The following is a 121,365-nucleotide window of genomic DNA, read 5'->3' on the forward strand; positions in this document are numbered from 1 at the left end:
GGTGGCGAATCGCATCTCTGCATGTCTGGCAGACATATCAGTGTGGATGACGGATCACCACCTCAAGCTGAACCTCGGCAAGACAGAGCTGCTCTTCCTCCCGGGGAAGGACTGCCCATTCCATGATCTCGCCATCACGGTTGACAACTCCATTGTGTCCTCCTCCCAGAGTGCTAAGAGCCTTGGCGTGACCCTGGACAACACCCTGTCGTTCTCAGCTAACATCAAGGCGGTGACCCGATCCTGTAGGTTCATGCTCTACAACATTCGCAGAGTACGACCCTGCCTTACACAGGAAGCGGCGCAGGTCCTAATCCAGGCACTTGTCATATCCCGTCTGGATTACTGTAACTCACTGCTGGCGGGGCTCCCTGCCTGTGCCATTAAACCCTTACAACTCATCCAGAACGCCGCAGCCTGTCTGGTGTTCAACCTTCCCAAGTTCTCGCACGTCACCCCGCTCCTCCGCACACTCCACTGGCTTCCAGTTGAAGCTCGCATCTGCTACAAGACCATGGTGCTTGCCTACGGGGCTGTGAGGGGAACGGCAACTCCGTACCTTCAGGCTCTGATCAGGCCCTACACCCAAAGAAGGGCACTGCGTTCATCCACCTCTGGCCTGCTCGCCCCCCTACCTCTGCGGAAGCACAGTTCCCGCTCAGCCAGAGTCAAAACTGTTCGCTGCTCTGGCACCCCAATGGTGGAACAAGCTCCCTCACGACGCCAGGTCAGCGGAGTCAATCACCACCTTCCGGAGACACCTGAAACCCCACCTCTTTAAGGAATACCTGGGATAGGATAAAGTAATCCTTCTACCCCCCCCCCAAAAAAAAGATACAGATGTACTTTTGTAAAGTGGTTGTTCCACTGGATATCATAAGGTGAATGCACCAATTTGTAAGTCGCTCTGGAGAAGAGCGTCTGCTAAATGACGTAAATGTAAATGGAGGTAGGGGTGAAGTGACTATGCATAGATAATAAACAGTGAGTAGCAGCAGTGTACAAAACAAATGGGGGGGAGGGGTCAATGTAATAGTCTGGTGGCCATTTGATTCATTGTTCAGCAGTCTTACGGCTTGGGGGTAGAAGCTGTTAAGGAGCCTTTTGGTCCTAGATTTGGCGCTCTGATACTGCTTGCCGTGCGGTAGCAGAGAAAACAGTCTATGACTTGGGTGGCTGGAGTCTCTGACAATTTTATGGGCTTTCCTCTGACACCACCTATTATATAGGTCCTGGATGGCAGGAAGCTTGGCCCCAGTGATGTACTGGGCCGTACGCACTACCCTCTGTAGCGCCTTATGGTCAGATGCCGAGCAGTTGCCATACCAGGTGGTGATGCAATCGTTCAGGATGCTCTCGATTGTGCAACTGTATAACTTTTTGAGGATCTGGGGACCCATGCCAAATCTTTTCAGTACGTCACTGGGGCCAAGCTTCCTGCCATCCATGACCTGTATAATAGGCGATGTCAGAGGAAAGCCTATAAAATTGTCAGACTCCAGTCCTCCAAGTCATAGACTGTTCTCTCTGCTACCACACGGCAAGCAGTACCGGAGCGCCAAGTCTAGGTCCAAAAGGCTCCTTAACAGCTTCTACCCCCTCTCCCCTCCATTTGCTTTGTACACTGCTGCTACTCGCTGTTTATTATCTATGCATAGTGATTTCACCCCTACCTACAGTACATGTACAAATTAGATGGGGAATTTCCTGTACTCAGTAGTAACCACAGCGATGTCTGTTGATCTCATGTTTCCTTTCCATTTTTCCAAAGAATCTCTTGTTGTTCTGGAAGCTTCTTTTCCTTCCTCTTCTCTCTCTGTAACCCACCTCACTTCAAAGCCCTAGTGCTAAATTGAGGCAGAATTAGTGCTAGATTTTCTCAGTGCTCTGGTGAAGGTAACTCCATAAAGGCAGAAGAGTAGCCGATGTTGTGCGGCCTGACATTTGGGCCTCGTGATCATGTCAGCCTAGTCTTGTTGGGTAACACAACTTGAGTTACGTAAAACTATCATGATAATGACATGGCAGATGTCATAAATGGCCATGGCTGTTTTATGTAGCCCTAGTGACAGAGGGGTCAAGTAGACTAAAGTTGAACCCTATGTACAAGGCATAGTTACTGTTGATAAGGAGTCACTTGCTGTACAACATGATGTGTCTGGAAGTTACCAAGGTTATTGGTAATTATGATGTTTTTTCTGCGATGGAAAATCAAAATGGTGATTTTTGAGATGGGTTTGATATTTATGGCATAGTTTGGTTGGGTATTTAATAGGGTGAGGCTATGGGAGTGGAGGTTGATGACATAAATCCTCACTTTTTCATTAAGGTAAAATGAAAAGTAATTAATCCATTGGCATATCCATTCTGATCTATGGATTAGCAGTGCTATTTTCAAAGGACTTTCACTCAATATTTTCAGACATTAAAATTTAACGAGGTTGGAAAAATCTATGGGATTTCTGGAGTGATAAAGTCAAGCCCGTCAGAGCCTGAGCTGTGTGGAGGCAAGGTCATATGCCTTGATATCCTACTCACACAGCCTTATGAGTGCCTAGTTAAATAAATACATCAAAATTAGTGATCACATCATTATTCCTAGGTCACCCCATCTCTCAACCATAACAACCATGTTTACTCTAGCTTAGTTAAAGTGTGAAAATAGCACATAGAGGATTTAAGAAAATTGAGAAAGTGGTTAGATTATACACAATACATGGATTTTATATATAGAGCTTTTCATTGACCCAAAGACTGTTAAAACATACATCTCTCTTTTAGATGATTTCAGTAGATGGAGGAGGTTTGTTGAAGAGAGGATTGTGAATGTGTTATAGACCCTGCCACCCAGTCTTAAAGCAAAGCTACCAATGACTGACTGCAGGAGTCCTGTGAGCCATATGGACGATCAAATACAGTAAGAGTCCACCACTGGTTGGTTGGTCCTCAATACAAAATACAGCACGTACAGAAAGATGGGATTACTGGACAGGTTAGAGGGAAATCAATTAACAGTAGCTTCTACCCTTTAGCCAGAGGCACCCAATACAGTATATCACAACAAAACATTTAGGTCTGACTTCCAGACCTGGAACCCTGGTCTAAATTCAATATATAGAACAACAACTCCTCTCTATCCACAGTATATTGGCCAGACCCATAGACAGCCTTAGCTTGTTGTATGGTTTGGTGTATCTCAGATTGCTTTTCTGTAATATCCAAGTGTTTGTTTTTGTTTTCTCATTTGCTCAAAATGACAAATTATTGCAACGAGTAGTGTTCATAAGTAGGCTACATACAAACTGGTGTACTGAAAAACAATGGCTTGATGAATTTTTTTTAAAGGTCAACCCAGATACGGTAAAATGACAAAGCATCTAAAATGCCTACTTGTCTGAATGTAAAAGGATCCGCTGATCTCATTGTAACCGTTCTGTATGTATTTATTATTTAACATGGCAGGAGCCGGACAAGGAGGTAGGTCTCCATCTCTCAGAGATCAAATCCCAGCGCAGATGTTTACTTGAAGGTCGCATTTGTTCAGCCTCCCTTTTAAGGAGACCTGTATGTGTGCATGCGTGCAGTCCTTAACTACGGCAAATAAGCTCTTGTATGCATCAGAGCAGACCAGAAGGCATAATTGCCCTCTTTATTCATCTGCGGAAGAAATGAACGACCTCCTTAAAATTATAAGAGAGGAAGGAGAAAATAGAACAGCGTTCTAGTCTCTGGTACCTGTGCTTTTGTAATGCCGTAAACTCATTTAAATAATGTAAAAAACTACAAAGCTGCAATGCAGTAATCTGTCAGTAATGACATTGTAAACTGACATTTCTCCATGCCTCACTAGAACGTTACACCTACAAGAGGAGGCTAATCTTCACACAGCCATTGAAGAGGAGTGGGACAACACTCCACAGGCCACAATCAACAGCCTGATCATCTCTGTGCGAAGGAGATGTGTCGCGCTGCCTGAGGCAAATGGTGGTCACAACAGATACTGACTGGTTTTCTGATCCATGCCCCTACCTATTTTTGTTCAGGTATCTGTGACCAACAGATGGATATCTGTATTCCCAGTCATGTGAAATTCATAGATTAGGGCCTAATTCATTTATTACAATTTATATGACCTGTAACTCAGTAAAATCTGAAATTGTTCCATGTTGCGTTTATATTTTTGTTCAGAGGAGACTAATCTTTGGTTCCCTCAAACCTTTAATCTGTTCTGCTAGAGAAACGAAGAAGTCATGATTTGGAGTTTTGAAGTGGCTAATGATGGGATATGTTTTGGCTTGAAGACATAGGTGGCACGACTTCTTCCGAAGTCAATGCTCCTCCTTGTTCGAGTGGTGCCTGGCGATCGACGTCACCGGTCTTCTAGCCATCACTGATCCATTTTTCATTTTCCATTGGTTTTGTCTTGTTTTCACACACGCCTGGTTCCAATCCCATTCATTACCTGTTGTGTATTTAACCCTGTTTCCCCTCATGTCCTTGTCTGAGATTGTTTGTATGTTATTTTGTGTCGTGTATTTTGTAGTAGTGAGCTACGGGTATTGTTGCCCACGTTATTTTATGTACATTTTGATTTTGGAGTTTGTTGTTTGTTTATTATTTTATTAAAACAACTCCAGTAATACCAAGTTGGTTTCTCCTGCGCCTGACTTCCCTGCCACCTACACACACGACGATGACAGTAGGCCAACTGCACAGTAGAGTCTGGTTCATCCATGTCTGTAGTGATTGCTGTCACTGCCTGTCTCACTGGTGTAACTTGGCAAAGGCACTGGGGTCTGTAATGGAACTTGTTAATGTGTAATATTCACCTGTTTGAGAGAGGAGAGGTGTTGTGAAATGTCACAAAGATTTAGATTTCAGAGAATGGAATGAAAGATGCAAGAACAAATGTTGACATCAGCAGATACGTTTTTCTTACATATCACACTGTACTTCACTCCTGTATTATGATATTCAACCAGCTGTGGGCATGAACACAAAAAACAGCAAATTATGCAAAAGAAAGGTAAGAATAGAGATATGCAATTTCATGCCAGGTTTGATTAATTCTATCAGTGGCGTAGAAAGCAAATCCCTGGTATTACAATGTAATCCATGTGGGAGAAGGGAAGGTGGTAAGTATGAATATATTCCATATTCTGGCTGTTCTGGTATTGTAACTGTATGTTGTATAGCAGTATGTCAAGATAATCACTATATGCATGCTGATGTTCCTCTAACAGCAGGTGGATTACAACTGGATTTTCACAAGGCAACAATTACCCCCATGTTTTCCTAGGTCTTCCCTACACTTTCTTCACACGTGGAACTCACCACCATCTCATCATTGCTCAACAAAGTTGCACCAACTGAGAATAGTAATGTTGTTGTTCATATCTGGATAGTCAGGTATGGAGGGTCACAGGGTTTTGTAGTGGTCATCATGGAGGAATGAGTCGAGACAGAAAACTCTCAGGTGAATATATCTGATGGCAGCCATTTTAATTTATTTTCGTAGACATGAAATAAGCTCAGAAAGGAAGCTTTTGGCAGGATGCCACCTTTCCAACAAGTCGGTTGGTCAAATTTCTGCCCTGCTAGAGCTGCCCCGGTCAACTGTAAGTGCTGTTATTGTGAAGTGGAAACTTCTAGGAGCAACAACGGCTCAGCCGCGAAGTGGTAGGCCACACTAGCTCACAGATCGGGACAGCCGAGTGCTGAAGCTTGTAGCGTAAAAATGATCTGTCCTCGGTTGCAACACTCACTACTGAGTTCCAAACTGCCTCTGGAAGCAACGTCAGCACAAGAACTGTTTGCCGAGAGCTTCATGAAATGGGTTTCATGGCCGAGCAGCCACACACAAGTCTAAGATCACCATGCCCGATGCCAAGCGTCGGCTGGAGTGATGTAAATTTCGCCGCCATTGGACTCTGGAGCAGTCTGATGTGATGATTTACACTTCACCATCTGGCAGTCCGATGGACGAATCTGGGTTTGGCAGATGCCAGGAGTGCCAACTGTAAAGTTTGGTAGAGGAGGAATAATGGTCTGGGGCTGTTTTTCATGGTTCGGGCTACAGCAAACAATGACATTCTAGACGATTCTGTGCTTGCATGTTTGGGGAAAACTCTTTACAGTTTCAGTATAACAATTCCACTTTTGCACAAAGCGAGGTCCATACAGCAATGGTTTGTTGAGGTCTGTGTGGAAGAACTTGACTGGCCTGCACAGAGCCCTGACGTCAACCCCACTGAACACCTTTGGGATGAATTGGAACGCCGACTGTGAGCCAGGCCTAATCGCCCAACATCAGTGCCCGACCTCACTAATGCTCTTTTGACAGAATGGTCCCCGCAGCAATGTTCCAACATCGAGTGGAAAGGCTTCCCAGAAAAGTGGAGGTTGTTACAGCAGCAAAGGGGGACCAACTCCATATTAATGCCCATGATTTTAGAATGAGATGTTCGAAGAGCAGGTGTCCACATACTTTTGGTCATGTAGTGTAATTTGAAAATGAGCCATGAATACATTATGAGAAACTCAAATATAAGACAATGCGAGAGCACAGATATTAAATTACATTCTGAAATAGCAGGTTTAGTAGGCTACGACAAGTAGTCACACTATTATTCAGAATGATGAGACACTTAAAATTCTGCTACATAATTATAGAGAATGTAACATTGTATTTCAGCTACTACTATAATAATATCATCTCATGCGTAATGATTCCAGGTAATATTAAACATCAACATCACCCGTTTTCCCTGCTTTACAAACAATTATATTAACATTCTCATTTCCTATCAGTGAATCACATGGACGATCTACTCAGACCTGCTCAGCTGCTGTGAGGTCCTGGTATGTACCCGGAGAATTTAGTCTCCACCTCACACAGTGGTAATGTCAGCTTTGTCTCCACCCAACACAGTGGTAATGTCAGCTTTGTCTCCACCCAACACAGCGGTAATGTCAGCTTTGTCTCCACCCAACACAGTGGTAATGTCAGCTTTGTCTCCACCCAACACAGCGGTAATGTCAGCTTTGTCTCCACCCAACACAGTGGTAATGTCAGCTTTGTCTCCACCTCACACAGCAGTAATGTCAGCTTTGTCTCCACCCCACACAGCGGTAATGTCAGCTATGTCTCCACCCAACACAGCAGTAATGTCAGCTTCGTCTCCACCCAACACAGCGGTAATGTCAGCTTTGTCTCCACCCAACACAGCGGTAACGTCAGCTTTGTCTCCACCCAACACAGTGGTAATGTCAGCTTTGTCTCCACCCCACACAGCCGGTAATGTCAGAGCTCATTGAGTCAGAGAGATGCATTGTCTGGGATAAGGCCTCACATTTGCTCTTCTGTTCTCCAAGCTAGAGTTGGGGCATTTGCCTAGCGTTATGTTTACTTTTATAGAGCAAGAAGGGACAAATGGACAGGATCCACGCAAGGATTTAACCTGTCTCAACAGATTTTGCTGGAAGCAAGTGAGTTTGTGTAGCAGGGCTTTGTGTGGTGGTGAAATAATGAGAATATAGGATTATCTTAAAATGGGTGACAGAACAGAGGATAAATATACACTGCTCAAAAAAATAAAGGGAACACTTAAACAACACATCCTAGATCTGAATGAAAGAAATAATCTTATTAAATACTTTTTTCTTTACATAGTTGAATGTGCTGACAACAAAATCACACAAAAATAATCAATGGAAATCCAATTTATCAACCCATGGAGGTCTGGATTTGGAGTCACACTCAAAATTAAAGTGGAAAACCACACTACAGGCTGATCCAACTTTGATGTAATGTCCTTAAAACAAGTCAAAATGAGGCTCAGTAGTGTGTGTGGCCTCCACATGCCTGTATGACCTCCCTACAATGCCTGGGCATGTTCCTGATGAGGTGGCGGATGGTCTCCTGAGGGATCTCCTCCCAGACCTGGACTAAAGCATCTGCCAACTCCTGGACAGTCTGTGGTGCAATGTGGCGTTGGTGGATGGAGCGAGACATGATGTCCCAGATGTGCTCAATTGGATTCAGGTCTGGGGAATGGGCGGGCCAGTCCATAGCATCAATGCCTTCCTCTTGCAGGAACTGCTGACACACTCCAGCCACATGAGGTCTAGCATTGTCTTGCATTAGGAGGAACCCAGGGCCAATCGCACCAGCATATGGTCTCACAAGGGGTCTGAGGATCTCATCTCGGTACCTAATGGCTGTCAGGCTACCTCTGGCGAGCACATGGAGGGCTGTGCGGCCCCCCAAAGAAATGCCACCCCACACCATGACTGACCCACCGCCAAACCGGTCATGCTGGAGGATGTTGCAGGCAGCAGAACGTTCTCCACGGCGTCTCTAGACTCTGTCACGTCTGTCACATGTGCTCAGTGTGAACCTGCTTTCATCTGTGAAGAGCACAGCGCGCCAGTGGCGAATTTGCCAATCTTGGTGTTCTCTGGCAAATGCCAAACGTCCTGCACGGTGTTGGGCTGTAAGCACAACCCCCACCTGTGGACGTCGGGCCCTCATACCACCCTCATGGAGTCTGTTTCTGACCGTTTGAGCAGACACATGCACATTTGTGGCCTGCTGGAGGTCATTTTTCAGGGCTCTGGCAGTGCTCCTCCTGTTCCTCCTTGCACAAAGGCGGAGGTAGCGGTCCTGCTGCTGGGTTGTTGCCCTCCTACGACCTCCTCCACGTCTCCTGATGTACTGGCCTGTCTCCTGGCAGCGCCTCCATGCTCTGGACACTACGCTGACAGACACAGCAAACCTTCTTGCCGCAGCTCGCATTGATGTGCCATCCTGGATGAGCTGCACTACCTGAGCCACTTGTGTGGGTTGTAGACTCCGTCTCATGCTACCACTAGAGTGAAAGCACCGCCAGCATTCAAAAGTGACCAAAACATCAGCCAGGAAGCATAGGAACTGAGAAGTGGTCTGTGGTCTCCACCTGCAGAACCACTCCTTTATTGGGGGTGTCTTGCTTATTGCCTATAATTTCCACCTGTTGTCTATTCCATTTGCACAACAGCATGTGCAATTTATTGTCAATCAGTGTTGCTTCCTAAGTGGACAGTTTGATTTCACAGAAGTGTGATTGACTTGGAGTTACATTGTGTTGTTTAAGTGTTCCCTTTATTTTTTTGAGCAGTATATGTTTTTTCCCTTAACCCCATGCCCCTACCTCACCTAACTGGTTCTCTGTTACAGACCTCACTAATCCTTAGATTTGGAGACTGGCCGTGGCAGGACCTTCAGGTTACAGGGCTTCATCTTGCAAAGTTACCTGATCCATACAGAAGTAAACACTACCAGCCACACAATTATGTAACCTACAGCGTTCGTAGGGTACACATACAGTGCATTCGGAAAGTATTCAGACCCCTTGACTTTTTCCACATTTTGTTAAGTTAAAGCCTTATTATAAAATGGATAAAACAAAATGTTCCTCATCAATCTACACACAATACCCCATAATGACATCACAATACTCCATAAATGACAAAGTGAAAACAGGTTTTTAGAAAAACAGATATACCTTATTTACATAAGTATTCAGACCCTTTGCTATGAGACTCGAAATTGAGCTCAGGTGCATCCTGTTTCCATTGATCATCCTTGATGTTTCTACAACTTGATTGGAGTCCACCTGTGGTAAATTCAATTGATTGGACATGATTTGGAAAGGCACACACCTGTCTATATAAGGTCCCACAGTTGACAGTGCATGTCTGAGAAAAAACCAAGCCATGACGTCGAAGGAATTGGCCATAGAGCTCCGAGATAGGATTGTGTTGAGGCACAGATCTGGGGAAGGGTACCAAAAAATGTCTGGAGTATTGAAGGTCTGCAAGAACACAGTGGCCTCCATCATTCTTAAATGGAAAAAGTTTGGAATCACCCAGATTCTTAGAGCTGGCCACCCGGACAAACTGTGCAATCAGGGGAGAAGGCCCTTGATCAGAGAGGTGACCAAGAACCCGATGGTCACTCTGAATGAGCTCCAGAGTTCCTCTGTGGAGATAGTTGTCCTTCTGGAAGGTTCTCACATCTCTGCAGCACTCCACCAATCAGGCCTTTATGGTAGAGTGGCCAGACGGAAGCCACTCCTCAGTTAAAGGCACGACAGCCCGCTTGGAGTTTGCCAAAAGGCACCTAAAAACTCTGACCATGAGAAACAAGATTCTCTGGTCTGGTGTAACCAAGTTTAAACTCTTTGGCCTGAATGCCAGGCGTCACGTCTGGAGGAAACCTGGCACCATCCCTACGGTGAAGCATGGTGGTGGCAGCATCATGCTGTGGGGGTGTTTTTCAGCTGCAGGGACTGGGAGACTAGTCAGGATCGAGGCAAAGATGAACGGAGCAAAGTACAGAGAGATCCTTGATGAAAACCTGCTCCGGAGCACTCAGGACCTCAGACTGGGGCAAAGGTTCACCTTCCAACAAGACAATGACCCTAAGCACACAGCCAAGACAACGCAGGAGTGGCTTTGGGACAAATCTCTGAATGTCCTAGAGTGGCCCAGCCAGAGCCCGGACTTGAACCCGATCGAACATCTCTGAAGAGACCTGAAAATAGTTGTGCAGCAACGCTCCCCATCCAACCTGACAGAGCTTGAGAGAAGAATGGGAGAAACTCCCCAAATACAGGTGTGCCAAGCTTGTAGCGTCATACCCAAGAAGACTCGATGCTGGAATTGCTGCCAAATGTGCTTCAACAAAGTACTGAGTAAAGAGTCTGAATACTTATGTGAATTTGATATCCGTTTTTTTTATTATAAATTAGCAAAAACCTGTTTTTGCTTTGTAATTATGGGGTATTGTGTGTAGATTGATAAGGGGGGAAAAAACAATTTAATCAGTTTTAGAATAAAGCTGTAACGTAACAAAATGTTAAAGTAAACGGGTCTGAATACTTTCCGACGGCACTTTACAATTTCTTTGATAAGTCATTTGGCTTAACCTCTTTTAACAATAAAGACTCTAGGAAGTGAGTCTGTTGGCTTTTGTAATAGAGCAAATGAGTCGAGCTACGTTTGATAAACCACCTTCTTTAGCTGGAAAGTTTCAGGCGAAGTCATATTAGAAATAGTTTCTTCCACAGATGGAACTTTCCTTTAAGACAGTGAAAAGTATGTTTAAAAGCCATATTCCCACTGGTCAAAAACTGGTTCAATCAACATTGTTTCCAAGTAATTGCAACCTCAAGAAATCTATGTGATGACGTTGAAACAATGTGGAAAACTGATTGGATTTGCAAAAAGTCATCAGCATAAGGGCGTTTCATCTTTTTTTCAGAACTTTTGATCTAAATCCAACGTCATGGTGACACTTTTTGTTGATTTCAAATTTAAATCAAAACTAGACATTGAACTGAAGTCTGTGCCCAGTGGGTTATGTCTGCTAGCCCCACAATTACCATCTTCTCCCCACTTTACATAACACTGTAAAAAAATACAATCTCTCTCTCCATCTGTTCATGCTTTTAGTGAGAGTATAGCGTCGTGTAGTGCCATCTACCATGTTAAAGGGATACAGTGAATAGGATTGGTTTGCTAATGACTTCCCTCATGATGAGGGGCCAGGTGCGTCGGGCTCAATCCTAATTGGATCTCTGCTACAGGGAGGATTGCCCAGTCTGTCATGAGACAACATTTCCCAGAGAGACCCAGGCCCATAGCCATCCCATTACCCACTGAGCCTTCTTTGATTGCAGCTGCTCTTTTCAGAGTTGTAATGGACTGGAGGACCATCTTCCTTTGTCGAGACTCAGGTCTAGCTGAAGAGCCACTCCTCTCCCTTTTGTATGAAAGGGAGAGATTGTATGAGGAGCACTAAAATCATTGGGAAGAACATCATGAGCTTTACATTTCAGTTGGCGTTCATTTGTTTGAATACGATTGACAATTGAATACGATTTTATATGATATTTATATAAAAATCACAAGATTGTACATTAAGTTCAAAGTCCCCATCGTCTAGCCCAGAGAAACTCATCTCCTGCGGCATCCTGACATTTGACTTCTGAACCCCCGCATTGAGCCCTCTGCTGACTGCCCAACGACACCAGTCTACCACAAACAGAGCAGAACAGAGCACACAAACCCATGGCGCTGCGGATCAATATAAACTGTGTGCTTCATGAGCATACCACTCTAATCACTTTAAACAGATGCCTAGAATTCAATATTTACACGACCAGATGTCATCATTTAAAGATCTAGTTCGCCATCAGAATCGTTCAAACAAACATGTTATGAGTCTCTACTGTAGGTATAATGCAGTATATGTCCATTGTTATGTATATACAGTATAACACAGCATGTTATATTTCTTTTCAACCATCAGATCAGGGAAAATGCTAACTGACCAGTGGTTATTACAGTTCATATGGCTGCCTCAGCCTCCTGCACAACAGGGTAGTTATCTCCTCTGTCAGCTACTGCAAAAGAAACTAGGTAATGACAAGTGTTTTGTGTCTTTCGCTTTCTCTCCCCGCTAGCTAAGAGTATCATTAACGGTAATTATCTGTTGTGTTCCCATGGTAATTAGGAACTATGAACCATCCATAAGTGTCAACATGGTTGACCACGATCGGTATTCAACTTCATTATCTGTTGGGTTTCCAGTAGGTTGGCATGGGCTTACTGGTATTGACAAAGAGGCGGAGTCTGTAGTACAGTAGCTACAGTAGGAAAATTAGAGGTTGATATGAGTCAGTTCTTGTCAAACTAGCGAGTTTTAGTTACAATGTTTTGATTTCTTGCTCATGGATAATCATAAGACTTTATAGCATTTAAGTAACTGGTGGAATTTCACATTCAGTTCAGAACTATGTCTTGGAGACATTGAATTGATATTCATTATCTAGGTATCAACCAGCCTTAGATTAGCATCAAACTTCAGCAAGAGCAATGGGTTCAGCGTGCCACATTAACATGTCCCATGGAACGTTCGTGATCACCCCTGGCAACAGGAAGTGAGGCATAAATCAAGCTGTCATGTCATTATTGAAACATGAGCCCTCCAATGGGACGGGACCACCTCACACACATGAAATAACACATGACCTCAGCTCTGCCAGCCTGGACTCTCGCTATGGCGCTACGACAGGCCCTGTGTATTTCAGTGATTGATATGCCCCCTCAATGTATCCATAATGCTCACGTTTAGCTTTTGACCCCTCGTCTCTGTATCATAGTATATGCATCGCCATCGAGACCTTGTCTATATCATAGTAGGCACTGTGATGAAGAGGAGGTTAAGACAGATCTTGCTCCTTTTGTAAGAGTTCCGTTTGACTTAGTTTCAATAGTTTCTCCATTTTAATATAATATTTTAAAAACGTTATCTTTCCATTTACCTAACACTAGCCCACATTTATTCAAATGGTGGTTAATGCAGGTCCTGAGAGAGTAATATGAATAGGTTGAAATCATCGCTGGGATGAGAGAAGAATCTCCAAGTGAGTCCTGAATTTCCCAGGCACTCAGACAGCTTGGAAAGCCACTGCCTGTGTCCCTCTAGGGAGAGAGAGGGCCTTCAATACCCATTAGCCCACAACATGATTATCATGGGAGGGGCATTACAGAATCATTGTGGAATCATGGCATTCCAACACCAGCCTGTTTGATCTGTTTGTGTCATCTTGCTAACTCCTTGGTCATTGTGACATAGCTTGACAAGGGCTATAGGAGTTGACAAGACAGCACAAACATATCTGGGACCAGGGTGTTCCAACATGCAGCAGGTATGTTATGTAATGTGTCTTGGGGATGGAAGGAAAAGGCATTAGTGACATTCTGCTCTTAATTCACTGTTAAGGGACTGGATCATCAAACAAGTCCCACCATAGCATAGAATAGGGCCTTGAGCGCCATAGAGGGATCTAGTAACCTCTGCAAATCTATTTTTAACACATTACTTAATGTAAATGACTCATCAGGACCGAGGCAACAGCATTTACTGGAAAATGCCCTCAGGTGAAGAGTCTCGTGTCCATGTAGAGAAATCTCTTACATACGTTGATATGGTGATGTGAACCTTAAATATCCAGCAAACTAAACATCAACTGGCTAACGTTAATGACTGATGGAGGCGATGTCATATAAAAGTGTCATACAGACATGTCGACAGGACTGTACAGTAGATTGGAAGTTGAGTAAATGAGTGTAACGTTATGTGTATAGTACCAGCCTCTGACATAAATCATCAGACCAAAGGTAAACATTTAAAATGTCTGCACTGTATCTGCAGAACATTATAGAGTATTAAACAACTTATTGTGTTGTTCTGTAAAGATGACTGTTATGTGTACATGATCCTTCACACACCAGAATCCATTCATGTTTTTAATAATAACAGTATTTCATTAAACCTGTGACCGCACACTGTATGTCTCAGGACAAATCTACCTCAATACACAGAAGAAAAACAAATAATTCCCCCTTGATACTTGGTTAAATTCTACAAGAGTGGACTGTTTTCCTACGTAGAGCTATATTTCAGTGTGTTGACCTGAGGTTATGAAATCAAGCCATCACCCAGAAAACAGGATATTGCTCCATCGCTTCAAACTCTTTACCAGAAAACCTTGGCAAGAGTCCCTCAATTAAACTTGAATAAACTCTACAACTCTGGCAGTAACTCACAGGCCAACGCGTCACTAGTGTGTTTTTCAGACTTCTGGCAAAGAGAAAGTTCCCTACTACAAGAGTGTGGGGAAAGGTGCATTTTTAGTCCCGGACTTTCCAACAATCACTCACTGGGTTTTATCTTTACTTTAAGTTTTGGTCAGGTTGCTTACCTACAACCTTGAGTCAGGTTGCTCACACATAGTATGGGCAAATCGGTGATTACAAAATATTAGAAAATCCCTTGTGACTGATTAGGCTGCCATATGTTACTGTAGCAACTCATTGTAGATTTATGAATTGGGAAGAAAATGATCAAAACATGTTATCCCCAACAAAGCAGCATATGTTCTTCTCTTCAGTAAATATACTGGTAGAACGTGAGTGTGGAAGATAAGTATTTGTGGGGATTAGGATATTCCCTATGCTGCCAGTCTGGACCTCTTCCAGGTACAGTAACTAACATGGTCCAGATGAGTTGTTCTTCCAGGGATGTAAGCATTTTCTGATTCTGGAGACGGCTGGCGTGTGGGTGAATCTGACACTGGGTGGGTCCTTGTGTGTATTGTGGGCTTGTCATAGGAGTCATCGCTGGTTTTCAACCAGCCAGCTCTCCCCTGATAAAGAGACCGCCTTCTCAGCCTTAAAATCCTACGCAGAACATGTTTTCCAGACTCACAGGGAGTTACGGATTGCGTTGCCTGGCTCACATCAGTAGACCTGTATAGGGTTTGCTGTATGGTTGTCAAGGAATAACTCAGTTTTGTGTGTTGGGATCCCACTATCGTCACTACCCTAACCATTGGAACAGATGATCAGTGTGTCTGAACAGTGAGGGTGTAGACTGGTGCTAACTGCCATTGGAAGGGAGCGGAGCAAAATGGATCTGGGGGAATTCGTGCAGGGCACAGAGCATGCCACAGCACTCATGTCACAGCTCTAACACAGAAATAGGGCCTGGTTTTGTTTTCATTTCGGGTACAGTTAAAACCAGAAAACACACACACAGTATACATACACACATACTATATATATATAAAATATATACACAGTATATATATATATATATATATATATATATATATATATATATATATAAAACAAAAGCCATTTTACCAAAACTTGTTGCTATTAACCCTATCCTTTGAAATGCCCCACCATGTTAGCCAAGGCTTGTGGCAGCTGTACAGCACTGGGACAGCTATTCTACAGGGCTACATTGGTTTTGGGGGCTCAGTTGACAGTAAGGAATGCAGTATTGCACCCATCCTCTCTCCAGCCCACTGCACGGCTTCCATAAAAAGCAAGCTGCAGTGCAGATGCCAACACTTACGCCGTTGGGCCAGGTTTATAATAACTCTGGGAATGTCTTTGATCCAGGACTTGTTAGAAGGGGCACTAAAGTGATGGTTTCTGGGAATGTCTTTGATCCAGGACTTGTTAGGAGGGGCACAAAAGTGACGGTTTCTTTCTGCTGACATTTAGTGAACCAAATACACACAAACATGAACAGCACTAGGTCTAGGTGCTGGTGTATGCGTCATCGAAACCTTTAATGCCTTCAAAATAAATAATGAATAAATAAATAGGATAGGCTTCTCACTTTTTATGGAAGTGTGACGACATCTCTTGTGAGTATTTTGTTGGGTAGTGTGAAATACGTCTAACTAGCCTTGTGAACTCTAAGCTCTATATACTATGCTAGAATTCTTGCATCACAGCACTGAAGTGTAAGGGGCCTCAAACAAATTTCATGGACTGGATCTTTATATTTACTACTTGGGTCCTGTTTCAGTAATAATGAAATCAGACCTTCTTGTTGAGTATCTGATAATCTAGCATTTAATATGAATGGTTAAAGCATGCTAATAACAGTCCTCTGAGTGGAAATTCTGTAAGAGTAATGTACACTACCGTTAAAAAGTTTGGGGTCACTTAGAAATGTCCTTGTTTTTGAAAGAAAAGCACTTTTTTTTTGTCCATTAAAATAACATCAAATTGATCAGAAATACAGTGTAGACATTGTTAATGTTGTAAATTACTAATGTAGCTGGAAACGGCAGATTTTTTATGGAATATCTACATAGGCGTACAGACGCCCATTGTCAGCAACCATCACTCCTGTGTTCCAATGGCACGTTGTGTAAGCTAATCCAAGTTTATCATTTTAAAAGGCTAATTGATCATTAGAAAACCCTTTTGCAATTATGTTAGCACAGCTGAAAACTGTTGTGCAGATTTAAAGAAGCAATTAAACTGGCCTTCTTTAGACTAGCTGAGTATCTGGAGCATCAGCATTTGTGGGTTCGACTACAGGCTCAAAATGGCCAGAAACAAAGACTTTCTTCTGAAACTTGTCAGTCTATTCTTGTTCTGAAAAATGAAGGCCATGCGAGAAATTGCCAAGAAACTGAAGATCTCGTACAACGCTGTGTACTACTCCCTTCACAGAAGAGGGCAAACTGGCTCTAACCAGAATAGAAAGAGGAGTGGGAGGCCCCGGTGCACAACTGAGCAAGAGGACAAGTACATTAGTCTCTAGTTTGAGAAACAGATGCCTCACAAGTCCTCAACTGGCAGCTTCATTAAATAGTAACCGCAAAACACCAGTCTCAACGTCAACAGTGACGAGGCGACTCTGGGATACTTTTCTGTGCTTTTCTTTCAAAAACAAGGACATTTGTAAGTGGCCCCAAACTTTTGAATGGTAGTGTACGTCTAACTAGCCTTGTGAACTACGTTAAAACACCTAATAGGTTTCTATAGGCTTATGCCTATATTAAAAACACAGAAGGCTGGACACCAGTAAAAACACAGCGGAGGCTGGTCACCTGTAAAAACACAGCGGAGGCTGGTCACCTGTAAAAACACAGCGGAGGCTGGTCACCTGTAAAAACACAGCGGAGGCTGGTCATCAGTAAAAACACAGCGGAGGCTGGTCACCAGTAAAAACACAGCGGAGGCTGGTCATCAGTAAAAACACAGCGGAGGCTGGTCACCAGTAAAAACACAGCGGAGGCTGGTCATCAGTAAAAACACAGAAGACTGGTCACCAGTAAAAACCCAGCGGAGGCTGGTCACCAGTAAAAACACAGCGGAGGCTGGTCACCAGTAAAAACACAGAAGGCTGGTCACCAGTAAAAACACAGCGGAGGCTGGTCATCAGTAAAAACACAGCGGAGGCTGGTCACCAGTAAAACACAGCGGAGGCTGGTCACCAGTAAAAACCCAGCGAATGCTGGTCACCAGTAAAAACACAGCGGATGCTGGTCACCAGTAAAAACACAGAAGGCTGGTCATCAGTAAAAACACAGCGGAGGCTGGTCATCAGTAAAAACACAGCGGAGGCTGGTCACCAGTAAAACACAGCGGAGGCTGGTCACCAGTAAAAACCCAGCGAATGCTGGTCACCAGTAAAAACACAGCGGATGCTGGTCACCAGTAAAAACACAGAAGGCTGGTCATCAGTAAAAACACAGCGGAGGCTGGTCATCACTAAAAACACAGCGGAGGCTGGTCACCAGTAAAAACACATCGGAGGCTATTCACCTGTAAAAACACAGCGGAGGCTGGTCACCAGTAAAAACACAGCGGAGGCTGGTCACCAGTAAAAACACAGCGGAGGCTGGTCACCAGTAAAAACACAGCGGAGGCTGGTGTCCGTAAAAACACAGCAGAGGCTGGTCACCTGTAAAAACACAGCGGAGGCTGGTGTCCGTAAAAACACAGCAGAGGCTGGTCACCAGTAAAAACACAGCGGAGGCTGGTCACCAGTAAAAACACAGCGGAGGCTGGTCACCAGTAAAAACACAGCGGAGGCTGGTCACCAGTAAAAACACAGCGGAGGCTGGTCACCAGTAAAAACACAGCAGAGGCTGGTCACCTGTAAAAACACAGCGGAGGCTGGTGTCCGTAAAAACACAGCAGAGGCTGGTCACCTGTAAAAACACAGCAGAGGCTGGTCACCAGTAAAAACACAGCAGAGGCTGGTCACCTGTAAAAACACAGCGGAGGCTGGTGTCCGTAAAAACACAGCAGAGGCTGGTCATCAGTGTCCAAAACACAGTGAAGGTAGCAACTAAGGGGGATACTTGTTCAGTTGTCCAGCCGAATGTATTCAACTAATATGTGTCTTCCACATTCAACCCAACCCCTCTGAATCAGAGAGGTGCAGGGCGCTGCCTTAATCGACATCCACAGCACCCAAGGAACAGTGGGTTAACTGCCTTGCTCAGGGGCAGAACAACAGACTTTTACCTTGTCAGCTTGGGGATTCAATCCAGCAACCTTCAGGTTACTGGCCAAATGCTCGAACCACTAGGCTACCTGTCGCCCCAACTAACTAAGGTGTCTCGGGGGAGTTGGGATATGCAACAACAACAAATAATTCCAATTGTGAAATAGAACAAATATAAGCACCAACCAAATTATATATTATTATTTTTATAACTGAAAGCCAAGGTAATGAACTGTCACTCCAGCCCAAAGCCTGCTGATCCTCATCCTACCAATCAATCAATCAAATGTTATTTGTCACAGGTTTCGTATACAATGTGTACACTAATAGTGAAATGCTTAACTTAAGGGCCTTTCCCAACAATGCAGAGAGAAAAATAGAAAATAATAACACAAGGAATAAATACACAATGAGTAACGACAACTTGGCTATATACACGGGGTACCAGTACCAAGTTGATGTGCAGGGTTATAAACATAACATTGGAATGTAGACCATACGGTTAAGGACATATACGGCATCCAGCACTGACACTTACCAACCAGTACAGCTCAGAGTAGAGGAATCTGAAGGCCACAGCTGGGATACAGTACACACTTCACTTCCAACGCAGCACAGATGACTCAAGTCAGACATTCCTTCCACTCACAGTCAGCGCTCAGATCCTTGAGGACTCATGCTCCAAGACATGCGCATGCCCAAACAACAGACAACTTTACTTTTAATATACAGTGTGTGTGTGTATATATATATATATATATATATATATATATATATATATATGAGTTGAAATCGGAAGTTTACATACACCTTAGCCAAATACAAGGACAACAACATCAAGGTATTGGAGTGGCCATCACAAAGCCCTGACCTCAAGCCTACAGAATGTTTGTGGGCAGAACTGAAAAAGCGTCTGCGAGCAAGGAGGCCTACAAACCTGACTCAGTTACCAGTTCTGTCAGGAAGAATGGGCCAAAATTCACACAACTTATTGTGGGAAGCTTGTGGAAGGCTACCCAAAACGTTTGACCCAAGTTAAATAATTTCAAGGCAATGCTACCAAATACTAATTCAGTGTATGTAAACTTCTGACCCACTGGGAATGTGATGAAAGAAATAAAAGCTGAAATAAATCATTATTCTTATTCTGACTTTTCACATTTTTACAATAATGTGGAGATCCTAACTGACCTAAGAAAGGGAATTTTTACTAGGATTAAATTTCAGGAATTGTGATAAACTGAGTTTAAATGTATTTGGCTAAGGTGTATGTAAACTTCCGACTTCAACTGTATATATGACTGGTAACTACTAACCGAAAGCCAAGGTAATGAACTGTCACTCCAGTCCAAAGCCTGCTGATCCTCATCCTACCGCATACTCTACCTTCCAGGTTTTTTAAAAATGTATTTATTTATTTCACCTTTATTTAGCCAGGTAGGCAAGTTGAGAACAAGTTCTCATTTACAACTGCGACCTGGCCACGAATAAAGCAAAGCAGTTCGACACACACAACAACACAGAGTTACACATGGAATAAACAAAATGTACAGTCAATAATACAGTTGAAGAAAATCTATATACAGTGTTTGCAAATGAGGTAAGAAAAGGGAGGTAAGGCAATAAATAGGCCATGGTGGTGAAGTAATTACAATATTCCAATTAGACACTAGAGTGATTGATGTGCAGAAGATGAATGTGCAAGTAGAGATACAGGAGTGCAAAGGAGCAAGATAAATAAATACAGTATGGGGATGAGATAGTTGGATGGGCTATTTACAGATGGGCTATGTACAGGTGCAGTGATCTGTGAGCTGCTCAGACAGCTGGTGCTTAAAGCTAGTGAGGGAGGTAAGAGTCTCCAGCTTCAGTGATTTTTGCAATTCATTCCAGTCATTGCCAGTAGAGAACTGGAAGGAAACGTGGCCAAAGGAGGAATTGGCTTTGGGGGTGACTAGAGAGATATACCTGCTGCAGCGCGTGCTACGGGTGGGTGCTGCTGTGGTGACCAGTGAGTTGAGATAAGGCCAGGCCTTACCTATCAGAGACTTGTAGATGACCTGGAGCCAGTGGGTTTGGCGACGAGTATGAAGCGAGGACCAGCCAACGAGAGCATGCAGGTCGCAGTGGTGGGTAGTATATGGGGCTTTGGTGACAAAACGGATGGCACTGTGATAGACTGAATCCAATTTGTTGAGTAGAGTGTTGGGGGCTATTTTGTAAATGACATCGCCGATGTCGAGGATCGGTAGGATGGTCAGTTTTACGAGGGTATGTTTGGCAGCATGAGTGAAGGATGCTTTGTTGCGAAATAGGAAGCCGATTCTAGATTTAATTATGGATTGGAGATGCTTAATGTGAGTCTGGAAGGAGAGTTTACAGTCTATCCAGACACCTAGGTATTTGTAGTTGTCCACATATTCTAAGTCAGAATCGTCCAGAGTAGTGATGCTGGACGGGCGGGGAGGTGCGGGCAGCGATCGGTTGAAGAGCATGCATTTAGTTTTACTTGCATATAAGAGCAGTTGGAGGCCACGGAAGGAGAGTTGTATAGCATTGAAGCTCGTCTGGAGGTTAGTTAAAACAGTGTCCATAGAAGGGCCAGAAGTATACAGAATGGTGTCATCTGCGTAGAGGTGGATCAGAGAATCACCAGCAGCAAGAGCGACATCATTGATGTATACAGAGAAGAGAGTCGGCCCGAGAATTGAACCCTGTGGCACCCCCATAGAGACTGCCAGAGGTCCGGACAACAGGCCCTCCGATTTGACACACTAAACTCTGTCAGAGAAGTAGTTGATGAACCAGGCGAGGCAGTCATTTGAGAAACCAAGGCTGTGCAGTCTGCCGATAAGAATATGGTGATTGACAGAGTCAAAAGCCTTGGCCAGGTCGATGAATATGGCTGCACAGTAATGTCTCTTATCGATGGCAGTTATGACATCGTTTAGGACCTTGAGCGTGGCTGAGGTGCACCCATGACCAGCTCTGAAAACAGATTGCATATCGGAGAAGGTACGGTGGGATTCAAAAGGGTCGATAATCTGTTTGTTAACTTGGCTTTCAAAGACCTTAGAAAGGCAGGGTAGGATAGATATAGGTCTGTAGCAGTTTGGGTCTAGAGTGTCTCCCCCTTTGAAGAGGGGGATGACCGCAGCTGCTTTCCAATCTTTGGGAATCTCAGACGATACGAAAGACAGGTTGAACAGGCTAGTAATAGGGGTTGCAACAATTTCGGCAGATAATTTTAGAAAGAGAGGGTCCAGATTGTCTAGCCCGGCTGATTTGTAGGGTTCCAGATTTTGCAGCTCTTTCAGAACACCAACTATCTGGATTTGGGTGAAGGAGAAATGGTGGGGGCTTGGGCGGGTTGCTGTGGAGGGTGCCGGGCAGTTGACCGCGGTAGGGGTAGCCAGGTGGAAAGCATGGCCAGCCGTAGAGATGCTTATTGAAATTCTCAATTATAGTGGATTTATCGGTAGTGACAGTGTTTCCTAGCCTCATTGCAATGGGCAGCTGGGAGGAGGTGCTCTTATTCTCCATGGACTTTACAGTGTCCCAGGACTTTTTTGAGTTAGTACTACAGCATGCAAATTTCTGTTTGAAAAAGCTAGCCTTAGCTTTCCTAACTGCCTGTGTATATTGGTTCCTAACTTCCCTGAAAAGTTGCATATCACGGGGGCTATTCGATGCTAATACAGAACGCCACAGGATGTTTTTGTGTTGGTCAAGGGCAGACAGGTCTGGAGTGAACCAAAGGCTATAACTATTCGTGGTTCTACATTTTTTGAATGGAGCATGCTTATTTAAGATGGTGAGGAAGGCACTTTTAAAGAATAGCCAGGCATCCTCTACTGACGGGATGAGGTCAATGTCATTCCAGGATACCCCGGCCAGGTCGATTAGAAAGGCCTGTTCGCTGAAGTGTTTTAGGGAGCGTTTGACAGTGATGAGAGGTGGTCATTTGACCGCAGATCCATAACGGATGCAGGCAATGAGGCAGTGATCGCTGAGATCTTGGTTGAAAACAGCAGAGGTGTATTTGGAGGGCAAGTTAGTTAGGATGATATCTATGAGGGTGCCCGTGTTTACGGATTTGGGGTTGTACCTGGTAGGTTCATTGATAATTTGTGTGAGATTGAGGGCATCAAGCATAGATTGTAGAATGGCCGGGGTGTTAAGGATGTCCCAGTTTAAGTACATATAGGGGAGAGTGGGGTAAGTTGAGCCAACCTTGTTTCTAGGAAACCATACACAAAATTAATAATTTTACCAAATATTTAAGAGGAGGTCATCATTTCATGGAGTCTGAAAGAAGAAATGACATGGAAAAGGGGTAAGCAAGTTAAGTCAAAAAACGGATTCTCACCAAGTGAAATTCATTTCTTGTGTTAGACATTTCATGATGCTTGTATCTAAACCAAAGTAGATAATTGTAAGATTGTTCTATATAAGAGAGTTGGGGGTCTCTATACGCTTTGATATGAGGTTTCGAAACCTAGCATACAAGTGCATCCTTGTAGTTGTGTGGGCTAATATAGTCAAAATGTTTGCATTGGGATAAGTTGAACCAAGTAAGTTTAGCTGATTGGTTGAGCCAATGGCAAATTGAACCAATTTGTGTTTTCTACTCAGACGTAATGCAAGGCATTATTGCTGGGATATGAGCTAACAAAAGGGCCTGGGCATATGTAAAAAGTGTTTAAAAAGTACTAAGTGTTTGTTAGGTGTTAAGCCTGTATTAAAATACGCTTAAAAGACAAAAACATTTATTGTAATTGTGCTGAATTGTGTTTGGGAAATAAAAGATAGATATTGTTTTATAAAAGGTAGTCATAATATTTAATTCAGGAAAGAAATTTGTAGGAGCTGAACTTACCCCGTCCCTCGGCTAACCTCAACCCATACCAGGGATTTTATTTATTTACTTTTCTTTTTATTTAACCTTTATTTAACTAGGCAAGTCACTTAAGAAATAAATCGGCCTACCCCAGCAACACTTGACCAATTGTGCGACGCCCTATGGGACTCCCGATCACAGCCAGATGTGAGTCAGCCTGGATTTGAACCAGGGACCGTAGTGATAGCTCTTGCACTGAAATGCAGTGCCTTAGACCACTGTGCCACTCAGGTAGGTTGTGACTCAGGTAGGTTGTGACAAGAGACCACTTTATTTGGACAAGCTATGTTTTCAAAAATGTAATGTTAACATGATTCTGATCATTTCCAGGGACACACAGCATCCTGAAATATACACTACTGTTCAAAATTTTGGGATCACTTAGAAATGTCTTTGTTTTTGAAAGAAAAGCACATTTTTGGTCCATTAAAATAATATCAAATTGATCAGAAATACAGTGTATTTAAAGAAAAGGATAGGCTACAATGACCAAGTGCCAACAGGTAGGCCACTACTTAATATTCTGAATGGAGTTGTTATTTGTAACTAACGTTAGCTAGCTTCTCCAAGTTTGATGCAGTGAAGACAGGTACTGCATAATCATATTATATGATGAATAACCTAGCTATGGCAGCTATTATTCTACAATAGCGCGAGTCGGCTTGGTCGGTAGTTGTCTCTTGTCTCTCGCTCCCTCCTCGCTGCTCTAGAGGTCTTCACAGGTCCTAAAAGTTGGACCAGTTATGAAATGGACCTGGAGCTTTCCCACCTGGACCGATATGTATAAAATAATTTTTTAAATATAGAGACCGGTTCTGAACGGACCTGAAGACAACTAGACCCATTCAGTATAGACCAGTTTGGATCCAGACCCGGTCTGTTCCCGAGTGAGGGAAGCAGCTGAAAAGTAATTTTTTAAGCAACTTTATTATCCGGAGCTGGTAAAGCGTGAGAGGAGGAAGAGAGGTGCTGCAGGTGGGGGATGGGCCGTACTGTGAGCTAGTCCAGGCTGAGTTTATCCACCTTTAGAGATGCAATATGTAGCTTTTTGGGTGACCTGACCAAATGTATATAGAAATGTAATGCCTTTTTATTGTCCCATACCGTAAGCCTGGCCTCAAGCGAAGCTCAGTAACCTCAGAGGCCCATGGGGCTTGAGAGAGAGCCCAGAGCTAGGTTGTGTTAGTGGTTATTAAGGCACATAGCTAGCACACCGCGTCGCTATCGGCCTGATGTGGTGGGGAGAGACCCAGAGACTTTCCACAAACTGCTGTGAGTGAAATAGTATGGTCTGTTCGTGGCCAGCGTGCTCAGACAGACACTCCACAGGCCAGCCTCCCATCCCAGAGTAAACTAACAGGAATGTGTTGTCTAAAGACAGGGCTGCTGTGCTGTGAGGAAACCTCTGGTCTCTCACTAGGGTTGGTTTCTATGGAGGAACTCAGGTGAAGTAGCCTACAAAGTTGCATCAGAAGACATTTAAAGTACGCCCAACTGAAAAAACCTTGTGCTCCACCAATTCTATATTTTTTTCTCCATCCTATTCAAATCAAATGTTATTTGTCTCATGCGCCGAATACAAGTGTAGACTTTACCATGGAACGCTTTCTTACAAGCCCTTTCCAAACAATGAAATTAAAAAGTAAGAAAAATGTACAAATAGAAAAAAATGAAATAGTTGCACAATAAAATGACAATAACGAGGCTATATACAAGGAGTACCGGTACCGAGTCAGTGTAATATGGTACAAGGTAGTTGGGGTGATTGATTGAGGTAATATGTACAATTTGGTTTGGTGATTGATTGAAGTACTATGTACATGTAGGTAGGGGTTGAGTATTGTCCCATCCTTGCCTCACACAAGCAAGATGAAAATAACCATGCAGGCTCCTTGTGCATGTCCACAGAGTGACAGTTGAAGAATGCCTGTTCACGCCACATGGCCCCTCACTGCCGAGACAGGTCATTTTTCCTCACCCCGGCTGTTTACAGCTCAGAAGCAACTATTTTAACACCCTGCCATTCATCAACGAGAAATTCATCTCCAAAGACTGTCACAAGCAACTATTTATAGGAATAATGCCATTCCACAGATTTTTTACTCTTACGATGATAGGATACTCTTCAGATGAATAACCGTTGGTGTTATGTTACATCAGTCACTCCATATATTCATCGATGCCGTTTCCATTTGAAAATATCTGTCATAGGTAACTGGTCCTGTGTTACACTATAGACTGTTGCAGGGCCCTAGCTTTGCTCCTGATGAAGGAACATAGATATGGAGGACACTGATGAGGCTAAACATACACCTAAAGTTTCCACGGCAACAGAGTTGATCAGGTCGACAGAACCCATCTGGTGTCGTCAGACAGCAGCGAACCCAGACACCTTTGCCATTTGATAAAGGTCACTCTCCTCTCCTCTGCTGCATCAGTTTGGCTGTCAAAGCATTTTTGCAGATGCCTTCTTAGATACCGGTTATTGGAAATTCTGAGGCTGTCTAATGAGTTTCCTGGCCCTGCAGGTTGGAGATCAATGTTTTGACCGCCAACATCCCCAAGTTCTGTGTCCTCCTGTCTCTACGGCATGTGTTTTGATAAACATACAGTACAGAGGACTAGGCAATGGGTCCTGAGATACCAACTCCTGCACTTACACAGTCTGTAGGAAAATCCACACGTAGGTACCCATGCTGCACACATGTAGACTGTTATTATGTTAGATGTGTTTCTAACATGATTGACAGCTCAGATAAATCTAATCTTTACTGTGACAGAGTCTCATGTCAGATATGAGAGTAGTGAACACTGACTAGCCACTGCTACTGCCCCACTAACCAAGTCCACACGCTTCTGCACGCATGTACACACACACCATCCCGTTGCCGGGGAACGCAGCCACCCCATGAGAACCGTTGAAGTCCGACTCAGCATGCAGATTTACAGTGCAGAGGTTCTGTTTAAAATGTACGACATACATGACTTACTGTCCTCTCGCTCTCCTGCCCGACGACAGAAACTCTAAACAGATGCTCTCGATCTCTCTCGCTCTCTCCGTCTCTCATAAACCCTTTGGCCGAATGTTTGAAAATGGGCAAGTGAAAAAGTTAGGTCTGTCAAAAGCACCAGATGACAGTTACTGAGGTAACAGTATAGTGTTGTATGACTTAAGCCCTGCACCCTGAGGAAATATCCATTTCATTGTTAGAACTATTCACTAGATGGCAAACATACAAGATAGCAGGCGAGTGGAAGACTGCTCTTGTTATGTATATTCCATAATGGAAATAATCATTTGAAGTTTTGAAGTCTTCTTGGCTTTATGATATGTAGTAATTGGAAACATGTGGACCTTTATTGCACATAGAGCTCTGATTTAAAAGCTGAATGTAAACGTTTGTTAGATTAATTGTTATTTTCTTAGTGCCTATCTCAGCTTTTATAACAACAATCATCATCAGACAAGAATGTTGTGACATTCTTTGGCTTTTCCTAATGCTAGAAAGAAAATAGGAGTTTCCTTTCCCATCCAGGCTCAATGTTCCTCCCAGGTAGTCCCAAAGCTTCTCTCACTTGTCTTGTCTTACAGAACTCTGCACTGTGAGAGTTCTGTAAGGCCCAGGTCCAACCAGCCTACCCTTTCATCCCAACCACTGTCCCTGGCCCAACCAGCCTACCCTATCGTCCCAAGCCCTGGCCCAACCAGCCTAACCTCTCTCCCCAACCCCTGGCCCAACCAGCCTACCCTCTCTCCCCCACCCCTGGCCCAGGCCCAACCAGCCTACCCTTTCTCCCCACCCCTTGCCCAACCAGCCTACCCTATCCCCCCAACCCATGGCCCAACCAGCCTACCCTTTCTCCCCACCCCTTGCCCAACCAGCCTACCCTATCCCCCCCAACCCATGGCCCAACCAGCCTACCCTTTCTCCCCACCCCTTGCCCAACCAGCCTACCCTATCCCCCCCAACCCATGGCCCAACCAGCCTACCCTTTCTCCCCAACCCCTGGCCCAACCAGCCTAGCCTCTCTCCCCAAACCTTGGCCCGGGTCTATGATGTCAGCCACCCAAGAGATTGTTTACACTCAGTGGATGCCCAGACAGTTCAGGATTCTGGGACGGGGGCCACTGGCCACAGAGGAGCTCAGTGAGTGATTTCACAGAGAGACAGACACAGACAGAGACCCAGGCCAAGACCTCAGCCAACAAACCACCAGACCAGACCTTCTCTAGGAGAGGACTTCTCCTTACTCTGGCTCCTCCTTCCTCTCTGTGTCTGACCAACCAAGCAAGTCCAACAGCACTTTGTTGTTTACAAGTGTGGTGTTTCACTACATTCCACTGGAAAAGATCAGAGTTTTACCCTTCAATTAGATGCCAATTACCCATTGGTTACAGAGTAATTTGTCTTCTTATGCTGACAAAAAACAAGTTGTGTTGAATTACTGTGTTTATGCTTTCTGAATAAAGGTAATTTAAAGTGGTAATCAGCAGTAGAAACAATAACAAAGTGGCCTCCCTGCCCCTGGTTCGGTAAAAAGATGAGGGATGGGGCTGGAGAAATGGAAAATCACTCAAATTCAAAGACAGAGCTATGGATGAAAGGATTGACCATCCATGATATCTAAATGATAGTTTTAACCATGTTTTGAGGCTATATAGTGTTTGTTTACATTTTCTTTGTTTACAAACATTGGAGTCAAAACAAGCTTATATTTTATGTTGTGATGGGGTACGACAGTAGAACTAAAGCTCATGAGGCATTTATAAGTTATATTCTTCAAGAATCAATGGGTGCATATAATTAACTTATAAGCCCAGAAATGGATGTAGCAACTGCTGATTGCCCGTTTAAGCAGAGACTTTTCACTGTGCAGGCCACTAACGGACAATAACACAGAATGCGTAAGTGAGTAAGGACTCACCGAAGAGTATTGTGCCAAACTCTGAAACATTCCTCAGTCAAACATCAGCTGTGTGTCTTAGGGACAGCCTTGGCATTATGACATCAGCTGTGTGTCTTAGGGACAGCCTTGGCATTATGACAGCAGCTGTGTGTCTTAGGGACAGCCTTGGCATTATGACATCAGCTGTGTGTCTTAGGGACAGCCTTGGCATTATGACATCAGCTGTGTGTCTTAGGGACAGCCTTGGCATTATCACATCAGCTGTGTGTCTTAGGGACAGCCTTGGCATTATGACATCAGCTGTGTGTCTTAGGGACAGCCTTGGCATTATGACATCAGCTGTGTGTCTTAGGGACAGCCTTGGCATTATGACATCAGCTGTGTGTCTTAGGGACAGCCTTGGCATTATGACAGCAGCTGTGTGTCTTAGGGACAGCCTTGGCATTATGACATCAGCTGTTTGTCTTAGGGACAGCCTTGGCATTATGACATCAGCTGTTTGTCTTAGGGACAGCCTTGGCATTATCACATCAGCTGTGTGTCTTAGGGACAGCCTTGGCATTATGACATCAGCTGTGTGTCTTAGGGACAGCCTTGGCATTATGACATCAGCTGTGTGTCTTAGGGACAGCCTTGGCATTATGACATCAGCTGTGTGTCTTAGGGACAGCCTTGGCATTATGACATCAGCTGCAGATGTGCAACATTGACTCTTTATTGTCGCGTCCTACGAGGTAAATTGATACCTCTAGCAAAGACGTCACTATCTAGCCACTTCTCAATCGGCAGAGACGCCGCTGACAAACTTTAACCAATCTAATTTCGGTGTCTCCTTCAGAAGGGAGTGGCTGGCAAAAACACTGTTTTCTAACTGTGCTGTGTTGCGGCAATGGGGTGCAAGGAGGCAGCTTCAGGGTGGAAAAAGAAAATAAAGTTTCCAGGTAATGCATTGCACCTCATTTGCATCTAAATCACTGTTTTAAATATTCATGCTGAGAACAGTGATACAGCATTGGCCAGATGAAAGGAGAAACTCTCTGTCTATGTCCCTAAAATGACACCCTATTCCCTACTTAGTGCACTACTTTTGACCAGAGCCCTATGGGTGTCTGGTCAAAACTAGTGCACTATATAGGGAATAGGGTGCCATTTGGGAGACACTCTGCAGCAGCAAGCCAGTCAGATGAATGAATACCGCCCCGAATGCCCTTAACCTCCTTTACCTCCACACAGCACATTGATGCAATATTCAGCAGATGCATCTTCATTAGACTGGCTTGCGTCCCAAAATGGCACCCCATACACTAAATAGTGCACTAGTTTTGACCAAAGCCCTGGTCAAATGTAGTGCACTATATAGGGAATAGGGTGCCATTTGGGATATTGTACAACCACAAATTGTACAACCACAAACTTCATCAGAGCCTTTTCAGAATATATTAAGGGAATTTATTGTATATTTCCTCGGGGTCATGTTTAGGGTAGTATTTTTGCATTGTATTTTGTTTTTACTGGCCACAGTTGTAGACTACGACTAATGGAATTTAAAGCATACACTATTTATCCTTAAAGAAAAAGGTTTTCCATTGTTTTTGTTTGGCGTGTAGAAATTATCGGGAGTGCAAACAAAATGACAGCATTTCAAAAGATTGTTTGGTCTGCTCAGACCAAGGAGGTTAGTCATCTCTCCAGAGTAGTCCTGTGGTTGAAAACACTGGTTGAGTCCCGCTGCTATATCCTTATTTTGTTAGACTTCCTGGAAGATGTGGGGAACAGTGAGCATCCAAATGGTACAGAGAACATTGACATTAGAGTTGGTTTTGTCCAAATGTTCCACTCTCATCCTTTTCTATAATGACATTTCTATTATAGCCTTGTTGGCCAGCCCCTCATTTCTGCCCAGGTAAGCTACTCATTTAAATGTAATTGAGCTATTAGCCACCATGGAGCTGCTTGGAGCGCTTTGCTCCTTTTATGCTCCTGATGGTAATGGAAACCCTGTCTAGATCCTCCTGACTCTCAGCAGGCAGAGTAATACGAAGGACAGAGCCTTTCAGCGTTAGCTACCAATTACACAATAACCTTTAGCAACTGTTGTACATACCGGAGATAGCTTTCGCTGGCTGGCTGGCTGGCTGGCTGGCTGCCTGGCTGGCTGGCTGGCTGCCTGGCTGGCTGCCTGGCTGGGTGGCTGGCTTATGGAATTGTCTGCTGACCATGGTGGAGGTTATAGGCTAGGCTACGTTCCTCCCCCAGCCACTCAGTGCCAGAGGCTCAAAACAAAAAGGGGAAAGCATATGTTAGTCTTGTGCTACACGTCCATGAATTGGCTTTGGGGTAAACAGACCAAGAAGTCAACATGGTTTATTCACGAGCACATGTCAAGCTGATCCTCAGCCTCCCGTGCCTCTGGTCATACAGACAGATCATATCGATCTACCAATGACACCAGCGATATTTAGCTTCAGCTAACCGGGGCTGTGACCTGTGCTGCGTGTTGAGAGTAGAAACCAGCCACTTATGATGGACTGTGTTTTTTCTCTCTCCTGACAGACTATTTCATCTGGACCTTGTTGTTTTTCCTGAGTGTCCAATGATTGGCTTAACTTGAACTGACAGGAAAATGGTTAAAGACCAATCAGGAAGCCTTCTCCCCTCCCGCGGCCAATCCAAACAGAGTGTCAGCCGTGTGAGGGACTGCATGACAGGCAGGTAGCCTAGTGGTTAGAGCGTTGGGCCAGTAACGGAAAGGTTGCTAGATCGAATCCCCGAGCTGACAAGGTAAAAATCTGTTGTTCTGCACCTGAACAAGGCAGTTAACCCACTGTTCCTAGGCTGTCATTGTAAATAAGAGTTTGTTCTTAACTGACTTGCCTAGTTAAATAAAAAATGACCTGCCTTCAAATGTGAATGGAATGTAGAAATTAATCTGCCCCCTTTAACCCTCAATTAGAACAGAGGGCCTTACCCTGATGCAGAGTCTGTAACACTGAGGAGTGTGGGACATACCAGTCTGGTCTGTGTACTTTCCTTATGCACAATCATAGGCTTCATGTGAAGAATGTGGAGCTATGAGTAACAATGAAGATAATGTGACACTGAGGTGTGATAGACTAACATCAGTCTGTCTGCACCACTTCCACTGAGCTTTAAGCCCACCCACACAGCCCAGAATGCCCTTGCTCACACCGTTAAACGTCATGCCCTGCCCTTCATCCTTACAAGGAGCAGTGGAAATGTAGTCCCGACCTTCCTGGACTCCTCAACCCCTATGGTAGTTATAACATCTCAGGGAGCAGGTCCATGGGGTCCATGCCTGTGATAAAGTGCCTTGTCAGTAGTCGACACGCTCACTCATACTGGTTGGACGACCAGGGGTCATCCATCAAGCGCAGCCCGGATCTGTGCCGTGGGCCATTGAACCCCCAGCTCCCCCCCATGGACTCCCCCCCCCCAATCTCGTCCTGTTTGGCTGGACCATATATGCATTCCAGGGGCCCAAATCAGTACAGACCCAGGGACGGACTAGCACCATCTGTCATCCAGGTTAACATAGCCAAAGGTCTGGCCCACCTCCGTGTCTGGGGGCTCCGATCATAAGTTGTTCACTACGTAGGGAATAGGGTGCCATGTGGGACACAGCATGGAGCCTCCATAGCCAGGCCCCCAGGTCTGGTCTGCCAAGGTCACAGAGCCCTGATGGCTGTTGCTATTCTTTACGACTGACCTGCAATTTCCTAATGACAAATTAAAAAGGTACTGATCACAGCTTTTGAACGTTTTATTCATTTCCGTTCAGCCAAGAACGACAACACACGTGAAAAAAAAAAACATTCGAAAATGTTGTGTGTGTTAAAGAAAGTGTGCCATAATCGTTCAAATCATTCCATTGGTTAGGCACAAAGTTCTGATTTTAAATGGGAATCCATCCGTGAACTCACAATGCTGTCAGCCATTCTTGGATTCCAGACAAGGTGTGCTTATAGCCTCATATAGAGTAATCTAATGTTTAAAGTGCATGCATCATTTACTCGGCTCATTTCCAAACCCTAGGCATGAAATTCACTTTCCTTAGGCTGATTTTCAGGAAGCCAACATAAATGACAGACTGGCTAGCCCTGAAGGTCAAAGCCAAACATACACACCGCTTTCTTTCCAGCTGCAACAGCAGACCAGAAAACCCACTCCCACAACACTTTCTCCCTACATGACTATATATTTAGTACAAGGGGGTGTCAGGGGTGCCATTTGGTAGCCATTATGGTAGATGGAGGAAATCAGGGAAGTGGTGTGGTGGAGGATAACACAGGAAGCAATGCTGGAGACTACCTCCATATGCAAACCATTACCCTGCCTGTTATCAGACAGCCCCACCATCATGACCCTGGCAAGAAATCCAGGAGAGATTTAAAAGATGCATTATGCAGAAATCGCTCTACCATTTCCTGGTTGCTAAAATGTTAATAGTTTGCTTAATTTCAGTTCATGTGACAAAACAAGCAAGTATAGTGTAGAAAATCATTGTACCATCTAAACCGCTGTGAAATATATTTTCCATAACCAAAAATATTGTATTTTCAGCTGTTTGAAGCTGGTGTACAAAACCGAAAGTAAAAGACGCAAAAACTAAACATAATATATATATATATATATATATATATATATATATTTTTTTTAAGTAAGTAGTAGGGAAGCCAAATTTCAGACACGGCCATAGTTTTTTCAGATGTATGTATTAAATCTCTCTTGTACTTCTTGCCAGGGTTACGATGGTGGGACTGTCTGATAAAAGGCAGGCAGGGTAATGGTTTTCATATGGAGGTAGTTTACTGGACTGCTTCCTGTGTTCTCGCCCGCCACACCCCCTCCCCTACTATTTAGGACATAAGTATGGGTATTTGGACACGGCCACTGTGGATCTTTGAAACCTGTTGCTTTTTAACGAGTCAAACGTTGTGCTCAAAAGAATGAGTTATACCCCTCCTGCATGTGTGTTTCATTTCTCTCCATCCACCATTGCTGTACGCAGTCTAGGATTCAGCAAGACACACTGACAGTGTTCGATGTCGTGTGAGAGCAATTTCTGCAGCAGTTCTGTCTGTGCTGTTACACCCTGGTCACATGCTTCAGGTGTTGCTGTAAACACTACTCCGACCCCTCTCTAAGTGTTCAGAATACCCCAGCACATTAATACAGCCCCTGCGCTCTTCTCCACTGTCCAGATGTGTATATCTGTGTAGATGTGAGAATGTATTTATTAATACAAAAGACACTGAATGTATGAAATATGAATGAGCTTGTATGTGATGTGTAATTGATATGTGAATAATGCATGTCCTGCCTGTATTTCAAATGTTGTGAGGTGTGGGCATGGGTAAATAACTAGTAGTCTTGGAGAGAAATACAGTGAGCACAGATAAGCATTGTGCTTCAATGACTCATACCTCATTCACTATAGTTGATGCCCAATTTCCAAGGCAGCAGAAGAGCTTTTGTACAACAGAGGAAGGGACGCTCTGGAAACAGTGGTTGAGGTCTCCACGACGAGGTGTCACTTCCCGCTACGGACATTTAAACGACGTTCCAGAGCAGATGAATCCCCTATCTCCGGGGCAGCAGCAACTGAAATGCCTCATTAGAACACGGTGCAGCCAGGGAAGCCATATAAATTAGGCATAGAATGGAAAGAGGACAGAAATGGAAAGTTGAGAAAAAAAAGAAAACATATAGTCCACTGTTTTCCTTAGCTTCATCTGTACATCATACATCCACCATTTCTCATAAATCAGCATTCAGGACCACATCATGGCACCAAGCTTAAGGTTCTATCGATGATCTGCATAATAATGATTACTTGGCATTCGATTCAGCATTTAGCATCAAGCATCCCCACCCTAAAAAATGTGGGTCGTTCATTTTTAAACCTTGATTACGTTTGAAAAGTATCCTTAACTAACAAGGCCCTCCTCGGTCTCCCGCCTGGCTGGCGGCAGCCCACTCAGTGAAGTCACCGTTATTCCATAATCACCTCTGGAGCCTCCAGGCCTGAACTAATGAGATGGAGCAGTCCCATACAATGTGTCTGATATGCCGACACATAACTCTCCCAAAAGGCACCCTATTCCCAATCAATAGCTGGCTCTGGTCAAAAGTAGTGCACTTTATCGGGAATAGGGTGCCATTTGGGATGCAACCAATGAAGCAGTGACGCCACTCTCTCCCTGGGCCTGTATACATGTTGGACAGGGTGGAGGCAGGATGGAGCGTCACAGTGCTGGAAGTTGAAAACAAGGAGTCAGATTTCATATTAAACTTGAAGGAATGGAGTAAATGTCTTTCTTTTGGAACAGCTTTAAGAGGGGTTATGAAGCTGCAACTACTCATATAACACTAATGAGGCAATGTTTTTTAGGATCAGATTTGAGGAATTATCACCACATTAAAACCTACTCATTTTACCATGGCCTGTTTTTTTTACCCAGGATCAAATTTTGTAAATGTCACAAAGCTCTAATCTCCCTCCAACAAAATATTATATTCATGGGGAAAACTATAGTATTCAACTGAATTTTTTTAATGAAAATATACATCTTTATCAGTGTATGTGGCTCTGAGGTTTATCATCGGAGACACTCATTAGTTGATGAAGTGTTTGATGTTTCAAAGAAATGCTGAAGGAAATAATGAGTCCAATCTCATTCATTTCAGTGAAAGTCTACTTGCTATTTTCTTTCTACATCTAATCAACACACACTACATAAATAGGGCAACATTTGAACTGCAGAGTTGGTGTTCAACATGAACAGAATGAGTGTCTGGTCACTCAAGATAATCTTCCATTTGGTAATGCTGTTTTATAATGCAGCAATTTTCACATCATTCCTGTCCATCATCAACTTGAGAATAATTCAAGCCTGTCCATCATAGCCAGTCTCTTCTGCTAGGACCTTATAACGGGTATGTAAGGAATGAGGATATTAGGCTTGACTCTGGCTATTCCCCCAGACACTGACATTATGGCCTCCACAATCTACAAAAACAAAGAATCACCTCTGAGATCACAGCAACCTCTAACACTATCAGAAAAATCCTGGCACAAGACCCCATAGCATATCTGGACAGAATGGATTCCTAGAAGCTAGGTATTACATACGGCAATGTTGTTTCTAACTGCAATATGCTGTATGTCTGAGCACCAAAGAAGACTCGAAGAGGGATAGATATGTAATATGTCTCCTCTCTCAAGTCCTCTTTAAAGATATCATTTCTTTCTGTTTGTTTTCCTGGATCACAGTGGTTCCTAAGAGGATCCAACCAGAACAGCAGTATGAGAGCCTCCCAGATTTGTAACAGCCCTGACAGTGAAGTGCCGAGAGAAGATGTGAGAGAATAGAGAGAAGCGAAAGTGATTGAAAGAGTAGAAAGATGAAAAGAGAGAGGAATAGATAGAGGGACAGAGAAAAAAGAGAAAGATGAAGCGAAAGATGGAGATACAGGGCGATTCCACGCCAGCATAGAAAGAAAATATTTTTTGTATCTCCGATTGTTCTGGACATTCTCACATAGAAATAGTATTTTGGAATCTAGACATACTCCATATTTGAGAGCACACTATAAGGAATATAAGGACTCCAAGATGTCTGTATCATGTATATTTCACAGATCATATAGGGTCTTACAGGAGGCATGTATAGGTCTAAAAAGGGCCTAAAATAGCCAGTTTCATCACGCCTTTCTCAAAAATGGTATGTGATGCAAATGTAAAAAGCATGTCAAACATCCTTCCTCTCAATGAAGTTTACGTGAGAATTGCCAGAACAATCTCAGACAGCAAAAATATTTTCCACCTACACTGGTGTGGAATCGATCTATACAGAAAGAGAGAGGAAGAGAGAGAACGAGAGAGAGAGAGCGAGAGAGAGAGAGAGACTGCTATCTAAACTGGGCTCTTCCTTTTAGTCTGACCGTAGCCTTGGTCCTGCGATATGGACATAAAACAGATGGACAGATGTGTATTAAAAAGGCCTTATGATTAATGAACAGAACCCAGAGAGCAATAATAGAGAGAGAGGGAAGGAAGAAGAGACCTGGTTAGAGCACTTGTATGCATAAATTGTCATCTTTGTTGTTGCGCTCCTTAAAAGGTATTGAAGTGTAAAGTATTCCACCCCCAACCCTCTCCCCCACGTTCTGTATAGCTTGTTTCTATGGCAACCTTGTCTCTCAACATTTTCAAAGGGGAAAAGTTTTACCAGATAGGATTAATAGATTCACGGTACATTTATCAGATGACACTTCAGTCTTTAGTGTGTCGCAGATACACACTGCTTATGTTTGCCGCGTGTTAGTTGGAGCTTTCTCTCCTCTGTTTGTTCACCTACCAGTAGGTATGTCACTGCAATGAATAGTCTGCACACAATGTGACACAGAGCCAGACAAACGAGACAGAGAAGATGGATATGGAATGGATGAATGTGAGTGTTGTCACAGAGGGATGGATGTCACCTACAGCTCTGTGAAGGTCGGGGTTGTTAGTCCTCTGTCACCATCTGTCTTCAAGAGGAGTCCTACTCCTGTGTCCAGCGTGTTGACTGACTTGCAAAGGATCATAAATCCATGATCTGATGTTCAGTTAAACCAGTGTCTGTGACCTAAGAGGAGTTAGTAGCTGACCCCAGCACGTTGGGGTTCTCTAGTCATTCAATCACACCCGTCTGCCATACTCCCAGAGTGCACTGCTCCGACATCTCCCCCCTCAGTCACTCGCCCATTCTCCCTGCATCCGTCAGCTCATTTGGAAGGTAAAGAACAAGACAGTCTGAGCCGAGGGAGCTAGATCAGTTCCCTATCTTAGGGCGGCCAATATGTTGCCATGACGCTGGTGGAGCAGTAGATCTGGTTTAATCCTGTTTTCTGATCCTCATCAGTCCCCGGACCCCAAAGCAATATGCATCAAATTGGCCAGTTACTGGTTTTGTATCAGCGGGCCGGGCCAGCTGAAATGGCCCAGCAGACCACTCAGTCATGCATTATTCACTATGGGGAGGCATTCATCCCTTTTGAGTGAAGGTTAAATAATTAACGGCAGGAAATTTGTTTGGCTTATTTTTGTTCCATTCAGGGTGCCAGCGGCTTGTGTCTTGGCAAAATGAATGAAGTGGGAACAGCGACGGGCGCAAACAAACATTTTAATGAGGAATATCCCTTACAACTCAAACACAGGGAATCGAATCAGGGGTGATGATGGGTTGTTTGGAAGCACTTCAATTATGTCACCATCTTTCTACCCCTCTCTCGCTCTCTCTCCATTTCTCTTCTTGTTTTACACTCGTTTCAGCCTCTCTCTTACCCTGTCACAGTGCAAATCTCTCTTAAATTCAACTGAAGAGCATCAAACACACCACCACCTAATATGTTTGTTAAGAGGTCAAATGGGAAAAACGTGGGAAACGAGAATAATAAAAATGTCACTCTGGGGAATAAGAGTCAGGCTACACTCATCCTGTCTTCCAAGATATCACCTGGAGAGATTATATCCTTCCTGTCTTCCAAGATATCACCTGGAGAGATTACATCCTTCCTGTCCTCCAAGATATCACCTGGAGAGATTACATCCTTCCTGTCCTCCAAGATATCACCTGGAGAGATTACATCCTTCCTGTCCTCCAAGATATCACCTGGAGAGATTACATCCTTCCTGTCCTCCAAGATATCACCTGGAGAGATTACATCCTTCCTGTCCTCCAAGATATCACCTGGAGAGATTACATCCTTCCTGTCCTCCAAGATATCACCTGGAGAGATTACATCCTTCCTGTCCTCCAAGATATCACCTGGAGAGATTACATCCTTCCTATCCTCCAAGATATCACCTAGGGGGATTTGGAAAAATGTGTCTACTGTGACATTAACTCGCTAACACTGGCATGCAACATGAACCATACTGTATAGGACACAGGGCTCTAGCAACAAGCAGACACATTTCAACCAATTAGGAGCTGTAGGAGAGAAGAGGCAGGAGGGTTAGGGCAGGCAGGCGGAGGGGAGGCAGAGGGAGGCAGAGGGAGGCATAGCTACAGACTGTAACACCCGATAGTGTGATTTAACCCCACAAATATTGACCATTATACTGGTAGTCACAGGTGTGACTATACAAAACACTTGGCTGAGATTTTTCAACTAACCTGGTATTTGTGATACCATCTTCATCTTCAATTCGTGGAAACAGGAGTCTCAAAATGTCTGTGCAGTTGCAGGGGCTCCATTTTGAATTTAGAAAATGCTTCATTAAAATATATACACTACCGTTCAAAAGTTTGGGATCAGTTAGAAATATCCTTGTTTTTGAAGGAAAAGCAAATTTTTTGTCCATTAAAATGACATCAAATTGATCAAAAATACAGTGTAGACATTGTTAATGTTGTAAATGACTATTGTAGCTGGAAACGGCTGATTTTTAATGGAATATCTACATAGGCGTACAAATCAAGTCAAATCTAATTTTATTTGTCACATACACATGGTTAGCAGATGTTAATGCAAGTGTAGGGAAATGCTTGTGCTTCTAGTTCCGGCCGTGCAGTAATATCTAACAAGTAATCTAACAATTCCCCAACAACTACCTAATACACACACATCTAAAGGGGTGAATGAGAATATGTACATGTAAGTATATGGATGAGCGATGGCCGAGCAGTATAGGCAAGGTGCAATAGATGGTATAAAATACAGTATATACATGTGATATTAGTAATGTAAGATATGTAAACATTATAAAAGTGGCATTATTTAGAGTGGCATTGTATAAAGTGACTAGTGATCCATTTCTTAAAGTGGCCAGTGATTGGGTCTCAATGTAGGCAGCAGCCTTTCTGAGTTAATGATTGAAATAGAAGCTGTTTTTCAGTCTCTCCGTCCCAGCTTTGATGCACCTGTACTGACCTCGCCTTCTGGATGATAACGGTGTGAACAGGCAGTGGCTCGGGTGGTTGATGTCCTTGATGATCTTTTTGGCCTTCCTGTGACATCAGGTGCTATAGGTGTCATGGATGGCGTTGTGCAGACCTCACCACCCTCTTTGCCCGCTGTTGCGCCTTCTTCACCACGCTGTCTGTGTGGGTGAACCATTTCAGATTGTCCGTGATGTGTACGCCGAGGAACTTAAAACTTTCCACCTTCTCCACTACTGTCCAGTCGATGTGGATGGGGGCTGCTCCCTCTGCTGTTTCCTGAAGTCCACGATCATCTCCTTTGTTTTGTTGACATTAAGTGTGAGGTTATTTTCCTGACACCACACACCGAGAGCCCTCACCTCCTCCCTGTAGGCCATCTCGTCGTTGTTGGTAATCAAGTCTACCACTGTAGAGTCGTCTGCAAACTTGATGGTTGAGTTGGAGGCGTGCATGGCCACACAGTCATGGGTGAACAGGGAGTACAGGAGAGGGCTGAGAACGCACCCTTGTGTGGCCCCAGTGTTGATGGTCAGCGAAGTGGAGATGTTGTTTCCTTCCTTCACCACCTGGGGGCGGCCCTTCAGAAAGTCCAGGACCCAGTTGCATCGGCCGGGGTCGAGACCCAGGGTTTCGAGCTTAATGACGAGTTTGGAGGGTACTATGGTGTTAAATGCTGAGCTGTAATCGGTGAACAGCATTCTTACATAGGTATAGGTATCTCCAATCCATAGGTATTCCTAAGACTGTTTTGAACACGCGGACTGGAATATATTCCGGTCAGCCTCAGAGAACAACATCGACCTATACATTGACTCTGTGAGTGTGTTGATAAAGAAATGCATTGGCGATGTTGTACCCACTGTGACTATTAAAACCTACCCTAACCAGAAACCGTGGATGGATGGCGGCATTCGTGCAAAACTGAAAGCGTGATCCATTGCATTTAACCATGGAAAGAGATCTGGGAATATGACTGGTATATAAACATTGTAGTTATTCCCTCCGCAAGGCAATCAAACAAGCAAAATGCCAGTACCGGGACAAAGTGGAGTCGCAATTCAACGGCTCAGACACGAGACATATGTGGCAGGGTCTACAGGAAATCACGTACTACAAAAAGAAAACCAGCCACAATGTCACGGACACCGATGTCACACTTCCAGACAAACTAAACACGTTCTTTGCCCGCTTTGAGGATAATACAGTGCCACCGTCGCGGCCCGCTAACAACGACTGTGCCCCCCCCCTTCTTCTCCGTGGCTGACGTGAGTAAAACATTTAAACGTGTTAACCCTCGCAAGGCTGCTGGCCCAGACGGCATCCCTAGCCTCGTCCTCAGGGCATGTGCAGACCAGCTTGCTGGTGTGTTTACGGACATATTCAATCACTCTCTATCCCAGTATGATGTCCCCACATGCTTCAAGATGGCTACCATTGTTCCTGTACCCAAGAAGGCAAAGATACCTGAACTAAATGACTTCCGCCCCGTAGCACTCACTTCTGTCATCATGAAGTGGTTTGAGAGACTAGTCAAGGATCATATCTCCTCACCTTACCGGCCACCCTAGACCCACTTCAATTTGCCCCAACAGGTCCACAGACTATGCAATTGCCATCACACTGCACACTGTCCTATCCCATCTGGACAAAAGGAATACCTATGTAAGAATGCTGTTCATTGACTACAGCTCAGCATTCAACACCATAGTACCCTCCAAGCTCATCATCAAGCTGGAGGCCCTGCCTCAACTCCACCCTGTGCAATTGGGTCCTGGACTTCCTGAAGGGCCGCCCCCAGGTGGTGAAGGTAGGAAACAACATCTCCTCTTTGCTGATCCTGACCCTCAACACTGGGGCCCCACAAGGGTACGTGCTCAGCCCTCTCCTGTACTCCCTGTTCACCAACAACTGTGTGGCCATGCACACCTCCAACTCAATCATCAAGTTTGCAGATGACACAACAGTCATTGATTACCAACAACAATGAGACGGCCTACAGGGAGGAGGTGAGGGCATCCGGTGTGTGGTGTCAGGAAAACAACCTCTCACTCAACGTCAACAAAACAAAGGAGATGATCGTGGACTTCAGGAAACAGCAGAGGGAGCACCCCCCTAACCACATCAAAGAGACAGCAGTGGAGAAGATAGAACATTTTAAGTTCTTCGGTGTACACGTCACGGACAAACTGAAATGGTCCACCCACACAGACAGTGTGGTGAAGAAGGCACAACAGCGCCTCTTCAACCTCAGGAGGCTGAAGAAATTTAGCCAGTGGAATCGCGTGGCGCGAAATACAAATACTTCAAAAATGCTATAACTTCAATTTCTCAAACATATGACTATTTTACACCATTTAAAGACAAGACTCTCGTTAATCTAACCACATTGTCCGATTTCAAAAAGGCTTTACAGCGAAAGCAGAACATTAGATTATGTCAGGAGAGTACCCTGCCAAAAATAATCACACAGCCATTTTCAAAGCAAGCATATATGTCACAAAAACCAAAACCACAGCTAAATGCAGCACTAACCTTTGATGATCTTCATCAGATGACACTCCTAGGACATTATATTATACAATACATGCATGTTTTGTTCCATCAAGTTCATATTTATATAAAAAACAGCTTTTTACATTAGCATGTGATGTTCAGAACTAGCATACCCACCGCAAACTTCAGGTGAATTTACTAAATTACTCACAATTAACGTTCACAAAATACATAACAATTATTTTAAGAGTTATAGATACAGAACTCCTTTATGCAATCGCGGTGTCAGATTTTAAAATAGCTTTTCGGCGAAAGCACATTTTGCAATATTCTGAGTACATAGCCCGGCCATCAAGGCTAGCTGATTTGACACCCACCAAGTTTGGCCCTCACCAAACTCAGATTTACTATAAGAAAAATTGGATTACCTTTGCTGTTCTTCGTCAGAATGCACTCCCAGGACTTCAACTTCAACAACAAATGTTCTTTTGGTTCCAAATAATCCATAGTTATATTCAAATACCTCCGTTTTGTTCGTGCGTTCAGGTCAGTATCCGAAGGGTTACGCATGAGCGCATTTCGTGACAAAAAAATATTCCATTACTGTACTTCGAAGCATGTCAAACGCTGTTTAAAATCAATTTTTATGCTATTTTTCTCGTATAATAGAGATAATATTCCAACCGGGCGACGTTGTATTCATTCAAAGGCTGAAAGAAAAAAATTGAGAATTCTCATGAACGCACATCTCCAGTGTCACTGTTCCCAGCCTGACCACTCACAAACAGAGCTGCTGTACTTAGCCCAGAAACTGCAGACACCCCATTACACTTTTTGGCGCCTTCTGGGAGCCAATGGAAGCCTTAGAAAATGCAGAGATGCTGTATTTTCGATAAAGATGCCACAGAAGGAGAACTAATTGTCAGACAGGGCACTTCCTGTATGGAATCTTCTCAGGTTTTGGCCTGCCATATGAGTTCTGTTATACTCACAGACACCATTCAAACAGTTTTAGAAACTTTAGAGTGTTTTCTATCCAAATCTACTAATTATATGCATATTCTCATTTCTGGGCAAGAGTAGTAACCAGTTTAAATCGGGTACGTTTTTTATCCGGCCGTGCAAATACTGCCCCCTAGCCCCAACAGGTTATTAACTGTATAGGTCCTAAGAGGCTCCCTTTGAGTAGGCTGACACCAAAAGAGAGCAAAAGGAATAAAGTGCTTCAGTAAGGTTTGTTTCTTAGTGTTCATAACCATGGTTATCAACTGTACCACAGAAATGGAAAGTAAATCACAGAAATGAGATGTTGTGGTGGCAGCTGCAGAGAAGTACTTGGGTGTACGATATTTTACTGCAGAAGAGTTACAAGGTGTGTTGAGCGATAGTGTCCCATCCCCGGGCTGCTGGCCTGGCGTAGGATCAGATAAGTAGTGGAACAATGGTTAGGTTTTAATGGGTTTAGGGTTAGTTGGTAGGGTCATTTTTGTTCCCTTCCCTTTTTGTGTCACAAAGTGTAATGAATTCACACTCCAGAACAGTGAACGGAAACACAGGGCTAGATGAAAGAAATAGATCAATAGGGAGGACGTAACCGGCCTCACACTCCACTACAGTAGGTGGCGTTGTAACCACCTTTCAGTGTGTTGCGATCAGCCAATATACATTTAAAGAAGAAGAAGCTGCAGTTGGGTCCACTCCAAAGTGCCGCATGTCATGAGGACAGACACCTGTCTCGATGAGAGAAGACTTGAACTGCAACTGGACACATGTTTTTGAGACTCCTGTTTCCACGAATCAAGGACAAAGATAGTATCGCCAGTACCAGGTTAGTTGATAAATCTCTGCTGACCTGGTGTATAGCCATACCTGTAACTACCAGTATGATTGTACATTTTTGGGGGGTTAAATCACATTATCTGGTGTTACAGTCTGTAGCTAGGGGAGGCAGGGAGTCCCTCTACCCTCTCTCTGAGGAACCTGCCTGTGGTGACCTACTGGGCTAAATCATCGAAAGATCTTTCCTCCCCATATCACTTTCCAATTTAAGTAGAAGACAGTTTGCCAAGCGTAATCTTACGGTGACTCAATGTCTCATACTGTAGATTGTCATTACCTCACTCAAAGGAGTTAGCCAGGGCTGGTAGATATATGGAGACTATAGTGACAAAAGATCTTGCAAGTCTGAGGTTCTACTGGGTTCTACTGGGCATTGCTTTGGGTCCTTATTGGTGTTGAACTCAATGTAGCAGCACACACGAAAGCTTGGACTACCATAGACTAAAATGACATTTAGCTAAACCATCCAAACTTGGATAAGGAAGTCAATCTAATAGTGACTTTACCAAAAAGGCATCTCTGTAGCTACTTAGCAACTGTAGCTTGTGATATGTTTTGCATGGATGCATACCTTTCTTAGGTTTGAAGAGAGTTTCACCTTAAATCGGGGCTCCCGAGTGGCGCAGTGGTCGAAGGCACTGCATCTCAGTGCTAGAAGCATTATTACAGACCCTGGTTCGATTCCAAGCTGTGTCACAACCGGACGTGATTCGGAGTCCCATAAGGCGGCGCACAATTGGCGCAGCGTCGTTAGGGTTTGGCTCGGGTAGGCCGTCATTGTAAATAAGAATTTGTTCTTAACTGACTTGCCTAGTTAAATAAAGTTCAAATTAAAAAATACAAAAATTGTTTGGTGTGCTCACCTGTCAAGGTTTGTGAGAACCCAGGTAGGAAACAGGCACCCTTAAACCTGTTTTCTAGTGGATCATAGAGCTCAATAGAGGGTGCGTCTACCACAAAGCACAGCATCCTCCTTCCATCTCCATGTCATAGTCTTGGAGAATTCAGAACATATCTATACCATGAACCATGGAGCGCTAAACAACTTCTGTACTGCAGTATTCAAAAGGCCCATGTAACATGCAGTCAGTTTGTGGCTAGAGATTGTACTGTACAAACTTTGTCTGTCTGCTTTAATACCCATGTCTGGTATTGATTTATAGTAAGGGTTAAGTCAGGGCGAATCAATAAATATTACAGCTTACTTCGGACTTATGACATGGCATGCTGTGATTGGAGGCAATCACTGCAGTTTTAGGGTTTTCAATTATGAAACGACCCTTTAAAGGCCCCCGTGTGATTTATGAGTCCATAACAGCGACTTTGTGTGTCCAAAATGGCACTATATAGGGCTCTGGTCAACATTTTTCCACTATATAGGGAAAAGTGTGCCACACAATGTATTTTATCGAATTATAGCTAGGGAACTGTGCTTTGCATTGCATTTCCTATCAATTGATCAGCATTATGAGGTGTTTGTAGCCCCTCTACACTGACGTAACAAATAGCTTAATTACCTGATTACCATTCAAGTAAAGTTTATGATGCGTAACCAAATTGCTGTGTGTTGGAGTACTTGATGAAGTTGGGAATAATGATAAAGCACTGCCATCTAGTGGCCTTTAGCAGTCTTTATTTACAGTTGAGTTTAACACTGAACAAAAATATCAACACAACATGGAAAGTGCTCATCTCTTGTTTCATGAGCTGAAATAAAAGATCCCAGAAATTGTCCATAAGCACAAAAATACTATTTTGCACAAATTTGTTTACATCCCTGTTAGTGAGCATTTCTCATTTGCCAAGATAATCCATCCACCTGACAGCAGTGGCATATCAAGAAGCTGATTTAGCAGCATGATCATTACACGTGCAATAAAAGGCAACTCTAAAATGTGCAGTTTTGTCACACAACATAATGTCACAGATGTCTCAAGTTTTGAGGGAGCGTGCAATTGGCATGCTGATGTAACAGTGTAGGTTCCGTCCCTCTCTTCGCCCCAACACGGGCTCGAACCAGTGACTCTTGCACACATCAACAACTGACACCCACCGAAGCATCGTTACCCATAGCGCCACAAAAGCCGCGGCCCTTGCAACGCAAGGGGAAACCCTACTTCAAGTCTCAGAGCGAGTGACGTCACTGATTGAAATGCTATTAGCGCGCACCACCGCTAACTAACTAGCCATTTCACATCGGTTACACTGACTGCAGGGATGTCCACCAGAGTTGTTGTCAGAGAATTGAATGCTAATTTATATATCATAAGCAGCTTCCAATGTCGTTTTAGAGAATTTGGCAGGGTGTCCAACCGGACTCGCAACTGCAGACCACGTGTAACCACACCAGCCCAGGACCTCCACATCCAGCTTCTTCACCTGCAGGATTGTCTGAGACCAGACAGCTAATGAAACTGAGGACTATTTCTGTCTATAATAAAGCCTTTTTGTGGGAAGAAATGCATTTTGATTGGCTGGGCCTTGCTCCACAGTGGGCCCACCAATGGCTGCACCCCTGACCAGTCATGTGAAATCCATAGATTTGTGCACAATGAATGTATTTCAATTGACTGATTTCCTTATGCACTGTTAACTCAGTAAAATCTTTGAAATTGTTGCATGTTGCGTTTATATTTTTGCTCAGCACAGATTATCACCTGCGCTGTTATCAATATTTTAATGGTGTGTATTCAGGCCTATATTTAAGCACTGTAGTCAGAAAGCACACAGGTGTTTAATGAAACAATACAATGTGATATGCATTTTATGGGGTGAAATTAAGTAGGTGGGTTCCTTAATGGGATTATCAATACAGTAAATTCATGATTCATGTCATGATGACCGATTTTAAAAACCCATGATTTGAAGTTTGAGCGAAAAACACCTTGAATCATATCACAAAGATGCCTGACACAGATAAATAGCCATAGTATCTCTAGATGTAAACAACCACTGTGCATTTTCATTTGTCCCCTTCTAATAGTTTGATATTATTATTGATATTATTATCTATTATTATTATTATCTAATATTATTCTAAACTTAAGGCACTGCACACGGCATTATCACACATGTTTTTGGCCTTGTTAAACTTTATCAGTATACAAAGTTGACATGACTAATTTCATATGACTTACAGATCAGTTTTGGTATAATATAGTGCTGCATGTCAGTGGGCTATAGATTATGGTAAATGCGGATGAATACATCATCACTAGGGTTCATTCATGTGGTACCAACTAAGTACTGAGAAACATGAGCATAGATGTATCGTAAGAGGATGGCCGTTTGTTAATGTTAGGCCTCCATCTCAGCCACGTCCTCAGTGAAGAAGGCCTTGACCTCATTGCCCCCGGAGACATACTTGATGCAATCCACCTCCCCTCCATAGTTACTGGGCTTCTGGAAGTGAATCTCCAGGTGATCCTGCAGGTCCTCCTCATCCTGGAAGTCTGTAATCCCACACAGGAGGATGGTGCGCTTCGGAGCGCCGCAGAACGTCTGCAACAAAGGTTAAAGTAAAACGCTCACAGTTGATATGCATGTGTCAGTCAACTCTACACAGAACATCTGAAACAAGACAGCAGAAAAACGTTGGAAAAGAACCATCCTGTTCATTTGTGAACACAGATATGTTAGCAGTCTGTCACAAGAATACCACATAAGCACGTGTCAAAGTTATGCTCCAGTAGAGACTACAACTGGGTGATATGGACAAAAATCCATATTACGATAAATTGCCTGAGTTGATCTGATAACTATAAATAGAACGATATGTTTATGACAATGAACTACAGTTTGTGTTTAATTATCCTTTAAAAACTCAACAACAACAAAAAAATGTCCCTTTTTCAGGACCCTGTCTTTCAAAGACAATTCGTAAAAATCCAAATAACTTCACAGATCTTCATTGTAAAGGGTTTTAACGCTGTTTTCCATGCTTGTTCAATGAACCATAAACAATTAATGAACATGCACCTGTGGAACGGTTGTTAAGACACTAACAGCTTACAGACAGTAGGCAATTGCTACAAGGAGGCATGAGGACTGCAGATGTGGCCAGGGCAATAAATTGCAATGTCTGTACTGTGAGACACCTAAGACAGCGCTACAGGGAGACAGGACGGACAGCTGATCGGTACATCCGGAAATGACACCTGCGGGACAGGTACAGGATGGCAACAACAACTGCCCGAGTTACACCAGGAATGCACAATCCCTCCATCAGTGCTCAGACTGTTCGCAATAGGCTGAGAGAGGCTGGACTGAGGGCTTGTAGGCCTGTTGTAAGGCAGGTCAAATCAAATCAAAATGTATTTGTCACGTGCGCCGAATACAACCTTACAGTGAAATGCTTACTTACAGGCTCTAACCAATAGTGCGAAAAAAAGGTGTGTGTGTGTGTGTGTGTGTGTGTGTGTAGGTAAGTAAAGAAATACAACAACAGTAAAAATGCATTTGAAAATAAGAGTGGCAAGGCTATATACAGACACCGGTTAGTCAGGCTGATTGAGGTAGTATGTACATGTGGATATGGTTAAAGTGACTATGCATACATGATGAACAGAGAGTAGCAGCAGCGTAAAAGAGGGGTTGGGGGGGAGGGGCACACAATGCAAATAGTCCGGGTAACCATTTGGTTACCTGTTCAGGAGTCTTATGGCTTGGGGGTAAAAACTGTTGAGAAGCCTTTTTGTCCTCGACTTGGCACTTGGCACCGCTTGCCATGCAGTAGTAGAGAGAACAGTCTATGACTGGGGTGGCTGGGGTCCTTTGACAATTTTTAGGGCCTTCCTCTGACACCGCCTGGTGTAGTGGTCCTGGATGGCAGGCAGCTTTGCCCCAGTGATGTATTGGGCCGTACGCACTACCCTCTGAAGTGCCTTGCGGTCGGAGGCCGAGCAATTGCCGTACCAGGCAGTGATGCAACCGGTCAGGATGCTCTCGACGTTGCAGCTGTAGAACCTTTTGAGGATCTCAGGACCCATGCCAAACCTTTTTAGTTTCCTGAGGGGGAATAGGCTTTGTCGTGCCCTCTTCATGACTGTCTTGGTGTGTTTGGACCATTCTAGTTTGTTGTTGATGTGGACACCAAGGAATTTGAAGCTCTCAACCTGCTCCACTACAGCCCCGTCGATGAGAATGGGGACGTGATCGGTGCTCCTTTTCCTGTAGTCCACAATCATCTCCTTAGTCTTGGTTACGTTGAGGGATAGGTTGTTATTCTGGCACCACAGGTCCAGGTCTCTGACCTCCTCCCTATAGGCTGTCTCGTCGTTGTCGGTGATCAGGCCTACCACTGTTGTGTCGTCAGGAAACGTAATGATGGTGTTGGAGTCGTGCCTGGCCATGCAGTCATGGGTGAACAGGGAGTACAGGAAGGGACTGAGCACGCACCCCTGGGGCGCTCCAGTGTTGAGGATCAGCGTGGCAGATGTGTTGCTACCTACCCTCACCACCTGGGGGCGGCCCGTCAGGAAGTCCAGGATCCAGTTGCAGAGGGAGGTGTTTAGTCCCAGGTTCCTTACCTTAGTGATGAGCTTTGAGGGTACTATGGTGTTGAACGCTGAGCTGTAGTCAATGAATAGCATTCTCACATAGGTGTTCCTTTTGTCCAGGTGGGAAAGGGCAGTGTGGAGTGCAATAGAAATTGCACCATCTGTGGATCTGTTTGGGCGGTATGCAAATTGGAGTGGGTCTAGGGTTTCTGGGATAATGGTGTTGATGTGAGCCATTACCAGCCTTTCAAAGCACTTCATGGCTACGGACGTGAGTGCGACGGGTCTGTAGTCATTTAGGCAAGTTGCCTTTGTGTTCTTGGGCACAGGGACTATGGTGGTCTGCTTGAAGCATGTTGGTATTACAGACTCAATCAGGGACATGTTGAAAATGTCTGTGAAGACACCTGCCAGTTGGTCAGCACATGCCCGGAGCACACGTCCTGGTAATCCGTCTGGCCCCGCAGCCTTGTGTATGTTGACCTGTTTAAAGGTCTTACTTACGTCGGCTATAGAGAGAGTGATCACACAGTCGTCCAGAACAGCTGATGCTCTCATGCATGCGTCAGTGTTGCTTGCCTCAAAGCGAGCATAGAAGTGATTTAGCTCGTTTGATAGGCTCGTGTCACTGGGCAGTTCGCGGCTGTGCTTCCCTTTGTAGTCTGTAATAGTTTGCAAGCCCTGCCACATCCGACGAGCGTCGGAGCCGGTGTAGTATGATTCAATCTTAGCCCTGTGTTGACGCTTTGCCTGTTTGATGGTTCGTCGCAGGGCATAGCGGAATTTCTTGTAGGCTTCCGGGTTAGAGTCCCGCACCTTGAAAGCGGCAGCTCTACCCTTTAGCTCAGTGTGAATGTTGCCTGTAATCCATGGCTTCACGTTGGGGTATGTACGTACAGTCACTGTGGGGACGACGTCCTCAATGCACTTATTGATAAAGCCAGTGACTGATGTGGTGTATTCCTCAATGTCATCAGAAGAATCCCGGAACATGTTCCAGTCTGTGATAGCAAAACAGTCCTGTAGTTTAGCATCTGCTTCATCTGACCATTTTTTTTATAGACCGAGTCACTGGTGCTTCCTGCTTTCATTTTTGCTTGTAAGCCGGAATCAGGAGGATAGAGTTGTGGTCGGATTTACCAAATATAGGGCGAGGGAGAGCTTTGTACGCGTCTCTGTGTGTTGAGTACAGTTGATCTAGAATTTGTTTCCCTCTGGTTGCACATTTAACATGTTGATAGAGATTTGGTAGAACTGATTTAAGTTTCCCTGCGTTAAAGTCTCCGGCCACTAGGAGCGCCGCCTCTGGGTGAGTGGTTTCCTGTTTGCTTATTTCCTTATACAGCTGACTGAGTGCGGTCTTAGTGCCAGCATCTGTCTGTGGTGGTAAATAAACAGCCACGAAAAGTATAGCTGAAAACTCTCTAGGCAAATAGTGTGGTCTACAGCTTATCATAAGATACTCTACTTCAGGCGAGCAAAATCTAGAGACTTCCTTCGATTTCGTGCACCAGCTGTTGTTTACAAATATGCACAGACCCCCCCCTCCCCTCGTCTTACCAGAGTGTGCTGTTCTATCCTGCCGGTGCAGCGTGTTTATCCATGTCGTCATTCAGCCACGATTCCGTGAAACATAGGACTTTACAGTTTTTGATGTCCCGTTAGTAGGATATTCGTGATCGTACCTCGTCTAGTTTATTGTCCAATGATTGCACGTTGGCGAGTAGTATTGACGGTAACGGCAGCTTTCCTAGTTGCCTTCTGCGAGCCCGGACGAGGCTCTTCTGCGTCACTTCCTTTTGCGAATAATTGGGATGTCTGCCCTGTGGGGTGTTTGGAGAATATCGTGTGATTCCACCTCAGATCGTGTCTAATCTGAGGTGAGTGATCGCTGTCCTGATATCCAGAAGCTATTTTCTGCCGTAAGATACGGTTGCAGAAACATTATGTACAAAACACTTTACAAATATAGCGTGAAAAACCCCCACATACTAGCACAATTGGTTAGGAGACCGTAAATCGACGGCCATTCCCTCCGGCGCCATCAGATCAGGTCCTCACCAGACATCACCGGCAACAACATCACCTATGGGCACCAACCCAACGTCGCTGGATCAGACAGGACTGGCAAAAAGTTCTCTTCTCTGACGAGTCCCGGGTTTTGTCACACCAGGGATGATGGTCGGACTCGCGTTTATCGTCGAAGGAATGAGCGTTACACCGAGGCCTGTACTCTGGAGCGGGATCGATTTGGAGGTGGAGGGTCCATCATGGTCTGGGGCGGTGTGTCACAGCATCATCGGACTGAGCTTGTTGTTATTGCAGGCAATTTCAGGGAAGACATCCTCCTCTCTCATGTGGTACCCTTCCTGCAGGCTCATCCTGACATGAACCTCCAGCATGACAATGCCACCAGCCATACTGCTCGTTCTGTGCGTGATCTCCTGCAAGACAGGAATGTCAGTGTTCTGCCATGGCCAGCAAAGAGCCCGGATCTCAATCCCATTGAGCACGTCTGGGACCTGTTGGATCGGAGGGTGAGGGCTAGGGACATTCCCCCCAGAAATGTCCAGGAACTTACAGGTGCCTTGGTGGAAGAGTGGGGTAACCTCTTACAACAAGAACTGGCAAATCTGGTGCAGTCCATGAGGAGGAGATGCACTGCAGTACTTAATGCAGCTGGTGGCCACACCAGATACTTACTGTTACTTTTGACCCCCCCTTTGTTCAGGGACATATTATTCCATTTCTGTTAGTCACATGTCTGTGGAACTTGTTCAGTTTATGTCTCAGTTGTTGAATCTTGTTATGTTCATACAGATATTTACACATGTTAAGTTTGCTGAAAATAAACGCAGTTGACAGTGAGAGGACGTTTCTTAGTAGTTTACTACTACTACTAGTTTGTCCCATTTAACAGTCACCCATATTAGAAAACTTATTTCATTTCAAACTTCACATTTCTCTAGTATAGACTAGAGAAATGTGTTGATCATTTTGGTTTATTGTCCCAGCTCTAGTAGAAACTATATAACCTTATACAGCAAGCTGTGGCACCTGACTTGGAAAACCCAACATATTTGAAACAGTCATGTCAAAGTCCAGACAGCTTTGAACTGATTGGAAAGTCACAACAGGACAATGCTTAGGAAGGGCATACTGTATGTAAACAAATGACAGAGAAAAGATGAGCGACTGTTTTAATTTTTGAATCTCACCTGAAACTTCTTCAGCTTGTAGTTGTAAACAAGGTCAACTTTCACATTCACCTCACGGTCCATATCCACTCTGTACATCCTTTTCAGGGCCAGCCTCTCTGCAACTAGAAAAGTAGACAAGTATTTAAAATATGAACTCTTCTCTGATTAAACATATTGAATACGGCACTTTCCAATAAAACAAATAATGTTCCGACACTGGCACACACACACACACACACACACACACACACAATAGATGTACTGTACCTCCAGTGTTGAGGAAGGTGATTTGTCCTTTCCCAGTGTGCATGTCATAGTCCACCTTCTGCACCTCTCCTCCCCCCCGACTGGGCTTGGAGAAGCTGATCTCCAGACGGTCTCTCATTCGTTCCTCTGACAGGGTGAACGGGACATTGGAGAAGCTGAGTGTCTTTGTGGAGACATCAAGGTGTACCTGCACAGCAACAGCCACATAACTTGGTTACAGGTGTGTCACCTGGGCAATAGCACAGCAGTGAATCATCAACAATACAAGTCATTATAGACACCATTGTATCTAGTGAATGGTATAGTTTTCTTGAAAGGATCCCTAATTCCTTACTCAAAGTTGATTGGAACACACCTTTACACTTTGCAGTAAATAAGATGACTCTAATCTAGAAAACAGACTCCATAGTAAACTAAATAATTATCGGCTGGAGGCGGTTTATCTTTAATGTCTTCAAGGCACTTAATTTAACTTGACACATTCATTGTGTGAAATGGTGTACCTCAAACTTGACAAAGGGGTCCAGTGTAAGGCTTTTGGGCTTCACATGCACCTTGTCTTTATCACAGGACACAGTACACTTGGCCATCTTCAGAATCTGGGCAGCCACTGAGAGAGAGGGAAGGAGAATCCCAATATAACACATTCAACATAATGCCTCACATTCAACATAATGACGAGTTATGTAGATTAATGTGCACTGTCTTTATGAAGCCACAAAGATGGACGTCCTGTTTCCTGTACCTTTCTCCTCCTCAAAAGTGATGAGAGCCTGCCCCCCCTTCAGGAGCACTGATGGTCTCTGGGCAATGGTGAACACCCCTTTGATGTGTTGACCGCTGTCATCGCTGTCCTCCTCCTTACGGGTGAACTTCACCTTCTTTTCAGGGATCTGGACATGGATCTGGAACCAGCAGTAGAGTGTGATTGTTGTCCATGCCAGAATTGCTTTCTTTTTAGTCCTCTCAAAATATTTGAAATTCATATTTAAGATCTGTTGTTACATGACCTACCTTAAACCTCTGCTGTAGTGTAGCAGACTCTGCCTTCTTAGCATGTAGCTTAGCCTGGCTTTTCTTCACTTTCTCCATCAGATCTTTGTTACCCTTCTCAAGCATCGAGATATCATTCTGTGTAACAATAACGTGCAAGTGGTTACATTTGAAAAACATATTTGAATCATCCACCACAGCCTCAATATCTATCTGGGTGACTATACAGATAAAACTACAGTAGAAAATGTAATATAAATATCCATTGAGTGAATGTTATTTTAAAAGGCTTTCAGCCACGGGCAGGTACATGACTACCTGTATTCCTTTCATAGTTTGAGAGAACTCATCCCGACGTTGCTGCTCCCGTTGTTGAAGGGCTGTCAAATCTTTTGAAGCATCTTTCTTTGAATCTTCTGCGCTCAGTTTTGCCAACTGCAGCCTAGATTTTTCGTCCTCTGCCTTCTCAACTTGTTTCTGCATAATAATAGGAAATAAATATTTATGTAAAAAACATTAATTTGACAGATAAATAGCTAAACTCTGTAAACAGGCCTACCGTCCATTTTTTCAGCTCTTCCTTGGCTTCAGACAGTTTATGTTCTTCATCACCGACGATATCCATCTATTTATAAAAGGAGATTTAATGTATTTCGAAAAAAAGAATAGTCAAAGAAAATGATTGTCCAACTGGCCTACATGATTTTACGCTACCTTTCCATTCACAACGGGCTTGACGGCGTCAGAGTCACCCATTATCTGCGTAAAACTCCAACAATTATTATTGCGATCATGTTACTTTTTATATGACAGATTCATTCATGGTCAGTTGCAAGTAATGTTAACTTACCGAATCGGCCTGAGAAAATACGGACTGATACGGTTTCCTACAGTCAAATATCACGACGAATTGATTACGTTTTGTAACCAACTCGAGTTCCTCGAAGTCACATGGGGTCGAAATCAAAAGTGAAAGTTGCTGCAGAGAGCAACGCAACGTAATAGCAAGTGATTTTCCATAATAACCGGAAACAAAATATGTGTTTTACAAAAGGCAATCGAAGTTGCTGAAAGAATTGACACATACAAATATGCTGCTTCAATCGAAGTAAGACAGGAAGACAATTGTCTGAACATAATGACTGAAAAAACGCTGGTATTGGAGGGTCTGCCAGACGACATAGACAAAATCAGACCCAAGTTGGATTTGCACTTCAAAAACAAAAGAAAGTCTGGAGGAGAGACATTACAAATTCAAGACTATCCTGGGGACAAGAGGAAGGCTTTGCTCGTTTACCATGAAGATGCAGGTAATTATTCCAATTTGTCCTAATACAAAATATTTAGTCCTATGAATAAAGACACACTTATTTAAGCAATAAGGCCCGAGGAGGTGTGGTAAATGTCCAATATACCACGGCTAAGGGCTGTTCTTCAACACGACGCAGCGCGCAGTGCTGTGGTATATTGGCCATATATCACAAACCCCCGAGGTGCCTTACTGCTATTATAAACTGGTTACCAACGTAATAAGAGCAGTAAAAATAAATGTTTTGTCACAACCGTGGTATATGGTCTGATATACCACGGCTTTCAGCCAATCAGCATTCAGTGCTTGAACCACCCAGTTTATAATTAAGTACAAAAGTAAAATTATGAATTATTTCAAAGTCCTTATATTAAGAAAACCAGACGCACCATTTTCTTATTTAAAAAATTTACGGATAGATAGGGGCAGGCTCCAACACTCAGACATAATTTACAAACGAAGCACATGTGTTTAGTTAGTCCGTCAGATCAGAGGCAGTAGGGATGACCAGGGTTGTTCTCTTGATAAGTGTGTGAATTGGATCATTTTCCTGTCATGCTAAGCATTCATAATGTAACGAGTACTTTTGGGTGTCAGGAACAATGTATGGCGTAAAAAGTACATTATTTTCATTAGGAATGTAGTGAAGTAAAAGTTGTCAAAAATAGAAATAGTAAAGTGAAATACAGATACCTCAAAAAACAACTTAAGTAGTACCTTTAAAGTATTTTTACTTAAGTACTTTACACCACTGTATGAGACCATACACCAGGGGTATGACAAAACATATATTTTTTTATGTTCTAATTACATTTGTAACCAGTTTATAAAGCAATAAGGCACGTCCGGGTTTGTGGTATATGGTCAATATACCACGGCTAAGGGCTGTATCCAAGCACTCTGAGTTGCGTCGTGCGTAAGAACAGCCCTTAGCATGGTATTTAAGTGATAATGCCTGAGAAGCCGGTGCTTGGAGGATATATTGGCACGGGTGTTGTTAGGCCCGAGATGAAATCGAGGGCTGGCAAACCGTGCCAATATATTCTCCAAACACCATTCTCGAGGACAGTATCACTTTTACACAACGGGTTACCAACATATTGAAATAATGATTGACTTATTTAAATGAACTTTATTTTGATGAATTTATTCATACTATTTCATCATTCTACAAGATACAGTCCCGACACAAATCTAGGGTTGCTACCCAAGCCGGCTGGTCGTTTGTTCTATCGGTTTGGTTGCCATAGACGTGACCCAGTCGTTCAGTCATTTTGTTCTGTATCTATGGATGCGACCCAGTCGTTCGTTCTAAATGTTCCATTGCCATACTGGCTGGCAATGTTCTTATCCCTTTCTTGCTAGCTAGCCAACTACGGCTAGCTTAGTCACATCAAACAGTGCAGCCAGAATAACAACAAAGTAGCTGCATTTGCATTAGTTTAAGCTGTTTTCTAATTACATTTATTTGGACACATCCATAACAATGAGCTAATGAGGCGCGATTTCGCCTGGCATAGAAAACGTGCTCACTCTTCAGGACACTGTTGTTCAGAGGAGCTAGTCAACAACACAGCTAAAACAATCACTTCTAACTGTAGCTTGAAAGACTACAAACTAGCTGCACTTTGTTTTGTTTGACCTTTTTTCAATTGACTTTTATTTGTATATATCCATAAAAATTATGCCAGCTGATTCATAATTTCGACTGGCTGAGAAACATTGTTTGTCTCGTACTATATGACAGCTGGAGATCTAATTTAAATATTGAAACAATGTTTCAAATGTCGTAGAGACAGACATCAAGGTTTATACAAATCTCCGCTGTTGAAAACTAAATGTTAGTCTAAAAGAAATGTGAGATAATGTCTAGATGCTTTTTATAGTGGAGTTTATAAATTGCCTGGCTGGGTTGAGACATTGGATTGCCCAGTCAGATGGAACAAAGTAAATAGGCATTTTAACGTCACATTTAGCTGGTGTTAACTTGTGGAATAGACACCGGCTGGAATACGGTTTTAACCAATCAGCATTCAGGATTAGACCCATCCGTTGTATAAATAGGCCATATAACACTGCCCCTTGTGCCTTATTGCTTAAATATACTATGAGCCTTGTGAGTAGGCTGTGCTGAATGGTGATAATGGTGTTAGAAACTATCCCACTGAGCACACACTGGTTGAATCAACATTGATTCCACATCATTTCAATGAAATTACGTTGAACAACGTGAAATAGATGTTGAATTGACGTATGTACCCAGTGGGTATAGAGCTCCAAATACCAAAATAATTTAGTTCAGTAATGTAACCTGTGTCTTAGGAGCCACACAAGTTTTTGTAAGATAAGTATGTAATGATGGTTTGTCAATTCCTCCTCAGCTCTGCAGAAAGTGTTGGATAGAAAATGCCATAAAATTGATTTCAAAATCCCTTTTGGGGTGGTTGAGCTTCAAGTGAAACTGAAGGAAGATGGCGGTGAAACAGAAGTGAAGAAAGTTAAACCACCAATCTTCCCTCGCCCTACAAAAGACAAACTGACTTTTCTAGGGAAGTCTTCTCCTAACGTTGAAGAGAAGGTCATTCTTTATGTGTTGCTTATATTGTATCAAGTTAGAGTTGGCAATATACAGCATTACAGCATTTGGACCTACTAATGTGTTTTCTCTGTGTCTTTGTCTGTGATGTATCAGCCAGTGTCAGAGAGTCTAGCAGGTAAGACTCATTCATAAATATACTTAAAGTTGCACTATGCAGAATTCACTCCGTAATTTCCTGGTTGCTAAAACTATAATCGTTTTCCTAATTTCAGTTTATGTGACAAAATAAACTAACATAGTGTAGAGAATAATTGTACCATCTAAACCGCTGTGGGGGGAAAAAAATCAAAAAGTTAAATATTGACACTTTAATAAGATATTAAATCAATAGGGAAATCACAGTAATGTTAATTCTGTGTGTCTATTTCTTTTTCAGATTCAGTGACGGATGATGACATAAAATTACTACTTGTCAGAACCACCAAGGAATGTGAAAAGGAGCTCCTTAACTTGTATTTTGAGCAGTTTGCTTCAGAAGAAGGAGAGGTCAGCATTACAAGACATGGAAAGAATAGCTGGGTCCTTAAACTGTCCTGTCAGTCAGGTAAGGAGTGTTTTCCCATAGACTCATCTAATGAAAATGTTCTTTCTTCAAATTAATATTATATTGTGGATTTACTGTATGTGGGAGTTGTTAACCACTTGTATTGCTTTCAGTGTACAGTTCAACTTTGCACCTGTCAGGATAAGCACTAATTAGATCATCTATGATACTTGTGTATCATTCAGAGGTTACTTTCCTTTGACTGTAAAATACCATTAGTCATCTCAGCTGGGAATAGGGCTCATAAGGAAATGATTCCTTCTCGGTCACTAGAACACAATGGCTGCTATTTGAAACAAATATATGTTGATTTTTATTCAGTGAGTCTTTGTATCTCAGATAATTTACATTGTTACATGTGATGACATTGACATTGTGACATGTGATGACATTGTGACATCAAGTGAACATTACATGAGTTTATTTCTTGAGTCTGCTTGATCATTCATGCCCACCAATAAATACTGTACCTACTATCTCCTCTCAGATGCAGAGAAAGTCCTTGCCAAGAAGGAGCATCAGTATGGCATTTCTGTGAAGGTGTACAATGAGACAGCTGTTGAAGGGAAACTGGACAGCAGACGCTTCATCCTGACTGGGTTCAACGAGACCTGCAAGTGCGACATTGTCTCTCTATACATCGGCAGCTGCAGCCAAGGGGCTGAACATGTCTGGGAGACCCTTGACGATGGAGAAAGAGTAGTGGTCACCTTCAAACAGGACATTGGTGGGTCCACAGATACATCAAAAATATGTATACACCGTATCACTATTACACCATTCAATTAAGTTGCATGACCAAACAGCGAAATACAACACTATTCTAACTATCAATCTATCTATCCATGTTCCGCAGACATAAAGTCCTTCCTTAGGAAATGCGTGTCAAAGAAGTTCCAGGGTATGGAGATTGGGGCTTGCCGTTTAGAGCTGACAGACTCTGTGCTTGTCCAGGGGGACATGAGCCAAATCAAAGGAGAGGTGCAGGAGGCCCTGAATCTCTACTTCTCCAGCAGGAGGAGCAAAGGAGGGGCTATCAGGTCCCAGATCTGGGTTACAAAGGGCAAGAGCATGGTCATCACCTTTGAAGACTGTCATGGTAGGGCCCTTTTCAATGACATTATGCTGTAGAAATGATGTTGTGTGTAGGCCTACAGTTATATCAATAGTTGTACATGCACATTGTATATTATGCATTTCAAAGCGTAATGCGTTACCTCCGTGTGCTATCCTGGTATTTCCAAACAGTTACAATTGGAAATACAATATAGTGTTCAAGTCCTCCTCCAGTCTCATTTAACACCTAATTTAACACCTGATTTACTTAAAGGGCTAGGCCCCTTTTTTCCTCAATTTCCGCCTGACTGAAGTGCCCAAAGTAAACTGCCTGTTGCTCAGGCCCTGAAGCCAAGTTATGCATATAATTGGTACCATTGGAAAGAAAATACTTTGAAGTTTGTAGAAATGTTAAAATAATATAGGAGACTATAACACAATAGATATGGTAGGAGAAAATCCAAAGAAAAAATAACCAGCATTTTTTGTTGTTGAGAGCCCATGCTCTTACAATGGAAAGTATAGGGGCATACTGAATTCTAGCTCCCAGGATGCAATAGCATCCACAGGGTGGCATCCACAGGGTGTCAGCAGTCCATGTTCAAGGTTTCAGGCTTGTAACTTCCAAAACGAATAAGAATTATCAGTTTTAGTAGAGGGACACAGTTTTGGAAATTCGTGTTTGGGCCCGCGATGAAGACAAGACGCCCCTGCTAAAATCGGTTTCCTATTGAACATACTTCTTTCCATAAGAAATATTATAGTTTGAATAGATTTTAGGGTATCTGAGGAGTCAATAGAAATGTATTTTGAGTTGTTGAAACAAAGTTTAGCGGTAAATTTTTGGATTCCTTTCTCTGCATGTTAATCTTACATCTAGATGTTCTGCTAGCAGAACACCGCTCCAATATCCAATGATAGGGCGTGGCGCGAATTACAAACTCCTCAAAAATCCAAAAACTTCAATTTTTCAAACATATGACTATTTTACACCATTTTAAAGACAAGACTCTCCTTTATCTAACCACATTGTCCGATTTCAAGAAGGCTTTACAACGAAAGCAAAACATTAGATTATGTCAGGAGAGTACCCAGCCAGAAATAATCACACACCCATTTTTAAAGCTAACATATAATGTCACAAAAACCAAAACCACAGCTAAATGCAGCACTAACCTTTGATGATCTTCATCAGATGACACTCCTAGGACATTATGTTATACAATACATGCATGTTTTGTTCAATCAAGTTCATATTTATATCAAAAACCAGCTTTTTACATTAGCATGTGACGTTCAGAACTAGCATACCCACCGAACACTTCCGGTGAATTTACTAAATTACTCACGATAAACGTTCACAAAAAACATAACAATTATTTTAAGAATTATAGATACAGAACTCCTTTATGCAATCGCGGTGTCCGATTTTTAAAATAGCTTTTCGGTGAAAGCACATTTTGCAATATTCTGAGTAGATAGCCCGGCCATCATGGCTAGCTATTTTGACACCCACCAAGTTTGGCACTCGCCAAACTCAGATTTACTATAAGAAAAATTGGATTACCTTTGCTGTTCTTCGTCAGAATGCACTCCCAGGACTTCTAGTTTACACCCAATGTTGTTTTGGTTCCAAATAATCCATAGTTATATCCAGATAGCGGCATTTTGTTCTTGCGTTCAAGACACTATCCGAAGGGTGACGCGTCGGCGCGTATCTTGACAAAAAATGTCAAAATATTCCATTACCGTACTTCGAAGCATGTCAAACGCTGTTTAAAATCAATTTTTATGCGATTTATCTCGTAAAATAGCGATAATATTCCGACCGGGAGACGTCGTTTTCGTTCAAAGACTGAAAATGTAAAATGGACTCTTCACGCGCACCCGTTTCATTGTTCTCAGATTGACCACTATCCAAATGCGCTACTGTTTTCCGCCCAGGGACTGCAGAGTCATCATTCCCCATTCTGGCGCCTTCTGAGAGCCTATGGGAGCCTTAGAAAATGTCACGTTACAGCAGAGATCCTCTATTTTCCATAAAGAGGCTATAGAATGCCAAGAAATGGTCAGAGAGGGCACTTCCTGTATGCAATCTTCTCAGGTTTTGGCCTGCCATATGAGTTCTGTTATATATATATATATATATATATATATGCATATTCTAGTTTCTGGGCAGGAGTAATAACCAGATTAAATCGGGTACGTTTTTTATCCGGCCATGAAAATACTGCCCCCTATCCTAAACAGGTTAAACAATGGATTACTCAAATCGATGGCGCCAACTAAACAGACTTTTTGGGGTATAAAGAATGATTTTATCTAACAAAACGACACCACATGTTATAGCTGGGACCCTTTGGATGACAAATCAGAGTAAGATTTTCAAAAAGTAATTGTATATTTAATCGCAATTTGCGAATTTATGAAACTTGTGCCGGTGGAAAAATATTTTGATGTGGGGCGCCGTCCTCAAACAATCGCATTGCGTGCTTTTGCTGTAATGGCTACTGTAAATCGAACAGTGCAGTTAGATTAACAAAAATCTAAGCTTTCAACCGATGTAAGACACTTGTATGTACCTAAATGTTTAATATCCATCATTTTTATGATTATTTATTTGAATTGCACCGGAAGTTGTCCCGCTAGCGGAACGCCTAGTCCAAAGAGGTTTTAACAAAATGCACATCTCAATAGATGGTCCCAGTATGACATGAAATGGCACAAGTGAGGGAGGAGGACTTTCTTCTTCTGTTCTCTATTGCTCTCATTGTTCCTCAAGCGAGGAGGGAGGCTGAAGACATCACATCTGACCATCAGACCAACTCCTTGAAGATTGAAGTTGTCTAAAAAAACACAATTCTGCTCAAAACATATAGAATACCAGTCAAAAGTTTGAACACACCTACTCATTCCAGGGATTTTCTTTATTTTTACTATTTTCTACAATGTAGAATAATAGTGAAGACATCAGAGCTATGAAATAACACATACAGTTGAAGTCGGAAGTTTACATACACCTTAGCCAAATACATTTAAACTCAGTTATTCACGATTCCTGATATTTAATCCAAGTAAAAATTCCCTGTCTTAGGTCAGTTAGGATCACCACTTTCTTTTAAGAATGTGAAATGTCAGAGTAATAGTAGAGAGAATGATTTATTTCAGCTTTTATTTCTTTCATTACATTCCCAGTGGGTCAGAAGTTTACATACACTCAATTAGTATTTGGAAGCATTGCCTCTAAATTGTTTATCTTGGGTCAAACGTTTCGAGTAGCCTTCGACAAGCTTCCCACAATAAGTTGGGTGAATGTTGGCCCATTCCTCCTGACAGAGCTGGTGTAACTGAGTCAGGTTTGTAGGCCTCATTGCTCGCACACACTTTTTCAGTTCTGCCCACACACTTTCTATAGGATTGAGGTCAGGGCTTTGTGATGGCCACTCCAATACCTTGACTTTGTTGTCCTTAAGCCATTTTGCCACAACTTTGGAAGTATGCTTGGGGTCATTGTCCATTTGGAAGACCCATTTGCGATCAAGCTTTAACTTCCTGACTGATGTCTTGAGATGTTGCTTCAATATATCCACATCATTTTCCTACCTCATGATGCCATCTATTTTGTGAAGTGCACCAGTCCCTCCTGCAGCAAAGCACCCCCACAACATGATGCTGCCACCCCTGTGCATCACGGTTGGGATGGTGTTCTTCGGCTTGCAAGCCTCCACCTTTTTCCTGTAAACATAATGATGGTCATTATGGCCAAACAGTTCTATTTTTGTTTCATCAGACCAGAGGACATTTCTCCAAAAAGTACGATCTTTGTACCCATCGTTTTACTGTGGATATAGATACTTTTGTACCTGTTTCCTCCAGCATCTTCACAAGGTCCTTTGCTGTTGTTCTGGGATTGATTTGCACTTTTTGCACCAAAGTATGTTCATCTCCAGGAGACAGAACACGTCTCCTTCCTGAGCGGTATGACGGCTGCGTGGTCCCATGGTGTTGATACTTGCATACTATTGTTTGTACAGATGAACGTGGTACCTTAAGGCGTTTGGAAATTGTTCCCAAGGATGAACCAGACTGAGTTTGAAAGTAGGCCTTGAAATACATCCACAGGTACACCTCAAATTGACTCAAATTATGTCAATTAGCATATCAGAAGTTTCTAAAGCCATGACATAATTTTCTTGAATTTTCCAAGCTGTTTAAAGGCACAGTCAACTTAGTGTATGTAAACTTCTGACCCACTGGAATTGTGATACAGTGAATTATAAGTGAAATAATCTGTCTGTAAACAATAGTTGGAAAAATGACTTGTGTCATGCACAAGGTAGTTATGTCCTTAACCAACTTGCCAAAACTATAGTTTGTTAACAAGAAATTTGTGGAGTGGTTGAAAAACGAGTTTTCATGACTCCAACCTAAGTGTATGTATAAACTTCTGACTTCAACTGTATAGAATCATGTAGTGACCAAAAAAAGTGTTAAACAAATCAAAATATATTTTATAGTTTAGATTCTTCAAAGTAGCCACCCTTTGCCTTGATGACAGCTTTGCACTATCTTGGCATTCTCTCAACCAGCTTCATGAGGTAGTCACCTGGAATGAATTTCAATTAAGAGGTGTGCCTTGTTAATTTGTGAAATTTCTTTCACTCGTAATGTGTTTGAGTTGTGTTGTGACAAGGTAGGGGTGGTATACAGATGTTAGCCCTATTTGGTAAAAGACCAAGTCCATATTATGGCATGTACAGCTCAAATAAGCAAAGAGAAACGACAGTCCATCATTACTTTCAGACATGAAGGTCAGTCAATCTGCAAAATTTCAAGAACTTTGAAAGTTTCTTCAAGTGCAGTCGCAAAAACCATCAAGCGCTATGATGAAACTGTCTCTCATGAGGACTGCCACAGGAAAGGAAAACCCAAAGTTACCTCTGCTGCAGATGAGAAGTTCATTAGAGTTACCGGCTTCAGAAATTGCATCCCAAATAAATGCTTCAGAGTTCAAGTAACAGACACATCTAAACATCAACTGTTCAGAGGAGACTGCGTGAATCAGGCCTTCATGGTCGAGTTGCTGCAAGGAAGAGACTTGCTTGGGTCAAGAAACACGAGCAATGGACATTAGACCGGTGGAAATATGTCCTTTTGGTCTGAGGAGTCCAAATTTGGTTCCAACCGCTGTGTCTTTGTGAAATGCAGAGTAGGTGAACGGATGATCTCTGCATGTGTTGTTTTCACCGTGAAGCATGGAGGAGGTGGTTTGATGGTGTGGGGGAGCTTTGCTGGTAACACTCATGATTTATGTTGAATTCAAGGCACACTTAACCAGCATGGCTACCACAGCATTCTGCAGCGATACACCATCCCATCTGGTTTGTGCTTAGTGGGACTATCATTTGTTTTTCAACGAGACAATGACCTACACCTCCAGGTTGTGTAAGGGCCATTTGACCAAGAAGGTGAGTGATGTGCTACATCAGATGACCTGGCTTCCACAATCACCCGACCTCAACCCAATTGAGATGGTTTGAGATGAGTTGGACCGCAGAGTGAAGGAAAAGCAGCCAACAAGTTCTCAGTATATGTGCGAACTCCTTCAAGACTGTTGGAAAAGCATTCCAGGTTAGGCTGGTTGAGAGAATGCCAAGAGTGTGCAAAGCTGTCAAAGGCAAAGGGTGGCTACTTTGAGGAGTATAAAATATTTGTTTAACACTTTTTTGCTTACTACATGATTCCATATGTGTTATTTCATAGTTTTGATATCTTGACTATTATTCTACAATGTAGAAAATAGTAAAAATAAAGAAAAATCCTGGAATAAGTAGGTTAGTCCAAACTTTTGACTGATACTGTATATATTTTTTTGCTTTAGTGTGTGTACTTTACTGTATTTCTAGTTGGGATATCACTTTTCAACAGGAGAAATGGATGATGTCTTTAAGGCAATTCAGTAGTAATTCATTCTGTCCCCTGTTGTCCTTGTTCCAGTTGCCCATCAGGTGGCAGAACACAAGCATCGTTTTGGTGGGGTCGACCTCATAGCTCAGCTGTTCTACTCCAGCCTGCAGAAGGCTTTGACGGGACAAACAGCCCTCCTCTCAGACATCCCCACTAAAGTGACCCTTCCACTCAGTGTGGAACTCCTTGACTTCATTAACCGTGACAAGACCCGCAAGCAGGAAATTACAACTGTACTCCTTAGGGTCCATGCTAGAGTTTCCTTCAACATGAGTACAGAACCCCCTCAGATGGAACTGGACATGACCATGGAGAATGAGTCTTTGGGCATGCTCAGATTGTTCCCTACATGGGAGAGGAAAGCCCGGAGAGAGGCTCTGGCCTTGCTAGAGAAATATAAAGAGGTTCAGCTGCCCATAGAGGTGGAGGTCTGGGAAAGGATTGAGAGCGGTTGCCTTGGCCTCATATCCCCTGGCGCTAGCATCTCTTACAGGAGCACCAGTGCTGAGATAGTTGTGGTGTGTGTGCAGAATGAGGTGAAGACCCTAGTGGAGAAGATTGAGCAAATGGTGAAAAAGGCTAGTGATGAGCTCGAGAGGGAGAGGAACACGGTATTAAGAAAAATCCCACTGGACTCTAAGGAAAAGCTTGATTTCATTTGTGATCTCGTCTCTGGTAAACTAGTGGACGTAGGGTTTTCTAAAGATGAAGAAAGCTTTATCATCTGCCTAAAGGGTTTGGAGAACCAGGTGAGCACAGCAGAGGGTGCCGTGAAAGAGGCCCTGGGGAACGTTGAAGCCAAACTCCTTGAGATATCAATGCCTCTGATGGAGTTCCTAAAGTCTGTGGACCTGAAGAAGATTGAGAAGAACCACTTTTCCCAGAACAACATATCGTCTGTGTTTCTCCTTGGTAATGATTCCATCCAGATCCTGGCAGATAGAACTGACATCCAGAGAGCTGAAGACAAACTACACGAGGTCATCAAAGAGGAAGTCATCAAACTCACACCAGACCAAACCCACGTGACAAAGGGCGAACAATGGCTTCAGTTCTTTGCCGGACTCAACGTTGAGCTCAAATCCACCAAGAACAACCACAATGTCAGCATCTCAGTTTCGCAGGAGAAGATCGGTGTCTGTGGATTCTCCAATGTTGTAGCAGATGTGTCAGGGAAGTTAAGGGGATACCTGGATAACAAGAAGCCAGAAACAGCGGACGTCCCTCTCAAATCAGTGCAGGAAGTACAGTATGTGGCCTCTTGTATGAAACTCTCAGAGGTCCCTGAAATTAAGGCCCTTGGCGTGACTATACTGCCATGCAAAACACAAGGATCCCCTTGCCTGAAGATCACTGCAGCGAGCGATAAAATCAAAGAGGCCTTAGATGCAGTGAAACAGCAGGTCAGTACAATAACGACGGAGAAGTACACATACTCCGAAGCCGGCAAGTCCAAAGTCCTGGAGAAGAACAAAGTTGCTCTGCAGGCTAAGGCCAAGGATTTAGGGTGTAAACTTTTCCTATCACCATTGATTACCCTCTGCCAGAAATACAGCTACGACATAGAAGGGTGCATCACTTTAACTGTGGGTCAGGGTAACATCTCCCAACATGCTGCAGATGCTCTGATCTGCCCTCTGAGCAGCAGCCTGGCCTTCGATACTCCGATCGCCAAACAATTCCTTCAGATGGGTGGGCCTGAGATCAGGAAGGTGTGTGACAAGTTCCTGAAGGAAAGGCAAACTCTACAGGCGGGAGATGTGGTCTTCTCCAACCCAGGAACCCTTGGAGCTAAACACCTCATCTATGCAGGCATTCCTGTATTGGGGAAGGCTTCCACACCTCTCAACTCTGTCTATCTGCAGTCTGCTGTCAGGGACAGTTTATTGGGAGCAGATAACAAGAAGTGTGTCTCCATAGGCATGCCAGTGATGGGGTATGGCACCTTTGGTTTTTCTGTCAAAGAAAGCTGTGTAGCAGTTATCAAGGGAATCCTAGATTTCATCTACACTGATCAGAAACCCCCCCAACTGAGGAGCATATTTGTGATCGACTCTGATGCCAAGCTAGTGGGGGAGTTCCAATCAGCCATTGAAGGAAAGGTACGTCTGCTTCTCCACATAGCATTCCATGTTGATCTAGTTGCACAGGTTTTTTTGTTTATAATGCCACCCGGCGCTACCTTAGATTTAACATACCAAGTCAAACCACGGTACATTCATGGGTGTGATTGAAGAGGAAATGTACAGTGGCATTTGTAAATGGGGTCAAGTATTCCTGTTGAAAGTGAAACCTCTTTTGTCCTGCTTAATTTAACAGGGTTATCGTCGTCAACAAAAAACCAGCAAACCAGCAACAGGCACAACTCCAACTTCTCCCCCTGCAGCCAACGCCTCACATAACACACCTCCACCACCACCCCTAGCGGCTAAACCAGGTTCAGACATCAAAGGTTATGTCCTTCAACCATACATTTTTGTGTTACCATAAAGATAAATACTGCAGGAAACCTATAGCATGCCGTGTCCTCACTCAGACTTCTCTCCTCTATTAACAGTGATTATAGGTGGCGTGTCAGTGATCCTGAAGAAGGGTGACATCACCAAAGAGACAGTGGATGTCATAGTGAATTCCAACAACCAAAATCTGAATCTGAACTCTGGTAAGTGTCAGATTCAATGTTCACAAATAGGCAAATTTTCTCAATTTACGCTTTTAGGTTTTAGTTCAGGTTAGTCGCAAGTCTTTAGAGGGTTGCTGAACCTACTGATTTAGCCTTGGTTTCAATCGTACTCATTAGGAAACGCACCTGAGAACGAGATTTGGGTCTTGGAGCTGTGCTTTGATGTGGGTGTCTCTTGTATGTGTTCGCACATGGGAAGAGTTTCTACATTCACTCTGACAAAAACAGTACACAGTTACAGTCACTCACCTTTCCAGATAACCTTAAAACAGTCTAACCAGGTCTTGTGTCTGGAAGTAGCCTAGGTTAGCTAGCAAACTTCTTTCGCCAATTAGCTTCAGCGGGCCGGTGCACGACTTTGGCAAAGTTGGTTTGACTTTGGATAGCCTTTGGATAGCCTATCTGTGGGGCTAGTCAATATATTACACAATATAAATGGGAGAATATTTTCATGTTACACACACCTTTTTAGTTTTCTCATTAAATTCTTTCAATATTTGTATATTCATTTCTACAAATACTTGTTGGTTTGAGGTTTTTATGTCATTGAAATTTGGACATATTGAAATTTACAAATATTGTCCAATGTACAGTTGAAGTCAGAAGTTTACATACACTTAGGTTGGAGTCATTAAAACTCGTTTTGCAACCACCACAAATTTCTTGTTAACAAACTATAGTTTTGGCAAGTCGGTTAGGACATCTACTGTGTGCATGACACAAGTAATTCTTCCAACAATTGTTTACAGACAGATTATTTCACTTATAATTCACTGTATCACAATTCCAGTGGGTCAGAAATTTACATACACTAAGTTGACTGTGCCTTTAAACAGCTTGGAAAATTCCAGAAAATTATGTCATGGCTTTAGAAGCTTCTGATAGGCTAATTGACATAATTTGAGTCAATTGGAGGTGTACCTGTGGATGTATTTCAAGGCCTATCTTCCAACTCAGTGCCTCTTTGCTTGACATCATGGGAAAATCAAAAGAAATCAGCCAAGACCTCAGAAAATAAATTGTAGACCTCCACAAATCTGGTTCATCCTTGGGAGCAATTTCCAAACGCCTGAAGGTACCATGTTCATCTGTACAAACAATAGTACGCAAGTATCAACACCATGGGACCACGCAGCCATCATACCGCTCAGGAAGGAGACGTGTTCTGTCTCCTGGAGATGAACGTACTTTGGTGCGAAAAGTGCAAATCAATCCCAGAACAACAGCAAAGGACCTTGTAAAGATGCTGGAGGAAACAGGTACAAAAGTATCTATATCCACAGTAAAACGAGTCCTATATCGACATAACCTCAAAGGCCGCTCAGCAAGGAAGAAGCCACTGCTCCAAAACCGCCATAAAGGCCAGACTACGGTATGCAACTGCACATGGGGACAAAGATCGCACTTTTTGGAGAAATGTCCTCTGGTCTGATGAAACAAAAATAGAACTGTTTGGCCATAATGACCATTGTTATGTTTGGAGGAAAAAGGGGGAGGCTTGCAAGCCGAAAAACACCATCCCAACCGTGAAGCACGGGGGCTGGTGCACTTCACAAAATAGATGGCATCATGGGGTAGGAAAATTATGTGGATATATTGAAGCAACATCTCAAGACATCAGTCAGGAAGTTAAAGCTTGGTCGCAAATGGGTCTTCCAAATGGGCAATGACCCCAAGCATACTTCCAAAGTTGTGGCAAAATGGCTTAAGGACAACAAAGTCAAGGTATTGGAGTGGCCGTCACAAAGCCCTGACCTCATCCCATAGAAAATGTGTGGGCAGGACTGAAAAAGTGTGCGCGAGCAAGGAGGCCTACAAACCTGACTCAGTTACACCAGCTCTGTCAGGAGGAATGGGCCAACATTCACCCAACTTATTGTGGGAAGCTTGTGGAAGGCTACCTGAAATGTTTGACCCAAGTTAAACAATTTAAAGGCAATGCTACCAAATACTAATTGAGTGTATGTAAACTTCTGACCCACTAGGAATGTGATGAAATAAATAAAAGCTGAAATGCATTATTCTCTCTACTATTATTCTGACATTTCACATTCTTTAAAGAAAGTGGTGATCCTAACTGACCTAAGACAGGGAATTTTTACTAGGATTACATTGTCAGGAATTGTGAATAACTGAGTTGAAATGTATTTGGCTAAGGTGTATGTAAATTTCCGACTTCAACTGTACATTGCGTATTTTACTGATGGTCCCTAACTAGCCGCGTAGGGATATCCAAAGTTAAACCAATTTGTCCATGGTCAGTGTGCTGGGCATTATGATCAGTCATGTTCAGCTGCCACTCCAAATTGGTGATTACTTGTGTGCTGCCGGCTGTGGGCATGTGGGCAGGATTGAAATAAACCCAATCCAAGGAAAACTGTACCCTTCATTCCGTGACATCCCCTTTTTTTCCCTAATAACCTCTAGGGCCGGGATGATAGCAGTATCACAATACTCGTTAGGATCGTGGCAAAGAAACGAAACACAAAGCAAATTTGACTTTGTTAGGAAAACAGCCCTGATGTTTGAAACAAACAAACAAACAAACAAACATTATGTTGTCATCCAGAGTCACATGTATTTATTTCCAAGCTGAAGCACACAATATTTTAAATACAGCAGGTTTTTAAAGGAACAAATTTTGGTCTGCTTCATGTTTTAATTTTTGGCATGGAAAACATTTCAGAATAAATGTTTCCACATAGGCCATTTTCAACCAGAAAAGTTTTTTTTTTTTTTGTCGCTCTTTAATTAACATATGTCATACTCAATGACTTGACAGGGGTTTCTGGAGCCATCCTGAAAGCGGCTGGGAAATCTGTAGCAGATGAATGCAAAATAATTGGTTGAGTATTATTTTATTAAGTCTTTATATGTCCAGAAATTGAAGTGCATTGAGGTTTGTAGAATTTACTTTGTGTCCCAATTTCCCCAGGTATGCTAAAGGCCGATGGTGTTGTACTCACACATGGTGGGAACCTAAACTGTAAAAACATAGCTCAGATGGTTGGGCCCAAGACTTCTGCAGATATCATCACCTCCATAGAGAAGGTCCTTCAGCTGTGTGAGAGCCAGAATGCAGCCACAGTGTCCATCCCTACTATTGGCACAGGTGATTCAACTGAAATGTAGTGTAAAACTAAAAGTTCCATTCCGGTGTCACTTGTATTGATTAAACAATACATTTATTGGTTTCAAATGATCTATTTATCACTTTGGATGGTGATGTCTTATGCTTTAGGGCAAGGTGGCATTGAACCCAAAGATTGCATCAAGGCCATTCTAAAAGGACTGGAGAGCCACACGTCACGGATGACCTCATCCGGCATCAAAATCATTTTCATAGTGGCCTTTGAGCAGAAGATCTTTGACTCCATGAGAAATTACTTGAACAAAAGTAACCTGCGCCCACACAACATCAAGCAGGTAGATTTAGTTTGACTAAGGCTCAGTTGGACATGTTCTGTGGTTTTGTTTGGTTGATGCGTGTAATAACTTAAGGTTATGGGTTTTATCTAGGCTGCATCCACACCTTCTCAGTCCAGTCTTCCCCCAAATCAAGGTTGGATTTTGATACATCTTTGTTTACATTTTAAATGAATTTGCATTGTTTCTATTTCAACATTTGCGTTGGTTGTCATCATCACAATAATGTTTGTCGCTGAAATGTTAACCTTTTCCGACCCCTAGTAAAGATCCATGGTGTCAGAATTGAATTGAGGAAAGGCAACATTACTCAAGAAACTGTCAGAGGCATTGTGAATAGCACCAATGCTGATATCAACTTAACAGGAGGTCTGTATATGGAAAAAACAAACATAAAATGGTACATTGTTAGCGCACTACAGAAAGTACAGTACTAGCTATTCTGTGAATATAACTTTCTCCATACAGTCTTTTTTTAAATTGATTTTAAGGATATGACCTCATTTTAAACATGTTATGTTCAGGAGTTAGTGCGGCGATTGTCAAAGCAGCTGGGAGCGCAGTTGAACAGGAGTGCAAAACCATTTGTGAGTGTCTCCCATCTTCCATAACAATTCACCTGTGGTGTATCACAGCCATTCAGTCTGACACTCTCTCTCTCTCTCTCTCTCTCTCTCTCTCTCGCTCGCTTGCTCTCTCGCTCTCCTGCTCTCTCTCTGTGTGTGACATCTGCTTTATCCAGGCCCTCTGAGGGCTGATGCAGCAGTGGTGACCAGTGGCGGGGCCCTTCAGTGTGACTTCATCATCCACATACTGGGGCCCCACTCTGTGGCTGACGCTACACAACGAGTCACCAAGGTCCTGGAGTGCTGTGAGGACAAACAGATCACCACCGTGTCCTTCCCTGCTGTTGGCACTGGTGGGCAATGGTTTATTAGTCATTCAGCGTTGTTACAGGTTCTTAAAAAAAAACTGTTGTTATTAAAAACTCTGAATTACCCCATCAAATCATTTTTTTAGGCTACCACCATGCTGCCATTTTCAATTGTCACATTCAAAATCTACTCATCCATTGGTTCTTGTTGTCCTATTTTTCAGCTCCACCTAATGCAGGTAATTTTGTATGATTCCCATTGTAGGTGGTGGTGGCCTTAGCGGCACAGACTCTATTGGTGCCATTCTCCAGGGCATCCAGGATCATCTATCACTGTGCTCCTCCTCTACCATCATTAAACTGATCTACATCGTCATCTATGAGGACAAGATCCTGCAGGAGTTTCAGCTGGGGCTCAACCAGTGGAAGACAAGCCAGATGGTACAATATGTTGAGGAAATACAAATCTGATGCACTAACCTTTCCTTACCAACTAAATGTAAACATTGTGATTCCAAAACCAGGTTGAAGACGCCAGTGACGACGATCTTGAGGATGATCTTAATGGTGATGAAGATGACAGTGATATGTGGAACACCAACTCTGAGGAAGAAGATGACACCAGTGTTCAGACAGGTTCGTACAATTCCAGTCTGTTGCAAAATGTGTTCTACTGCTAAATGCCTGCTATTTACCCTTTTCTCTGTGAATCCCTTCATCCAGGAAACACAATTGAAGCAATAATTGGGCCAGTGAAGGTCAAGGTAGTATGTGGTGACATCACTAAGGAGAAAACGGACGCCATCGTCAACAGTACAAACTCGAGTCTCGATCTGAACTCTGGTAAGATCCCCCCTCCCCTAATTCCAACTTTCGAATCAGCCAAACATACCTGATATTATTGCATCATACAGGTCTTCAGCTGAAGATTATACTCATGTCCTATCCCACTCTGCAGGTGTATCAGGAGCCATTCTAAAAGCAGCTGGACAGACAGTCGTGGATGAGTGCAAAGCCTTAGGTATGAGTCTTGATGTACATTAAGGATGTAACGGATTTATCGATATGCATCGGTCCCCGGTTCAGTTGTTTAAGATATGAGTGCATCGGTCTGTGGAAGCCCAAACCAATCCAAATTCAGGCTGTAACGCAACAGAATGTGGAAAAAGTCAAGAGGTGTGAATACTTTGAAGGCACTGTACATTTTCAACCTCATACAGAGATAAACCAGGTGACGTCACTTCCTGTTGAGTGAGGGAGGGCTCTGTTTGTTGTTTCGAAAGTCTCTGAAAAAGTGTTATATTGAAAACGTTTAGTTACTAGCTAGCTACCTTTTGAGTTTGGATCCCGCATCGCGGTTGGCATCAGTTGCTGGGATTGCTAATATCTGTCCAGGGATCCTGCCGACCAAGGCCGGGTCTAGGGAGCTGTTTGGCCTAGCAGCTTGGTGGAGCGTGTCCACAAGCTTGGAAAACCCAGCACCAGCCAAGGTGACAGGTCCAGGCCGATAGTGGTCAAGTTCCTGAGGTTCAAGGACAAGGTAGCTGTTCTGGAAACAAACACTAGGAACCAGATCATCCACATGTATGGATCACATTTTCACTAATACTGTAGAACTTTGTTCTAAAGCTGTATCTGTACCCATTGGATGAAGTGATCACAATATAGTGGCTATATCCAGAAAAGCCAAAGTTCCAAAAGCTGGGCCTAAAATAATGTATAAGAGATCATACAAAATATTTTGCTTTGACTCCTATGTGGATGATATTAAACACATTTGTTGGTCTGATGTGATTAATAAGATGCATCCAAACGCGGCACTTGATGAATTTATGAAATTGCTTCTTCCAATTATTCATAAACATGCACCAGTTAAGAAACTGACTGCTAGAACTGTTAAGGCTCCATGGTTTGATGAGGAATTGAAAAACTGTATGGTTGAAAGAGATGGGGCAAAAGGAGTGGCTAATAAGTCTGGCTGCACATCTGACTTAATGTGACTAAACTCAACAAAAGAAGAAGAAACTGTATTATGAAGCCAAGATCAATGATATAAAGTATGATTGAAAAGTACTTTGGACTACATTAAATGACAATATGGACAGAACATCATTAACTCAGATGGCTTATTCATCACAAAACCATTTCATGTTGCCAATTATTTTAATGATTACTTCATTGGCAAAGTGGGCAAACTTAGGCAGGAAATGCCAACAACGAACAGTGAGTCATCATATTCATGCATAAAAAAAACAAATAATGAAAGAAAAGCATTGTACATTTACATTTTCTAAAGTTAGTGTGGGAGGTGGAAAAATTGTTATCAATCAATAATGACAAACCTCCTGGCATTGACAACTTCAAATCAAATGTTATTGGTCACATACACATTTTTAGCAGATGTTATTGCGGGTGTAGCGAAATGCTTGTGTTTCTAGCTCCAACGGTGCAGTAGTATCTAACAATTCACAACCATACACACATCTTAAAGTAAAATAATAGATTTAAAATATATATAAATATTAGGACGAGCAATGTTGGAGTGGCATTGACTACAATAAAGTAGAATAGAATACAGTATATACATATGAGATGAGTAAAGCAGTATGTAAAAATGATTTAAGTGACGAGTGTTCCATTATTAAAGTGGCCAGGGATTCCATGTCTATGTATATAGGGCAGCAGCCTCTAAGAAGCAGGGTTGAGTAACCGGGTGGTAGCCGGCTAGTGATGGATATTTAACAGACTGATGGCCTTGAGACAGAAGCTGTTTTTCAGTTTCTCGGTCCCAGCTTTGATGAACCTGTACTGACCTCACCTTCTGGATGATAGCGGGGTGAACAGGCAGTGGCTCGGGTGGTTGATGTCCTTGATGATCTTTTTGGTCATCATGTGACATCGGGTGCTGTAGGTGTCCTGGAGGGCAGGCAGTGTGCCCCCGGTGATGCGTTGTGCAGACCACACCACCCTCTGGAGAGCCCTGTGGTTGCGGGTGGTGTAGTTGCCATACCAGGCAGTGATACAGCCCGACAGGATGCTCTCAATTGTGCATCTGTAAAAGTTTGTGAGGGTTTTAGGTGACAAGCCAAATTTCTTCAGCCTCCTGAGGTTGAAGAGTAACTGTTGCTCCTTCTTCACCACCCTGTCTGTTTGAGGGGACCATTTCAGATTGTCAGTGATGTGTATGCCGAGGAACTTGAAGCTTTCCACCTTCACTGTGGTCCCGTCTATGTGGATAAGTGCGGGCTCCTTTTGCTGTTTCCTGAACTCCACGATCAGCTCCTTCGTTTTGTTGACGTTGAGGGAGAGGTTATTTTCCTGGCATCACTCCGCCAGGGCCCTCATCTAATCCCTGTAGGCTTTTTCGTCATTGTTGGTAATCAGGCCTACTACTGTTGTGTCATGATTGAGTTGGAGGTGTGCATAGCCATGCAGTCATGGGTGAACAGTGAGTACAGGAGGGGGCTGAGCATGCACCCTTGTGGGGCCCCAGTGTTGAGGATCAGCGAAGTGGAGGTGTTGTTTCCTACCTTCACCACCTGGGGGCGGCCCGTCAGGAAGTCCAGGACCCAGTTGCACAGGGCGGGGTCGAGACCCAGGGTCTCAAGCTTAATTATAAGCTTGGAGGGTACTATGATGTTGAAGGCTGCTATAGTCAATGAACAGCATTCTTATGTACAGTTGAAGTCAGAAGTTTACATACACCTTAGCCAAATACATTTAAACTCAGTTTTTCACAATTCCTGACATTTAATCCTAGTAAAAATTCCCTGTCTTAGGTCAGTTAGGATCACCATTTTCTTTTAAGAATGTGAAATGTAAGAATAATAGTAGAGAGATTGCTTTTATTTCTTTCATCACATTCCCAGTGGGTCAGAAGTTTACATATACTCAATTAGTATTTGGTAGCATTGTCTTTAAATTGTTTAACTTGGGTCAAACGTTTTGGGTAGCCTTCCACAAGCATCCCACAATAAGTTGGGTGAATTTTGGCCCATTTCTCCTGACAGAGCTGGTGTAACTGAGTCAGGTTTGTAGGCCTCCTTGCTCACACACGCTTTTTCAGTTCTCCCCACAAATTTTCTATAGGATTGAGGTCAGGGCTTTGTGATGGCCACTCCAATACCTTGACTTTGTTGTCCTTAAGCCATTTTGCCACAACTTTGGAAGTATGCTTCGGGTCATTGTTCATTTGGAAGACCCATTTGCGACCAAGCTTTAACTTCCTAACTGATGCCTTGAGATGTTGCTTCAATATATCCACATATATAAAGCCTCCCTCTTTTTCCTCCAAACATAACAATGGTCATTATGGCCAAACAGTTCTATTTTTGTTTCATCAGACCAGAGGACATTTCTCCAAAAAGTATGATCTTTGTCCCCATGTGCAGTTGCAAACCGTAGTCTGGCTTTTTTATGGCAGTTTTGGAGCGGTGGCTTCTTCCTTGCTGAGCGGCCTTTCAGGTTATGTCGATATAGGACTCGTTTTACTGTGGATATAGATACTTTTGTACCTGTTTCCTCCATCATCTTCACAGGGTCCTTTGCTGTTGTTCTGGGATTGATTTGCACTTTACGCAGCAAAGTACGTTCATCTCTTGGAGACAGAACGCTTCTTTTTGCTGGTCCCATGGTGTTTATACTTGTGTACTATTGTTTGTACAGATGAACGTAGTACCTTCAGGCGTTTGGAAATTGCTCCCAAGGATGAACCAGACTTGTGGAGGTCTAAGTTTTTTTTTCTGGCGTCGGCTGATTTCTTTTGATTTTCCCATGATGTCAAGCAAAGAGGCACTGAGTTTGAAGATAGGCCTTGAAATACATCCACAGGTACACCTCCAATTGACTCAAATGATAGTGTATGTACACTTAGTGTATGTAAACTTCTGACCCACTGGAATTGTGATACAGTGAATTATAAGTGAAATAATCTGTCTGTAAACAATTGTTGGGAGAATTACTTGTGTCATGCACAAAGTAGATGTCCCAACCCGACTTGCCAAAACTATAGTTTGTTAACAAGAAATTTGTGGAGTGGTTGAAAAACATGTTTTAATGACTCCAACCTATGTGTATGTAAACTTCCGACTTCAACTGTAGGTATTCCTCTTGTCCAGATGGGATAAGGCAGCGTGCAGTGCGATGGCGATTGCATCGTCTGTGGATCTTTTTTGGCGGTAAGCGGTGAAGTGGGTCTAGGGTGTCAGGTAAGGTAGAGGTGATATGATCCTTAACTAGCCTCTCAAAGCACTTCATGATGACAAAAGTGAGTGCTACGGGATGATGGTCATTTAGTTCAGTTACCTTTGCTTTCCTCGGTACAGGAACAATGGTGGAGATCTTGAAGCAAGTGGAGACAGCAGACTGGGATAGGGAGTGATTGAATATGTCCGTAAACACTCCAGCCAGCTGGTCTGCGCATGTTCTGAGGACGCCGCCTAGGGATGCTGTCTGGGCCGGCAGCCTTGCAAGGGTTAACACGCTTAAACGTCTTACTCACGTCAGCAACGGAGAACGAGAGCCCACAATCCTGTGGCACTATATTATCCTCAAAGCGGGTGGAGAAGGTGTTTAGCTTGTCCAGGAGCAAGACGTCGGTGTCCGTGATGTAGCTGGTTTTCCCTTTGTAATCCATGATTGTCTGTAGACCCTGCCACATACATCTTGTGTCTGGGCTGTTGAATTGCGACTCCACTTTGTGTCTGTACTGACGTTTTGCCTGTTTTATTGCCTTACGGAGGGAATAACTACACTGTTTGTATTCAACCATATTCCCAGTCACCTTGCCATGGTTAAAGGCAGTGGTTCATGCTTTCAGTTTTGCACGAATGCTGCCATCTATCCACGGTTTCTGGTTTGGGTAGGTTTTAATAGTCACAGTGGGGACAACATCTCCTATACACTTCCTGATGAACTCAGTCACCGTGTCCGTGTATAAGTCAATGTTGTTCTCAGAGGCTACCCGGAACATATCCAGTCCGCGTGATCAAAATAATCTTGAAGCATGGATTCCGATTGGTCAGACCAGCTTTGAATAGACCTTAGCACGGGTGCTTCCTGTTTTGAGTTTCTGCCTATAGGAAGGGAGGAGCAAAATGGAGTTGTGATCTGAAGGAAAGCTACTGAGGATGGTATCTGACTCTGGCCACTCCTGTCTGTCATATCGTTAATCTAAGTCTAGAGGAAGGTGTTTGTCCTCATGCCTGGAGGGAAGCCAAAGTCATTCCGTTACCCAAGAGTGGTAAAGCGGCTTTTACTGGTTCTAACAGCAGACCTATCAGCTTGTTGCCAGCTGTTAGTTTCTTATTTTTCAGAGTAAATAACTCACAGACACTAGAGAAGCTTAACCTAGTTTAATTCTTCCCAAAGGGTCGACACAGCTGTATTCAGACAAAAAAAACATTTCACACAAGCACTGATATTTAATCATTTCTCCTAGGCTGAGTCCCCTCCTCCACAACCGAACAGCCAATGCATCCCTGTTGCTAGACAGAACCTTAGTGATATCTGTTCTTCCTCACATAATCTAACCTGACCTCTACCCCAAAGTGCTCACTCCTCCCCAACTCAAGGCTGTCATGGTGATTGATACCAGACTGTGTCTCTTCTCCTCCCAGAGGATCCCTGATGGCTAACCATAACATATCCTGACATAATGTAAACATTATACATGACCCTCTCTCCCACAGTGACATTTGTTAGTTTCTAAGATCTCCACCTGTCTCCCCTTATCAATGCCTGCCACATGTAATCGCTTCCCTGCACTCAACACATTCCAAGCTTAGTTGCACCCACTATATACCTTCCTCCTATAACCCTTAACTTCTGTTGTAGACCCTCAACCTTAGCACTCCATCAGTGACATGTGTAGTGGAAATTTCAGTACTGAGAGAGACTTGGACAATTATTCAAACAATCATCTTTGTTCAACATCAATTAATTATTGCAATAATGAAACCGTCGACCGCACACTCTAGGTTGTGTTGCCGAGAGCTTACCTGATAATGAAAAAACAGATCGTATATAGGCCCTAAATGCTCAATCAGTCATTTCTACTATTCCCATAACCAGGAGATGGACCAAGGTTGCTTATCTGCACAGGATGTTGTTTTACTTCCAACCCGGCTTAGTTTCCCAGATGCCAGGAAGATGAGACAATGAGACATTGTTCTAAACTCTTCCAGGCTATCTCTACCTCGGGTCACACACACCACATCTTGTCTATAGAATGCCAGCTTTTAGAATTTTATCACCAAGTCATTGTCAGCTCAAGCTATCCCTAGTAAAACCCATTTCCTTAACCAGATGCCCAGACTAACTGCAGGAAGCTAGAGTGGTCAGCATTAGCAGGCCAGTCTTACTCTTAGTTAAATATATAACCGTTTACTATTAATATCAAACAAATCAGGTAAGTATGTAATTTTTCCCTGACACATGAATAAGTAACATTTAATTCTCTCAGAACCCAACACAGCTCTTAGCAAACTGTTGGAAAAATGGTGTTTGACCAAATACAATGCTATTTCTCTGTAAACAAATGAACAACAGACTTTCAGCATGCCTATAGAGAAGGGCACTCAACATGTACTGCACTGACACAAATGACTGATGATTGGTTCAAAGACTGATAATACGATGGTTGTGGGAACTGTATTGTTGGATTTCAGTGCAGCCTTTGATATTATTGACCATAACCTGTTGTTGAAAAAACCTCTGCCATACCGTGGATTCAGAGCCATCTATCTAATAGAAGTCAGGGGGTTTTCTTTAATGGAAGCCTCTCTAATGTCAAACATGTGGAGTGTGGTGTACCGCGGGGCAGCTCTCTAGGCCCTTTACTCTTTTCTATTTTTACCAATGACCTGCCACTGGCATTAAACAAAGCCTGTGTGTCCATGTATACTAATGATTCAACCATATACGCATCATCAACCACAGCTAATGAAGTCACTGAAACCCTTAACAAAGAGTTGCAGTCTGTTTTGGAAAGGGTGGCCAGTAATAATCTAGTCCTGAACATCTCTAAATCTTAGAGCATTGTATTTGGTACAAATCATTCCCTAAGCTCTAGACCTCAGCTGAATCTGGTAATGAATGGTGTGGCTGTTGAACAAGGAGACTAAATTACTTGGTGTTACCTTAGATTGTAAACTGTCATGGTCAAAACATATAGATTCGATGGTTGTAAAGATGGGGAGAAGTCTGTCCATAATAAAGAGATGCTCTGCTTTTTTGACAACACACTCCAAAAAGCAAGTCTTTCAGGCTCTAGTTGTCTTATCTTGATTATTGTCCAGTCGTGTGCTCAAGTGCGGCAAAGAAAGACCTAGCTAGTTAAGTTGTAACTGACCCAGAACAGAGCAGCACGTCTTGCTCTTCATTGTAATCAGAGGGCTGATATAAATAATATGCATGCCAGTCTCTCTTGGCTAAGAGTTGAGGAGAGATTGACTGCATGACATCTTCCTGAATTATGAAACAATGTGTTGAAAATTGTGTTGAAAATTACCTCAGCGGTCTTTTCACAGTCCCCAAATCCAGAACAAAATTAAGAAAGCATACAGCATTCTACTTTGCCTTCAGGAAAGTATTCAGACACCTTGACATTCCACATGTTATTAGGTTACAGCCTAATTGTAAAATGTATTAAATAGTTTTTCCCTCAATCTACACACAACAGCCCATAATGACAAAGCAAAAACAGGTTTTTAGAAATGTTTGCTAGTTTATTAAAAATTAAAAACGGAAATATCAAATTTACGTAAGTATTCAGACTCTTTACTCATTACTTTGTTGAATCACCTTTGTCAGCGATTACAGCCTCGAGTCTTTTTGGGTATGACACTACAAGCTTGGCACACCTGCATTTGGGGAGTTTCTCCCATTCTTCTCTGCAGATCCTCTCAAGTTCTGTCAGGTTGGATGGGGAGCGTTGCTGCACAACTATTTTCAGGTCTCTTCAGAGATGTTTGATCGGGTTCAAGCCCGGGTTCTGGCTGGGCCACTCAAGGACATTCAGAGACTTGTCCCGAAGTTACTCCTATGTTGTCCTGTTGGAAGGTTGAACCTTCGCCCAGAGGTTTCATCAGACCAGAGAATATTGTTTCTCATGGTCTAAGTGCCTTTTGGCAAACTCCAAGCGGGCTGTCATGTTCCTTTTACTGAAGAGTGGCTTCCATCTGGCCACTCTACCATAAAGGCCTGATTGGTGGAGTACTGCAGAGATGGTTGTCCTTCTGGAAGGTTCTCCCATCTCCATAGAGGCTGCAGAAATGTTTTGGTACCCTTCCCCTGATCTGTGCCTCGACACAATCCTGTCTCGGAGCTCTACAGACATTTCCTTCGACCTCATGGCTTGGTTTTTGCTCTGGCATCCACTGTCAACTGTGGGACCTTATATAGACAGGTGTGTGCCTTTCCAAATCATATCCAATCAATTGAATTTACCACAGGTGGACTCCAATCAAGTTGTAGAAACATCTCAAGGATGATCGATGGAAACAGGATGCACCTGAGCTCAATTTCGAGTCTCATAGCAAAGGGTCTGAATACTTATGTAAATAAGGTATATCTGTTTTTTGTTTTCAATAAATTTGCAAACATTTCCAAAAATACTTTTCACTGTGTCATTATGGGTTTATTGTATGTAGATTTGCTGAGGATTTTTATTTTATTTAATCCATTTTAGAATAAGACTAACATAAATAAATGTTAAATAAATAATAAGTCAAGGGGTCTGAATACTTTCCGAAGGCACTGTATAGAGCCATTATTGCATGGAACTCCCATCTCATATTGCTCAAATGAACAGCAAACCTGCTTTAAAAAAAACAACAGATAAAGCAACACCTCATGGCACAACGCCTCTCCCCTCTTTGACCTAGATAGTTTATGTATTGATATGTAGGATACGTGTGCCATTTTCAAATGTATGTAGTTCTGTCCTTGAGCTGTCCTTGTCTATTAATGTTCTGTATTATTTCATGTTTTGTGTGGAACCCCAGGAAGAGTAGCTGCTGCTTTCACAACAGCTCATGGGGATCCTAATAAAATACCACATACTCTAATCTGATAGTGGGGTGGTACATGTTCACTTAGTCTGACCAATGGCTCAGCTTAGTTGACAGACACTAACAGAGGGCCACTCAGAGATGTCATCTCAGACAGATCCAGTTCAGAGAGGCCCAGCTCCTGAGGTCCCATCAGCAGCAGATTTTAATTTCAAATGGAAAATGAATTTGTTCATGCAACAAAAAATAATGTGAGTCAAATTGAAACCAAATCGCATCAATTCGTTCCCCTAATCAAACAAATATATTCCTGTATTGTATCGGAGCTCTAGATACGTATCGAATCGTAAACATCCCTAATACATTCATTCTAACACAGTAAAAAAGGACTTGCTAATCCTTTTTTTTCCGTTCTGATCCCAGGGACCCAACCCAGTGATGGTGTTGTCATGACCAAGCCTGGGAATCTCAAGACCAAGCACATCATCCACATGGTGGGACAGACCAAGGAGAAGGAGATCACCAGCTCCATGCTTAAAGTGTTAAAGATGTGTGAAGACAAGAAAATACAATCGGTCTCTTTCCCAGCACTCGGAACAGGTAGGCATAATAACAATCTAGTATTATTGTTGAAAACCTTACAGTGACATGTATTATTTGCTGTCCATGTACTGTATGAAGATATAACAAATAAATACACTGGACACTAAAGACACAAATGTCTATTCTAACAGATGTGGTATTGTTTGTGCCCTTGTACAGGTGCTGGTAACTTGGGAGCAGTGCAGGTCGGGAATGCAATGATAGCCGCAATAGCTGATTTACTGATAAGCATCAGAACTCCGTCAGTTACAACGATTCACATTGTTATATTCCAAGCGAAGATGATAAAGGACTTTGAGGAGGTTGTGAAAAATTTCAAGAAGGTGATCCCCAAGCCTGCAGGTAGGTATCAGGGTTTTAAGACCAGAGTTGAACCTCCAACCTTTAACTTAAAGTCCTACAGTAAAGTAAACATACTTAAGGGCACAAAAATATGTGCCTTTTGTTAAGTCAATCTGGTGGATAAATGAGGTTCTAAGGAGGCGGGAGTGGGACTTTAATCATCAATATACCTTTAAGAATTTGGCTGTATACAGAATTAGATCATGTTCTTTTTCTGCTTCATTAATATAAAACCAAAGCATACAATGTTGTTATTTTTGAAAGTCTTGTAAGGTTCCTCACAGCACTCTTTGTTTTTTAATTCACTCCCATAGCCAAAAAGTCATCAAAAACTGCCAAAACAACCAGACCAACCCAGCCCACCCCTACCAAACCAGCCCTGTTTTTGGCCAGTGCCACAGCAGCCGTGGTCTTCCCCAGTATGGAGGCTGTGGTGTATGGGCCCTCCCCTGCCAGCCTGACCAAGGTGAAGAAACTCCTGGATGAGCTGATCTCTGAGGAGTGCATTAGCCGGGACCTTTACTCCAGCCACCTTCACCTGCTCCTGGAGGCCCAGAAGGAGGCCATCGTGGCCCTGAGCCAGAAGAACCAGGTCCATGTCCTGGTGGCGTCCCCAGACAAGATGACCATCTCTGGGAAGAAAGACGACGTTCTCTCCGCCGTCCTCCAGATCAGGGACTATCTGCAGGGGGCGAGGGACAGGGAGAGCCGGGAGGGAGAGGAGAAGAGGCTGAGGGAGACGGTGCGCTGGGAGGCGGGGGAGGGAGAGACCTGGGGAGAGCTGGACTGTAGTCTAAACTATGATCTGGAGCTGGCCTTCCACAGGAAAGAGAAGTGTTTTAAATATAACCACCAGGGGGAGACGTTCACTGTGGACCTGAAGGACATGCAGCAGACTGACAGCAAAGGGACCATCACCTGGGTCAAAAGGAGCCTTGTGGCGGACTCTGAAACAGGTAATGCCTCGGTTTTAATGTTTACGAAAAGGTTTTATATGAAAGTATAGTTTTTAGTTCATACAAATGTATAGTTTTATACAGTGTCCAATACAGAATATTAATAGAATATTCCTGTCAAACTTCGGTGATAACGCTCATGGTCGTGTTTTTACATCGATGATCTGTTCAATTATTTCCACTGTGCGTCTGTTTTTCAGCCGTCATTCAGTTCCCACAGAGCTGGACTAGAATGGAGGGCAAGGATCTGGAGATCGTCACACTGGCTCCCAGTTCAGGAGAGTACCAGAGAATTGAGAAAGAGTTCATTGCAACCAGCAAGAACCCAAATACTAATACGCAGCCAACCATTCAAATTGTCCAGGTAAATCAAATCAAATGTTATTTGTCACATACACATGGTTAGCAGATGTTAATGCGAGTGTAGCGAAATGCTTGTGCTTCTAGTTCTGACCATGCAGTAATATCTAACAAGTAATCTAACAATTTCACAAGAACTGTGAAGGAATGAATAAGAATATGTACATAAAAAATATATATGGATGAGCGATGGCCAAACGACATAGGCAAGATGCAGTAGATGGTATAGAGTACAGTATATACATATGAGATGAGTAGTGTAGGGTATGTAAACATTATATAAAGTGGCATTGTTTAAAGTGACTAGTGATACATTTATTACATCCAATTTTTTATGATTAAAGTGGCTAGAGATTTGAGTCAGTATGTTGGCAGCAGCCACTCAATGTTACTGATGGCTGTTTAACAGTCTGATGGCCTTGAGATAGAAGCTGTTTTTCAGTCTCTCGGTCCCAGCTTTGATGCACCTGTACTGACCTCGCCTTCTGGATGATAGCTGGGTGAACAGGCAGTGGCTCGGGTGGTTGTTGTCCTTGATGATCTTTTTGGCCTTCCTGTGACATCGGGTGGTGTAGGTGTCCTGGAGAGCAGGTAGTTTGCCCCCGGTGATGCGTTGTGCAGACCTCACTACCCTCTGGAGAGCCTTACGGTTGTGGGCGGAGCAGTTGCCGTACCAGGCGGTGATACAGCCCGACAGGATGCTCTCGATTGTGCATCTGTAAAAGTTAGTGAGTGATTTTGGTGACAAGCAGAATTTCTTCAGCCTCCTGAGGTTGAAGAGGCACTGTTGTGCCTTCTTCACCACGCTGTCTGTGTGGGTGGACCATTTCAGTTTGTCCGTGATGTGTACGCCAAGGAACTTAAAACTTTCCACCTTCTACACTACTGTCCCGTCGATGTGGATAGGGGGGTGCTCCCTCTGCTGTTTCCTGAAGTCCACGATCATCTCCTTTGTTTTGTTGACGTTGAGTGTGAGGCTATTTTCCTGACACCACACTCCGAGGGCCCTCACCTCCTCCCTGTAGGCCGTCTCATCGTTGTTGGTAATCAAGCCTACCACTGTAGTGTTGTCTGCAAATTTGATGATTGAGTTGGAGGTGTGCATGGCCACGCAGTCATGGGTGAACAAGGGAGTACAGGAGAGGGCTGAGAACGCACCCTTGTGGGGCCCCAGTGTTGAGGATCAGCGGGGTGGAGATGTTGTTTCCTACCCTCACCACCTGGGGGCGGCCCGTCAGGAAGTCCAGGACCCAGTTGCACAGGGCGGGGTCGAGACCCGGGGTTGAGACCCAGGGTCTCGAGCTTAATGACGAGTTTGGAGGGTACTATGGTGTTAAATGCTGAGCTGTAGTTGATGAACAGCATTCTTACATAGGTATTCCTCTTGTCCAGATGGGTTAGGGCAGTATGCAGTGTGATTGCGTCGTCTGTGGACTTATTGGGGCGGTAAGCAAATTGGAGTGGGTCTAGGGTGTCAGAGTGGAGGTGATATGATCCTTGACTAGTCTCTCAAAGCACTTCATGATGACGGAGGTGAGTGCTACGGGGCGATAGTCATTTAGCTCAGTTACCTTAGCTTTCTTGGGAACTGGAACAATAGTGGCCCTCTTGAACCATGTGGGAACAGCAGACTGGCATAAGGATTGATTGACTATGTCCGTAAACACACCAGCCAGCTGGTCTGCGCATGCTCTGAGGACGCGGGTAGGGATGCCATCTGGACCGGCAGCCTTGCGAGAGTTAATACGTTTAAATGCTTTACTCACGTTGGCACTGTATTGTCCTCAAAGCGAGCAAAGAAGTTGTTTAGTTTGTCTGGGAGCAGGACATCGTGGTCCACGACAGAGCTGGTTTTCTTTTTGTAGTTCGTGATTGACTGTAGACCCTGCCACATACCTCTCGTGTCTGAGCCGTTGAATTGCAACTCTACTTTGTCTCTATACTGACACTTAGCTTGTTTGATTGCCTTGCGGAGGGAATAGCTACACTGTTTGTATTCGGTCATGTTTCCAGTCGCCTTGCCCTGATTTAAAAGCAGTGGTTTGGCTTTCAGTGAGGTGTTACTGCTGTGATATATAGATTACATATATAACCAGAAGAAAAATGTTGGTTTTCTCAATTATCACTGACAGATCCAGAGGATTCAGAGCAAAGACCAATGGCAGAGGTACGCAGTGAAAAAACAGGCCATGGATAAGAAGTATCCCAAAAACAAGAACGAGCTGAGCCTTTACCACGGAACAACCAAAGACATCTGTCAGAAAATCAACACCTGTGGTTTCAACAGGAGCTTCTGTGGGAGAAACGGTACGGAACAATCTATAGCCTCGTTACTGCTCTCTTCGGGTAGATACTGACAGTGCTCTTAGGAGGAGCTTAATCAAAGTTTTAGCAAACAATTTAAAGTTCTTATCACAGCAAAAACAGTCTTGTGGTTATCAGTTTGACTAGATTCCTGAAGATGAAGCCCTCCATTTTTATTCAGTATTTAATTAACCTTGAATCTGTTTTCCTCTTAGCTACTGCATACGGCGACGGGACTTACTTTGCCAAAGAGATGTGGTACTCGTGCCAAGATGCATACTCCAATCCAGATGCCAGTGGGCTGAAGTACATGTACCGTGCCAGGGTGCTGGTGGGTTCACCCTGCCTGGGGGTGCAGGGCATGAAGGAGCCAAACCCCCTGAACCCCGGTGACCTCCACCAGGGGCTACATGACTGTGCCGTCAATAATCTGCAGAATCCGTTTATCTATGTGGTGTTCTGTGATGCAGGTGCCTATCCAGACTACCTCATCAGCTTCAAGACCATCTGAGAGATGGAAATCTTATTTTAAGGACAGCACTGAAACAACAATTAAAAACTTGTCAAATACTTAGGAGGCAAGTACACCTAATGCCTTAAAGTAGAGTATTTATATTTTCCTAGGTATGAGGCTCTTTAACCAGGTCGAAAGTGGGAAATTCTGCGTTTTAGTTTGGCACAGAGAAGCTGTGACATGTTTAGTTTATTAGAATCCCCATTAGCTACTGCACATGCAGCAGCTACTCTTCCTGGGATCCACATAAAACGTACAAATACATGACAAAGTACAGATAAGAACATAAGATATTAAAATAAATTATAGTTGAAGTCGGAAGTTTACATACACCTTAGCCAAATACATTTAAACTCTGTTTTTCACAATTCCTGACATTTAATCCTAGTAAAAATTCCCCATCTTAGGTCAGTTAGGATCACCACTTTATTTTAAGAATGTGAAATGTCAGAATAACAGTAGAGATTTATTTCAGCTTTTATTTCTTTCATCACATTCCCAGTGGGTCAGAAGTTTACATACACTCAAATAGTATTCGGTAGCAAAGCCTTTACATTGCTTTACATTGCTTAACAAGCTTCCCACAATAAGTTGGGTGAATTTTGGCCCATTCCTCCTGACAGAGCAGGTGTAACTGAGTCAGGTTTGTAGGCCTCCTTGCTCGCACATGCTTTTTCAGTCCTGCCCACAAGTTTTCTATGGGATTGAGGTCAGGGCTTTGTGATGGCCACTCCAATACCTTGACTTTGTTCTAAAGCCATTTTGCACAACTTCGGAAGTATGGTTGGGGTCATTGTCCATTTGGAAGACCCATTTGCGACCAAGCTTTAACTTCCTGACCGATGTTGCTTCCAATATATCTACATCATTTTCCTACCTCATGATGCCATGTATTTTGTGAAGTGCACCAGTCCCTTCTGCAGCAAAGCACCCCCACAAGATAATGCTGCCATACCCGTGCTGCACGGGTTGGGATGGTTTTCTTCAGCTTGCAAGCCGAAGAAAACATAAAACAAACATAACAATGGTCATTACAGCCAAACAGTTCTATTTTTGTTTCATCAAACCAGAGGACATTTCTCCAAAAAGTACGTTCTTTGTCCCCATGTGCAGTTGCAAACCGTAGTCTGGCTTTTTTATGGCAGTTTTGGAGCAGTGGCTTCTTCCTTGCTGAGCGGCCTTTCAGGTTATGTCAATATAGGACTAATTTTACTGTGGATATAGATACTTTTGTACCTGTTTCCTCCAGCATCTTTACAGGGTCCTTTGCTTTTGTTCTGGGATTGATTTGCATTTTTCGCACCAAAGTACGTTCATCTCTAGGAGACAGAACGCATCTCCTTCCTGAGCAGTATGACGTGTTTATACTTGCGTACTATTGTTTGTACAGATGAACGTGGTACCTTCAGGTGTTTGGTAATTGCTCCCAGGGATGAACCAGACTTGTGGTCTAAAAAAAGAATTCTGAGGTCTTGGCTGATTTCTTCTGATTTTCCCATGATGTCAAGCAAAGAGGCACTGAGTTTGAAGGTAGGCCTTGAAATACATCCACAGGTACACCTCCAATTGGCTCAAATTATGTCAATTAGCCTATCAGAAGCTTCTAAAGCCATGACATCGTTTTCTGGAATTTTCCAAGCTGTTTAAAGGCACAGTCAACTTAGTATATGTAAGCTTCTGACCCGCTGGAATTGTGATACAGTGAATTTTAAGTGAAATAATCTGTCTGTAAACAATTGTTGGGACAATTACTTGTCATGCACAAAGTAGATGTCTTAACCGACTTGCCAAAACTATAGTTTGTTTACAAGAAATTTGTGAAGTGGTTGAAAAACGAGTTATGACTCCAACCTAAGTGTATGTAAACTTCCGACTTCAACTGTATATATAGAAAAGACAGAGACAACAAAAAAAACTATTCTTGTATACAGCCTCAATGGCTATGTGTAGTTTGTTTTTTAAATGATCATGACAATGTTAGCTGGGTCGTTCCACCAATTCAGTGCCTTTTAAGAAGTGTAACTTCACCTAATTTTAACATGATCATGAGAGCACATGCATGTTAAAAACAAATTCTCCCCATTTCAAGGGGTTAAATAAAATACTATAGTAATCTTAAATCAGCCATGAAAATGGAAGCTTGTGTGCAACGGAGGGGCAATTGAATGCAAGCTTACATTTAACTTTTCTAGCCAGTCTATGGGTAACAGGGTTGATGTGTTATGCTCGACCTGCTCAGTTTTCTACCACAACACACCAGCAAATTAGCAAAAACAGAACCAGCTCACCTGCTTTTACACTGATTTGACGAGTAATGTTTGTTTCTTTTGAAAGTTTGACCATATTAAAACGAGAGTTCATATAACAGGGTGACCATAAAAATAGAGACAAACGTAAATTAATCGCTATATATACACATATAAAATGGTGATTATGACCTACAGTTGTAAAGCACTGCTGCGAAAGCAAGAATATCAAATCAATTGTATTTTGCACATCTGAACCAATAAAGATCTGATTGTTTCACTGTACCATCTGAGTCACTGATGTTATTCACAGCTCATTAGATGACATTGCAAACCTAAAAAAGTATTACGGTAAGGCTTGATTTAACAGAATTATAGAGCCAACCAAATGATTGTTTTATTGAAAAACATGTATTTTTATTCCCATAGTTAAATGAGAGCAGTACAGTGGTTTCCCATGTTCAACTAGTAGTAGAAACAACACATTCTACTGCCGAGGGAGGTAGTCTATACCAAGGGGCCACAGCCTTGGTTACACACGCACAGCCCCCTCTGCCAGACCAGAGGCCTCATATCATACATCATTAAACAGCGTTTTATCTGGTTACTGAATGTTAAATAAAACAAAAGTTCTCATTTAGACAAGGCCATCAATCAACACCTGTCTCAGCCCTTCATCATACAGTAGACATGTCAAGATACTGAAGGTCCCCCCCCGGCTGGTTCTATTCTGTAAGAGGCTGAATGAATCAAGTAACAGTTTCAACACAAAGGGGGTCTTCTCTGTTCAAGCCCAACGGTCGGGAGGTAAACTTGATTACATCTACCCATGCAGGGGAGGAGCAGAGTACAGGCTTAGACAAGATAAACATAAAACAAACAGCCCTAATATTAGCAGGAGGGGGGGGAAGGGAGAGATGAGAGGAGGGGGAGGGAGGGTGAGAGCAAGGGGATGGAGGGCGGAAGGGCAGGGGGAAGACAGTGTTATTGCACTACATCTGCTGGGTAGAGTTGCCGTTCCAAGTGTTATTTTCATCCTCACTGTCCTGGTGATTCCGTAGCCTGTGGATTTTGCCGTCTCGTTTGAAGTCTACTGGTTGCTTCTCCAGTGTGCGTTTGCGAAGGGTTTCTCTGAAAAAGTGAAAATGGATGTGAAACAAACCAATTAGGCTTTAGAACACCCAATCTTACACAACCACACTATTCAATCAATCATTCTCAGAATTCTTTGCCCTCTGGCTACAACAACAATGCATGTTATGACCCCTGATAATGATTAATCTGGGTGAGTTTAACCATTCAATTACAATGTAACTGTACATTGTAACAATCGGGCAAAGTCTTGTCACCTGAACTCCTAACCATAATGTACCATCACAACAATCTCAGCTACTCCTAAACATAGGAGTGTACATCGAAGAGCCTGCTGGATGGGGCCTCACCTCTTCGGTTCAGCAGATGGGGAGGAATCAGAGCCTGAGTTAGTGTTGGGCTGCTGGGCTGGGCCTCTGGGGCCTGCTGCTCCGGGGGTGGGTGGGCTGGTGAAGAGGAAACCGCTCAGGAACCTCCACACAGCCAGCAGGGGATAGAGGATGGTACCCAGCACAGCCCAGATACCCCCTCCAGAGGACGACTGCACCACCGTGTTATTGGGCCGTCCTGTTTGCTGGAAGCGGTTATGAAGGATATAAAACACATTATACTCAGTGTTGTCATTTTACTAGGGAGAACCAGCAAAAAAGACAGGGAAAACAAGAAAAAGTCCCTAAAACAAACATGGGAAACTAGACCAATGTACACAAAGAAACCTAAACCTTACATGAAGTCAACCATACATGCATGTACGAGGACTAAATCTAACTGCAGTGATGCTATGACACTGTCTTGTTGTGAATTCACAAATAACAAAGTGGAAAATGGGAGATGTATCTAGGTTTCCAGTCACTCACAGGCAGCAGGACTATGGAGGCACCGGGAGCCAGCTCCAACTCCAGTAGAGTCTTACCCAGGTCGTCAGCCGTAAACTCCCTGCGAGGGAACATAGTCGCCAGGGAGAAGTTGCCATACCGATTTCCCACTTCCTGAAAGGAGAAATGCAAACTCTTTAGTGACAGCCGGCATTATGATATTTAATATCATATTCCACCAGAGAGAATGAACATGTTCTTAATATTCACTTATCTAACTTGATTTGGAAAAAGTCTTACATTGACAGCAAACTGCCGAGCCTCATTCAGTCTGGCCTCTGAGGAGAACTGGGTGGTGAAGAAAGAACCATCTGGGAGACGGAACTGTATTCTTGCTATGGCGCTGGAGGAAAATAACACACACGTTTTTTTATGTTAATCTATGATTACATTAGTGGTGACATACAACATAGAACTTCTTGGGTGTAAAAAAAAAAATTAACTGTTTGAAGTGAATCTACATTTTCTCCTGTGACTAAAGTAGCTCCATACCTCCTCTCCCTGTGTGCAATCTCCTTCTTGGCCTCCGCCTCTGCTTGTCTGGCCTGCAGTGCTGCCAGCCGGGCTGCCTCCACCTCCTCCTGGTTATTGGCATAGCGGGCAGCTCTATCAGCACGGTCCTGTGGGGACAAACGTGCATCAGCCAGCCACTATACTCATTCCACACCACCACAACAAACAATGTCTATTTCATCACCAAACCCTGCAGTGTTCACTCAGGCCACTAGAGGGAGTTATTCATGAGTGAAAGTTTAATCAGAGAGGCCCAACAAGGGATTATTATTTTAGTTCAAAGTCTTGGTGGGTTTTGAAGCTGAGGGGTGAGAGTTTGATGCATTTGTTTACCAGGGCGATCTGTGCTTTGACACGCTCCCTGGCAGCCTTCTCCTCTGCCTTCTCTCTGCTCCTCTCATCCATGATGCGCTTGGTCTTCTCATCCTCGTTTTTCCTCTTGTAGTCCAGCATCTCCTTCCCCATCTTCCTTCTCTCCATCTCCTTCTTTATTTCACCCTGACCATCATCACACAGAAATAGATACAGGCGCACACAAGTATCAATAGGCCGTCCATACTATGTATACACATTTAGATTAGCCAAAATGTGCATAGTATTAAAAGAGCAGTGGGGGCCACCGGCGAGGTGTCAGTGGGGGCCACCGGCGAGGTGTCAGTATGGGAGGTGTCAGTAGGGGACACCAGCAAGGTGTCAGTAGGGGAGGTGTCTGTATGGGACACCAGCAAGGTGTCAGTAGGCGAGGTGTCAGTAGGGGAGGTGTCAGTAGGGAACACCAGCAAGGTGTCAGTAGGGGAGGTGTCAGTAGGGGAGGTGTCAGTATGGGACACCAGCAAGGTGTCAGTAGGGGAGGTGTCAGTAGGGGACACCAGCAAGGTGTCAGTAGGGGAGGTGTCAGTATGGGAGGTGTCAGTATGGGACACCAGCAAGGTGTCAGTAGGGGAGGTGTCAGTATGGGAGGTGTCAGTATGGGACACCAGCAAGGTGTCAGTAGGGGAGGTGTCAGTATTCTTTACCTCCTCCTCCTCTTTCTTTTTCTTCTCCCGTCTCTCCTCCAGTTTCTTTGTTAACCTACAGAAGGGAAGGTTTAGAAGATAAAGCATGTTTCAACCCTCCATCCCTGCTCCTCCGTTGTGTGTCGTTCCTACCTCTCCACCTTAGCATCAAGGCCACCGTCAGGCTGAGAGCTGGTTGATGCGTCGTCTGACGATGCGCTCCCGTCTTCCCCGGGGGTGACGACCACTGAGGCTGATGCTCCGCCTTCCTCTGCTGGCCTGGACAGGGATTCTGAGCAGAACCACAAGCGGATTACAGAAATCCTTTTCAGTGTGCGTTTCTCAATATGCATACTACCGTGATCCATGCTCCAAATGCATTCCTCGACTACGTTCTCTTGAGTATGGTTCTTGTGAGGACGAGTGTGGAGAATATGTTTTTTTTTACATGGTTGTTTCATATTTCTATGCATACTTTCTGTTGAAGCTTGCATTGATGCATACTTCAATATATGTACAAACGGAGTACTAATTCAAGAAGTGCCCTCCGTGCTCCATTTTGCATACTTTGATTTGGATCCATACCCCAACTCTCCCGTGCTTGGAGCACGTTAGTATACATTGAGAAACACCAAGTGTATCAATTAACAGTAATCATGTCAGTGTCTCTATTTAAGTCTACACATTGTTGTTCATATCAACAGGACACTATATACAAAGGTATGGGAACACCCCTTCAAATTAGTGGATTTGGCTATTTCAGCCACACCTGATGCTGACAGGTGTATAAAATCGAGCACACAGCCATGCAATCTCCATAGACAAACATTGGCAGTAGAATGGTCTTACTGAAGAGCTCAGTGACTTTCAACATGGCACCGTCACAGGATGGCACCTTTCCAACAAGTCAGTTCATCAAATTTCTGCACTGCTAGAGCTGCACCAGTCAACTATAAGTGGTGTTATTATGAAGTAGAAACGTCTAGGAGCAACAACGGCTCAGCCGCAAAGTGGTAGGCCACACATGCTCACAGAACGGGACCGCCGAGTGCTGAAACGCATAGCATGTAAAAATAATCTGTCCTCGGTTGCAACACTCACTACCAAGTTCCAAACTGCCTCTGGAAGCAACGTCAGCACAAGTCTTCATCAGGAGCTTCATGAAATGGGCTTCCATGGCCGAGCAGCCGAACACAAGCCTAAGATCATCATGAGCAATGCCAAGCCTCGGCTGGAGTGGTGCAAAGCTCGCCGCCATTGGACTCTGGAGCAGTGAAAACGCACTCTCTGGATTGATGAATCACGTTTCAGCATCTGGCAGTCCGACAGAAGAATCTGGGTTTGGCTGATGCCAGGAGAACGCTACCTGCCCCAATGCATAGTGCCAACTGTAAAGTTTGGTGGAGGAGGAATAATGGTCTGGGGCTGTTTTTCATGGTTCGGGCTAGGCCCCTTAGTTCCAGTGAAGGGGAACCTTAACGCTACAGCATACAATTACATTCCAGACGATTCTGTGCTTCCAACTTTTTGGCAACAGTTTGGGGAAGGCCCTTTCCTGTTTCAGCATGACAATGTCCCCTGCACAAAGCGAGGTTCATACAGCAATGGTTTGTTGAGATCGGTGTGGAAGAACTTGACTGGACTGCACAGAGGCCTGACCTCAACCCCATCAAACACCTTCGGTATGAATTGTTACGCCGACTGCGAGCCAGGCTTAATCGCCCAACATCAGTGCCGACCTCACGAATACTCGTGGCTGAATGGAAGCAAGTCCCTGCAGCAATGTTCCATCATATAGTGGAAGAGTGGAGGCTGTTATAGCAGCAAAGGGGGGGCCAAACTCCACATTAATGCCCATGATTTTGGAATGAGATGTTCGACGAGCAGCTGTCCACATACTTTTATTAATGTAGCGTATCTAGTAACACACACAGAATGGCATTTCTGTATAGCGCAACTGCTCGTATTTTGTTGCATTGTTATGCAGAAAAACTACTGTGGTGAACCATCATTAATCAGCATCGTCCACGGTGGTCTGACACACAATCACACCTTTAGATGTGGCTGGCGCTGCAGGTAGTGAGGGGGGCTGTGCTGGAGCTGGCTCTGAGGCTACCACGGCTGGTGGGCAAGCCTTCACGGGAGTCCCTGCTTCCGCTCCCCCGCCTGCTATCTGCTGGGCGTGCATCTGTAAGGCACAAGAGATGCATGTTCAGTGTGACACCCTCAGCACTCTTGGAAACAATTTACTGTTATTGTTTGTATTTTCTATTTAAGTCTTACCTTTATGACTTTGTCGATTCTTTTCATGAGTTCCTCTGCAGAGACACTCCCGGCAACAACTTCCAGGGGGATTCCATTCTCTCCGATAAAGAAACTGGATGGGATGCACACCACCGGGTCTTCAAGGGGAAGTTATGGCCAAACCAATGTGCACAACAACAACATAATAACAACAAAGGCATTGGACTTGATTGCATAGTCTAGAATATGTCTGAAAGAATACAGTTGGTGAATAATCCCAGGTTTTAGAAGAGATGCAACATCTTCTACACAAAATAATGACTGAGGGATCAGAAACACAACAGTCCAACTATAGGGGTAATAAAAACCCTTTGGAGGAGAAGGATACAGATTTGAGAGAACTGAGAGCATGTCTCGCTGGAAGAAAAAAAAACATTAAACATAAGACATAACATTTATGTTAGTATTACTATTGTCATTTGAAAATAATGTAAGGAAGCAGTGTGTATCATATCCACACAAGTGTAGGATTGCATTATAGGCTACCTCTTGGCATCCACCTTGATTGCGACACAGCAGTTATGGGAGGCCTCGGCCACTCTGTCGTCCTCCCAACTGGACATCATTTGTGCTGACACCTCATCGTCGCCTGGTCGAAGACAAGAATGTCAGAAGTGGTGAATAATTCGCATCACACGCACTGCCCACAAGACAAGTATGTTGGTGGTGACAGTCGCTGGTTCTACTGAAATTAGGCAAGGAACGAACGGTGAATAATGACGAGAGAAACGCTGTTTCTGTTGTATGTAAACAAACGGGTCAGCAAGCTAGCCAGACAGTTTGGTTGTCATTAGCGGCTAGAAATAACCAGTTAGCTAACAATTAACTAACTAGGTAAATCGTATTATTTAACGTTAGCTGATATTTGACAGCTGTCATTCCTTTCCATTTCGACCCGTTGGCTAACGTTATGTCATGTTGTTGATATTCATAGCTAGTTTACTGACAATGACAGAGCTCGTTTGGTCTCAGTTTTCTAGCTACATTAGCGAATCATTCAAATCAACTGGTTTGCTAACAAATCTGCGCTGGCTAGCTACCGTAATCTACAAAACAATACCTGTTATTACGACGACGAAGATGGAGCTCTGTTCTTTGGCGGAGATGATGGCTGCTGGAATAGAGCCTTCAAACCAAAGCATTTTAATAAAATGTGTTGGCTTTTTCTGTTTTGTAATGCTGTCCAGTCGTTTCTATTGTGAAAGTATTAGAAACTGTGCTAGAACGTTCAATCTCATCGCTGAACTACATTAGCATGATGGGTGTAGTAGTCCATAGGCACGAACGCTTGCTTGTGGGACTTGTAGTCCACACAATTATGTCAACCGATTAACAGCAGATAGCGCTGTGGTACTGATTAAATATTTGTTGCAGATAACTAGAAAGAGTTGTGAATGTGATTAACGAGGCCCTCTGAAAAACCAACGGGTGTGGTAGCTAAGAAAACTCATCACATATATTTATTATGCTATGAGAACTTGAACATTGCATTTGATTAGCGTGCTAATAGATTACTTTGTAATGCCACATTAAAATAATCTGTAGCCTCAAGGGTTGAAATACATTGTACTATTTGTATTCTAGCCCTTTATGGATGTATTTTTATTTCACAAGGCAAATAGCCACGTCTATTTTAGCATGTCAAACATCCCAGTGCTTTTTATATAGATTATTTCCCCTCACTCTAATAGTACTCCTAACTACAGCCCCGATAGCGATACAGTGCATTCGGAAAGTATTTAGACCCCTCGACTTTTTCCATTTATTTACGTTACAGCCTTATTCTAAATAACTCATCAATCTACACACAATACCCCATCATGACAACACGAAAACAGTTTTTTGTAGAGCGGCCAGATGGAAGCCACTCCTCAGTAAAAGGCACGACAGCCGGCTTGGAGTGACTCAGACCATGAGAAACAAGATTCTCTGGTCTGATGAAACCAAGATTGAACTCTTTGGCCTGAATGCCAAGCGTCACGTCTGGAGGAAACCTGGCACCATCGCTAGGGTGAACCATGGTGCTGGCAGCATTATGCTCTGGGAATGTTTTTCAGCGGCAGGAATTGTGAGACTAGTCATGATCGACGGAAAGATGAAAGACGGGGCTGCAGTGAAGCAGGTTGAGAGCTTCAAGTTCCTTGGCGTCCACACCACCAACAAACTAACATGGTCTAAGCACACCAAGACAGTCGTGAAGAGGGCACGACAAAACCTATTCCCCCTCAGGAGACTGAAAAGAGTTGGCATGGGTCCTCAGATCCTCAAAAGGTTCTACAGCTGCACCATCGAGAGCAGCCTGACTGGTTGCATCATTGCCTGGTATGGCAACTGCTTGGCCTCCAACCGCAAGACACTACAGAGGGTAGTGCGAACGGCCCAGTACATAAAAAAAAATTATAATTCCCCTTTATTTAACCAGGTAGGCTAGTTGAGAACAAGTTGTCATTTACAACTGCGACCTGGCCAAGATAAAGCAAAGCAGTGCAACAAAAAAACAGCACAGAGTTACACATGGGATAAACAAAAGTACAGTCAATAACACAATAGAAAAATCTATATATAGTATGTGCAAATGGAGTAAGGAGGTAAGGCAATAAATAGGCCATAGTGGTGAAATAATTACAATTTAGCAAATTAACACTGAAGTGATAGATGTGCAGATGAAGTGCAAGTAGAAATACTGGTGTACAAAAGAGCAAAAAAGTAAATAAAAACAATATGGGGATAAGGTAGGTAGTTGGGTGGGCTATTTACAGATGGGCTGTGTACATCTGCAGCGATCGGTAAGCTGCTCAGATAGCTGATGCTTAAAGCTAGTGAGGGAGATATAAGTCTCCAACTTCAGCGATTTTTGCAATTTGTTCCAGTCATTGGCAGCAGAGAACTGGAAGGAAAGGCGGCCAAAGTGGGCGTTGGCTTTGGGGATGACCAGTGAGATATACCTGCTGGAGCGCGTGCTACGGGTTGGTGTTGTTATGGTGACCAGTGAGCTGAGATAAGGCGGATCTTTACCTAGCAAAGACTTATAGATGACCAGTTTGTCTGGCGACGAATATGTAGCGAGGGCCAGCCAACGAGAGCATACAGGTCGCAGTGGTGGGTGGTATATGGGTCTTTGGTGACAAAACGGATGGCACTGTGATAGACTGCATCCAGTTTGCTGAGTAGAGTGTTGGAGGCTATTTTGTAAATGACATCGCCAAAGTCGAGGATCGGTAGTATAGTCAGTTTAACGAGGGTATGTTTGGCAGCGTGAGTGAAGGAGGCTTTGTTGCAAAATAGGAAGCCCATTCTAGATTTTATTTTGGATTGGAGATGCTTAATGTGAATCTGGAAGGAGAGTTTACAGTCTAGACAGACACCTTGGTATTTGTAGTTGTCCACATATTCTGAGTCAGAAGCGTCCAGAGTAGTGATGCTAGTCGGGCGGGCGGGTGCGGGCAGCGATCGGTTGAAGAGCATGGATTTAGTTTATTAGCATTTAAGAGCAGTTGGAGGCCACAGAAGGAGTGTTGTATGGCATTGAAGCTCATTTGGAGATTTGTTGACACAGTGTCCAAAGAAGGGCCAAATGTATACAGAATGGTGTCGTCTGCATGGAGGTGAATCAAGGAATCACCCGCAGCAAGAGCGACATCATTGATATATACAGAGAAGAGAGTCAGCCCGAGAATTGAACTCTGTGGTACCCCCATAGAGACTGCCAGAGGTCCGGACAACAGGCCCTCCGATTTGACACACTGAACTCTGTCTGAGAAGTAGTTGGTGAACCAGGCGAGGCAGTCATTTGAGAAATCAAGGCTGTTGAGTCTGCCGATAAGAATACGGTGATTGACAGAGTCGAAAGCCTTGGCCAAGTCGATGAAGACGGCTGCACAGTACTGTCTTTTATCGATGGCGGTTATGATATCGTTTAGTACCTTGAGCGTGGCTGAGGTGCACCCGTGACCAGCTCGGAAATCAGATTGCACAGCGGAGAAGGTACGTGGGATTCAAAATGGTCAGTGATCTGTTTGTTAACTTGGCTTTCGAAGACTTTAGAAAGGCAGAACAGGATGGATATAGGTCTGTAACAGTTTGGGTCTAGAGTGTCTCCCCCTTTGAAGAGGGGGATGACCGCAGCAGCTTTCCAATCTTTAGGAATCTTGGACGATACGAAAGAGAGGTTGAACAGACTAGTAATAGGGGTTGCAACAATGACGGTGAACCATTTTAGAAAGCGAGGGTCCAGATTGTCTAGCCCAGCTGATTTGTACGGGTCCAGGTTTTGCAGCTCTTTCAGAACATCTGCTATCTGGATTTGGGTGAAGGAGAAGCTGTGAGGCTTGGGCAAGTAGCTGTGGGGGGTGCGGAGCTGTTGGGTTGGGGTAGCCAGGATGGCCAACAGTAGAGAAATGCTGATTGAAATTCTCGATTATCGTGGATTTATCGGTGGTGACAGTGTTCCCTACCTCAGTGCAGTGGGCAGCTGGGAGGAGATGCTCTTGTTCTCCATGGACTTTACAGTGTCCCAGAACTTTTTGGAGTAAGAGCTACAGAAAGCAAACTTATTTTTGAAAAAGCTAGCCTTTGCTTTCCTAACTGACTGTGTGTATTGGTTCCTGACTTCCCTGAAAAGTTGCATATCGCGGGGACTATTCGATGCTAGTGCAGTATGCCACAGGATGTTTTTGTGCTGGTCAAGGGCAGTCAGGTCTGGAGTGAACCAAGGGCTATATCTGTTCTTAGTTCTACATTTTTTGAAAGGGGCATGCTTATTTAAGATGGTGAGGAAATTACTTTTAAAAGAACAACCAGGCATCCTCAACTGACGGGATGAGGTTAATATCCTTCCAGGATACCCGGGCTAGGTCGATTAGATAGGCCAGAAGTGTTTAAGGGAGCGTTTGACAGTGGTCGTTTGACCGCGGACCCATAACGGATGCAGGCAATGAGGCAGTGTTCGCTGAGATCCTGATTGAAAACAGCAGAGGTGTATTTGGAGGGCAGGTTGGGCAGGATAATATCTATAAGGGTGCCCATGTTTACGGATTTAGGGTGGTACCTGGTGGGTTTCTTGATGATTTGTGTGAGATTGAGGGCATCTAGCTTAGACTGTAGAACGGCCGGGGTGTTAAGCATATCCCAGTTTAGGTCACCACACTAAGTTGACTGTGCCTTTAAACAACTTGGAAAATTCCAGAAAATGATGTCATGGCTTTAGAAACTTCTGATAAGCTAATTGACGTCAATTGGAGGTGTACCTGTGGATGTATTTCAAGGCCTGCCTTCAAACTCAGTGCCTCTTTGCTTGACATCATGGGAAAATCGACAGAAATCAGCCAAGACCTCAGAAAAAAATTGTAGACCTCCACAAGTCTGGTTCATCCTTGGGAGCAATTTCCAAATGCCTGAAGGTACTACATTCATCTGTACAAATAGTACGCAAGTATAAACACCATGGGACCACACAGCCGTCATACCGCTCAGGAAGGAGACGCGCTCTGTCCCCTAGAAATGAACGTACTTTGGTGCGAAAAGTGCAAATCAATCCCAGAACAAAAGCAAAGGACCTTGTGAAGATGCTGGAGGAAACAGGTACAAAAGTTTCTATATCCACAGTAAAACGAGTCCTATATCGACATAACCTGAAAGGCTGCTTAGCAAGAAAGAAGCCACTACTCCAAAACGGCCATAAAAAAGCCAGACTACGGTTTGCAACTGCACATGGGGACAAAGATTGTACTTTTTGGAGAAATTGATGAAACAAAAATAGAACTGTTTGGCCATAATGACTATCGTTATTTTTGGAGGAAAAAGGGGGAGGCTTGCAAGCTGAAGAACATCATCCCAACCGTGAAGCACGGGGGTGACAGCATCATGTTGTGGGGGTGCTTTGCTGCAGGAGAAACTGGTGCACTTCACAAAATAGATGGTATCATGAGGAATGAAAATGATGTGGATATATTGAAGCAACATCTCAAAACATCAGTCAGGAAGTTAAAGCTTGGTTGCAAATGGGTCTTCCAAATGGACAATGACCCCAAGCATACTTCTAAAGTTGTGGCAAAATGGCTTAAGGACAGCATAGTCAAGGTATTGGAGTGGCCATCACAAAGCCCTGACCTCAAGCCTATAGAAAATGTGTGGGCAGAACTGAAAAAGCATGTGCGAGCAAGGAGGCCTACAAACCTGACTCAGTTACACCAGCTTTGTCAGGAGGAATGGGCCAAAATTCACCCAACTTATTGTGGGAAGCTTGTGGAAGGCTATCCGAAATGTTTGACTCAAGTTAAACAATTTAAAGGCAATGCTACCAAATACTAATTGAGTGTATGTAAACTTCTGACCCACTGGGAATGTGATGAAAGAAATAAAAGCTGTAATACATCATTCTCTCTACTATTATTCTGACATTTCACATTCTTAAAAGAAAGTGGTGATCCTAACTGACCTAAGACAGGGAATTTTTACTAAGATTAAATGTCAGGAATTGTGAAAAACTGAGTTTAAATGTATTTGGCTAAGGTGTATGTTAACTTTGGACTTCAACTGTATATATTTGCAATAATCAAAAATAAACAGTTTTTGCTTTGTCATTATGGGGTATTGTCTGTAGATTGTCGTGATGTGTGTTTTGTCATATATTTTTTAATCCCAGCCCCCGTCCCCGCAGGAGGCCTTTTGCCTTTTGGTAGGCCGTCATTGTAAATAAGAATTTGTTCTCAACTGACTTGCCTAGTTAAATAAAAGTTTAAAAAAATGTAATGATAAGAGGATACATTTTTTTATTTTTAGAATAAGGATATAATTATTCTAAATTTATTAATTAGAATACAGGAGCTCTATCACCTTATGGTGAGGATAACTGAATCGTTAGGCAAGGGCAATTTAAGTGGAGGAAAAGATTATACAGCATCTGTGCCACCAGTAAATACAGGTAGTAGTGTTAATCGCCCTGCACAGTTGCCGCAGCCGGATAATGTTCTCCTAGTTCCTGGGAAAAAATTCTTCAGCATGCTCAACCGGTCTCTCATTCAGCCGATAGAAACTTTTAACCGGTTCTCACCACTAAGAAACGAGTCACAGTCAGAGCCCAAGCCTTCTCAGGTCTCTCCTCCACCCATTACGGGGTCTGAGCATTCAAAGCCTCCCACCATTAGCTCTGACAAATTGGAAACCCTAGTAATTGGTGACTCCATTACCCGCATTATTAGATTTAAAATGAATTATCCAGCGATCATACACTGTTTACAAGGAGACAGGGCTACTGACATAAAGGCTAATCTGAAGATGGTGCTGGCTGAGACTAAAATTGGCGAGTGTAGATGGTATAGGGATATTGTTATCCACGTCGGCACCAACGATGTTAGGATGAAACAGTCAGAGGTCACCAAGCGCAACATACCTTCAGTGTGTAATTTAGCTAGAAAGATGTGTTGGCCTCGATTAATTGTCTCTGGCCCACTCCCAGTTAGGGGGAGTGATAGCTCTACAGCAGAGTCTCACAACTCAATCGCTAGTTGAAAACTGTTTTCTGGCCCTCCCAAAAGATAGAATTTGAAGATAACTGAACCTCTTTCTGGGACTCCACACACAAAAGGACCAAGCCTGGCCTGCTGAGGAGTGACAGACTCCATCACTGATCATAAACTTGATGTGATTGGCCTGACAAACGTGTTAAATGAGGCCTCTCCTCGTGGTTACTCTAGTGACCTTGCCCCCCCCCCCCCCCCCGCACATCCTGCAAAGGCGTAGGTGTCGCTAACATTTACGACAGCAAATTTAAATGTACCCCCCCCCAAATTACTGCGTTTTCGTCTTTTGAGCTTCTAGTCATGAAATCTATGCAGCCTACTCAATCACTTTTTATAGCTACTGTTTGCAGGCTTCCTGGGCTGTATACAGCGTTCCTAACCGAGTTCCCAGAATTCCTATCAGACCTTGTAGTCATGACAGATACATGTTTTTGGTGACTTCAATATTCACATGGAAAAATCCACAGACCCACTCCAAAAGGCTTTCAGAGCCATCCGCGACTCAGTGGGTGTTGTCCAACATGTCTCCGGACCTACGCATTGCCACAGTCAAATATTGTGTATATAAATATTTTTCCTCATAATCCTGGACTATCGGACCACCATTTTATTACGTTTCCAATCGCAACAAATAATCTGCTCAGACTCCAACCAAGGATTATCAAAAGCCGCTCTATGAATTCTAGGACAACACAAAGATTCCTAGATGCCTTCAAGACTTCCTCCACCTACCCAAGGGCGTTGGAGTACAAAAATCAGTTAGCCACCTAAATGTTTATCTGAGTGATACTTACCTTTTATGTTGAAATTGTAATGTTTCAAATGTTGAAATTAATAGAGTGATAACTGCTAGCGATCTTGACGGAGATGACTGGGTTTGCGGCTAAGTTAGGCTAGGCCATAGAATAACATAAGACAAAATGGAGCCGGCTAATATTCTGGTTTGGACTTATTGATTTATTGCTCCTCTGAGGTAATATTGTGGTTTATTTTCGACTCCGTTTACATGGCCTAGGTTCTGACATCTTCCCAATCAATTGTTATATATTACAGAGTTGTATTTTGTTTAGAAAAACTATACTCTAACTGTCCTAACGCGAGCCTGTCAAACCTATAGTGTTGCTATTAGCTTAGCGGCTACCGTTAGCTGGCTCAGTATTGAGATGGCTGTACTGGTTTATAGTTAATTTAGCTATTTAAAGGTAAAACAAGTTTCCTTATATATGTGTATACATTTGTACAGAAACATAGTACATGAGGTTAAGATACATACTGATTAGGTACATTGACTTGATTTAAACAATGCATTTACTAGTATGACTATTTTAAATACAGAGGATATATTATGTTACTTACAGTACTTCCTAGTTTTTTACAGCATCTGACTGAATTATTCATGTTTGTAGATCGAAATTCACCCAGGCTCGAACGTTACAGTCCCAAAGAACATCTGGAGGGTGGCCATGCAACCAGGCAAGCAGTTCCACTGTGATGGCAAGAGCGCTGTTGGGTGCTTCAGATGTTGACATGTTGCGGAAAAGCAACAGGAGAGGTATGTACAGAGGTTGTATTGACTGTAGAATTAGAATCGAAAAGATACAATCACATTGAGTAATTTTTGGGGGGTCTCCATCTCACAATGCACATACTGTATAAGGATAACTAGGGTTGCAAAGGGTCAGAAACTTTCCGCTAAATTTCCAGCATTTTTCCAGACATTTTCCATGGGAAGTTAAGCCCTGGAATTTGGGGAATTTTGCTTAAATTCATCAAAATATTAGCTTATAACAGTAAACCTTTTTTGTGGGATACACATTTGGCAATTCTAGGTCTTGTGGCATATTTTGGTTAAACTATTCCCAATTCAATGGAATTGCAACCCTCTGCATCCACAGTGCATTCTTCCATCACATGTACAGCTGATCTCTCAAGATCTTGCACACTAATGAGATGCTATTGATCCCACACAACTACACTGTCAGAGACAAGGACTACATGCTTTCTGATAAGTTTTGATTACAATACTGGGTGGGGTGAAAATATTTTATATGACATACATACTTTTTTGTTAACTAGTAAATAGTAGCCTACAGCAAAGTGTGTTTAAATCATTTCAAACTTAGCCATTTCTGCTAGTTAGTTTTTGCTACCATGTAGGTTTTAGCTTGCTTGAGCGTGCTAACTGAGGAGTGTTAATTCACCAGTTTCCATACACGTTTCATTTTAAAACATTTATCTTACAAAGGAGTTGTTTAATCTAACTCCTTAACTATTTATCTGTACATGGAATTGTATTTTTATTTTATTTTTTTACTCATTTTTTTCTAATCTTTACAGGAAAATGCCACAGGCACTATCTGATGTGTGGAGACATTTCACTGCAGCTAATGTAGAAGGACAAGCTGTATACATTTGCAAATACTGTGCCAAATCATATGTGAAGAATGCAACAAAGATGCAGAATCATTTGGCCATGTGCATAAAGTTCCCTCAGCGCTCACAACAAGCAACCTCTGACAAAAGTCCCTCTACTTTTAATCGAGGTGAAAATTTTGAATCGGAGACCTTATCGATAGCAACAGCTCATGGTCCTCCTGGAATCAGTCATTTTTTTGACTCAATGGAGAAACGTAGTCAGAGAAATTATGAATGTCTTGCTCGAGCTGTATATGCAACTGGTTCACCTCTGATGCTCACAGGGAATGTGTATTGGAAGAGATTTCTGAATGTTCTCCGCCCAGCATACACCCCTCCAACCAGACATGCTTTATCTACTCATTTGCTGAATGCAGAGTTGAACAGAGTTCAAGTGAAGGTCAAGCAAATCATAGAGAAAGCAGACTGTATTGCAATCATCTCTGATGGGTGGTCGAATGTTAGTGGGCAAGGAATAATGAACTACATCATCTCCACCCCTCAACCAGTATTCTACAAGAGCACAGACACAAGGAACAACAGACACACCGGTCTCTACATTGCAGATTAGCTGAAGGTAGCTATCAATGACCTTGGACCACAGAAGGTATTTGAACTGGTGACAGACAATTCTGCGAACAAAGGCTGCTTGGTCTAAAGTGGAGGAGTCCTACCCTCACATCACACCCATTGGCTGTGCTGCTCATGCATTGTATCTGCTCCTCAAGGACATCATAGCACTGAAAACAATGGATACACTACAAGAGAGCCAAGGAAATTGTTAGGTGGGTGAAGGGTTATCAAGTTATAGCAGCAATCTACCTCACCAAGCAAAGTGAGAAGAATAAGAGCACCACATTGAAGCTGCCCAGCAACACCCGTTGGAGTGGTGTTGTCATCATGTTTGACAGTCTCCTGGAGGGGAAGGAGTCTATCCAAGAAATGGCCATATCACAGTCTGCCGATAAGGCCAGCCCCATCAAGAGGATCCTCCTGGATTATGTATTTTGGGAGAGAGTGGTAAGCAGCCTGAAACTCCTGAAACCTATAGCAGTAGCCATTGCACGGATTGAGGGAGACAATGCCATCCTGTCTGATGTTCAAACTGCTTGCAGATGTAAGAGAAGAAATCCATACTGCCCTGCCCACTTCCCTGTTGCTAAGCAGAGGAAACTGCAGTTCTGAAATACATCAAAAAGCGTGAAGACCTCTGCCTGAAGCTCATACATGTTGGACCCCAAGTATGCTGGCAAGAGCATCCTGTCTGGTGCAGAGATCAACAAAGCCTATGGTGTCATAACTACCGTGTCTTGCCACCTTGGCCTGGATGAGGGCAAGATTCTTGGCAGTCTGGCGAAGTACACTTCCAAGCAAGGGCTTTGGGATGGAGATGCAATACGGCAGTCGTGCCAACATATCTCATCAGCCACCTGGTGGAAGGGACTTTGTGGATCTGAGGCTCTTTCCCCTGTTGCCTCCATCATCCTCCAAATCCCACTAACATCAGCCGCCTCAGAGCGCAACTGGTCCTTGTTTGGGAACACACACCAAGGCACGCAACAGGCTGACCAATACAAGGGTTGAAAAATTGGTGGCCACCCGGGCAAATTTAAGGCTTTTTGAGCCTGACAACGAGCCATCCTCAACAAGGTTGGAAAGTGACAGTGAAGATGAGGCCTCAGAGTCTGATGTTCAAGAGGTGGACATTGAGGAGATCCAGGGAGAAGACATGGAAGACAACCAAAGCTTTAGTTTCTAGACTATCATTTTACAGATGTTAAAAACATTTTTGGGAGATGCGAAGGATCATTGGGGATCATTCAATATTCCCTTTTTTGTTGTTGTTCAGTGAAATCATCCCATGTGAAGAGTCAACTCATTTAATTAAAGTTCAATTCGTAACTAAATCGTTTTTAAATATTTCTATTGGAAGGATTTAATCATTTGCAATTATGTCTACTTATGATAAGGTCAAATGTTTATGTTTGTCTCCGTATGATATGGTAAATATACTGCTCAAAAAAATAAAGGGAACACTTTAACAACACATCCTAGATCTGAATGAAAGAAATAATCTTATTAAATACTTTTTTCTTTACATAGTTGAATGTGCTGACAACAAAAATCACACAAAAATAATCAAACCAATTTATCAACCCATGGAGGTCTGGATTTGGAGTCACACTCAAAATTAAAGTGGAAAACCACACTACAGGCTGATCCAACTTTGATGTAATGTCCTTAAAACAAGTCAAAATGAGGCTCAGTAGTGTGTGTGGCCTCCACGTGCCTGTATGACCTCCCTACAATGCCTGGGCATGCTCCTGATGAGGTGGCGGGTGGTCTCCTGAGGGATCTCCTCCCAGACCTGGACTAAAGCATCCGCCAACTCCTGGACAGTCTGTGGTGCAACGTGGCGTTGGTGGATGGAGCGAGACATGATGTCCCAGATGTGCTCAATTGGATTCAGGTCTGGGGAACGGGCGGGCCAGTCCATAGCATCAATGCCTTCCTCTTGCAGGAACTGCTGACACACTCCAGCCACATGAGGTCTAGCATTGTCTTGCATTAGGAGGAACCCAGGGCCAACCGCACCAGCATATGGTCTCACAAGGGATCTGAGGATCTCATCTCGGTACCTAATGGCAGTCAGGCTACCTCTGGCGAGCACATGGAGGGCTGTGCGGCTCCCCCAAAGAAATGCCACCCCACATAATGACTGACCCACCGCCAAACCGGTCATGCTGGAGGATGTTGCAGGCAGCAGAACGTTCTCCACGGCGTCTCCAGACTCTGTCACATCTGTCACGTGCTCAGTGTGAACCTGCTTATATGTGTGAAGAGCACAGGGCGCCAGTGGCGAATTTGCCAATCTTGGTGTTCTCTGGCAAATGCCAAACGTCCTGCATGGTGTTGGGCTGTAAGCACAACCCCCACCTGTGGATGTCGGGCCCTCATACCACCCTCATGGAGTCTATTTCTGACCGTTTGAGCAGACACATGCACATTTGTGGCCTGCTAGAGGTCATTTTGCAGGGCTCTGGCAGTGCTCCTCCTGCTCCTCCTTGCACAAAGGCGGAGGTAGCGGTCCTGCTGCTGGCTTGTTGCCCTCCTACAACCTCCTCCACGTCTCCTGATGTACTGGCCTGTCTCCTGGTAGCGCCTCCATGCTCTGGACACTACGCTGACAGACACAGCAAACCTTCTTGCCACAGCTCGCATTGATGTGCCATCCTGGATGAGCTGCACTACCTGAGCCACTTGTGTGGGTTGTAGACTCCGTCTCATGCTACCACTAGAGTGAAGGCACCGCCAGCATTCAAAAATGACCAAAACATCAGCCAGGAAGCATAGGAACTGAGAAATGGTCTGTGGTCCCCACCTGCAGAACCACTCCTTTATTGGGGGTGTCTTGCTAATTGCCTATAATTTCCACCTGTTGTCTATTCCATTTGCACAACAGCATGTGAAATTTATTGTCAATCAGTGTTGCTTCCTAAGTGGACAGTTTGATTTCACAGAAGTGTGATTGACTTGGAGTTACATTGTGTTGTTTAAGTGTTCCCTTTATTTTTTTGAGCAGTGTATATCCAATGCAAAAAATCTTACATTTAAATGGTATTAATATTAATTTGCATACATTCCCGTTAATTCCCATATATATTCCTGTTAATTCCTACGGAAAGTTTCCACCTCTGAATATTCCCCAAAATGTGCAACCCTAAGGATAACAGGCGTTGTATCAGAGGCTACTTGCTGTCCATTCTACTTCTATGGAACAATGGCTGTGGCACAGTGGCAATTTTTGCATGTACATTTTTATTTAACCTTTATTTAACTAGGCTTTAACTTTAAGTCAGGAACAAATGCTTATTTACAATGACGGCCTACCCCAGCCAAACCGGGACGACGCTGGGCCAAATTGTGCACCGTCCTATGGGACTCCCAATCACGGCCGGTTGTGATACAGCCTGGAATCGAACCAGGGTCTGTAGTGATGCCTCTTGCACTGAGATGCAGTGCCTTTGACCACTGCGCCACTCAGGAGCCCATAAATCTTGGTGAACAAATTAAATGTTAATTTTCTTTAATTTTTTAACTGGGATGCATGCCAGCAAAGCCACTACACAACACAATACATTAATTGCACTATAACGGTGACAAACGGTGCCCACAAACTGTTAGGGCCTACATAAAGCTGTCCCAACATCTTACCACTGCTACACCTGGCTATCAGCAGAGCCTTGTCTGGCAGCGAAACAGTTCATTCAGCCTCATTTACTGCCTTTAAAAAAACATAGCTGATATGGCTGACTTGCTGAAACATGTGGTTTCTAATGAAAATTGAGATGTACAAAATATGGCATGGGATACGACAAGCGGATGAGAGGCAATCCGTAATTTCAATTAAGACAATGAGCGAGCTAAGATGGACATAGTCAATATAACTATTTGATTAACACTTTGAAATGTACAACGACAGAATTCAGAACATGGGCCGTTCTTAGTGTTCTCCCTGTACACCAAGTCAGAACCATAGGATAAATAAAGGGGGCATATAGGCAGACAACGAAAGCTCTTACAATATTCAATGATTACATTTCTCTAAAACCGGTTATAGGCTACATGTGCACCACCAAGTCAGAACAGTAGACGAAATTAAGAGGGTTAAATAGACCAAATTATTAGGGTGCTTTTGGTTAACTTACCCTAACGATGTAACTATAAAACGCTTATTGGATTTTCTCCGTCCGGGTACTACTACATTTGAAATAAAACTGCCCTTAAGGTCTAAAAATGTATTTTATTTTTTTCTTCCCAGTATGAGAGGAGTTGCTGGTCAACTTGGCCCAAAATTGATTTAGACTTTTGGGGTATCAGGTTGATTGTAGAGGTCTACACACTACATACAATTATAGTAATTTAGATTAAGAATACATTGATACTGATCTGTATTATAATCGTGATAAAAAAAAGTTAATAGTAGAATTATGGGATAATTAAACTGGATGTTAATATAATGTACATTCTGCCAATGTTGATGTGTGTTAAATTGAGGGATTTTGACAATAGGACCAAGAGTAATAGGACCAATTTGAATCACTGAGCAATGTCATTCTAAATTTTGGTTGGATAATTAATTGTTTTTTAATTATGATTTGGAAACTGAATGATTTTTAAAACTGAAGGATTGACTTGAGATTAGTATGTTAATAACTATATGAGTGAAGCAATTAATGTATTAGGGATTGATTGTTTTGATTGTTGTTATGAACTAAAGATGTTGACACTATTGTCAGCATGCCATGGTGAATGGAGAGGGTGAACTCTGATCCGGAGAGTGAAACTGATCCTAATCTATTGGATCTACAGGCATTGCCTTATAAATAGTGGAATCATGGTGCTTGCCTTTGGTCATATTCATTAGGCACCAATGGAATACATTTTACTTTAACCAGGAGTCACTACCTGGATTTGTCCAACAAGATATGCTAATTTTAGTTTCTGGGATGGAAATAGTTATTTCCACCATGCTGATCCATTGGAGTGTGATAGATAACTAAAGCTTATTTTATTAAACTCCATTGTTGCATGCACTGCATTATGCATTACATATGTGCTTTTCACTGTCTATGAAGATTTAGCTTTGAATCTCAAACTGTATGCATCTTTTGTTTTTCTTCATGGGTTCGTGCAGGTGACTGTACCATAACCTCCCCAGACAAATTGCTAGAGTGCTTAGAATATGTGTTGGTGGTTGAAATGGGAGACAGTGCTAAGTTCCTTGGAAGGAGGCTGAGCCAGTGCTATAGCAACCGGTCACGTGCAGGAACCCATGCAGTGAGTTATTGCTTTTATGCATTTTCTACATGTGAATGAATGTTCTTAAATCTTGTAATTTTCTTTTCAGTTGAGAGGATTCTCAAAATGGGGGATTATGGTGGAAAATTGCAAGATTGTTATAATAGTTTTATTGCATCAAATGGTTGTTTTATTCAACAGAATAGAGTATTCTTATAACTATTGTGTGTGTTTTCTACTGAGGATGGGCCACTGGGAGATAACACTGACAGGAGATTTACGATGTGTTTTGGGTGATAAAACCTAAAGAGACAGCATTCCAGAGCATGAGTTAATGTTTCTGTTCTATATGGTACCAGGGCCAGACCCTGGTCTGTACACAAAGATGACTGTTTTTACAGCAGATACTGTCTGCTATGAATTATCGGTATCTTTCATACAAATCTTAACTTTGTGACCCATTCTATATATCGGTTGTTCGTCATGTAGGTTGAAAGGGGTGTATCTTGGCTATAAAAGACCTTTGTACTTTTGTCTCGGGTCTCTCAACGAATCATCTGAGGGTGATTCATCGACCAGCCATCGCTATTGCAAAGCTCTCACTAATAAAGATTTAGTTTAAGTATAACTCTGACGTGTGTGATAAGTTTGTCTCTCCTAATTTGTAAAAGAAATTAACCACAACAACCTTCACCCCAGTCTGAGGTCTTGTGCGCTCTGAAGCAGGTTTTTAACAAGGATCTCTCTGTACTTTGCTCCGTTCACCTTTCCCTCGATCCTGACTAGTCGCCCAGTCTCTGCCGCTGAAAAACATCCCCACAGCATGATGCTGCCACAACCATGCTTCACCGTAGGGATGGTGCCAGGTTTCCTCAAGACCTGACGCTTGGCATTCAGGCCAAAGTGTTCAATCTTGGTTTCATCGGACCAGAGAATCTTGTTTCTCATGGTCTGAGTCACTCCAAGCGGGCTGTCGTGCCTTTTACTGAGGAGTGGCTTCCGTCTGACCATTCCACCATAAAGGCCTGATTGGTGGAGTGCTGCAGAGATATTTGTCCTTCTGGAAGGTTCTCCCATCTCCACAGAGGAAGTCTGGAGCTCTGTCAAAGTGTCCGTCGGGTTCTTGGTCACCTCCCTGACCAAGACCCTTCTCCCCTGATTGCTCAGTTTGGCCGGACGGACAGATTTAGTAAGAGTCTTGGTGGTTCCAAACTTCTTCCATTTAAGAATAATGTGGGGATCTTCAATGCTGCAGACATTTGTTGGTACCCTTCCCCAGATCTGTGCTGAGACACAATCCTGTCTCGGAGCTCTCCAGACAATTCCTTCGACCTCATGGCTTGGTTTTGCTCTGATATGCACTGTCAACTGTGGGACCTTATATAGACAAGTGTGTGCCTTTCCAAATCATGTCCAATTAATAAAATTTTTAATTTTTAATTAAATTTGTCCAATTAATTAAACATCTTAAAACCTCTTACATCTATATGTTCCGCTAGCGGAACGTCTGCTCCAATATCCAATGATGGGCGGGGCGCGAAATACAAACTCCTCTAAAATCCGAAAACTTCCACTTTTCAAACATATGACTATTTTACAGCTATTTAAAGACAAGACTCTCGTTAATCTAACCACACTGTCCGATTTCAAAAAGGCTTTACAGCGAAAGCAAAACATTAGATTATGTCAGCAGAGTACCCAGCCAGAAATAATCAGACACCCATTTTTCAAGCTAGCATATAATGTCACAAAAAACAAAACCACAGCTAAATGCAGCACTAACCTTTGATTATCTTCATCAGATGACACACCTAGGACATTATGTTATACAATACATGCATGTCTGTTCAATCAAGTTCATATTTATATCAAAAACCAGCTTTTTTACATTAGCATGTGACGTTCAGAACTAGCATTCCCACCGAACACTTCCGGTGAATTTACTAAATTACTCACGATAAACGTTCACAAAAAGCATAACAATTATTTTAAGAATTATAGATACAGAACTCCTCTATGCACTCGATATGTCCGATTTTAAAATAGCTTTTCGGATGAAGCACATTTTGCAATATTCTAAGTACATAGCCCGGCATCACAGGGCTAGCTATTTAGACATCCAACCAGTTTAGCCTTCACCAAAATCACATTCCCTATAAGAAAAATGTTCTTACCTTTCTTGTTCTTCGTCAGAATGCACTCCCAGGACTTCTACTTCAATAACAAATGTAGGTTTGGTCCCAAATAATCCATCGTTATGTTCCATCAACGACGTTTTGTTCATGCGTTCTAGACACTATCAGAATACTAAATCACGGTCACGAGCATGGCGCAGAATGTGACAAAACATTTCTAAATATTCCATTACCGTACTTCGAAGCATGTCAACTGCTGTTTAAAACCAATTTTTATGCAATTTATCTCGTAGAAAAGCGATAATATTCCGACCGGGAATCTGCATGCCTGTAAGCTGAGGGAAAAACCGAAAGCCGGGGGCGGGGCGGGTCGCGAGCGTAAGCATTTCCCCACTGAGAGACCACTTAGCTTTTGCTCTCCTTTGTTTCAGCCAGGGCTTTGAATTACGTCATTCCTGTTTTTCCCGGGCTCTGAGAGCCCATTGGAGCCGTGGGAAGTGTCACGTAACAGCAGAGATCCTTAGTTTTTGGAAGAGATGTCAAAGAAAGTAAATAAATGGTCAGACAGGGTACTTCCTGAACAGAACCTTCTCAGGTTTTTGCCTGCCATAGGAGTTCTGTTATACTCACAGACACCATTCAAACAGTTTTAGAAACTTTGGAGTGTTTTCTCTCCAAAGCTAATAATTATATGCATATTCTAGTTTCTGGGCAGGACTAATAATCAGATTAAATCGGGTACGTTTTTTATCCAGCCGTGAAAATACTGCCCCCTAGCCATAAGAGGTTAAGGATGATCAATGGAAACAGGATGCACCTGAGCTCAATTGAGTCTCATAGCAAAGGCGTCTGAATACTCATGTAAATAAGGTATCTGATTTAAAAATAAAACATGTTAAAATCTATTTTCACTTTGTCATTAGGGGGCACTGTGTGTAGATTAATGAGGAAAAAATGTATTTCGTACATTTTAGAATAAGGCTGTAAACTAACAAAATGTGGAAAAAGTCAAGGGATCTGAATACATTCCAAATGCAATGTAATTATTATATATTATGCACATATACACTCACTGACTATACCAAACATTAGGAACAACTTCCTAATATTGAGTTGCACCCCCCTTTTTTGTCCCCAGAACATTCTCAATTCATCAAGGCATGGACTCCTCAATGTGTCGAAAGCGTTCCACAGGGATGCTTCTGCAAGTTGTATCAAGTTGGCTGGATGTCCTTTGGGTGGTGGACCATTCTTGATACACACAGGAACATTTGGGGCGTGAAAACAGTGTTTGCAGTTCTTGACACAAACCGGTGCGCCTGCACTTACTACCATACCCCGTTCAAAGACATCTTTTGACTTGCCCATTCACCCTCTAAATGGCTCAGATACACAATCGATGTCTCAATTGTCTGAAGTCTTAGAAATCCTTCTTTAACCTGTCTCCTCCCCTTCATCTACACTGATTGAAGTGGATTTAACAAGTGACATCAATAAGGATTCATAGCTTTCACCTGGATTCAACTGGTCAGTCTGTCATGGAAAGAGCTGGTGTTCTTAATGTTTTGTCCACTTAGTGTACAGTATGTGTATAAGGTAGAAATATGTCACATGACAACGGCCAATTCTTGTATATTTCAACATACACTATAAATACAAAAGTACGTGAACACCCCTTCAAATAAATGGATTCTCTCAGCCACAACCATTAGACAGGTGTAGACAGCCATGTAATCTCCATAGGAAAACATTGGCAGTAGATTGGCCTTACCGAAGAGCTCAGTGACTTTTAACATGGGAAGGTGTCATCCTATGACGGTGCCAAGTCAGTTCGTCAAATTTCTGCCCTGCTAGAGCTGCCCCAGTCAAATGTAAGTGGTATTATTGGGAAATGGAAACGTCTAGGAGCAACAACAGCTCAGCCGCAAAGTGGTAGGCCACACAAGCTCACAGAACGGGACCGCCAAGTGCTGAAACGCGTAGTGATAAAAATTGTCTGTCCTCGGTTGCAACACTCACTACCGAGTTCCAAACTGCCTCTGGAAGCAACGTCAGCACAAGAACTGTTCATTGGGAGCTTCATGAAATGAGTTTCCATGGCCGAGCAGCCACACAAAAGCTTAAGACCACCATGCGCAATGCCAAGTCTCGGTTGGAGTGGTGTAAAGCTTGCCGCCATTGGACTCTGGAAACGCGTACTCTGGAGTGATGAATCACGCTTCACCATCTGGCAAGAGAACCAGGATTCCAGGAGAATACTACCTGCCAGAATTCATAGTGCCAACTGTAAAGTTTGGTGGAGGAATAATGGTCTGGGGCTGTTATAACAACAAAAGGGGGGACCAACTAGATATTAATGCCTATGATTTTGGAATGAGATGCTTGACAAGCAGGTGTCCACATACTTTTGGCCATGTAGTGTACATGTACTTGCGTGGACACATAAGCATATATGTATAATACAGTGTCTTGCAAAAGTATTCATCCCCCTTGGCATTTTTCCTATTTTGTTACATTACAACCTGTAATTTAAATGGATTTTTATTTGGATTTCATGTAATGGACAATTTGTACTATTTTGTGTAAGTGAAATGAAAAAAATAACTTGATTAAAAAAAAGAAAAAAGAAAGTGGTGTGTGCATATGTATTCACCCCCTTTGCTATGAAGCCCCTAAATAAGATCTGGTGCAAACAATTACCTTCAGAAGTCACATAATTAGTTAAATAAAGTCCACCTGCGTGCAATCTAAGTGTCACATGATCTGTCACATGATCTCAGTATACATACACCTGTTCTGAAAGGCCCCAGAGTCTGCAACACCACCAAGCAAGCTGCACCATGAAGGAGCTCTCCAAACAGGTCACGGACAAAGTTGGAGAAGTACAGACCAGGGTTGGGTTATAAACAAAAAAAAATCTGAAACTTTGAACATCCCATTGAGCACCATTTAAATCCATTATTAAAGAATGGAAAGAATATGGCACCACAACAAACCTGCCAAGAGAGGGCCGCCCACCAAAACTCACAGACCAGGCAAGGAGGGCATTAATCAGAGAGGCAACAAAGAGACCAAAGATAACCCTGAAGGAGCTGCAAAGCTTCACAGCAGAGATTGGAGTATCTGTCCGTAGGACCATTTTAAGCCGTACACTCCACAGAGCTGGGCTTTACGGAAGAGTGGACAGAAAAAAAGCCATTGCTTAAAGAAAAAAATAAGCAAACACGTTTGGTGTTCGGCAAACGGCATGTGGGAGATTCCCCAAACATATGGAAGAAGGTACTCTGGTCAGATGAGACAAAAATTTTGCTTTTTGGCCATCAAGGAAAACGGTATGTCTGGGGCAAACCCAACACCTTTCATCACCCTGAGAACACCATCCCCACAGTGAAGAATGGTAGCAGGACAATGACCCTAAGCATACTGCTAAAGCAACACTTGAGTGGTTTAAGGGGAAACATTTCAATGTCTTGGAATGGTCTAGTCAAAGCCCAGACCTCAATCCAATTGAGAATCTGTGGTATGACTTAAATATTGCTGTACACCAGCGGAACCCATCCAACTTGAAGAAGCTGAAGCAGTTTTGCCTTGAAGAATGGGCAACAATCCCAGTGGCTAGATGTGCTAAGCTTATAGCGACATACCCCAAGAGACTGTAATTGCTGCAAAAGGTGCCTCCACAAAGTATTGATTTTGGGGGGGGGGGGTGAATAGTTAGGGACGCTCAAGTTCTGTTTTTTTTGTCTTATTTCTTGTCTGTTTCACAATGAAAAATATTTTGCATCTTCAAAGTGGTAGGCATGTTGTGTAAATCAAATGATACAAACCCCCCCAAGAAATGTATTTTAATTCCATGTTGTAAGGCAACAAAATAGGAACAATGCCAAGGGGGTGAATACTTTCACAAGCCACCGTATTCAGCGCCTTCAGAAAGTATTCACACCCATTTACCTTTTCCACATTTTGTGTCACAGACAGAACTTAAAATAGATTAATTTGAGATTGTGCCACTGATTTACACACAATACCCCATAATGTCAAAGTGGAATTTTGTTTGTAGATAAATTTTGAAATTAATAAAGAAATTAAAGATGAAATGTCTTGAGTCAATGAACCCCTTTGTTATGGCAAGCCTAAAGTTAATGAGTAGAAATGCGCTTAAAAAAAATATTTGCATAATAACTTGAATGGACTCATTCCATGTTTAATAATAGCGGTTAACATTATTTTTGAATAACTACCTCATCTCTGTAATCCACACATACAATTTATCTGTTAGGTCCCTCAATCACGTAGTGAATTTTAAGCACATTCATGCACAAAGACCAGGGAGGTTTTTCAATGTCTCGCAAAGGCGGCCACCGATTGGTAGATGTGTAAAAATAAAAAAAACAGATGCAAAATATCCCTTTGAGCTTGGTGAAGTTATTGATTAGGCTTTGGCTGGTGTATCAATACACCCAGTCACTACAAACATACAGGCCTCATTCCTAACTCAGTTGCCGGAGAGGAAGAAAACTGCTCAGGGATTTCACCATAAAGGACAATGGTGATTTACCTTCCCTGTGGCTCAGTTGGTAGAGCATGATGTTTGCTACACCAGGGTTGTGGGTTCGATTCCCACGGGGGACCAGTACGGAGAAAGAAAAAAAATGTATGAAATGAAAATGTATGAAATGTATGCATTCACTACTGTAAGTCGCTCTGGATAAGAGCGTCTGCTAAATGACTAAAATGTAAATGTAAAATGATTTAAACCAGTTACAGAGTTTAATGATTGTCATATAAGAAAATTGAGGATGGATCAACAACTTTGTAGTTTCTCTACAATACTAACCTAAATGACAGAGTGAATATAAGGAAGCCTGTACAGAATACAAATATTCCAAAACATGCATCCTGTTTGCAACAAGGCACTAAAGTAATACTGCAAAAACAAATCGCTAAGAAATTCATATTTTTGTCCTGAATACAAAGTGTTATGTTTGGGGTAAATCCAACTCAACACGTCAGGGGTGTGAATACTTACAGTACCAGTCAAAAGTTTAGACACACCTGCTCATTCAAGGGTTTTTCTTTATTTTTACAATTTTCTACATTGTAGAATAATAGTGAAAACATCACAACTATGAAATAACATATGGAATCATATAGTAACCAAAACAAAAAGTGTTAAATGCAAATAGATTTTATATTTGAGATTCTTCAAAGTAGCCAATCTTTGCCTTGATGACAGCTTTGCACACTCTTGGCATTCTCTCAACCAGCTTCATCTGAAAGGCTTTCCCAACAGTCTTGAAGGAGTTTCCACATATGCTGAGCACTTGTTGGCTGCTTTTCCTTCACTCTGCAGTCCAACTCATCTCAATTGGGTTGAGGTTGGGTGATTGTGGAGACCAGGTTATCTAATGAAGCACATCACTCTCCTTCCTGGTCAAATGGCACTTACACAGCCTGGAGGTGTGTTAGGTCATTGTCCTGTTCAAAAACAAATGACAGTCACACTAAGCGCAAACTAGATGGGATGGAGTATCGCTGTGGTAGCCATGCTGGTTAAGTGTGCCTTGAGTTCTATATAAATCACTAACAGAGTCACCAGCAAAGCACGCCCACACCTCCTCCTCCATGCTTCACGGTGGGAACCACATATGTGGAGATCATCCGTTCACCTACTCTGCGTCTCACAAAGACACAACGATTGGAACAAAAAATCACACATTTGGACTCATCAGACCAAAGCACAGATTTCCACCCGTCTAATGTCAATCAAATGTATTAATAAAGCCCTTCTTACATCAGCTGATGTCAAAGTGATGTACAGAAACCCAACCGAAAACCACAAACAGCAAACAATGCAGGTGTAGAAGCACGGTGGCTAGGAAAAACTCCATAGAAAGGCCGGAACCTAGGAAGAAACCTAGAGAGGAACCAGGCTATGAGGGGTGGCCAGTCCTCTTCTGGCTGTGCCGGGTTGAGATAACAGAACATGGCCAAGCTGTTCAAATGTTCATAGATGAATAGCAGGGTCAAATAATAATAATAAATCAAAGTGGTTGTAGAGGGTGCAACAGGTCAGCACCACAGGAGTAAATGTCAGTTGGCTTTTAGCTGATCATTTAGAGTATCTCGACCGCTCCTGCTGTCTCTATAGAGTTGAAAACAGCAGGTCTGGGACAGTTAGGACGTCTGGTGAACAGGTCAGGGTTCCATAGCCGCAGGCAGAAGTTGAAACTGGAGCAGCAGCCTGACCAGGTGGACTGGGGATAGCAAGGAGTCATCAGGCCAGGTAGTCCTGAGGCATGGTCCTAGGGCTTAGGTCCTCTGAGAGAGCGAGAATTAGAGAGAGTATACTTAAATTCACACAGGACACCAGATAAGACAGGAGAAATACTTCAGATATAACAGACTGACCCTAGCCCCACGGCACACAAACTATTGCAGCATAAATACTGGAGGCTGAGACAGGAGGGGTCGGGAGACACTGTGGCCCTGTCCGACAATACCCCCAGACAGGGCCAAACAGCCATTGCTTGTGTTCCTTGGCCCAAGCAAGTCTCTTCTTATTGGTGTCCTTTAGTAGTGGTTTCTTAGCAGCAATTTGACCATGAAGGCCTGATTCACAGTCTCCTCTGAACAGTTGATGTTGAGATATGTCTGTTACTTGAACTCTGAAGCATTTATTTGGGCTGCAATTTCTGAGGCTGGTACCTCTAATGAACTTATCCTCTGCAGCAGAGGTAACTCTGGGTCTTCCTTCCTGTGGCGGTCCTCATTAAAGCCAGTCTCATAGCGCTTGGTGGTTTTTGCGACTGCACTTGAAGAAACTTTCAAAATTCTTGAAAATGTTCCGTATTGACTGACCATGTCTTAAAGTAATGATGGACGGTCATTACTCTTTGCTTATTTGAGCTGTTCTTGACATAATATGGACTTGGTCTTTTACCAAATAGCGCTATATTCTGTATACCACCCCTATCTTGTCACAACAAAACAGCTTGGCTCAAACACATTAAGAAATACCACAAATGAACTTTTAACAAAGCACACCTGTTAATTGAAATGCATTCCAGGTGACTACCCCATGAAGCTGGTTGAGAGAATGCCAAGAGTGTGCAAAACTGTCATCAAAGCAAAGGGTTGCTACGTTGAAGAATCTCAAATATATTTGGATTTATTTAACACTTTTTTGGTTCCTACATGTTTCCATGTGTGTTATTTCATAGTTCTGATGTCTTTACTATTAACCTACAATGTAGAAAATAGTACAAAATTAAGAAAACCCTTGAATGGCTCCGTGTCCGAACTTTTGACTGGTACTGTATGTAATGAGATATTTCTGTATTTCATTGTCAATAAATTCACAAAAATGTCTAAAAACATATTTTCATTTGTCATTATGGATGGGGTAGTGTGTGTAGACAGGTGAGAGGAGAAAAAAATCTATTTTGAATTCAGGCTGCAACACAAAATGGGGGTATGAAAACATTTAAGGCACATTGCCCTAACTACCTTTTCTGTATGGGTCTCCCTTGTGTGGCAACTTTCGTTCAATGATTTATGCATGTCTAAGATTATACTGGGGGTGATATTGAGTGCAACTTTGTTTTTTCAATTGGTTTAGTACTTACCATCAATCCTCCATGGTCTTCGGTGTCTATAAATTATAGAGCAAGATGAATGAAAAATATTACATTTGCTGCTTTAAACCCGACAATGCATAAATATGCCGAATACCACCCCCTTGTGCTAGACAGGAATCATTGGGGGGTATACAAGAAGAGGGAAAAAAGTGTAAATGATAATCATAACAAAACAACCCAAGGGTCATTTATTGCCGAGAGAATTTCCTCAATTACAAAAGCGCCATTTCACCAACCTTGGCTGCAACACAGAGCTAAGTACTCTAGCTGTTTGTTTAATTATCCGTTAATAATCTCAGAATCAGAATGGAGATCCTTAATGCCACAACGAAACAGACTTCACATGACGGATAA

General features: G+C 43.1%; 3 protein-coding genes across 6 annotated transcripts; 1 reads left to right on the forward strand and 2 right to left on the reverse strand.

Moving 5' to 3' along the window:
• Positions 1-46,684: 46,684 nt before the first annotated feature.
• Positions 46,685-54,911, reverse strand: nmi (N-myc (and STAT) interactor). Its single transcript, XM_029702239.1, has 10 exons — positions 54,778-54,911; positions 54,642-54,686; positions 54,487-54,552; positions 54,246-54,404; positions 53,949-54,065; positions 53,680-53,839; positions 53,438-53,544; positions 52,935-53,121; positions 52,686-52,789; positions 46,685-47,470 (listed from the first exon to the last, which is right to left on the reverse strand). The coding sequence occupies exons 2-10, from the start codon at positions 54,681-54,683 to the stop codon at positions 47,267-47,269; spliced, it is 1,146 nt and encodes a 381-aa protein (XP_029558099.1). The 5' UTR covers positions 54,684-54,686; positions 54,778-54,911; the 3' UTR covers positions 46,685-47,266.
• A 132-nt stretch (positions 54,912-55,043) lies between these two features.
• LOC115155543 (uncharacterized) lies at positions 55,044-87,760 on the forward strand. Of its 2 annotated transcripts, none has more exons than XM_029702237.1 (26): positions 55,044-55,237; positions 57,618-57,814; positions 57,929-57,950; positions 58,212-58,379; positions 58,867-59,106; positions 59,236-59,478; positions 65,433-67,504; positions 67,722-67,854; positions 67,960-68,064; positions 70,868-70,930; positions 71,021-71,197; positions 71,327-71,511; positions 71,605-71,647; positions 71,776-71,880; positions 72,036-72,098; positions 72,254-72,430; positions 72,651-72,826; positions 72,910-73,021; positions 73,109-73,228; positions 73,344-73,406; positions 82,819-82,995; positions 83,158-83,340; positions 83,655-84,296; positions 84,497-84,660; positions 86,789-86,963; positions 87,176-87,760. In XM_029702237.1, the coding sequence occupies exons 1-26, from the start codon at positions 55,066-55,068 to the stop codon at positions 87,469-87,471; spliced, it is 6,273 nt and encodes a 2,090-aa protein (XP_029558097.1). In that variant the 5' UTR covers positions 55,044-55,065; the 3' UTR covers positions 87,472-87,760. The 2 variants fall into 2 exon arrangements, with proteins under 2 accessions (XP_029558097.1, XP_029558098.1); XM_029702238.1 differs by having other exon boundaries at positions 67,722-67,839.
• Positions 87,761-90,082: 2,322 nt separating this feature from the next.
• Positions 90,083-96,764, reverse strand: LOC115155545 (UBX domain-containing protein 4). 3 transcript variants are annotated; one of them, XM_029702242.1, is made up of 13 exons: positions 96,560-96,763; positions 95,986-96,088; positions 95,828-95,856; positions 95,479-95,597; positions 95,248-95,383; positions 93,349-93,487; positions 93,217-93,271; positions 92,534-92,686; positions 92,180-92,307; positions 91,928-92,030; positions 91,670-91,801; positions 91,163-91,386; positions 90,083-90,851 (listed from the first exon to the last, which is right to left on the reverse strand). In XM_029702242.1, the coding sequence occupies exons 1-13, from the start codon at positions 96,639-96,641 to the stop codon at positions 90,713-90,715; spliced, it is 1,542 nt and encodes a 513-aa protein (XP_029558102.1). In that variant the 5' UTR covers positions 96,642-96,763; the 3' UTR covers positions 90,083-90,712. The 3 variants fall into 3 exon arrangements, with proteins under 3 accessions (XP_029558102.1, XP_029558101.1, XP_029558103.1); XM_029702241.1 differs by having other exon boundaries at positions 92,534-92,698; XM_029702243.1 differs by lacking the exon at positions 95,828-95,856 and having other exon boundaries at positions 92,534-92,698; positions 95,479-95,572; positions 96,560-96,764.
• Between the last annotated feature and the right edge of the window lie 24,601 nt (positions 96,765-121,365).

This window comes from Salmo trutta, chromosome 20 (assembly GCF_901001165.1).
Source record: "Salmo trutta chromosome 20, fSalTru1.1, whole genome shotgun sequence".
Classification (NCBI taxonomy): domain Eukaryota; kingdom Metazoa; phylum Chordata; class Actinopteri; order Salmoniformes; family Salmonidae; genus Salmo; species Salmo trutta.

Bases quoted from the DNA above. Each gene is read 5' to 3' on its own strand.
- nmi (XM_029702239.1), bottom strand. From the start codon at position 54,683: ATGGGTGACTCTGACGCCGTCAAGCCCGTTGTGAATGGAAAG. The intron at 54,066-54,245 runs GTAGTCATGTAC...ATTGTTACACAG, and splicing joins AAACTATGAAAGGAATACAG to AATGATATCTCGATGCTTGA. The intron at 53,840-53,948 runs GTAGGTCATGTA...TGCTGGTTCCAG, and splicing joins CACTACAGCAGAGGTTTAAG to ATCCATGTCCAGATCCCTGA.
- LOC115155543 (XM_029702237.1), top strand. From the start codon at position 55,066: ATGACTGAAAAAACGCTGGTATTGGAGGGTCTGCCAGACGACATAGAC. The intron at 71,512-71,604 runs GTAGATTTAGTT...GGTTTTATCTAG, and splicing joins GCCCACACAACATCAAGCAG to GCTGCATCCACACCTTCTCA. The intron at 83,341-83,654 runs GTAGGTATCAGG...TCACTCCCATAG, and splicing joins GGTGATCCCCAAGCCTGCAG to CCAAAAAGTCATCAAAAACT.
- LOC115155545 (XM_029702241.1), bottom strand. From the start codon at position 96,641: ATGCTTTGGTTTGAAGGCTCTATTCCAGCAGCCATCATCTCCGCCAAA. The intron at 95,857-95,985 runs GTAGCCTATAAT...TTTTTCTTCCAG, and splicing joins ATCAAGGTGGATGCCAAGAG to CGAGACATGCTCTCAGTTCT. The intron at 92,308-92,533 runs GTAAACAAATGC...TTGTCCCCACAG, and splicing joins TCAAAGCACAGATCGCCCTG to GACCGTGCTGATAGAGCTGC.